The 144,179-nt window shown below is 33.9% G+C and overlaps 6 protein-coding genes and 1 long non-coding RNA gene across 9 annotated transcripts in view; 3 read left to right on the forward strand and 4 right to left on the reverse strand.

The window, feature by feature from the left end:
• The first annotated feature begins 1,897 nt into the window (after window positions 1-1,897).
• LOC128186658 (uncharacterized) lies at window positions 1,898-3,388 on the forward strand. Its single transcript, XM_052856495.1, has 4 exons — window positions 1,898-2,049; window positions 2,080-2,326; window positions 2,485-2,774; window positions 2,878-3,388. Exons 1-4 carry the CDS (start codon window positions 1,898-1,900, stop codon window positions 3,386-3,388), a joined length of 1,200 nt encoding a protein of 399 aa, XP_052712455.1.
• A 1,556-nt stretch (window positions 3,389-4,944) lies between these two features.
• On the forward strand, window positions 4,945-50,764 carry LOC128187675 (protein disulfide-isomerase TMX3-like). The gene is made up of 14 exons (XM_052858093.1): window positions 4,945-5,055; window positions 6,208-6,256; window positions 6,806-6,845; window positions 7,406-7,569; window positions 7,918-7,998; window positions 8,492-8,606; window positions 8,725-8,802; window positions 8,914-8,980; window positions 17,023-17,191; window positions 45,647-45,700; window positions 46,631-46,823; window positions 48,412-48,480; window positions 48,736-48,898; window positions 49,196-50,764. The coding sequence occupies exons 1-14, from the start codon at window positions 5,025-5,027 to the stop codon at window positions 49,243-49,245; spliced, it is 1,323 nt and encodes a 440-aa protein (XP_052714053.1). The 5' UTR covers window positions 4,945-5,024; the 3' UTR covers window positions 49,246-50,764.
• LOC128187674 (techylectin-5B-like) lies at window positions 24,897-40,922 on the reverse strand. Its single transcript, XM_052858092.1, has 2 exons — window positions 39,177-40,922; window positions 24,897-26,194 (listed from the first exon to the last, which is right to left on the reverse strand). The coding sequence occupies exons 1-2, from the start codon at window positions 39,841-39,843 to the stop codon at window positions 25,434-25,436; spliced, it is 1,428 nt and encodes a 475-aa protein (XP_052714052.1). The 5' UTR covers window positions 39,844-40,922; the 3' UTR covers window positions 24,897-25,433.
• On the forward strand, window positions 29,874-32,711 carry LOC128187676 (uncharacterized). The gene is made up of 4 exons (XR_008244076.1): window positions 29,874-30,908; window positions 31,154-31,228; window positions 31,932-32,066; window positions 32,187-32,711. It is a non-coding gene; the product is annotated as an uncharacterized LOC128187676 (long non-coding RNA).
• A 3,409-nt stretch (window positions 50,765-54,173) lies between the features above and the next one.
• LOC128190642 (F-actin-uncapping protein LRRC16A-like) lies at window positions 54,174-111,804 on the reverse strand. The gene is given in 41 exon segments (XM_052862759.1): window positions 54,174-57,092; window positions 57,094-57,137; window positions 57,580-57,807; window positions 58,135-58,221; window positions 58,628-59,303; window positions 59,644-59,840; window positions 60,107-60,261; window positions 60,432-60,530; window positions 61,025-61,298; window positions 63,806-63,850; window positions 64,622-64,735; window positions 65,520-65,589; window positions 66,608-66,655; window positions 67,304-67,330; window positions 67,559-67,579; window positions 67,849-67,980; window positions 68,154-68,241; window positions 68,373-68,482; window positions 69,187-69,249; window positions 69,332-69,448; window positions 69,693-69,821; window positions 70,111-70,209; window positions 70,382-70,475; window positions 71,218-71,355; window positions 71,581-71,684; window positions 71,785-71,839; window positions 72,226-72,325; window positions 72,725-72,876; window positions 73,177-73,364; window positions 73,462-73,539; window positions 73,645-73,835; window positions 73,964-74,058; window positions 75,473-75,561; window positions 75,831-75,906; window positions 76,052-76,125; window positions 77,905-78,073; window positions 78,408-78,538; window positions 84,312-84,371; window positions 93,792-93,842; window positions 103,241-103,338; window positions 111,236-111,804. Coding segments are annotated over 41 exon segments (5,049 nt in total). The 5' UTR covers window positions 111,414-111,804; the 3' UTR covers window positions 54,174-56,987.
• Window positions 111,805-129,808: 18,004 nt separating this feature from the next.
• On the reverse strand, window positions 129,809-136,677 carry LOC128190803 (leucine-rich repeat-containing protein let-4-like). Of its 2 annotated transcripts, XM_052863004.1 has the most exons (3): window positions 136,514-136,584; window positions 135,362-135,488; window positions 129,809-132,393 (listed from the first exon to the last, which is right to left on the reverse strand). In XM_052863004.1, the coding sequence occupies exons 2-3, from the start codon at window positions 135,367-135,369 to the stop codon at window positions 130,692-130,694; spliced, it is 1,710 nt and encodes a 569-aa protein (XP_052718964.1). In that variant the 5' UTR covers window positions 135,370-135,488; window positions 136,514-136,584; the 3' UTR covers window positions 129,809-130,691. The 2 variants fall into 2 exon arrangements, with proteins under 2 accessions (XP_052718964.1, XP_052718963.1); XM_052863003.1 differs by lacking the exon at window positions 135,362-135,488 and having other exon boundaries at window positions 136,514-136,677.
• A 1,841-nt stretch (window positions 136,678-138,518) lies between these two features.
• Window positions 138,519-144,179, reverse strand: part of LOC128189224 (ubiquitin carboxyl-terminal hydrolase 10-like) — a 10,370-nt gene continuing 4,709 nt past the window's right edge. For both annotated transcript variants that reach the window (XM_052860751.1, XM_052860752.1), the window contains exons 5-15: window positions 144,172-144,179; window positions 143,928-144,037; window positions 143,624-143,673; window positions 143,190-143,287; window positions 142,805-142,907; window positions 142,312-142,433; window positions 141,864-141,989; window positions 141,328-141,420; window positions 140,990-141,134; window positions 140,818-140,883; window positions 138,519-139,577 (exon numbers count right to left, since the gene is read on the reverse strand). The exon at window positions 144,172-144,179 is cut by the window's right edge and continues 84 nt beyond it. In XM_052860751.1, the coding sequence (XP_052716711.1) occupies window positions 139,390-139,577; window positions 140,818-140,883; window positions 140,990-141,134; window positions 141,328-141,420; window positions 141,864-141,989; window positions 142,312-142,433; window positions 142,805-142,907; window positions 143,190-143,287; window positions 143,624-143,673; window positions 143,928-144,037; window positions 144,172-144,179 (1,109 nt within the window). In that variant the 3' untranslated portion in view covers window positions 138,519-139,389. The remainder of the gene's footprint in view (window positions 139,578-140,817; window positions 140,884-140,989; window positions 141,135-141,327; window positions 141,421-141,863; window positions 141,990-142,311; window positions 142,434-142,804; window positions 142,908-143,189; window positions 143,288-143,623; window positions 143,674-143,927; window positions 144,038-144,171) is intronic.

The raw sequence follows: 144,179 nt of genomic DNA on the forward strand, positions 1-144,179 counted from the left end.
TTGATAAACTATAAATTTCTCAATCAAATGTTTTAATCAATAATATTTACAATATCCCACTCTTATGGAGCGCGCGCGCTTTCTGCCAACCCTGATAGCTATCACAAGCTATAATTCAATAACAAATCAAGTCTCGACAACCTTATTCAGGCACATAAGACTTATCCTACTACCAAGGGTTTGGCCTCGCCTACAACGAAGTTAACTTTTTCCATTTCAGGCTGCAACCGACTAACAACATCCGTTGTACCCGCTTATATACTCTCTCAACCCATGTGATCTACGAGGATCGAAGGGAGTGATAAACCGGAAGCTCCAGTAAACAGAATGGGATAAATGATTTCGATTCCTGCATTTGTTTCAATAAAAAAGCAATAAATATGAAGTCCTACATGTCATTTTGTTTCAAAAGTATGCATACAAGAACAGGGCAATGCCTTTTAAATCACTCAGAACAGATGTCGAACTGCGCAGGCAAAGATTTATTTTGAAAATCTGATAATCTGAAAAAATATGAACGGGGTCACTGATGCATTTTTTCTGCAATGTCGCTACCTTTATATCCCGAATGAATCACCAACGAAAACACTTTATTGTTTAAATAATTTCATGATGTGCCGTACACAAGTAGCATGAATTTCTCTTTCAATATTCTTTTTCTTAGAAGGGGTAACCTTGGAATCTGATTATATAGTCATCTAAAATTCAGATTCTTGGCCTCTTTTTTTAATTGTCAGTCGTAAAATGCTTTAAAAATAGCTCATATAGAGCCGAAATGTTGAAATGATATGCAAACCACACGTTTCAAATTTAGGAAGAAAGTACGAATTAAAATTGGGATTTAAAATTAAAAAAAATATATGTGAAATTGGGAGGGGGTGCATTCCCCCACGTGTCTGTGGACTTGAGTAACTCATACCCACAGTCTATTTACATGTATATTTGGTACCAACATATTAACCTTGTGAAGAATATTGCAATGTGTCGTGCCTCGACGAGGCATCTCGGTCCGTGCCCAGTTCACCTGAGTTTTATGGAATGCAAACAAAGAGTAAAATGACACTTGCCAAGTGCCTCTAGGATGTACGGAAAAGCTTTAATTCGAAATATAAAATATACGTTAACCACTGCCTTGTGGTTATATATATATATATATATATATATATATATATATATATATATATATATATATATATATATATATATATATATATATATATATATATATTGCCTACACCGAACTTACCAAGGCATGATGGCCACGAGTCATTGTCTGCGCCGACTCTGGCGTTGAAGTCGCCCAAAAGAATGAGCTGCTCTTTGTCAGGGATGTTCCTTATGACTGATGACAGCTTCTCGTAGAACAGGTCTTTTGTTTCTGGAGGTGACGTCAGTGTTAGTGCATAAACACTTACAAGGGTGATTGGACCTGTGGTGGTATTTAGGCAAGGATAAGGAGTCGTTCTGATCCTTCGCCATGGTCTACCGTCTCAGTAGGCTGTGTTTGACTGCAAAGCCTACACAGTGCTCTCTTGGCTCATCAGAGTGTTTTCCCTTCCAGAAGAAGGTGTAGTCCTTTTCCTTCAACGTACCAGAGTCTGCCAGCATTGTTTCCTGAAGAGCAGCGATATCTACGCTTTGTCGTAGGAGTTCGTTGTTTATGATTGCTGTCTTGCGCGTGCCGTCTATATCCTACTACAACCTGTGCATAACTAACTCGTTCTTTATGACCAAACCTCAGCACAAAGTGTCTTGGAGACACCCCCGATCAAAACACTTGCACCAACTAGATCTCACCATAGTCCGACGCTCTCCTATAAAGTGTGTTCTACACACGCGTTCCTATCATAGCGCTGACTGCGATACTGACCACTCTTTAGTGTGCTGTAAAATCAGGATGCAACCAACAAAATTCCACTGTTCACAGAAACAGGGCATTTCGCGCATCAACGTCAGCAACATGTCGCAACCCAAGCTCACTCAGAAGTTTGCAGAAACCTTTGAGCAGGAACTGGAGTTCATACAAAAAGGGACCTCAACCGAGGAAAGGTAGGGAACCTTGAGGGACATCATACATAGCACTGCCCTGGAAGCCTTTGGTAAAAGAACAACAAAGACAACAGACTGGTTCGAGGCAAAGTCCTCTGTGATGATTCCTGCCATAGAATCCAAACGTATAGCTTTGGAGGAATACAAAAGAACACCAAGTCAGAAGAACCTTCTGACTCTAAGAGCTGCCAGAGAAAAGTCCAGCGGATGGTTAGACTCTGTGCAAATGAATACTGGCAAGAACTCATCGAGACCATCCAGACAACCGCTGTATCTGGTAACGCAAGAGGCATGTACGATGGTATTAAAAGAGCCATATGACCAACTCAGTGCAAAACAGCCCCCCTCAAGTCATCATCTGGCGTAGTACTCTCAGACAAAAGCCAACAAAGGAAGAGATGGGTTGAACACTACACAGACCTGTACTCTACTCAGAACACTGTGACTGTCTCAGCCCTGGACGCCATTGAGTGCCTGCCAACCATGGATGAACTTGATGTAGAACCAACATTAGAAGAACTAAGTAAGGCTATTGACAACCTGACCTCAGGAAAAGCTCCTGGTAACGATAGAATCCCTCCAGACTTGCTAAAACAGTGCAAAAGCTCACTGTTGTCACCCCTACATAAGGTTCTAGGTGAGTGCTGGGAAGATGGGAGCGTGCCACAAGACATGGGATGCAAAGATCGTCACCCTCTACAAAAACAAGGGAGAAAGAAGCGACTGCAACAACTATAAAGGCATCTCCCTCTTAAGCATAGTCGGCAAAGTGTTTGCTAGAGTAACCTTTGATTAGATTGCAGCAGCTGGCTGATCGTGTATACCCAGAGTAACAGTGCGGCTTTCGCTCAAAGAGGTCATAATCAGCACCTTGCTGTACGGTAGCGAGTCGTGGACAACGTATTCCAGGCAGGAAAGAAAGCTCAACACCTCTCATCTGCGATATCTGCGCCGCATCCTGGGCATTTCGTGGCAGGACAAGGTGCCTTACACCGAAGTCCTGTCTCGGGCGAACCTTCCAAGCATGTTCACTTTGCTTCGACAACGCAGGTTACGCTGGCTCGGGCATGTGCGTCGAATGGATGACGGACGTATTCCCAAGGACATCTTGTATGGAGAATTGAGATCTGGGAAACGAAGCACTGGGCGCCCACAACTTCGATTCAAGGATGTCGTAAAAAGAGACATGAAGGCCCTTGATATCGACGTGCGATCTTGGGAAGACCTAGCAGCAGATCGACCCAGATGGACGTCCACACTACTTAGACAGATCAAGTCAGGGGAAGAAAGCTTGTGCACGCAGGAGAAAACAAACGCGCACAACGAAAGCAGCGCCTAAACCCCGAAAGATCAGAAACCATTCACAGATGTGACTTTTGCGGAAAAGAATGTCTCTCCCGTATAGGACTTTTCAGTCACAAACGTTGCTGTCAGAGAAAGACAAAATAGGATACAATATCCAATGGTCGTCTGCGGCCGATGGAGGCCTACTATATATATATATATATATATATATATATATATATATATATATATATATATATATATATATATATATATATATATATATATATATATATATATATATATATATATATATATATATATATATATATATATAGTTCTGCTCATCGCTACACACCCGGCCCCTATATTAGGCCGAGAGCATTATTCATGCTTCTTCGCATTCAGGTATTTCATACACCCGAACATGTTACCTTCGATGAAAATACTTGTAGAAACGCGTTTTGAACAAAAAAAATATAATATGACAACCACTGCACTGGCAAGGAATATCCAATAAACGAGGAAACTTGACAGACTGAAATACAGACACAGATACTTCGAAAATTTCTCTATAATATTGTAGACTGTTTTCCTCCGTGTATGTTACAACGTCGCTCCTGTGCAAACAACAAACTGTGGCAGATCGAGCAATGTCAATGATCGTATTACGGGGCGCTCTCTTCCGTACAGGACTAACACTGGGCCAACCGTGAGCTTATTCTCTTGTTGTTGGACCCAGCCTCATGAAACCTCCAACAAGCCAACACGCGTTTTAGTTTTCAGACTTTAATATAGACTTTACATGAAATATACTTTTACGTGAGTTTGGTATGCATCAGCACCGAAGGTCTGATTCCAACTGACTATATTTTTACAATTCCGAATAATACATAATGAACAATGGAATAACACAATAGAGGATTAACATAATAAGTACAGATTATCAGACAGCTATTGAGTAACTCGGGACATTTGAGCAGCATGTACATAAAAGGATTAATAAGATGAAAGAAGCTTAAGTGTCAATAAACATAAACAGAAGTCAATTAAAAGATTAGCTGTCCATCACTGATTGAGCCTCAGGTGGGATTAATGCTGTGAGGAATAGTGTAGAATAGAGTAGAGTAGACACAGGGGCTTGTGTAGAGAAAAAAAAAAACATCGATAAAAAAGGGGGTACCTTAGAGGAAGTTTATTTTTCCTCTAAGGTACCTCCTTTTTTTATCGATGTTTTTTTTCTCTACACAAGCCCCTGTGAAGTAGAGGAGCGATCGAAACTAATATGGCGACCAAATACTTTCATGAATTCATGTCATGATCAGCTTTACTCAACTTTAAAATACCAAAGTTTCTACTTATAGAAGAGGCACGTAGCATCAGGGGGGTCAGCCCCCCCCCCCCCCCTCACTTTTTCTCGCAGAAACTAATTTTTTTAAATTTACATATAAAAAGTTGAATTTTTATATATATATATATATATATATATATATATATATATATATATATATATATATATATATATATATATATATATATATATCAACGACTCGCTATATTATTATTTAAAAATCCTTTTCCGGGACATTTTTTGCCGTCCAGAACCAGTTTTTTGTTTTAGAGCTTAAAATTGAGGAGCGTTGAAACATCATTAGGTCGCGGCTGGAGTAGGATGCTGAGAGATCACAGAGATGAAGACAATCAGAACTGCGATATTAATAGGCAAGTTTTATATAAGACTAGATTTTCTCGCTTATTTCCCCTCACATATCTGTTTGTCTTTGTTTTGTTTCAATATTTTAATTTGTCAAAAAAGCCGTATCTGCACTGTGTAACCAGAATTTCCTCTAGACACTAGAGAGAGAGAGAGTAGAGAAAGAGTAGAGAGAGAGAGAGAGGTGATAATTGTTATGATAAAATCGGTGTATTTTGTAGATAACAACTGAACAAGGTTTATTTGGCCTTCTGCACCAAATAATCTACTACCAGTACATATTTAATTATCTGTCCACACAGTCACTGCAATTAGCATTAGGACCCCCAAAAAGTTGTGTGTTTAGGGTAACCCGACCTAACCTACAAAAATGCCCCGATCCTACCATTTTTAGATGTCTATTTTCATCCGATAGTGAATTTTATTTTATTTCTATTAAAAAATCCATTTTTGAAATATGACACAAACAAACATTCTTAGGGTTCATGCAGAAAAAAATCTGATAAAATAAAAAAAAATCGCTACCTAATCTAATTTTTTCACCAGTGTTACCCTTAAAGAGGCATGGTCACGATTTTGGTCAAAAATTATTTTTCCGATTTTAATATTTACAATGCTTCAGAAAGGCATTTTTAGTAGGCAACCGAAATTTGAGTCTCATTTGTTGAGTTATAAGCGAGTTACAGAGCTTGAAATTATTCGCTATGTAAACAAAGCGTTTGTTAACATTTTGAACCTTGAAGTAAAAATTTCAGTTTTAAACCTAAAATGAATGTGTTAAACGTTAGGAACTGTATATCTATGCTTAAAATAAATAAAAAGATAGACAAATAAGCTGGAAAAAGATTTTTTACTGGTATATGGAACCTATGTAAACAAAAACAGGGCACAAGCCTTGTTTACATGACAAAGAATTGTGAGTCCTGTATCTTGCTTATAACTCTACTATTAATGACTCTCAAATTTAATTTGATCATTAAAAATGCTTTTCTAAAGCATTGTAAATAATAAAAACATAAAAATAAAATTTGACCAAAATCGTGACCATGCCCTTTAACACACAATTTTTTTTTATAGGCCTTAATGGTATCTATGTAAATGATGTACATACATCATAAGCAATATTTTCAACATTTTTAACTTGCAGTTTTTGGTTTTAGGGCTCTTTGTTGGATGCATATCTTCGCATGTGATAGAGCTTGATCAAAGGTAATCCCTAATATTCTATGAGTTCAACCAATTCACAAATCATGTACCATGTTATTCTTCATATTCTTAAGACACAAGAAATAACAGAAAAATTTTAAATATTCTAGACATTTTCCATAATTTTACAAAACACATCTAGAACTGATCTTGACTTTGATTTAGAAACAGAAACAATTTTATCAAGTTAACTGATCAAGATATAAACCGTTTAACATTGGTTATTTACTTCATGTATTTACATTTTTATTTGGGTGAATATTAATAGGTAAAATACAAATTTCATTGATTTAATTTAAAGAAAATTCATTGGAGTTACCCTGAAAGAAAATATTTCAAAGATTGTTATATAACTTATAACTTCCAGTGTATACATTTTATGTCATTCATTTTAGAACATGATAAAGTATTTCAATTTTTCCAAATATATAACCATAACTTAAATCATATTTCATTTATGACATGTTCATTAATGTTTGCTTTCCCAGTTGATAAGTTCAGAAAAGAATATTAATGTACCACTTTTATGAGATGGTATTTCTTTTAATTTAGTTTCTTGGAACAAAGGAATGATGGAATGTGGTTAGTTGAGGTAAGATTAAAAATCAAGAACTAATCTATTTGAATTAACATAGTACCCAATAAAGATTATTTGTTCATAATTTGATATCAATTTGCATGTATATGTTTTATCAGAGATTTGTGAAACTCAAAAAGTGATTTAAAATACTGGATAAATATTTGCTGTCAGCAAGAAATTTCAAACTAAAGAATTAATTAAGGGTTTACACATAATGTACAGCACAACATTGTTTTTGTGTGAGTTTTTAAAATCATACTTTATACAGAAGAATTTTAATGCATTGTATGATATAAATCATTGATAGTAATATTTAACATTTTTCATTGTTTCTTCTTTATTGAATTGCTGGTAAAGATTTATTGTAACAATATGTATTCAGACTAATTGTAACAGCTTGTATTCAGATTAATTCTTAGTGTCAATATGTATTCAGATAAATTTTTACAATATGTATTCAGATTAATTGTAACGATGTGAAAATATATTCACACTAATCATTACATCAAGTATATTCAGAATAATTGTTACTTTATGCATTCAGATCTATTGTTACATTATGTCTTGCTCAGTTCTACGCTCCATGGTGTGGCCACTGTAAAAAGCTGGAGCCGATTTACAGACAAGTGGCGGACACTCTGAAGTCACATCCCGTCAAAGTGGCCAAGATAGACTGTACTCGCTTCTCCAGCATCGCCTCAGTGTTCGACGTCTCCGGCTTTCCCACCATTAAATTGTAAGTGCAATGGATGCTGCTCCATCATACAGAAAGGCTGTGATATTACTTTACATTATATTGATTGATTAGGATTTGATGCTGCTTTGACCATTTGCCAACCATTTCACAGTGGAATTAATGGTCATTAGAATACTGAATTATTAATTAATTAAGATATTATGATGACATTGAAATGCCATAGGTATTAAAAAAAATGAGTTTAACTGTGTATGATTCTAATTAAATCCTGTTTTGGTTTTATTTACCTGGCCATTGAAGACTATTTTTTGATGATTCAAAGTTACAAATCATGTACAAGTCCTCAAAATGTATTTTGCTTAAATGTTCCATTCATTTTTGTTTTAGTATAAATGGGGAAACAGTATATACACATCGGGGCGAAAGATCAGAAGAGGATATTGTGGAGTTTGTCAAAAAAGCTAGTGGGTACGTGAGTTTGTTTTAGTCACATTACAACTAAGACAAACATACAGGGGGAATATATAGAACTGATACATGTATAGAACATGTAGTGGGAGTACTTAGAATTGATTTGAAGAACATATAGGGGGAGTATATAGAACTAATACATAAAACATATTGGGGAGTACTTAAAACTGATACATAGAATGTTTAGCGGAGCTCTTAGAACTGATGCTTAGAACATATTGAGGGTGTACTAAGAACTGATGCTTAAAAATTGTTAGCTCTCAAGACATTGCCAACTTTATAATTTTCTATAGTTTTTTCATACATGAAATATGTCAAATCTTGATGTCATACGTAGATATGACATATCTATGGATTTTTTTTCTGAAAAAGAACTTTAGGAGATCAAAATCGATGTCTTGTGAATATAAGTTTTGTACCTGTTGTTTGCATTAGAATAATGCGGGTTGTCTTTCTTTCAATACACCATTATGTTATATGTATTTTACAGTCCGCCTGTTAGAAGTATGGCCAGTATAGGAAAATTTAATGAAGGAAAGCTGGAACACAAAGATGGAGTCTTCTTCTTGTATCTTGGAGATGGGAATTTAGAAATTGATCTCTATGTGTGAAATTGGTTTTTTTCTAATTAAAATTTAAAATCTTGGAATACTTTATAACTATTATTACAGAAGGAGCTATTTTAATATACATATAATTAATTTGTGTAATTCTTTTTAATAGAAAAAATATTCAAGTGTAGCAGAAAAAATGGCAGCCCAAGCTTACTTTTATGCAGGGTCTGAAAAAACTATACCAAAGGTACCAGTACTTTTCTTCCTTGAAACGGTGTTTGAGTTAGAAAATATTGAGTTGCAAATATCTTTAGCACTTAATGACTTAGCCTTTCATTCTTTTTACTTTTTTTTGCAGGATGTTACTCCAACAAAATTTCCAACAGTTCTAGTCATTAAAGATCGCTCTTGGTTTGAATATTCAGGTATTATTAGCCTTTTTCTAGTGCCCTTCAGCTCTAACATCTGTGGGTTTTTTTTAAATTGGATACTATTACTTAATAGGTTTGTTATTGACTGACTACGGAAATAAATTGGGTTGATCAATTTTATGAATGCTGAGGCAATTAAAGCCAATCCGATAAGTATGCAAAATGTCAGCCATATTACTGAATATAAATTTCACCAGCAGGACATACCGTAGAAATATATCCGGCAATCATGTGATATGGTTAAACCAATGAAAGGGTGTCATTTCAGTCTGAGCAAAACCAAATATGTACCGGTGTATACATGCTACTATTCCTACATTTCAGAGATCACTATTGTTCAAAGTCACTTTACCTACCGGTACATGTAAAAAGTAGAAAATGTATCTCTGTGGCAATCACTGCAACTGGTGTGAACTCGCTTTACCTTTTTAAAATTACTTACCCAGTTGTGCTTAATTTTGCATTAAAATAATTACCGGCAATTAAGACCTTTAAAAGGATAGTCAGGGCTGTAAGTAAATAGGGATTGGATGTACCTGTACAAAAATTAAAGGTACCGGTACATGTATTTGTCTTCAATTTTATTTTTTAATTTTCAGTAAAAGATGTATTAATTGATGATCAAGAATAATACATACAATATTAAGCATAATATGCAGATTTTTTTTTATCAATCTACTGAGGGCATGTAAAAAAAGTTTTCATTTCTGTATTGAAAGTTTTTTTTTTTAGAACTTTGAGAATATAACCCAGATAGAAATAATTTTCACATCAAATTCTACATTATAAAGATTATTTTTTATGCTGGTTTGCTATTATCCCTTGAAAAACAAAGAAAGAATCAATCAAGGAAATTAAAAACAACCTACTTTCTGAACCTGTCTCCCTCATCTACTATTTATATCCAACTGTGCGAATTTCTAATCTTTTTCAAAAAAATATAAGCTTGTGTGTGATAATTGAAAAAAGCAGGTCGGCATCGAGTTTCCGACTTTTTAGTCTTCAAAGGTTTCTATACCAAATCTGATGAAAGTGAGATAAAAATTGGTGTTTATATTGGTTTATTTTCATTGACTCAGTGTTTATTGATGAAAGTACGTAGTTAAATTTGGGTATACAGTATTTATATTTACCTGTTAGTTGATATTAATAACCTTTTACAAAATATGCACACTTATTATACATACACCTTTGATTATGATCATTATTGATATTTTTGTGGGAGTGTTTTGCAGGGTACTAAAATCCTTGGTTTGTGCTTGAAAATTACAGAACATTTTGATACTGCCAATTTTTTTTTTTTTAATTAACATTTATTCATTGTATTTTCATAAACACTTTTAAGATATATACAGGTTTTACAATGAATTTTTTTTTCCTTTCACCACCCATTCATACATGCACACACATTCACATAAGTAAAGTAATATGCTTTAAAATTTACACAGGTAAATGAAATAAATTAATCAATTACTGCTCTTGATACTAAAAAAAATATATATAAAATATAACACAACTAGTTTTGTTCAAAAATATTTTTCCAGAGCAACCACTGGTTATCAAAAATTAATAATTTTGAATTGTGTATTGCTACACACCTTTCAATGTAATATTTCATTCTTAAATGACTAAGAAGGCCACACATATTTGGAATTCTACTTTGCAACAAGCATGAAAAAATATACTGTTTGCAACATAATATAATAAAATTTATTACTTTGTTATTTACATTTAATGGAGTGTCACCTAAAATAATATTAGTAATATTAAAACCGACTCTATTAGAGGTTGTTGTGTATATATGCATGCTAAAATTTCTCCACAGAGGTAATATTTTTTCACACATAACAAACATATATGCAATATAGTTTCTATTTCATTGCCACAAAATCTACAACAGTCATCGGTTTTAATTTTGATTTTTTTAAGGTAGTAACATACAGGAAGAATCCTATGAAGGATTCTGTATTGTAACCATTGTAATGAGGAATCCATAGTAATTTTAAAACAAATTTTAAACACATCTTGTATACATATATTTTCAAGTCCATGTGGAGACAACTCTTCATTCCATTTGTATATTGAAGTGGGAACAATATTGTTCTTGTTTATACAATTATAAATCACCTTTGTACATTTCTCATTTAGTAAAATATTTTCAAAATAGAAAGGTAGATATGGACCATATCTACTTTCAACAACATTTTTGTTCAATGACATACATTTTAAAAAACTGGAAATAGCAGTAATAATACTATTGTATTGCATTATACATATTCTTGAGATATTGAACTTTTGCTGAAACATGTTTTTCGTTAAAAAATTACCTTCGTTTCATAAAAAATCACCAACATTTTTAACACCATTTTGATACCATTTTTTGTAGAAAACACTGTTGTTATTAATCCTTATATTGGAATTAAACCATACTGGAACATTTAAAAAATTGTTTTTTGCATACATTTCATTTTCAGTATTCTTCATGACATATAGCCATGAGGTAAAAACATCATTCCAAAAATCATTATTTTTAGGTATCAAAATATCTGAGATAAATGCATCACCAAAATCAAATATTTCATTTACAATGTCTCTACCATTAATTGTTAAGAATATATCTAACCATGGCTTGTTGTTTTTGGTTAATTTCTTAATCCAAGAACATTTTAATGACTTGATGAAAACGTCTACATTAACCATTTTTAAGCCCCCAGATAAGTAATCTTGTGATACAACAACTCTTTTTACCTAATCACATTTTGATTTCCATATAAATTCAAATAAATCTTTACAAAGTAAAGTTATTTTTTCACATTTTGGTGAGGGAAGAGAAATAAATAAATGATAGAGTTTTGGCAAAATAAGAGTTTTAACAATTGTCACTCGGCCAATTGGCGTGAGTATTCGTCTATTCCATTGTTGTATCAGTGATTTAATATTTGGTAAAGTAATATTATAATTTAATTCAGTGATGTTTTCTAAATCAACTGAAAAATGAATTCCAAACAAAACAAAAGTTGTTGAACCCCAGTCTAGTTTCCATCTAGTATGATGGAAGACCTCTTTTGAGAATTTTTTAGAGCCAATCCAAATAAGTTTAGTTTTTGAACAATTTACCTTTAAACCAGAAAATTTTGAGAAAAAATCTAGGTTATCAAGAGCAGCAAATAAAGAAGTTTGTGAGCCATCAAGAGTTAGCAAAGTATCATCTGCATATTGTGAAATTTTATGTTCTTTGTCATTAACAATAATGCCTTTAATATTATTGTTTTGTTTAATTAGAATAGATAGAATTTCTGCGCAGAGCAGGAAAAGATATGGGGCAATAGGATCACCCTGTCTACAACCTCTTTGTATATTGATTTGTTCAGACAGATGTACTGCCAATTTAATCTTCTCAAAACACAACAAAGTGACATCATTTCAAAGGGCAACTTCTCCAATTTACCAGTAATGGTCATTTCAATTGCAGTTTTCATTTTTTTTTCATACACACTATATGGTATATGCTAGAATTAAAATGCACTCATTCAGCCCACTAGGTAGTGTAGATTTAAGTTTGTTCAAATCATAATCTCCAGGAGTAGGGTGGGGCCACAATGGGGGTTGAATTTTTACATAGGAATATTCAGAGTAAAATCTTTAAATATCTTCTTCTCAATAATCAAATGGCCAGACAAGCTGTAAGCATCCTCAGGCAGTGTAAATTCAAATTATTATCCTTTGGGATTGGGTGGAGCAACAGTGGGGGGGGGGGGGGGGGGGGGGTGTTTTTACGTAAGAATACGTAGAGAAATATCTTTAAAAACTTTTTCTCAAAAAACCAATTGGCTAAAACAGCTGTAATTAGTGTGGAAGCATCCTTAGGTAGAGAGGTAGAATAGAGTATGTTCAAATCATTCTATTTGGGGGTAAAATGAGGCCGCAATAGAAGGGGGGAGGGGGGGTGTTGAACTTTTACGTGAATTTGATTCTCAAAATTCAAATGTTTTATTATGTGATTTTTATATGCAAGCATTTTGATAATTTGTTGATTCTCAATTGTTAGACTGTGGCTCCTGGACAATTTTTGGGCCACCCAGGGCGGTTCAAATTTTGATGAAGGTTTATATTTATATATGTCATTGAATCGTTGATCTCCTTGATTGTCTTGATCTTCTATTAATTCACCCTTTTTTTTCCTTATTTTATAATCAAATACTTTTATATGTTTTTAAGTACACTCATCTCACAATGGAAATTCGTGAATTTGTTTGTCAGCAGTTAATAAGAACATCTGGCTGAATTCATTTGTCCCAAGGAGACCATTATCAGACCATTGTGGTTTAGATAAGCATATTTTTATGGGAAATTGATAATTTGTAGAATGGGTAGTGGTTTGTGGGTTATACTGTTTCATATAAACCAGATGTTTTTCTCATTATATTATGTCATTAACGGTATAAAGAAATGAATTATTTTGCAAAATGATACTCAAAATTAAAAAAATTGTAATTTCTCCAAGGTAATAAGCTCATCAAAGAAAATAGTAGTCCTGTGGGAGCAATTTTCTGAGATACGCAGTTGCATTGTAGGAGAATGTTGGGAAAATTTATAAAAGACTCTAATTGCATCTGTGAAAAGCATGTTCAAAGTTTATCCACAGAAAAGCTCTGCTTTGCTATTTTCGTTAACTGCAAGGGGATGGGTTATTGTTACTGTGAATTTATTTCTATAAAACAAATCACCATGTTGATACAGAAATTTTTAAATGTATTAAATGAGTAATTACAAGCAAGTTATGAATTTAACATTTTGTTTTTTTTCTAAACTTCAAAAAAGTTGTTTGGAGATTATTATTTCAATTCTAGAATATTTTTGTATGTATGTGTCAGAAACCTCTATAATTTTATTATTTTTAGTTACTTTAATTAGGGAAATTCATGTTTGTTACAATTCTCACAAGCAATATGGCTTATAGCATTTGATATTGGAGAGGAGCATGTAAAACATTCCTGTGCAGAATTGTAGGAATTTGTATTGAAAATAATTTATTGATATTTCTACAGTAGAATCCACTCATTTCAAAATTTATACACCTTGGCATATATCCATCTTTTGGGAAAACTCATACTGGAGTCTCACAGTAGCTATTGTAGTATTGGGGGTCTGTAAATAAACTTTTGTTTGCTATGAATTTATTTCACCATTTAGCAGAGATAATCTGGTTTGCATTAACTTAAGTTTTCAAGATCAAGATGGAGATTATCTGTAAAATAAGTACCACATACATTTTAGGATTGCATGCATGGTTTGGAGTGAGAAATATTACTGCCATGAGACTTGCACAGGCCTTAAGAATAAAGAATAAAATTGTGTGATACTGTCGTTGTGGATTGGGATTTTGTTTACCTGTGGTGCTGTGGAGATAATATAAAGTTTTTGGAAATATAAATCAAGGATGCCCTAAAAGATTTCAAGTTCTTTTTTAATCCTTGAAGGATGAAAATTTTTACCTTTAGTAAGATGTTGCATAGGTATTTAGCAAACTGTGGACTCCAAAATACCTGCTCGAATTGAATGCAAAATATTGTATTTCAGTGATATAAACTATCAAAAGAGCTGAATTAATTGACACTTTTTTTGTATCAGCTTTTATGTAACAATTACTATAATTATTCCAGGGGTCTAAACATTCATATCACAGGATTCAAATTTCAACATTCTGAAACTTCAATCATACGCAATATCAACAAATGTTTCTGCCCTGCAAAAATATAGAGGGGGAACTCAAGTTAAATTAGTGCTAGACTTTGGAGAAGAACTTGAGTTTCTCTCAGTGAGAAACGGTAAAATGTACACAGATATAGGAGAGTGCACAAAAAGAGTAAAGTTCCTGTTTCTGTAATAGACTCAAGAGTTTTAATATTATCTTGTACTTTTCATTAATTATGGAAGATCATGACAGAAAAGGGAAAAAGAATTAACCTGGAAAATATAAGCATTACAATTAGGCTCCATTGACATATTAGACTGTTAATGAACATACATGCACTGATCTTGTCTCAGCTATCTTGTCTTTGTTATTATAATTTTTTACTTTACAGTATTTCTATCACTATACATATATTCCTTTATGTTAATGGTCCATCAACATCTGATGATATAAATTGTTTCGTATAATGGTTAATGAAGTCTGAAAAGCTGAATACTTACCCTGAAAATAGTGTGTTTGAAATGTAATGTAATTACAGTAAATGATTTGAGTTCTGATATTTTGGGTTCTGAGTAAACTATGACAAAAATGTAAGAAGATTGAATGAAATGGCTTTGATGATATATGTTATGAATGCAAAGTACTGCATGATCGATAACAACTTGTTCTTGGTGAATGATTATTGATCTTTACCAGTTAAGACTATAGTTTGCCATATGAGCTCTTTAGAAGGTCAAAATGGCAGTTGAGATTTATCAAGATCTCTCTATGTAATGGAAGAGCTATGGAGTCATTAAGTGAATCAGATTTGACAGTGAAATTCAAATGGAAAACCACATGTTTCCAGTCTTTGATATTTATTTGAAAGGTTTAAATTGAAGTTGATAGTATTATCTACTTATGAAAATTTACATTGACTTAAGTAAGCCTTGTGTTTCAAGCTCCGTTCTACACAGCAGGTTTCTATCTACGCCTCGTAGGATCAGGTGTTTAGAAAATTAGTAGCATGTACAACATGATAATCAAATAAACCCTGCTTTAAAATATGTAAGCCAGACGTAAAAGAATTTGACTGAGGCTGGGGTATTCAAAATCATTTCATTTTCTGCTCACATTTCAATTCTATTTACCATTTCTCTTTAACATGTTCAAATACTCAGTCTGGAAAACACATGTTTTCACTTGTCAGCATTAATTCTGCAGTTTGCAATTTTCACAGTTTTTGGAGCAAAATGCTCATGCTAATCATTTTGTTTGAAGATGCCAATGTTGTTTTCCTTGACAGTCTGCAAGTTCATGCACACAAATAACAAACACTTTCAGTTTTTCCATCCCTCTGCTCATTGTAAATCTGTCACAATAATAAATAGCTATTTGTACAGGAAATTATCGCAACCTTGAAGTCTGATGTCTGAATGGCATTATATAGAATTATCAGCAACTTGTTTAGTGAAATAATAAACTGATAGATTAATTTTGATGATGATCTGTATCAAACTTAATGTTTTTTATGCTGATATATAATGAAAAGGACCCCATATTGTATATACCCCATGCTACAAAGATGTTAGGGGTTAAATGATTTTGACCCATTCATCAGTCACTCAGTCAATCAGTCTTGGTTTTTTTTTGTAAGAGCAACTCCTCTTAAACTGTTGAGGAATTTTGTAAAACTTTGTAGGTTTTTAGAAAACAAAATGTGTAGATTTGTATATTACCAGGAAATTCTAATTCCATTATTTTTCTGGAAATTTTTGTCCTTTTGAACTTAAAATTTTGCATATACTGGTATTGAATATAGTAATGAGAGTTTGTAAGTGTAACTGGATCCTTTAAACTGCTGCATGGAATTAAGTGAAACTTTGTAGTTATATACTAAGGACACAATGTGTAGATGTGCATATTACCAGGAAATTTCGATTCCATTATTTTCTGGGAATTTCAGTCCTTTTGAATTTAGAATTTTTTTTGTTAAAGACAAAGGAATACGAAGTTGAATTTGAATATTTGCAGGAAGTTTTTAGCTGATGATTTTGTTTTCCTTTTATGCTGTTTAACAAATTTCTTGTGTATTTAATGCATATTTTGCCATTCAGTAGTTGTAGCATCACAAGTAATGGGGCATGGGGAATGTGAGCTTGGTAACTTTTTCTTCTATTTTTTCAGAAATCATTATTTCAGTATTTGTTAAAAAATGTAAATCTTTTCATTTTTATGGTTGAGTTCAAGGTCATTTATAACTTTTATATGGTATCAAATTATTGGAGAGAATTCAAATGAAGAGAAAAACATGTTTCCTAGTCCGTAGAATATTCTGTCATTGTGGTCCTTTTCTTTGTAGCATCAGATGCTAGTTTGGCCTCCTTAGAACAGTGGATAAATGGTGAGCGTTTCACATCTTTTCCAAAAGCTTTAGGGGGGAACATCAATGATATGGCAGAGACTGGAAAATCCTTGGTCATGATTGTTGTCAACCCAGAGGATAGAGAGAAAGCAGACCTTACACACAGGTAAGTATTTGACATTTGACACACAAGTTGGTACATGTTAAAAATAAAAATCTTTGCTCTGGGTGCTCTTGCCTCATTTTGAATGTATCAACCAAATGTAAAGTTGTAAACCTAGTAGGTCAACTACAGACCATGTAACTGATATGATACAATAGACCTTAGCCAAGTAAGAAGGTCATGCAATACTGGTAAGTTTTTTTTTGATTGTTGTTGATATCAGTTCATTGTAGAAAAGTAGAAGGTCGATATATTTCAAGGTCATTTGACACACAGGTAGACATACAGTGAAATCAATTTGGTACAATTTTATTAAGTTACAAGTTCAAATGTGTGTTTGAATGTCCTCTGGCTCTCAGGCATGTCTTAATGAATCTATAATAACTACAAATCTGTATGTGTAAAACAATTTATGAAACCAACAGAATGAAAAAAAGGTATACCTGAGACAAAAACAAAACATGAAGTTGGAATAGAAAAATTTATTTGAATTTGATTAAAATGACTACAGGTAAGACTGATAAGAAAGATATTACCAGGTGGGGAAAATCCTGTAGTATACTTCAGACATCGCACACTGGTAGTTAGTATACTCTAGACAGCCTACACTGGTAGCTATAAAGTATACACCAGACAGCATACACTGGTAGTCAGTATACTGCAAACAGCATACACTGGTAGTTAGTATACCTCAGACAGCATACACTGGTAGTTAGTATACCCCAGACACCATACATTGATAGTCGGTATACCCCAGACATAATACACTGGTAGTTAGTACACAGTGGTTTCATCAATATTCAAGGATATCAATTTTGTGTGTAAAGTGAAAATACCAGTTTCAAGGATACCTGAGGCCAATGATCCTACCAATACAAAATGTAAGTTGAAATTGCACTTCAATGAACATTAAATTTTGTGGATCAACTTAACAACGAAATCCACAAACATACAATACACTGGTAGTTAGCATAGACTGGTAGTTAGTATACCCCCAGACAGCAGACACTGGTAGTTAGTATACCCCAGACACCATTTACTGGTAATCAGTATACCCCAGACAGCATATACTAGTAGTTAGTATACCCCAGACAGCATACACTGGTAGTTAGTTTTTTCCAGACAGCATACACAGATAATTAGTATACCCCAGACACTATACACTGGTAGTTACCATACTCTGGTATTTAGCATACACTGGTAGTTAGTATACCCCCAGACAGCAGACACTGGTAGTTAGTATACCCCAGACAACATACACTGGTAGTTACCATACTCTGGTATTTAGCATACACTGGTAGTTAGTATACCCCAGACACCATACACTGGTAGTTACCATACTCTGGTATTTAGCATACACTGGTAGTTAGTATACCCCAGACAGCATACACTGGTAGTTACCATACTCTGGTATTTAGCATACACTGGTACTTAGTATACCCCAGACACCATACACTGGTAGTTACCATACTCTGGTATTTAGCATACACTGGTAGTTAGTATACCCCAGACACCATACACTGGTAGTTACCATACTCTGGTATTTAGCATACACTGGTAGTTAGTATACCCCAGACACCATACACTGGTAGTTACCATACTCTGGTATTTAGCATACACTGGTAGTTAGTATACCCCCAGACAACATACACTGGTAGTTACCATACTCTGGTATTTAGCATACACTGGTAGTTAGTATACCCCCAGACAGCAGACACTGGTAGTTACCATACTCTGGGTTTTAGCATACACTGGTAGTTAGTATACCCCAGACACCATACACTGGTAGTTACCATACTCTGGTATTTAGCATGCACTGGTAGTAAGTATACCCCAGACAGCATATACTGGTAGTTACCATACTCTGGTATTTAGCATACACTGGTAGTTACCATACTCTGGTATTTAGCATACACTGGTAGTTAGTATACCCCAGACAACATACACTGGTAGTTACCATACTCTGGTATTTAGCATACACTGGTAGTTAGTATACCCCAGACAACATACACTGGTAGTTACCATACTCTGGTATTTAGCATACACTGGTATTTAGCATACACTGGTAGTTAGTATACCCCAGACACCATACACTGGTAGTTACCATACTCTTGTATTTAGCATGCACTGGTAGTTAGTATACCCCCAGACAGCATACACTGGTAGTTGTGTTCATGAATGCTGAGTACAGTAAAACTCGGTTATAGTGAAGTCCTAGGGACCGCTGGATTAGCTTCATTATATCCGTAATTCGTTATAACCGTATAACGAATTCGTAATAATAACTGTAGCGAATTCACTATTCACATTTTTTCTTTTACTAGACTATAAATTTTGCTAATTGAGGCTTAAAATGAAAATATATTCTTTTGATACCTTTAATAATCAGATTGTGACTTGAAAGGTTTATATGAAAATAAATTCATTCAAATTATTATGTTAAATGGTAGCGCAAACTTTTTAAACTGTAAAGAAATTCGTTATAAAAGTGTAAAATTTCGATATTATTCACCTCTACGGGACTCAAAATCAGTTCGCTATATCCGTAAATACGTTATATCCGAATTTGTTATAACTGTAAAATTTTGCAAAGATTTGTTAAGAATTACCGGGGACTCAAAAAAACTTCGCAATATCCGAGAATTCGCTGTATCCGTGTTCGTACTAAACGAGTTTTACTGTACCGGTACCTATTTGTTTCAACACTTCATCAAATTTAGAGTGTATTACCTCTTCTTATCAATGAACATTAGTGACATGTTTTACAAAACATCTCTTTTGGTGTCTGCATTTGCTGCAAAAAAATTAAAATATTCTGTAGACATCTAGTTCCATCTAAAGGATTTACCATAAACTTCAAGATTAATTCTTTTTTTGTTTCTTGACAATTTCTCAGAGAATATTGCAAGTGATATGAAAATGTCAGAGAATGTATGTACCAGTAAATTATAAGATTTGACAGCCTTAACTGCATATCAAATCTCACATATATCTGTTAACTGCCGACAGAAATGTAAGATTCTGATAAATTGTCTTACATCACAAAAACGTGAGAAGACCTCTGAAGAAGAAACAGGGCTAACACTGCATACTTATCAAAGGGTTCCACCTATCACTATCTCATCAGATACTGGAGTGCTGTCCCCTTATATCAGTTACCCAATCAGGTCTTATGACTAAAGGGAGGTTTCCTTTAGTCACAGGATCCTATTATTCAAAGAATTTCTTGATTACACGGTTGACAGTTCTGATTAAATTCAGATGGATTTTGTTGAAATCTGAGATAACACAGGAAATGAAAGTGAGGGTACGTGACCCACAACATGATTTAATTAAGTACTAGTGCATAAACCATGGGTATGTGTGGACAGGTCTTTTCTAGTAGTTAAGGAAGCGTGGTAAACAGGATTTGGACAAGTTAATTAAATGAGAAATAATTTATATGATCTGTGTACTTTTGGAAACCAGTGGAAAAGATGCCAAAAATCAAACAGGTTACCACCATGTTAAATACCCTGCTGTCATTGTGGGAGTCGGACAGAGAAGTTGCAATGCACTGCAAATTAATGAGTAATGAAATATCTATTTTGTTTTTCTTTGAGTTCTGTTTAAAAATGTTGTTTATCTGCAAATTTTCATACCTGCAGTGATTCAAGAGCTGTGCGGTATAAATACTTGCTCAGTTCACAACAACAAAAAATTGGAGCATGTGTTAATCTTCACAATTTTTTCAACACAAGTCATTTTTAAACTTGGTAATCTTTAGTGATTACTTGTGGGATAGAACCCACTCACTATTTTGTCAGTGTTTTTGGAGGCAGATAATGAGCCACAGCGCCAGCAGCAGGTTTAATTCCATTGAACTATCAAATTCTTTCATTCATAGCCATCACCCATTGACTAAGCTGCTGTGGCTGCTGATAGACAGTAGCACATTTGTAGCATTAGTAAATGGAGGTTGCGGGGGCGGAGGAGCAAATGCCTCAGGACATGTTTCATTCTGAATCAACTTCATAAAATCACTTCACAAGGACATACATAAGTCTTAATATATATTCCTAGACTATGTGTCAGATATTGCTTGTCAAGCTCAATATTCATCAAGGTGAAGAAAATATATTTGAGTAGGAAATTAAATTCTTGATGGCTTTTGAAAGCGTATCTTTATATCTTTTATGATTTGCAGTTAAGCATGCCCATCGGTTCACACTTTAGATTACACTCAAAATAATGCTGACATGCTCGTATTGAAGCATGTTTTCTTTATTAACAAACTCCAAAGATTGTTCCCTAAATCTCTCCCGTATTCAAGATTATTTTAAAGATTAAATTGTTTTTATATCTCCTCCATCTACAAGATTTTCTTCATCAGTTGATTTTTTTTCACCCACTGTAAAATAGTTAAAAAATATGTCTGGTGGGCTACTGTCTGTCTCAATTTTTAATTTTATTTCATTTTTTTTCACCCACTGTTAAGTAGTTAAAAAATATGTCTGGTGACTACTGTCTGGCTCAATTTTTAGATTCTGTTGACCAGTATATAGCTTCATTAAGGGAAATTTGGACGTTTACCATACATTGACAATTTAACAGATTCCATAATTGTCAAATACTTCAAGTAAATAAAATGCTATCTATTCACAGGTCCATTTCCAAGAAATTATTATAAAAATCTTTCACTTTTTATCAAATTTTCAATTTGATAAATTAAAAAATATTTATGGAAAAGAAAAAGTAATAGAAAATATTTTGCATTCAGTTTATTAGTTCTGTGGAGCATGTAGTAACGTACTCAGTGTATCCCGGGGGAAGCATGCAGATTAGAAATCTAAAGTATTTGCACTGGGAAGAAAGGATGACATTTATTGTAAAATGAATGAAAATTCCAATGAAATGGCTTTGCTCATTGAGTGACTCAGCTTCTCCTCTATTCAGACGGTATGCCGGTACCTGTTATTTTTATTCCAGATACTTATCGCATTAATGATATAATGCAGGTCCTTGAATTGTGCTTTTATTGATAGATTTTACATGATAGAGTCTATATATAAAAATTATCTACTGACAGAGAGAAAAAAAATGGATGACAATTCATGTCAATCAAAACAATGTGTTCTTTCTTTTTTTTTAAACAGGATGTCTTCTATTTGTAAAATTTATAGCAAGGGTTAATCTATAGCCTGTCTTATCACCTAAATCTGATCTCTGGTTTACGAACCTTGTCTTGAAACAAGTTCCTAATCTATTTTTTTTTTTATCAAAAATCTTTATTTTAAAGGGTGTAGGTGGTCCACTTCTAAAATGTGAATGACCATGATGCATATGTTTTTATTAAACATATTTATATGTATATTTCAATCCTGTCAGTTTCTACAGCTTCTATTCTATAGTGCTATGAATTACCGGTAACTATAAGTTTCCGTAGGAAATAGAGGGAATCATACTCGGTAGATATAAATATTGTGTTATGAATTTTTTTTCAATTGATTGTTCAATTTTTCACTGTTAAATGATTTTAGATTAGTAATGCAATTCAGTGGTGCTTTTTAAGTTAGTTGGAAAAATTATTTAAATTTTGTATAGGTTTGTGACAATTAACAATGAAAATTTAGCTTACAAATCTAGTGCCAATTCAACTACAGTACTACTGATTTACAAGCATTAATTTGTTATTTATAAAAGTAATTTCTTTTCGAGGAGGCATAAGACTTTGAAGTAAGGAATTTCGTATGAATTTGTTATGAAATGGTGGTTCAGGACAGATCTGTTTTCGGTCACGGCCATGTGGAATGATAATGTAGGGAGGGGAGTGAGATAGAAGTCTGCTGACAGCCAAGAATAGTGCCCGTTTTTATACAGTACATTGGAATGCAGTGTGTAATTGGGTGTATAAACTAAGTAGTGTTACATAATTCACCAAGAAAAACGATAACCTTGTGAAATATCGGCTTTGTTAATTGTGTGTGTTCACATTCTGGGGGTTTTGTTTATGTTCTTTATCAAGTTTTCAGTCTTTCATTTTTTTGTCCGGTAGAATTCCTGAGGGTTATTATTCAGTGATGAATTTTTATATAGATAGTCATTATCAGTAACATAAACTTGGGGGGATGCACATGTTGACTGACACCCCATTTATACCTTGTTTATTTGCCCTTTCCTCACCTTGTTTTGCTACCTGTGTCATTGTTTTTTCGACCTTCATTAGTTGTGCAGGCTTTGAAGTCCACACATAAAAGTCTAACCTTGAAGGCAATAATGATGCCATTTTTTGCAATATATGTGTTAGCTATGGTTTGCTTATTTAATTTGCCTCAGCTTTGCAGACCTAGCTGTCTATTCTGGATGATCATAGCTCTTCTGAAGGTGCAATTTGCCCAAGGCCTAGCAAGTGTTGTTCGATTTGAAAAACCACATTTCTGTTCAGACTGTTATCTACCAATCATTTTACCAATGGACCAATTTTTTTATTCTAATAACAGTGCATGGGGAGTGTTTCATCATTATAAGAAAAAATAGGATTGTAAAAAGTGAGATTTATTTTCGTACCCCACTGGACAAGCTCATAGCAGGTTTTCAGGCCTTCAGTAATCAACAATCTTTTTAAGGAAACGACTGATAATATGAATTTCTCCTATAATTTTAGATAGAATTGACCAGCGCTTTTACAGATATCAGATAGTATATCTGAATGATTCATTTTTGGAAAGTAAATTAAAGGTAATTTAAAAATATTATTCACAAGAAGTTCTTCGCTTTGAAACAGATTCATTTTTTTATTACATGTATTACATGTACAGGCAGAAACTTCACAATAAATTTAACATGTATACACAAATATATAAATATTAATATAAAATAGTTCAAAATACATACATAGAAATTACAAAATGCTGCTGCAAATGGAAAAATGTCAAATACAAAATTAAATAAGGTGTTAATTGCATATGCATGATTAAAATGGGTAATAATTAATGCAAAGACTCTTGCCCATGCAAATGTTGAATCTGTTGAATCTACTTTTTACCTTACATAAATCAATGAAACTAAAATTTTTTAATGAACTGTGTGATACTAGCAACAGTTATTTTTGACAAAATGGACTTGGAATTAATGTCCTGTTACAATTCATAGATGAAGAGTTGGTGAAATGTCAATCTAAACCTCCTTGCTAGAAACAGGTATATGTAATGCGTTGAACCATCTCAGAAACATTTGTCTGGGTCTATGGAATGATATTTAACATATCTTACTGGTATCTAACAGATAGTTGGTGAGATAATCCATAGATAATCTAATTAAGACAAGAAATGTCATATATGCTGAACTGTTTGCCATGTAGATTTGCCAAGCAATGCAACATCTAATAGATATATATATTCAGCAGTGAGCTTTCAGCAGAAGAGCAGATAAATAATGATTGTACTCGTTAGAGTGTCAGAGCGAGTCCTCAACAACTACGTTGTAACTGGAAATGTTCAGAAACCAACAACCAAACAGAAAACAATGCTTTCATTTGACATTGAAATGAATATTCTAGAATGTACCAGGTAGTTTGTGTTTAATCATTTGCTTTACCATTTGTTCACTCTATGCTGTGTCAAGGTATTGGTCTAACAGGTTAGTGTAGGCTAGACTTACCTATCCAGACTAAAGATGTTAACAGTTTATCATCCTTGCAAGAATTAGCAGTTTCTCATTGAAAAATAAACTTTCGAATAGACACTTTAATAGCTTTCTTTGATGGCATGAAACAGAAATTTATTGCACTAAATAGCAGCATGATTTTTTTAAGCAAATAAGTAGTGAAGAAAAATTGGCTGATTTTAACTTTTTTTTTTGTAAGTTTTAATAAACAATGGAATTTATATTACATCATTTAATACCATTAATTTCAACCTTCATTTCTTTTCAGATACTGTATCTCTTACATCTGAGCAATAAAACTTATTAACATGCCTCATCATAGCCTGTTCTGTTCTCATACAGACTGTTGAAACATGCTGTAGTCTGTCTGCTTCAATGAAAAAATGTGTGATAAATCTTGGAATTATGAGAGATAAACTGCCTTTCTGTCTTTTTTCTGCAAGCCGAATCATTCCGATTTAGCTTGGTTGTAGTCTGAAATATTCCACTGATTTTGTCCTTTGAAAGATAAGGAATATAGCACATTCTGTTGAAAGATAGGTGAAAGTTTGGTGTAGGTTTCTTAATAAAAAAAAATTGGAACACCCAGAGGCTTTGATTTCTAAGATTTTGGTTTCAGTTTGCTGCTCTCCATGTTTTGTAAGTCCTGACTATTTGAGGGTAGATAAGTCTCATCGTTCATCTTTGAGTTGGATGCCTTCGGGTCATGTTTGGTTGATTCCACACTTCTATGTAAGCGACTGGGTCGGATTTTCATCTGACTTTTGGCGAGTTGTTCAGGCTTCCAGTCATTCCAGGAGATTCCCCGTGATAGGACTTTTGATTGGTTGTAATATGGACCATTAAGAATGGAATGCCAACAGTTGTTGAACCACCACCCAGCCCGCCATTCTTTACCGCAGTGATATTTCAACCAATTATCATTGTCTTGATCTGGGGTGGAGAAGCGCATGCCATTATGGACTTGCATACCATTCTTGGCACTGCCTTCAAAATCAGTAGCATGAATCTTGTATCTGTCTCTTGCTCCATCTAATTTAAAATTCTTGTACAGAGCAAACGCTCGATTGTCTTCAAAGTCCCAGAGATCAAATCTAAGTTCATAGAAGTCCTGATTGGACAGAAGGAATATGTTATCCAGTCCCAACCAAAATTCTGAAGCAATATTGCCAAAGCCGTCTCTGTACTCGTCCCAGAGTCTGTTGAAGTCCACCTCACCATTGAAGCGGTTCTGGATAACTAACCAACCCCCCGGTGGTGTGTCCATGTCGCACCAGACTGGGATGGAACAAGATGAGTAGGTGGTGGTGATGTAGTACACAGCACTTATGGTGTGACCTCTAGCCAAGACATCCTGACAGTCTGCAAATAAAGAAAAGATAGATTTGGGTGTCATTTGTTACATGATGCCAGACAAAGATTAGTCATCTGTTCTTTACATTTTTATACATCAGTGAGTGGTTTGGCTAATGTGAGGCACTATGATCCATTCAGATGCTTTAGTTTCTCATGAGTTACACATTTCTATGTGCGCACCACCTAATTTTTAGACATTTTGTGTCATTATAGAAGCTTAACTTGTATCAGAAAGATTTATAGCTTTGCTTCTGTTGCAGGAATTATAATTGTTCTTCATGCACTATTTAAAGCATCAGACAGCCCATTGCTTACACTGCAAGATAGCTTCTGAATGTAAATCAATCAAGAGAGCCAATCCCAATTTTTTTTTAAATTATATTAGGTTTGTAAAAACCTATTATAATAGGTTTGTAAAAAAAATATATCAATTAAAGACTTCAAAGAAAAAAATGTTTGTTAGTAATCAAGGGTAAACAATTCTTAAGAGCTAGGATAAAATACTGCTCTCGGTAACGATAAATATGTCAAGATATTGTCTCTTTGCAGAATCTGCTTAATTGATAATTACTTTAGAGATCAAGGTTTTGGACACCTTTGAGTCATAAAATTCAGTATGTTGCTTCTTTGCAGTTCATAAAAAATTTTTAAAGATAATTTGAGAGGAAATATTTTATGTATTGGTAGTGTATTGAGAGTCTCATAGTTATAACTGCACTTGGAATAATTGGCAGATTGCATCCAACGCAGAAAAAGTTCCAATACAGATTTTCATCACAGAATATCGGCCTGTCATAGCCTATCAGTGTGTATGCCTTACAGTACTATATAAAATTGACACATTTATTATGCTTTATCCTAGAGCTGGGTGCATCTGTTTCATAAGTATTGCATAACTGTCTGCATTCTCATATTCTAGCTGTCTCGCACGGTTTACCACCTTGTCTGATAGTTTAGGTACACTTCAAAATAGAAAGATGAATCTTGGAGAATTTTTAAAACTAAAATACAATTGATGACATGAAAAGCTTAATTAAGGGCTTGTGTCAAATCAAATCCAATCAATTTCTTTTCCCTCAAAGGAGGGATAATTTTACTTGTTATGCTTTGTTATTGGTTTTTTGTGGAGTTGAATATATCAATTTTCAAAAATTGTTTTTTACTTATTAATTTTTTCATCTAAAGATGGTTTGGAAGGGAGTATGATTTGGTTGCAGTTTTGTATACTCATGGTGATGCTATTTCATGAATACCAAAAACTTCTTTTCTGGTTCTGGTCCACAATTGAGAAATTGGATGATGAATTAATAGTATCAAAAAAGGACTCATTGATACCCAGATACTCACTGCAAAGCTCAAGCAGTCTCCCGTTAACTCATTTATTACACTCGTCTAAAGAAATTCATTTCAGTGTGGGTTTGAAACATTAAGAAAACGTCTCAAAGTTCACACTGGCATTTCTATTAATTTTCAACTATTACTCTTATAAAATAATACTTAATAGTGAAATATAAATGGGTAAGATGATAGTCAGTGAGGAAAATAGAAGACTGATAAAAAAGATGGACCATAAAATATTATGATCTTTATGAAGAGGGCTATTAAGCTAGGATGATTTATATCATGTAGCTATTGTACAGACACTAGCTGTTTAAGAGGCAGAAAATAGAGGTCTTTTACCTTAAAGCAGTAAATCTCTAGGGTTGGTTTTTTTAATGTTGGTGTTTTTTATAAAATTCAAGTGCTGTTAAATAGGTTAAGCCAGGGATTATTCATTTTTAAGACATTCATTTTTCAAATTGTTTGAACAATGCATGCATTATGTGTTAAGAGGTCAGGGCAAAAGGTAATGATTGATGCTTGCTCAAAGCAGCAACTTTACAACCCTATTTCCTTATGCATAAAGTGCATTGCTCATTGTTCCTTTGTATTAGACTCTGCATAGAATTACCTTAACTATTTCTATCTGTATTATTTATTTAGTTGTTTCAAAGATGATAAACAAAACAATAAAGAAAACTCTATCAGTTACCTAATTCTGTTATGCCTAATAGAAACCATTAACAAAATCTTGAACAGGTATTTCATTTTAAGAATATAAAAGGATCTAACAATCATTTTGGCTCTACAGAATGAATGTTATATTAATGCCTTATAACACATGATTATCACTCCAAATTCAATCAGTTTATGCAGAGTCTGTTTCCAGTTGTATACAATTTCCATCGTTTCATCTACCCTATATGAACAAAGGAAGTTAATGTAAAGTTGAATATTAAGGGAGTACATAGGGTATGGCCTGATGACAACCCAAAAAACTCCACCATTGTGGAGGACATATAATTCCTTATCATCTTCAGTCTTTCATTGTTGTGTCTAACTTTGATGCATTGACAAACCCTTCACATAAACCAGTTGGTTGTCCATAGGTTACAATTGAAGAATTGGCATATCTGATTCATATAATTGTAGAAGACCCATAATTACATGATGAATGCAGACCTGGTTGAATGTTTTATTGTCTGATGAAATCAATTGAAAAAACTGATATTTTAATATTAACTGATATTAAGATTATTTTTCTTTTTCAGTGTGATTTATAGCCCTATTTTTATCGTGTGATTCATGTGTCTCATGTGGGTTTTTTTTTATGATTGAGATAGAAGAATGGTAGAAAATCACATTTTAAAAAGTCTTAAACTTTAAAGAATCAATTTTTTTTTTTTTGAATAAAGTTTTGGAAAATAAGAAAGTTGAAGATGGATTTATGATGAAGACTCAATGAAAAGAATTATATAGCAAAATACTCCCCATACAAAAAAAAGTTACACTTAGTCATAACTTTTCTGTAACTAAAGTGTAACTTTTATGTACCTAAGATTTAGGCACATAAAAGTTATAACTTTTTTGTACCTAGATTGGACTTAAACTTTTTGCCCTATAACTAAAATGTACCTACATGGAACTTAGAAATTTCTTAGTATAACTAAAATGTACCTACATTGAACTTAGAAACTTTTCAGTATAACTAAAATGTACCTACATTGAACTTAGAAACTTTTCAGTATAACTAAAATGTACCTACATTGAACTTAGAAACTTTTCAGTATAACTGAAATGTACCTACATTGAACTTAGAAAATGTTCAGTATAACTGAAATGTACCTACATTGAACTTAGAAACTTTTCAGTATAACTAAAATGTACCTACATTGAACTTAGTCAATTTGTGAATGTGTTTGGACTTTGTCATTTTTACACTAAAAATTTAAGTGTATCTTATCCAAGAGGTTCAAGTCTAAAGTAGACTTTTATCACAATAAATCTAAAAACTAATATAAACTATCGTTATAACTTTGTTTTTTTTTTTTTGTTTTTTTTTTTTATAAAATCACGATAAGTTGGGGGGGGGGAGGGGGGGGGGGGTAGATGTAGGTTGATCACACACTGGGTAGTAAAATCACTAAGATTTGTTTGAAAACAATGACATAACCATTATAACGGGAATCCAGTCCATCAATTGCAACACAAACACCTGTCCAAAATTTTATTGTTTTTATAAGGCAGAAACAGGAAATCACTTTCCGCCTGAACGCACACACATCCCAGGTTAACAGTAAAGGGTGTCTAAAGAGGTCATGATTAGTCCGTGCTGTGATGACACTGATCTTTGGTTAAGAAAAAAAGTTGATGTGTGTGTTTTGACCAGCAGACATTTTTTATTTTGCTCCTGCAAGCATTATTTTGTTATCTGTCTCTTGAACATCATTAGACATATTACGATTTCGTTTAAACACTGTTAAATACTAAGGGGTAGCATCAACTTTATATTATCACTGAAAATTTTTCCAACTTTTCATGGCCTACCCCATGAATAAAGGAATAGAGTAGATTTCTAGAAATTGATTCAGAATTTTCCCACGACATCGAATGCATGCGAAGAAAAGGGGGGGGGGGGGGGCTGGGGAGGGGTGGTAGCATTGTTTGTTATTATGAGATGGGTTCATCATATTTATTCACATATTTGATTAATAGACATGCTGTTAACAAAGAACAGTACTGCTATTTCCATCTGTATGTTTTCCCAGTACTAGCCTATCTCTCATCGTAATTTATAACAGCACATAGCTATAAGGACTGTGTTATAAACTTTGGGAAACATGTTTTATTTAAAAAAGGTGTTATAATTTTTGGTTTTACATATTCATCAATTGTAAAAATGCATTGGTATTTAAATTGATTTAGTTTTTAAAATTCCCTCATATTATTCAAAATGGCGGCTCTTGAGACCGGAAATGCCCAGTTTTGATGATCGGTTAATAAACTAACAGGTTGTAAGGAAAGAAAATATTACTAAAATTTGTTTCAATTAAATGCAGAATTCTTTAGATAATATTAAGTAAATAATATTGTTTTTTAACCAAAATAAATTTTAAAGATTTATCCCGGTATTAATCTTGGCTGTATCGTGATTGGCCAAAATTTCAAACTTTGACTTCCGTGAATTCTGATTGGACAATTGCCATTCCGCCATCAAATTTTGAAATGGGCAAAGAAGACAGGAGTTGTTGTGAAGATATTCCTGATTTTTTCAAGAAATATGCAGAATCACAGCGTGTTGTATGTAGTAATGAAACTGCAAGCAGTGGTTTCATAAAGATAGACATGCTTAAGACCTGGATGATATGGCTTTAGTTGTGGATGACCATTTCCATTCAGGGTAAGTCTGATATACAAACAAGTCATTTTGAATAATTCATTTGTGTTTGCTTATCTCAATTTCTATATTATTGCTTTGCACTTAGAAATGAATTACATTTGGAATATTTCTAGAATTCTAATAAGAAGTGCATGATTTTACCATCTATATCAAAGCCTATGCAGCCATGTATATCTAGTGATGTACATTCTATATGTAATCAAATTATGGCCGACTCTTTTAAAAAGAGTATCATTGTATTGCAGAAAAAATCCCAACCAAGTCCAGCTAGTAGACTGTACACCAGATTGAAGATACATCATTAATACAAGATGAAAAAAGTAAGTGTGTGTGTTTATCAAGTAAAGATATACAAATTTTAAATTTTTAACCATATATTATGTATATCTTTTAGTAAATGAATTATTAAAAATCTGAGAATATAATGGCAACTGCTGTATCAATGTTGACTTTTTTTTTTTTAGAGGGGAGGGGGGGGGGGGGGGGTACCAGGTCAACAGAGAATTGAAAAGTTTTACTGATATTTAAAGCTGAACACCGCTCGTAAATAGGCACTGTCCGCCATATTTCTCTTTAATCACTGCTGTCCCTACAACCCTTATATAAGGGACAGACCTCTAAACAGTTCAAAGTACTTCGCTGTAGAGGTCTCACCTGTGTGGACGTACATTTTGCTTCGCCGTGTTACCCGGTCGCGATGAAATTATCAAATTTTACGCACTTTTTGAAGCCAGGAGAATACTAACATCAAATAAATTGGTCAATGCATTATTTACGAACAGACAATGAACATAAGATAAGAAAAAAATGCATAAAATCTAAAGACCACGAAAGGAATACTACATGTCGGCCACAAGGTTCAGGTGTGCAATCGGGTGTAACGAAATCGAAGGGTTTATATACCAGGTATCTGTGTGACGGTGCCTATTTACGAGCGGTGTTCAGCTTTAATAATAATTTATGCTACATATATTGAAAATTGTCAAACAGTATCATGTTTTAAATATTATTGCCTTCTTTTAGATTAATGGAGGACGAGGATAATACTATGAAAGAGATCAGATGCAAGAGCAACCGTTCCCATAGAAATACATGCAGCCATGTAAACAGAAACCAGTTTTCACCTGCCAGGTGCTGGTCACATATATATTCAACTTGGTATGCTATAAAATTTTCTGTTTTAAGTATAAGGTAGTTGTCAAGGATTTTAACAGTTACAATGAAAGTACATGTAGTAAGAAATTGCCATAATGAAACATTCTTTTTTATACATTTTAGGAACAGATTCAAGAAACAGATCCAGTTGTTTGCTGATAAATTACTGCAGGTCATTGGTATCATCTAGAACCAGGACTGTTTTAAAAATCATACTAGTATGTTTGGAACAAAATCATGCTGGTATATGTTAGGAATTTAACCTAAAACATGCTTTATGAAGGTTTTGGTCAAATTTTGGTTTACAAAATAATGTTTTTCAAACTTTCTATTCAAATTTAGCAAGAACATTAGACACACATGTAATATCCCAAATGCTTTTATGTTAGATTATTGCTTTATTTAAAAAACTTGCATATAGGGTCTGTAATGATTTGAGATTATTATGTAAACAATAAAATGCTTTCTTTGGTGACATATGCGGGATATGAATGTAGCAACATTGCAGAAAAAATACATTACCCGCATTAGCGAGTTATGTAAATTTTTTCTGCAATCATTGCTCCCTTCATTACCTGCATGAATCGTCAAAGAAAGCATTATATTGTTTATATTTACATCTTTCTTTTAACAAATTAATAAATTGTTTGTAAAGAGTAAGTTAAATTTACTATATTATTTTTAATGTGCATCAGTACGTTAGCTAAAAGAAACAGCCAAATTGTCTTCAATGGGAATGTGAGTCTGCATTGATATCCTGATTATTTCAGTGATTTTTCTAAGGTCATTGTAGGTTTCGAACAATCGTTTAACAAGGCGTTAACTATAAGTTTCCATAAGAAATGTAGGAAAGCATACTCATTAGATGTAAATATAATTCAGTAAACATATTGATTAACAAAAACATTGACTTGTGTTCTTCTACTCACATGAACAGATATGATTTTAAATTCCTATCCAAGAGCAAAAACAATTTGATGAAAAGTTCATGTCAACATTAGGGACTTTTTTTTCATCAGTATAACACCTGTACATGTACCTGGGGTTTTTTTTTTATCTGAAGTTTATGATACAGTTAGATATTTTTTGCCTACATCTGTAATTTTTCTGTGTAACTTTTCTGTACCTAAATGATAACTTTTTTGTACCTACATCTGTAATTTTTCTGTACCTAAATGATAACTTTTCTGTACCTATATGTATAACTTTTCTGTACCTACATCTATAACTTTTCTGTACCTAAATGATAACTTTTCTGTAACTATATGTATAACTTTTCTGTAACTTTATGTATAACTTTTCTGTACCTAAATGATAACTTTTCTGTAACTATATGTATAACTTTTCTGTACCTACATCTATAACTTTTCTGTACCTAAATGATAACTTTTCTGTAACTATATGTATAACTTTTCTGTAACTATATGTATAACTTTTCTGTACCTACGTCTATAACTTTTCTGTACCTAAATGATAACTTTTCTGAAACTATATGTATAACTTTTCTGTAACTACATCTATAACTTTTCTGTACCTAAATGATAACTTTTCTATACCTATATGTATAACTTTTTTGTACCTAAATGATAACTTTTCTGTAACTTTAATTTGTAACTTTTTTGTACCTAAATGATAACTTTATTATAACTTTTTGATAACTTTTTTATACCTATTTATTTTTATGAAAAAAATAAATTGTCAATAGTTACACTCTAGTTATGACTTTTTTGTACTTAAGCAAAAAGTTACAATATAGGTATAACTTTTTGATGCTAATTTGGAACCATAATTGATCAGATGGTTCCAAATTGTGCTAACTTAGTTATGACTTTTTTGTAACTTTTTTAAGGGCTCATAGGTATAACTTTTTAGTGCTTTTTTTTGGTATGGGTCCCCAGACTCTCTGGTTTGTAATATTTTTAATCTTTTTTATTTTTAAGTTTATAGCCAATTTATTTCGAATGAATGCTCAAATTTAGAGCCCACCCAGAACCTTGAGCTTATCATGATTTAATAAATCAGAAATGACTTAAATTGTCTAGAATCAGTAAGTGTAAACAAAAACATGAGGATAAATTGGATTCCTTTCTAATGAGGGAGATTCAAGTCACATGTGGAGTCATCAAGTTCACTTGAATTTAAAGAAATACATGTACATGTGTAATATGAATTGTCAGTTTTCTCTATTATTGCATAATTTTCAGTATATCAATATAATGCTCTTTTTGGCATAATGAAAAATCTAAAAACATGGAGACTTTAAATACAAAAAATTTTAAACAGTGAGTAGAATTTGCATAAGCTAGCTCTTTGAATATTTTGGGAATTGATAACCTATATAGTTATGATCCGAATTTGACAACTGCATAGTGATGCAGATAAGAGACAACTTGTTTACTCTTTCTAGCATCGATGATCTTAATAGGTGCCTCAAATTGCACATGGCAATTTGTAACCTTTCAGATCTTTGTCATTACATAGCCATTTAGGAGCTTGCATTCCTATTTTCACCTCTCAACGTTGTCTCTTTTCCCAGTGCTCTACTTAGTTATGCTGACTGTATTCAGATAGTGGGAGGGGTGACCTTTCTTGCTCCCAACCTTCCCTCTCTGCGTCTCGGGGAAATGAATGGACTCATTCATCAGGGATTCCCCACAAGGAATTGTCTAGTTATCTGCTCAAACTTTTTGACACCCGTGTATTCATACACTATTATATCAATTGAAAATGGCTGTAATTTTAATGTCACAGAGAGATGGGTATTTTTGACATTGTAACAATAAAAAAAAGAGGATAAATTGTATTTGAGATAAAGTTGCCACATCCCTATTATTAAAGCATTATCCAAGATAAACTTAATGTGCTGACATACTGCTTAAAACATGAATTCAGACTTTTCAGGGTTTGCTTTTGAATGAGTTGACAGAGAAATTAAGATATGATTTACTCAAAGAATTAAATTGAGAAATTGGAATGCATATGTCTCTGACATGATCAGGTTGTGTAATTTGGAGAGTATGTTTATGAAAAACAAAACAGTGACTATATAGAACATTTGAATTACTACTGAAAGCCAAGGAATAAATGTTGGTCAAAAATATGAAGGTATTATAAAATTGGATGCTATGTGCCTCAAAATTGCTTCTTGAAAACCCAAAGCTGCTCCCCATAATCCTTGACAAATGCATTTTACATACAAAAGTAAGTTTTATCACGTACATATTACAAAATAGTCAGTTAGGGTACACCATTCATAATAAGTCCAGTAAAAAATAAATGCCTCAGCAAAACTGAAGCATATAGCAAGATTTTGATGATTAAGAATTTTCATCAATGAGTATTTGATAGGCAATATACCATTGACATTGAGGCATAGGAATCATTTTATAACATTGCATAATTTTGTTGGCATTTGTATAGTTGCTGAAATAGCAAAAAACTGCCCATATCAAAGCAAAGTATTTTTGTATTGATTTAATTGAATACAGCTACTCTTGGCTATAACAGACCATGGATGAAGTACTAAGTGTGCCATTTTTTTTTTGTATTTTGATGCTTTATTTGTGGATAAGCAACACATAAAACTACACTGTATTTGGTCATTGGAACTCATTTCAAACAAATTAGGATTATGATGGATTGAGCCAGAAGGATCACCATTATGTCATTATTTAGCAATTTGGGTTCTTCAAAAAGTTTAAGTCTCTGATCAGAGGTCTAGCTTTACAGTGGCTAATAGAACTTTTTGTTTCTGTGTCAGTGGGCTAGATATTATATGTTCAATTAACCCTGACTTTAAATCAAAGCAAATCAAAAGAAAGAAAAATGTTTGACATGGCATGACATTTTTGTAGTGATGCATGCGCACACACAATGGTAACTATCGATAATTGTTTACAGATGAATAACCCAAATTATGAGTAACCTTTATTTTATGCAAGTTTTTTCTTTTCTTCATCTCCCTTGGCTCTGAAGATGATTGATAGGGAAACTGTCATAATGCCTTCTGTGTGTATATAAACATGAAAATTCTTAGAATGGGCAGGCTGGGGCCAGGATTACAGACACATTGTCAAATTCTTGAACAGAAATGTTCAGCTTTGTCATCAGTTTCATAACTGCAGAGCCAAACAAAAATTAATTATCAAAAAAAGGAATTCTTATTAAATGTTTGATATGTATCTTTTGGTTATTATGTGAATTTAGAGGTCATTGACAGAATGTTAAATACGAATTAATCTACAAGACTGTATACAAGAGTTCTAACATTGGAATTATGCAGTACAGATGAATATCAGCAATCTTCAATGCACAGATCAGATGCTGTGAGTTTGTTAACCAAATTCCTCCATCATTGCTTTCAATGTTCTTTTTATATTTAAAGAAAAATGTTTTCACCCCACACAGAAGAACATTTTCCAGTGGCTGCATACAGCTGTAATACCAGCTTTAGTACTCATTTACATTTTTGAAGGGCACTCAAGGAGCAGTATTAAGATGCTTAATACATTTGAACTTGTATTATCTGTTTTATTTTTGAATTAGAAAGGTACACAGTAAAAAATTCTAACCAAGTTATACAGCAATATTTAGATGTGAACAGCACATGATGACTGGGGAAAAAAACAATTTGCTCAGAAACATTTTTTAAAATATCGGACAAATTTTGTTTTCGAAACCATCTTGAATGGCCATGCCGTATCACCTTCCAATTAACATTCTACCCCCAGTGGCCCGAACTTATTCTCTTTTGAGAAGTGGACAGGCATAGCCTACATGGATGTAGGCTATGCCTGTCCACTTCTCAAAAGAGAATAGCCCGAACTCAGCTCTAGCTTTTTCAGTTGTGAATTGGGTTTACTTGATTTTTAACTGGTTTTGATTTCATTCTGTAAAACTTTAAGACGATTATTTATCCTGACTTTATAGAATAGAACATGCTTGAATTCGATGTCCATGCATTGCTATATTATGCATCTCTTAAAGATAATTTTAACTTTTATAAATTCTATTGGGTCGCTTACTAAATTGAATTAGATATACCAGAACTTATCCTGACTGTGAATCTCAATAGCTAGAGAGGAACAGTTTTTTCCTAGCAGACATTTATGTTCCTCCAATTAGATAGAATATGTCAGTAAGCATCAGGATTTTCAGTTCAATTTGGCCTAAATTATGCGTTATTAAACACTGCTAAAATTTATGTTACTCTGAAAACATGATGATAATTCAGTAAATAGTTTTTTGATGACCAGAATTCAGATTTTTTGTTAAATATCTCACATATGTATTTAATTTGCTTCTCATATTCATTTTATTTGAATTAGAGCATTAAAAGATTTGTAGGTGGTTTCATATGTTTGATAGCTAAGTGCTGATTACAAGCTGGAACTTAATGAGAGTTTGGAAACATTTGGTACATGCATATATACATTGTATTTAGAAAAATTAACTTAGAATATTAATTGGATCATTCATGTACATGTATTTAACTAAGGTACATTTCCCATTATGTGCAGGAATAAACTTGGAATATTTGAAATATTCAGTCAATGAAATATCATATTAGCTAGTAGATATGGCAAAACCTGCAGATATGTGAAGAATTTAAATCCAGATTTGTAATCTCTTGAGATTTTATTTACCGGTAGTTTATATTGCAGTTATTGTTTATTCCTCCCAAAAATATGCTATAAATGGCAGGTCTTAGTGCTAAATAAACAGAGAAGGTTTCCTAGGCAACCAGTGCAGTTTGAATTTAACTGGAGACTCAAGTTTATAAAACATGCTTTCTTCATTGGATCAAAGAGGTGAGAATTTGTTGAGTGAGAGAAGCAGGTTAAAATCCTGATTAAACAGAGCTTCGTCAGCAAAAGCCAATGAGGGAGGTCTGCATGCTGAATTGGTGCCACTGTACATAATTAAAAGCATGGAATTTTTACAAACAGTTGTTTATTTGTGATATTAAAGAACAAAGCACCCACTGGATAAGTGGGGGTGTGTGGTTATACATGCACCCCATAATTGGGTAGAGAGCGTGATGGACAACAGTAAGGCATGACAACCACAAATTAAACGGAACAAGATTCTCAAAGAAAATTTCATGAATTCTTTTAATTTTAATCTTATCGGCCATCATATAAAGCAGCAAGGGGGTGGTAATTCATGATTCTAAGATGATGCTAAGCGCACGAATTACTTGGTGGGACGTTACTGCCTACGACTTTCTACTCCACTACATTGTACGCTTTCAACTTTTACCTTTGAGACTTTTCTTTAATGGTTTAACTTTTTGAGGGATGGAGGGGGACGTACAGCAACTTATTCGTGTTTGTAAACTGACTGATCATCCAGATCTTCGTTAAGACATGAATTTTTCATACAAACATAATAAAGATATTATGGAGTAAGAATCGGCAAATATATTTATGAAGATAAGAAGTATATATAGTTAGATGGATGGTTAAATGATTCAAAGTGTACTAGAAGTACTTGGTTTAGTAGGTGTCCTGTCAGTATCATTTGTTCTCGAAGCCAAATCGCTCATCAGATTAAATGAGTATTTTACAGAGTCAAAAATACATTGTATTCAAAATGTTAAATTTACTCATAATATGTAATGCACATTGTGTACATATCGCTAAGAATCGAAATAGAAGCATGAAAAAATCTCTAGATTGAGATTATAACTATTATGAATTATTGTTCTGCTAAATTTTTGTCCACACATTTTTCATTCTAAATAAAAGAAGTAATGAAGACAGTGACTAAAGCATACTTTGGCTGACACATGATTCAGTTGCATAATACAAATAGCATATAGATATGGTCATAAAACTGAATTATGAATTTTATCAAATCTTCAAATATTTGCTGGTGCTTGAAGATCCCAGAAATTGGTGATACCTGTGTAATCACAACTTTGTGCCAACATGCTGCTCGTAAAATTTCCTCAAGATACTGAGTATTTGTGAAAGATCAGAAAGAAGGAAAGATAAAGGCGTTTTCATTTTTTGGTTAAAAAGCTTGCAACTGTAGTTTTTTGGTATATTATATTATATCATGATAGAAATTCAGCTGAGCTTTGGAATTTGATTGGGATTAAGCCCCTACCTTTGAAAGTGGTCTCAGGATTAGTCTGTCCACAGTTGAGCACTTTAGAGATGGTTTCCACCTGGATGTTTTTGCGTTTCATGCTGACAGTGTTGTCAAATGCTGTCACTTTCTTCTCAAGCACATTGTTCACTTCTACCACATCCAGGACAATGCCGGAGACCTTCTTCTCCAGCTCCCGATACCCCTGCTTCTGCCCATTTATTGACCTCTGGAGGTGGTTCATTAAACGAAACATGTTTGTGATGTTTTTGTGATAATCATTCATCATTTTATCACATTGTTGGAGTTTGAATTCCTGTTTACTGATTGTCTGGTTTAGATTGGTGTTTTCTAACGTTTGGTCTTCTAGCATACTCTCTACGGCTTTCAGTCGTTTCTCTAGCTGTGTAAACGTGGACCCGGACAGTATTTGGTTGGTGGTGCTCTTTATAATACTGTACGGATTTTTAGAGTCTGCTGCTAAGGTGGAGCTCTCCATTCTTTTGTCTGCCTGTGGAAACTCTTGGACTTGGTTTGGACAGTGACCGCCATCTACCATCTCCTTGACTACGAATGTATACTTACATCGCTTGGTTTTTAGCAATTTCCTATTGGAGTTTTTCGATGTTTTCATGCCAAGGCAGAAATAAAAACTAAAAAGCAAAATCACTAGAATTTTCCTCATGGCTAGCAAATGTCCTTTTTCTTGCTGTCAGATAACTTCTTGATATCCCAAGTTTTGTGTTAATAATGTTAAACAGAGAAAGAAATTCAGAACAAATATTCCAATAAATTCAAAAATGTATCACTACGTGAAATCTGGAACATTCAGAGATTTTGGAACAACATCAAAGCTGTTTCAGACTTAACACACCTGACTGTAAGCTTGGAATGGAAATAAATGTCTTGGAAAATGAAAAATGTCCTCATTAAAATATCCTGGGTTCCCGATTGCTATCTTCTGATAAACAATGAGGAGAACTTGTAAGTTTTCAATTAAATTTTCACTCGCATTGTATTTATATACACCAGGAATCTCATAGGAACAGTGGTCCAGTGACAGAATTAATTTTTTGCGAGAACACGTGGCTGCCAGCCATTCCTTATTAGTCCCCTGTGTTGTGTGGGCTGAAGCTCTGCTCCAGTGGTTGCTGCATCTTCATTTGTCATGCTGATGAAAAATACAACCCCCCTATTTTTTTCAAAATTTGCAGCATTATGCCTCCCACTGTGTTGCAGTTCATTCATAAAACGCTGGAGCTTCAGGTAAAATGTTAGTGAAGAAGTGATCCTGTCATACGGTAGCCGTGTTTGTCGATGATTACAGCAAGTCAATACACCACGACTGCCCCTTTCTTCTGCCCTTTAATGCTGTATAATTCTTACCGCATATCATTGTTACCTTTTTTATGTTGATAGATCAGGGTTTAAGGTTTCAGGGGGGATCTTCACAGTCGCTGATTTTTACAAACTGATACATGCATAAATTTGTGGTTAGGGTTAAGTATTTCAGCTTTAGCACTTAGATACATCTGCAGCAGTGGAATACTCTCTGCTTGAATTTAATATTTATGTGGTCTATTGTAGACTGCATTACATAATAGGGTGCCTTGTAGTAGTGTATTTGTGTACAATAGATGCACTTAAAATTGTTCAGTTATCCTAATTGCCATATTCTGGGAGGAATGTATTTTCAAGTACATTCTACACATAAATATAAATGTAATCTTTTTGAGAGGTTGGTGATTTGCTAAACACATGGGCTTAAAAATAAAGATACGAAAACATTTTATGTAATCCATCAAACTGCTTAGAATTATAAACAAAAATTATGCCTTTTAAGTGTGAGGCAGGGTTAGATTTCACATTAAAAAACTTCACAATTTGCTATCAAATGATCACAAAGTGGGGGTTTTGTCTTCAGAAAAATGAAAAGTTAATTTAAAGATTGAAATATACACTAATAGAAGATTATCATATTTCAAGAGGGTTTTAACTTGATCATCATGATGAAAAATAACAAGAAGAATTTGACTTCTCACAAACCTTGGTGGGCATTTGAATTATTCACTGATGATATAGGAATTCAAAGGTTTCATAGCCTGCAGAGGTTATTGTCTCTTTATCATTTTTTTTTCAATTACAGAAAACACTCTATTGGGCATGATTTGTTGCCCAAAAGAATGTAATTCGTTTCAAGTTTTATTGCCAGTAATGTATGTGCAATCATTCAATTAAGTGTCCTGTGTGCAGCACCTGGTTTAAAAAGCAGTTGCACTGTGCATGCTTTTAATTAAATTTGGACTCTTCTCTCTCTTTGTGCAGAGATCTGGGCTGCAATCAAGATAATCATTGTAGATGCTACTGTAATTAGCTGCTAGTATAGATATCTAAGTAGTATTTTACACACTGAATAAATCAATGCTTCTATTGCTAAGCTAGTATACTGTTCACTCTGCTACGATCTTGAATGCAGCACTGGTATAATAATAAAGTGTAAAGTGTATATATGATTAATGAATTAGTCATGGAACTGTTTCATTACTCATGGCTAAACCTGAATAACTGAAAAGATTGCAAGCAACTTTTAAACAATGTAATGTAATGTAATACCCTGTAACAGAGAGAGAGGGGGGGGGGGGGAATAATGTAAAGGTGAAAGTGCTTGAGTTGACTTGAATCTTGTGTGTGAATGAAATGTGACCTTTCAGAAAGTATTTTAATGATAGAACTATTTTAATCCCACTAAATATGACCCGAATACTTTAAAAAATTACAATTCAATTGGGTCTAATTACATGTAGGTATTTTGTCAACCATTAATTTTGATGTGACATAAATTTTGAAGTGACATTTGTATCTTCTATTTTTTTTTTGGGGGGGGGGGTATTTTTATTTATTTTATTTTTTACTTAAAAAATGAAAATGATTGATGAACTGTTTAAAAAAAACAACTTTGTACACATATACATTCTGTGGACAAAAGAGACACTTAATGTGTCAAAGGGGGGGGGGGATACAAAGCTTATGGGCAACTGGGCTCTGCAATCTAAATTGTTACCTGTGTTATTTTTATTCTTTGGATTAATATTTAGAATACCAGAAACATCATCCAATATCATACATTATTCTCAGTTTACAGTCTAACAAGCCATAATTAAGTGACAGATAACAGCAATGCCAAATGGATAAGTCATCACAGTTCTGAGTTTCTTTCCTTTTCTTCAGTGATTTGGCAATCAAAGCAAATTAACTCAAGTGTTTAGGTAAAAAAGTTGTAGAACTAATGGTTTGTTATTTTTTCTGTGATTATAAATGTCAATGTACAATCAATTTTATTTGAGTAAGTTAATAACATTTGTGATACTAAAAAACCCACATTCTTCTCAACAAGCTTAATCTTTGTTATGTAACAGTGTCAAATAACAAGATGAATGAGGCAGTTGGACCAGGGGTGTAAGCTATTATGATAATGCAATGAAGAGTGAAAAGCAATTGAGTAACTTAATTAACTTTATAAGATAAAGCTTTTATAAACTTATTCAATTTGTACCGGATTGTATGTACTGGTAAATTTCACTTAGAATTACCACTCTTGGTTAAAAAAAAGAATGCTGTAGTATAGTTGAGGAAGATTCATGATAAAATTAAGATTGGTTGTAAGATATGAAGTGAATTGTGTATGGTTTGTGTTAAATATCTTCCAAGTGATTTACTTAAAAAGTACATTTAAAAAAGTACAGTAAAACTCATATTCAGCATGTCAAAGGAATTTGTAAAATTACTTTTCAGTATCCATTACTTACAAGTCCTTAATTTATGGTGAGTATTGGAAATTCCGATACAGTGAAACTTCTCTGTTTACTTATTTTCCTCCCAATGAATACAGCTGCAAAGGTTCGATCATTGAATCTCTTCCTTGGGAAATGAAGATAGTTTCATTGCAGGGCTCTCAATTGGAGGCAGCAAAAGGCAATTAATTGCAATTTGTAAACCAGTGAAAATATATAGTTTCATATCTTTACTACAAATGTATTAAAAACCTTGTACTGTTAAAATTGAAGAATGTGTTTGAAGATAAACACTTTAAAAGTTTAATATAAATAAAATATTATGAGAGATTCTTAACCCACCAGAATTTGATACATAAAATGTATCCATACATAAACTTGATCAGATTTCACTGTTTCAGGGGAGAAAAAAAACATTGTTTAGAATTTGCTGGAGATACCAAAGATTTTTCACTTTATCCATGGTTTCCAATTATACTCTTGTTTGTATTAACAAGATTTACTGTATCTTTTAAATTATCCTTTTTCCCAATCCACTATCTGTTCCGCATTTTAGCAGCAACTGTTGGTACAGTGAAATAGTGAATTTTGTGCACCATATGCAAATCAAATGTCATACCTTCTATGCCTTTGTCCTGTTGTTCTTTTCCCCATGTATTTTTTTTTTATAGTTGTCTTTGTAGCTCTTTATCTGTTGATCAGTTGTTAATAAGTTCAGTAACAGTATTTATTTATTTGAGTTCTAATAAAATTAAAACTCTGGAGTGGAGACACAGGGTTTTGACAAAATCAGAGCAAAGGAAACACTATGTATCAGTTATAATCAAACTATTCTATCTATGATACATTTTCTCTCCTCCTTTCTCAGATTGTATCTATACTCTAGCTGTGAAGAAAGATTTTGTTGTCACTAAATTCTACCTTCTTAGTATCACAGTTAGATTATTGAGCAGTACCTACTCTGTTGAATTAAAACCAGCACTGTCCTGCTATCCTTTTAATGGCTCAGCCTTAAATATGACTTCTATAGATTTAAACTAAGGAATATTCCACAAGGATATACTACATGTGAAATTAGAATTGAAATTGGAAAGAAAAACAGATTTTCCTTTGAAAATTGTTCTCAGTCTTGAGCTGCAAACTATGCCAAGTAACCAATAAATTCTTTCCATTTTCTGTTGCTTTGCCTCTCTGAAACTATAAATCTACCATGATAGATGTGGTATGTTTGGACTTAGTTTTGCCAAGTCTCATTTCCCAATGTTTCCAGCTAGAACTGAAAATAATGAAAAACAAAGAAGTTTCTATGTGGTAGATGTCATCAACCATGCCAATGGCAGTACAGTTGGGGCGCTGGAGCAAATCACCTTCATCAAATCTAAACAAAATTACTCCACACTGTGTTGATCTTGCATAATACACTGTTGTTTGTCAAAGGGGGGTAACTCAGGAGAAAAAGTAAAGCAGCATATTAGATATTAGTCTGGTTTTTTGTCACTGTTTGGCAACAATATTGCATGGGGTTTATGAGCTAAAAAATCGAGGCTAAATAAGATCTTTCTGTGGGTTTTTTTCCTACACTTTGATCTTACTGTCTTGGAAATATTTTTATCTGAAGTTATGGTATTTCTGTGGCATCAGTTCCTGGTTGTGTGCGTAATTGGTGGTGGATATAGGGCACAAGAGGATAAACCTTCTTAATCACTGTTCCCAATCTTCATCTGTAAATATTCTTTGACTACATGAGAAAAATTAATGAAAAAAAATTCAGAAGGTTTTAGCTGATGAGTGTAATTTTTGTGAATAATACACTGTACCTGTATGCTTTTAACTAAAGAGGGCAAATCAATACGTGAAAATTATTGAGATTTATGCTTCAACACCTTACCCTTCTTGTTTTCTGTCTGAAAATAATTTGAAATAAATGATATTTTAATTCTTATCATGCTGATAAAAAAAACCCAGTCAAATAAAAGTTTTGAAGGGGTTTAGGGATTGAAGAAAGGTTAGCACCTATAAATTGATCAATAGTCCTTTGTTATACACCTTGAGAAAAGATCTAATGTACACACATGCAAAATAATCCTTTTTTAACTACATTTTGACTATAAATAATACAGAACCCAAAACTTATTACATGTATTGGTTTAAAATGATATTTGGCTATTCAAAGACAACATGCAAAATAATTGGTCATCTCAGTGTACAGTCGGCGAGGTGACCAGAGTGAGTTTCTAGCTGAGGCTCTTGCATAAATTGGCCTTATGTTGAGAAATCACAACTTCACTGAAAGAAATGATATAGATAAAGATATCCTTAGTCAAACTGGGCCACAATCAATGCCACAGCAGACATCATCCAGGAATATCTTGTCATTTATGGGGGGTTTGGAATGACATGGTGCATATCTAAGAATTATATAATAAGCTCAAATCCATTCCACTGATCCTGATTTATATACATCTAGACATGATATCAATAGTTTAGCACCAAAACTGCATTCAGGCAGCAGAGGCAGTGCATTCAGGTTCTGAATTTTAGCAGAGGCAGTGCACTTTAGTTCCTGAATTACATCTATGATACTATGATAAGATTGAAATATGATTCAGAGCACTGGGAAGTTTTTGTTGTAGATACATGCATATATGTGTGCACCCCGGTATATAAACACATAATTTTTTGGTTTTTTATTTATAGAATCAAAGATGTTGGTCAAACTATGGCTTCTAAATACAGAGAAATATACCACAGGTAAGAAGATGTTGATTTCTGCTGGTTTAAAAAAAAAAAGATTAAAGTATCCCACAAAGAAAAGCGAATGTGTGAAATATTGGTTGTGCACCATATAGTGAAATCCTGTCAAGATTGTGTCACAGTTAAGGTAACCTGAGTGGTAATGGTACACCAGGGCAAGTTGTTCCCCAATCAATCACTGTCATATTTCTGCTACAGTGGTGAGCTCTGCATGGCGTACAGAAACACAACTGCCTAGAGCTGGTGCTATGTACACAATGTTTGATCAGAACCACATTAATAAAGGCAGGTGAAAGCTATTATACCAAAAGTGTTAAATTTCTTCCATTAATTTTTTTTTTCAAGTTATGACATTCATAACATTTGAACCGTCAACTCTGTACAGCAAGGAAAATTAATAATATAGAGAGAAGGAGTAATTTCCAGACCAATCTTTGACTTTTGTGTTCATATTTTCTCTTATTCTGACAGATATCATTAATTGTAGTAAACATTTATTTTAAAGGGAGTTGTTTTTATTCAAATTACATTCATAAATATCCCCGTTGCAAGGATGAATGGTTATCCGGCTTCCCTATCAGTGCAAGTTCACAGACAAAAAAAATGAAAAATACAAATAAAGTATTTTAAACATTAGGTGAATATAAAACCATGGAAAATTTTTATAAATTTTAAACTGAAAAAATCCAGATGTGTCCTCTAGATACACTTTTCAAGATTCTTATTAATAATGATTCCATAGAGATAAAAAAAAAAAGAATGAATAGGTATAGTGACCATATATTTTAGAACAAACAGTATCTCTTAATTAGGTATGTTACATTTCATATATGAATAGTAAAGCACAATTGAAAGGTTAGCAATTGTGTTTAGAGAAAATTATACAATGGTATCAAAGTTATTCCCCTTTGTTGAACTCTTCACTAGGGACTTCCAGTTTCTGTGGATGACAGATGTTGAGACAGTAAACAGCATTACAATGGCTTTCCTAGCAACACCAGTCATTCTAGTCCTTAACACACAAACTCACTACTACTACTTCCCAGATTTTGAGGTCAAGGACATTACCATAGAAACAATGTCAGACTTCCTCAACCGAGTCAGAGATGGAAACATTCAGGTATAGTCAAAGATGAGAGTCGGAGAGAGAGAAATGTTATGGTACTTGAAGGAGGTATCGGAGACCTCTGTTTTGTGACATGCTTTTTTGTATCCTGGCATCATGGGTTTCCGATAGTCTAACACTAAACGCTGCCTCTAATGGCTGTCTTTTTAGTTAACAATTTTGAAACTTAATCATTTTTAACCTCAGAAATGGCATTGAAAATTGCTGATACAAAATCATAGTTAGTCTTCATCATCATGTGCAATTTCTAGCTTTAAAAAAACTAGATGCCACATTCGAGTAATTAAAATATGCGTCATGTGTCTTCAATAGTAGGATACAACAACATTTTTTTGTGTAAATCGACCAAATATTTGATTTTCCCCATAGCTTCATTTCATCACTTATGATTATTACGGTACCGTCATTTGTATGACTATTAACATTTTTATCTCAGAAGAAGATTGATTTATAGCTCTCCTAGGATTGCAAACTAAGAAAAACTTTACTTAGTCGTCTGATAATTTTAGCATGTAAATCATAGTCAGAAACTGTTTGACAGGATGATATGTTATTTTAGATACTGTAATATCATAGTTGGGCTTTTGGCAATTTTAGTGACTCTAATTTAAGTAATAGAGAAGATTCGTTTCTTACGAGTTCCTTGAGTAATTGTGCGATTTTAACCATTTCACACAATATTACTTTGTTAGTATACATGTACATGTATAAAGATAAAAGGATATTTCGTACGCCATGTGACATATAAGAAATTAGGAAAATGACGTCATTTTGGAGAAAACTCATGCAACCAAAATAAACTATCGGAAACACATGATGGCATGATGCATTCAACATGAGGAATATACAATTGAAACTCAATTTTGAGTCTTTGTTGATTAACAAGACATAGCCACCACATTTAATTTATAATGGTAGTAGCACTCACCCTTGCTATCAGGATTCACCTCTGTGGTTAGCTTCAAATTGCAACTTCTTGTACCTTTCTGACAAACAAAAAACAATCTGGAATGTATTGCGTAGGCATTCATGACAACCCCCTTCCCTTTTTTATCAAACTATATAAATACAGGGAAGTATATTATCTTATAAACACCAAAATAAAACTATTCAAGGCAGTCTAACAAGACATAAATTGATGGAATTTGGCGATTCTGTTTTATATAAATGTTTTAGATTTGTGGTGCTAACACATTTGTGGTGCTTTTCTGAGCTCTGTTGCACCTGGGTCATTAAAGACCTCTTAAATAAAACTGTCCACCACAGGTGCCCAAATCCAATGTAAATACAATCTTTGGTACCTCCAACACTAGTTTTCTGTTCATGGTACTCAAAGTCCTTTCATAACCACAATCCCCTGTGGATGTCAATTAACCAGGTATACCACTTATTGTGGTAAAGTTCACAAAATGGAACTTTTATTTTCAGCTATGTATAGGTTCTTGCACTTTAATATGAAATAAATTTACTGTCAGTTTTGAATATAAATTGCTGAAAAGGTTTAAAAAATACCATTAAATGGATATCACTGAATGATATATCAGTTTATAATATAGTTTCCCGATTTCTTTTGATATTTCAGCCTATGGGTGGAACTGGCTTTCTTCAGCGACTAAAGAGAATATTTTACGATTTATTTACCACAGTCATTGTAAGTACATTCATCTTATATTCTTTTTTATTTGTTCAATAAAAGAAATTTCTAAGAACTTCAGTTTGAAATAATGAATTTAGTGATTATTTATTCGAAAGTATGATACACATCTTATCATGTTCATCAGTACAATAATATACATGCACATTAGAGATACCCATTAATAACTTTCTATAATCATCCATTTTTTTCCATAAAAATGTACAGTAGTAATTAAAAGTAATCTGTTCATCATTTGTCCTTTGTCTACAGAGCATTTGGCAGTCCTCTCGTTGGCTGTTCCTGTTAATGTTCGGCCTCCCCACGGCTGTTGTAAGTATAGTCTGTTATAGTATATGTTGTATGGAGGGAGCTGATGATGTTCCAGAGGAAGACAGCGACTTGGAAGAGGAGGGAGAAGAGGAGACAGGTCAAGGTCAGGAATAGTAACAGCTGTATCAATGTCCGATGACTATTACTATATATTATATATATATATACAGTTAAACTTTGATAACACAAACACTGATATCTCGAATACAATGGATGTATCGAAGTGATTGGTAAGCCCCAACCAATTACTTTTCAAGTATTTTATCCTTGAAAACTCTGATATCTTGAAGTTTTCAAACAGTACCATCTAGTTCAAGATAACGAAGTTTGACTGTATATAAATGAAAGGGGTATTAACAAAATAAACCAAATGAATACTGGTGATTTGCCTTTATTTCAGAAATAGAAAACTTGGAGTCTTCAAAACCATTTCATGAAAAAGCTGATTGATGGTGGAAAAATATATATTACAGTAATTCACATTCCAAATTAGAAGAGAATGGAAGGCTCTCTATGTTTCAAAGAAAGTAAATCTCACATAATTGGGGCTAAGTTTCTTAAAGTCAACAACACATGCTGGTCAAATGTGGATAGCCAGTCAATGTCAGTTTATTACATTTAAAATTATAAAAAGAAACTCTGAGTTTAATTTGAAGAATTTTTTGGGAACATGATATTATAAGAAGAGCCTGATAATAATGTGAAAAAATTGTTCACCTTTGGTTGAAAGAAAATTATATAAGCCGTTCAGGATTGAATCATACCAGTTGTTTACAAGGGGCTATTGATCATTACTATCCCCCCATAGTCGGGATGGTACTAGGTGTACGTGATTGGTGTCTGTATCTCCATAACTATTGCGTCATCTTGTCTTTTTAATGAAATGTCAGCGTCATAATCATGTACTTAAATCAAGGTAATTTCATACTTACATGTAATTATCCATCAGGATAAGTGTACAACTGTGTTTCAATAACCTTTTTTTTTAATGTAATACATCAAATTTGTGGCTTTTGTTAATGAACAGTTTAGATTGCATCTATAGGCCATCATATCATGGTTTATACCAAACTGTGTCATACAACCGTTTCTGATGATCTCATTCATTCATGTTATTTGTAGTTCTCTTTTTAAATGAATGTAACGATGCAGCAACTAGTGGCATTGATCATGTATCTACATGTAAAATGTGTACAAGTTTCTTGAGATACACCTTCAGATGTTGCAGGGGCAATTTTTTGTTTTATTGATCTGCTCGCATTATACTTTGCAATAGGAGGAAGGCTTAAAAATTCATTACTTTTTGTTCGTGACAGAAAAACCTTTAACATATACATGTATGTTCGCATTATATGCCACGTTGTGGTGGTGACATTTTATTAACAAATGTTGCATACAGATCCATGTAAAACTTTTCTTATTTATTGAAATCTTGCAACTTTGCCTTGGTTTGGGATTTGGAGATGCAATGTAGACCAGTGTCTGTTGGATATCTTTTTCTTCTGTGATCATAACCTTTGCTTTCTGAGAGTTTATGAATTGGTGTAACTGAATTTGTAATTCAGCAGGTGGAGTTTACATTTTTGCTATGGATATTTTTTATACAGATTGTTAGAAAATATAATGGTTTTTTTTTAATGTATGTGATTTTACATTGAATGTTAGATAGTAGCTAAGAAAAAAATATGACTGATTGGAATATTATTTATAAAATTCAATTTGCAAGATCAATTCTACTATGTACTCACCAAACATCATAAACTGCAGTTACTTTTCAACTTTAATGTTTACAAAGATGGACGTTGTTGTGTACCGGTAATTGAAGTCTGATATGAAATATTGTGTAAATGTTTTGAAGGATAGGCAATATATGGTAACTTTATTTCCAGATAGTCCTGGGTATTTAAGCACATTCTTATGTTTGGATCGAGTGCTTCTTGACAGTGATGAATGTTGTAAATTATTTTCTTAAATACAGACCCTGAAACGTGCTACTACACCTCTAAAACGAACCGTACCGTTCCGTGCAAGAAACGAACCGTACCGTTCACAAAACGAAACGTACCGTTCACAAAGCGTACCGTACCGTTCACAAAACGAACCGTACCGTTCACAAAGCGAACCGTACCGTGCAAAAAGCGTGCAAGATAATTTATGCAAGACCCGCCTCCAGACGGACAAAAAAGCGTACCGTACCGTGCAATAAGCGTGCAACTTCCATGTAAGGCTTATTGACCTAATGTCTTTAGATGAGTACGGACGGAGATTATCGCTGACCAGATAAGTTCAATATTTAGCTAGATTTTTAATACGGGATTAGATAACACATACTAAGATTTAAAACTATTATACTTATTAAAACAATTACAAAAATATTTCCTTTCTTAGACCGTAATCATTTCTTTGTTTTCGACAAAACTTGCATCGGCGATTTCTTAAACATTGTAAACTATAACGTTCACACAATTATATTTATTAAATAATTTTATTAAATGCAAGCATTGAACGGGAAAAAGTACACGCCTTCCATAAAATAACTTTCAACTTTATTTCCCGCATAGCTGGTATTGGCGTCGTGATTTCACATGAACAAAAATCACTCGCGCGAAACACGAGTACAGAAGCTGATATTTGGTTCTATACACAACAGGTGTTATTGTCTTTCTTTGTTTTTTAGCAGTTATTGTACTTTACAACTAACTCTGTATGTTTGGACGCTTAAACAGGTGTACACGAGATGCCGATATTCACACCTTTCCACGGACACCTGTTAGGTAACTCATCACAATCTGTCGTGTGTATAGTCTACATATATCTTACTTATACTTTGTTAGTTTCATGGCTTTTCTTAATCTCTAGAAAACAAAAGAACTGTCTGTAGAAATGAACACAAACAACTACACGTAAGACTATCGGCGCGTAGATCCGTAGAACAATTCAGCGACTCTGTACATGCGGGATTTTCACATATTAACTTGCGATAAAATATCATTTACCGGGTAACATTAATGTATCAAAAAATGATTAATTACATCATAAATAGTTGAATTAGATAACAAGTACATGTAAGCACAAACACAGCTCTTTTTAAATTCATTTTCAATCTAATATCTGTGATGTGAAATAGCGTCGAAATTTTAACCGTCGAGATCAATCTATATGTACATCGTCCACTGTATAAACTTTTAGTCATTGTGTTGAAATCGTTGTGAAAACCATGAGTCTAAAATAAATGAATTAAATTCATACAAATAAAAATCTAATAATTCAAAATTGTTTGTACACAATCACATACACCCTCAAATTGAGAGAGAGAGAGAGAGAGAGAGAGAGAGAGAGAGAGAGAGAGAGAGAGAGAGAGAGAACTTGTGTGTTGATTATAATACTTAAATTAAAGTTTTATTATTGAACTTTATTATTTCGCGTTTTAGTTTCTATAGTTGGTCATTTGAGCGGGATTTTATCTCAGGACTCCACGTGCTTCGCCTGTCAATCAGTTTAAGTATAACAGTACAGATCACGCCATGCGCCGCGTGCTACTTGGCTCCTCCTATATGGCTAGAAGAAAATTATCGAATGAAACATTTTTGTTTTATGTTTTCTTAAATCCCTATTGAAAAGAGTGTTCCTATTTTAAATTATTCAACAATAATTTCTTTCCGATTTCATGATTATAATTCAGGTACTGGCGATCAGAGTCGTTTTCCCTCGCTGTCGTATTATTTTGTTACTTGATAAATTCTTATACATTTATCCCTTTTAACATTCAATTGTTGATTACCGGGTATTTTTTCGTGTCCTATTTACAACAAGTTTGTGTGAAAAAAGGTAAATAAAATATAAACAGGTTAGTCTGCATTTGTAAAACGTCAGCTAAATCGCATGCATACAGTGAAGAGCGGACACTTGTTCAACAGAATGATAAATATCGCCATTACATATATAAAAGTTATTGACTTGTTGTGTACATGTATATCCAGTTGTGTACATATCGTAAGAATATGTTACATACACATGTATAGTTTAACGGAAAAACAAAAACTAATTGTCATATTTTGACTATACACGCGATCTTAGTTCAGAAAAGAGAAGCGATGACGGGTTACATGTAGGTATCATCTGTGTGTACGAACAATTGCAGAAAATCATAGAATCAATATTTAAATAAATAAAATTCGTGTCAAAAAACTATATAACAGTTTAATTCAAGATTTCTTATCTGAAATTCATTGTTTATCTTATCATTAATTTTACATCGTCAATTCACTAAGGAAATCGGCAGTAGTACTACAGTAGTACGCAATAAGGAATGATCATACGAATTATGAATAATAACAACTAGCCGAGAATCAAGACAACGATAAAGGAAACTTAAGAAATATCGGAATAAAGTCGGGGCAATTTTTTGTAGAAATTTTAAATGGATTAGAAATATTTAATGACTTCAACTTAAGTACATGTATAGAAATAAAAACTTTAGACGATTTGTAAAATTATCGACAGCTCGCTGAATTAACAAAAATATATCGGATTAAAGTCAAACAGTTCTTTTAATCTATCTTAATGATTACATTTATCTAAATTAAATACTAATAATAACAGATTGATCAAAATTAAAATTACCCCCGCTTCCCGGTTGTCACTGAGTACACAATTCGCGCAACGTATCAAAAACGGGGAAACGGATGGAAGTCCTGATTTTAAATAGATCGATTGAAATACTTTTGTAATATATCATAAAAATAAAGAAAAATTCTTGTCATAATTACCACCATGCAGAAGTAGATCGGGCAAAAACTAAACAAAATTATATCGAGAAAAATCAAAGCGTGCAGGCCACGCCTACCTCATTAATAAAGCGCGCAAACCGTTCACAAAGCGTGCAGCTATTTTTAGCAAAGCGTACCGTGCAAGAAGCGAACCGTTCCGTTCACAAAGCGTACCGTACCGTTCACAAAGCGAACCGTACCGTTCACAAAACGAACCGTACCGTTCAAAAAACGTAACGAACCGAACCGTGCAACTGGTGTAGTAGCACGTTTCAGGGTCTGTAAAATTATGTATATTCCCTGAAAGTGTTGTCTTTGTTCTGTATTCCTGAATTATACTGGTGACATTACATGTGTTTGTATATCCTCCTGCCACTACTGGTAATAACAGCCATTGCTGTGGTTTCATCAATATTCATGGCATCAGTTTTCGTGGTTTTAATCAAATTAAATTTCCAGGATATGTAATTTGTGGACAGTGGTCCAAACAGTACAATATGGTATCTGATTTTGACTGAACAATGATATCTAAAAAAATATGTGCTCAACAAATACTGATGAAACCACAGTATACTGTTGTCATGAAAACATAAACCAAAAACAGCACTTCTTCACTAAAAAATCTTTAATACACTTGTGTAACAAAAAGTCAAGGGAACATCACTTGCACACTTAGGGAGGGATATGGACATAACAGGTAACAATTTAAGATTCAACAATATAAAAAGGAGGAATGTCTCAATTCTAAAGGTTATTACCTGCCTGGCAGTCTAATTTTTTTTTAGGATAATGCTGCTAGCTGTTGATTTGCTTACACAATGGAAGACTGATGATTTTTTTAATAGAAAAAAAATGAAGACCTTTTTTTTGTAAATTAGAAAATAATTATCAAACACACAATCATAAAATACATAATGGTGATGCAGAAATCTTGTTTATCAACTTTTGAGGAGAAGGAAATGAATAAGAGCTCACAACCATTTGGTTGTATAAAGCTGACATCAAACAGATGGTCAAAATTATGAAGTAATGATTGTACCGTAAAACTGTGTATGAACATATCCAAGTTGTAGGCTTTATTTTCCAGAAAAAGACTATCCTAAAAAAATTATCTTTATCAGAATCTTGAATAAAATAATTTCCTAATCCCATACATTGGCACAGCCTGCTTAGCGGTGTTTATCTTACACTTACATCCAGCATTCAAACTGTATAGACAGAGAGAGAGAAAAGAGATGTACAGGTCTCGAAAAGAAAATACCAAAACTAAAATATACATGCAAGCAGTACCATACTGCACTCAACATTGCATTGTCCCACCTATTGAATATTACCGGTAATGTGAACCTAAAAGGTTAGAGTTCACCATCTATAAAAAATCTACATGTACCATAATTTGAATCCTTCCCACAAGTATTTATTGACTGTTACATTATTTAGAAAAGGAGAAAAGGGGCCAAAATCTAGCTACATCTGTGGAAGATTCACTAAAATATGGTAAATGGAATAATGACTGTTTTTTACTGGGGATAAAAGCATGAACTTTGACCCCTAATTATTTTACTCTGGCACTGCCAACAATCATGAATATGGACTGATATACACATAAAATGATTAAATAATTTAATAAAGATTATGCTCTTACAAAAAGTAAAAAAAAAAAACATACAAAATTATGATAGATAACACTGCAATACATGTACTACAGTAACTAGACTATTGAATTATGTTTGTGTACAAATACATCTTAATGGTCTAAAATATATGTAGCACAAATATATCGTCTAACTAATATAAAGGTTTAGAGCAATGCTCAAAATCAAATTGAACACTTCATATATTGCATCAACAAATGTATAATGTTATAGTGGGTGAGAATAAAACTGGGATTTGAATATAAAAAAAATTAAAAAGGAATTTTGTCTAAATACTAAACATCTTTTATCACAGACAATCTAAGAAGGGTAACTTCATCTACATCCTAGTTGGATATTCTATAAGTTAATTTAGGGAACATGTCATTCATGGTTTCTGAAGAGAATGTATTGCTCTGTCATTAAAATAGTGAGACTTTGTTCAAAATCAAAAATATGATTTGTGCGTAATATTTTTAATTCTTCAAACTTTTGAAAGTTAATATGAATTTATCCTATTTTATGTAGCAGACACATTCTTGTTCAATGTAAATTGCTCTTTCATTAAAATAGTGAGATTTGTTCCCAATCAAAAATATGATTTATGCAAATCGCAGTTCCAAAAAGATTTTTAATTCTTTTAAACTTTTCAACTTTTGAAAGTTAACATGAATTTATCCTATTTTATGCAGCAGACATTCTTGTTTCTAGCAGAAAATGTATGAAAAACATAAAATTTGTTATCAAGCACTATTCACTCAAAGTAAAGCATCCCAATATAATTGTGTTGCATTTCCACAAGCTGCTAGTTTTCCACATATTTAAATAAGTTTAAAATATAAATATTTGTTCCACAAAAAATTGGGCCCTCCGGATACATGTATATAGGTATAACTGTAAGGTTGCTCTAATATCTATGAAAAATTTGATGATTATGAGAAAAATCAAGAGCAGTTTATGTTTATGTTATACTGCTTAAAGGGGGCAGATATTGATTACAGATTGAATAACAAAATTTGATGTTGATGTTTGCAGACAAAAGAAAAAAAAATGGACAGGATGAAAGTTTTTTTTCATTTTTTTTTCGAAATTAAACTTTGTAGATATATCAAGATTAGTGGCTGATATTTCAAGTATGGTCTCTCAACATCTGTGAAAAATGCATTTCATTTCAACATTTAGCAAGATAATACATACATATATGTATAGAATTGATTTCAGTTAGTCAATTTCAAACAGTCAAAATCTATATTTACACAAGATCAATAGCAAGTGCCTGGAACTATATGTTAAAACTCTATCTGTATGAAAGTACATGTATATTCATGTGTTATCTACACTTGTCTGTATCTGATTATAAAGCACTTTTTCGGGGAAAACTTGCAACCCTCACAAAATTTAGCACAATAAATCCTTTGTCAAAAAATATACTCTTGAAACAAATATAACAATAAAATGTAAAATTTCAAAGATGAATACAACAGTTAGTAAGAAATTTCAGAGCATGCTTTTCATAAAAATGGAAAAAAGGCCACATTTTGTTTCAAAAATATACTGTACACATCCTTTTTTGGTGTGAAGTCGTGTAACAATTACATAACTATAATTGAATTAAACCTGAGGGCTCTATACATCCAGGGATTAATGGTTAAATGAGTGATCTATCCCTTTCTTTGCCATAGAGAACACAATGATATTTGAAAAATGAATGTTATTCAAGAAAGAATTAAATATCAAGATGCTGAACTAATTGTGACATCCTATTAAACCATGATTTCATCCACATTTTCTATTGCACCTTCGCCCAAAGATTCAGACTTGTCTGAGTCAGAGGTACGTTTGGAACTGTCTGAGTTTTCCTCCTCTGATTTCTCCTGCTTGTCACCAGACTTCTCTGAGTCACCATTTTCTTGCACTTCAGATTTCAAAGAACTTTTCACTGCAATGAAAATGGTCATTTTCAGGAAATACAATCTATGAAAACATGTATGGATGCAAGGAAATATAAAATATGATAAATTTTGTAAAAAAAAAATAAAATAAAATAACACTAATAAGTGAAATCCATTGTACCAGTAGTGAAAAAGATAATACATTTTCCAATATTTTTGGTCATACATGTGCTTATAAAATATATAGAAGAAGGTCAGAATAATGTTGCAGTTAACTTTTATAATTTGTGACATATACTTGTACCTACATAATTTGTGACATATACTTGTACCTATATAATTTGTGACATATACATGTACCTATATAATTTGTGACATATACATGTACCTATATAATTTGTGACATATACATGTACATATAGGTAATACAAAATGAATATACTGATAAATTTGTAGATACATTATTGAATAGGAATATAGAAATTTTACATGAAACATTTTTGGGTAGAGAACTGGATTTGCTGGATGCAGGGGGGTTTTCTGGTTCAGGTAGTCTTTGGCTGAGTCGTTTAATTTTCTCCCCGACGGACAGTCGTAGTGTGGCGGAGTCCACCACGACCCCACTGTCATCACTCTGAGTAGAGTGGGCCTCTTTTCTACTGTCAGCAGCAGACTCCTTACTTTCCAAACTCTCCCTAGAAACTCCCTTCTCTGTTGCTAATAATAAAGAAATATGCATATGGAAAGACAGAAGGGTTATATTAAGGAGCAGAATAGAAGACTTGCTATTGACAACTTTTATTCACATTATTATGTAGTGGTATCCTGCTTAAAAATAATATATTTATCTCATATTGTATTCTTTCTCTGTAAAAGAATCATGAACAGATAAGATAATGATTTAATCAAAAGATATATAGCAAAGAGGATTAATTGGAAATAACTGCAACTGTGATTAATATCAAACTCAATTTAGCAGTCATTAACAGTTGAGTTTGTAGCTTTCTGTTACATTAAAAAAAAAAGACTGTTATCCACACTAACATTCCGGATCAGATTTTCGGCTCTTGTTTGATGGTTTTGGAGCCTTAGGTGGTGGCTTTGGCCTCAGGGGTAAGGGTTTAGAGATGTCTGCAAGAATAGTACACAGATAGAAAAATATTTGTTATCAGACTGGAGAAACAAGACACTTCGGCTGTTGTTTGGACCTCTTTTCACAGATCCATTTCTATTGAAATTCAACAACTTGATTGTGTTAAGCATTTTCTCATCAGAGAAGAAATGACCACATGCAGAACATTTGGCTGCTGAGTTTCAAAGAAGCATGCTTTGATTCAGAAATGTGAAAAAAGATTCTGAATAGTCCTTGCAAGACAAATAAAAGATATTTTTTATAAAGCAGCTCAGAAAAAACATGTTTATAATGAACATCAATAAGTGACTTACACACGTCTTTTCAGAGTGAAAAAATCACTTTATGATATTATAATAAATCAAAGATTCAAGTAAGAATAATAAACCTCTGTTGATCACTTACCGCCAGACGTCCTCGAGGACCTAGGGGAGGCTGTGGAAGGGGTTGAGGCTGTGTCCTCAGGTGTCCTCCTCAAGCCTGAGCGAGGAGACGGAGAGGGCCTAGGCTTAGATAGGATGTTCCCTATCATGGCTGCTGGGCTCTGTTTACTCTCTTGAGCTGCTGTTTTGCTCTCCTTGTCCTCTTTCTGGTCAGATTTGTCCTCAACTGTAGTGTCCTTGACCTCTGATGAGGCCACCTCCTCTTTTGTCTCTTCTTTAACAGGTTTCTCCACTTTGGGCTCTTTCGATGATTTGGGTTCTTCCTTTACCTTTGATTTCTCCTCTAATTTGGGCTCTTCCTTTACTTTTGGTTTCTCTTCTGACTTGGATTCCTCCTTTACTTTAGGTTTTTCTTCTGACTTGGTTTCCTCTTTTACTTTAGGTTTTTCCTCTAACTTGGTTTCATCCTTTTCTTTTGGTTTCTCCTCTGACTTGGTTTCTTCCTTTACTTTTGGTTTGTCCTCCAACTTGGTTTTCTCCTTCACTTTTAGTTCTTCCTCTGATTTTGTTTCCTCCACTGGTTTCAGTGGGGACTCCTTAGCTGGCTCTTTAAAGGGAGGAGGGATATTGGCAGTGGGAGACTTCCTTCCAGGGGGAAGTAAAGCAACTGCTGGCTTCCTCTCTTCCTTGTCAGCATTCTAGACCAAAATAATTCCTCCCCCATTAAAAATTAGTTATTCCCTTCAACAGTTTTTTTTTTATATGTATAGTCTAACATACAGTAGATTTTAATTCAAGAAATATTTGCACCAAATCTAGAGAAGCCTCTCTCGCTCATTTTAAACTTGCAATTTTTTTAGGGACATTTTGAACTTAATGAACGAAATTATATTACATTTACAATAAAAGTTTGAAACTCACAATTATAATGTCTCACAATTTAATGCAATACCAGTACAGTAATCCCATCATATACAGAATCTACAGTAATTCTTAGTTCAAGTCACAGGCCTAGGTATACATGAACAATATAATTACCAGTGTAGAAAATCGTTTGTTTGACTTCATTTCAGAGAAGATGTTCATATTCATCGGACCACCCATAATTCCGATCCCTCCCACAGGAAGCTTTCTCCGGGGTGCCTCTTCCTTCTTCTCCTCAGTAGGAGCAGCTTCCTCAGCCTCTTTTTCACTTTTCACCTCCTCCTTCTCAGGGATTGTGTCAGGAGTGGAATCTGTGGAAAAATCACATTCAAAGTAGAACCTCTACATTGAGATTAAGAAAACCATGTTTGTCTATCAATGGAATAAAAGAAATGCAATTTTTTTATATAATATATCAATAATTGACGAATGATGAATCACATTACTCATAGTCCTTCACATTCTGGCATTTCATCATCACACAAATAAATGATACAGGAACATACACCTCATTAATACACACTGAGTTACAAGTTACAAGTTCTATTTCACTGAATGGACTACGCTTGGATCATACTTTCTGGTGCTGGTTTAGTTTCCAGTTCTGGTTCAGAGTCCTCTCCCTGCTCCTCTCGGTTTGGTTCCTCCACCTTGGCTGGGGTTTCTGACTTCTGCGGTGTCTTCTCTTTTTTGTCTGAATTTTTCTTCCCAAACAATTTACTGGCAAACCCTCTGTAAATCACATTATAATGTACACTACTACATCTATCATATATATGATTAAAACACAATTTTTAAAAATCCTAAATGCAATATCTTATAATTGCATTTTTCTAACAGTAACAATGAAGTAAGTGAATATCACCTATCATAATACACAATGTACTATTTATAGCACCAACCCTTTGCTTTTGTCATGTTTTTCATCCGATTGCTCCTTTGCATCTTTTCCTGTGTTCCGCTTGAACAATCCTCCTTTCTTAGGTTTCTCTGATGTGGGTCTGTAAAGAAACAAACATCATTCAACTGGTTATTACACCTATATCACAGGTATGAGAGAGTGACATTCATTGTTCAATTATCTTTGGGATACAAAGACAAGATAAAAATACCACTAGCTTGCAAGAATTTCTTCTTCTTTTTTCCAATTAATGTAAACAATGTGGCAATAATGGTTATTGAATTAGTTGAAATATGAATGACTTCATGTAACAATTTTTTGTGCACTGCAGATCATTCCATAAGTTTGAAATTTAAAAAGATTTTTTCATAGAATGCAGCTCTAATCATAAGAAGTCAGTATTGCAGCGCTATTGCCATTATAACCATCCCATACTGTTCAACAGCTACCGGGACAAAATAAAGCTACTGTACTTATTTTACATTAAAATCCTTTGTTGGAAATGTGGATCAAATTAATAAAAACCAATAGGAGGCATAACTATCAGTCATCAAACATATAAAAACCCAACAGTGAGCGTTACTGAGGTCTTACTTTGGGGGTGGCTCCTTTTTGTCCGACCCTTTGCCTATGCTTTCTTTCCTGTCTGACTTGCTGGATTTGGGTGTCCCCTGGTCTGCTGGGCTTGATGTAAAAAACGAATCCAGGCCCTCGTCAGCCTTCAGCCCGGCGCCGGTGTCCTGGGCAGCCTCCTGTGGGCGGGCAGACGGGCGCCTCCTCTGTGGGCCCCGGGGCCGGGATTTGGCGATGTGGGTAAGCTTTGTGGAAGTGTCAGGTAAACTTCCCAAAGAGTCCAGCTCTACTTTTTCTAACAGAGAATCAAGTTTGATACCATACTGATAAGTACTTGTTAGCTAATGTATGTGTCTCATCAAAAACCTATTCACAGGGCGAAAAACCATCTTTAAGCAAGTCCTTAAAGGTGGCTTAAAGGTGACTTAAAGGAGCTTAAAGGCTATACAACCTTTAAGCCGCCTTTAAGTCACCTTTAAGCAAGTGCTGATAGGTCCTTAATGTCCAAACTTCTTTAAGCTACCTTTAAGCCACCTTTAAGCCACCTTTAAGCATCTTTAAGTGGCATTTACGCTCTCTTTACGCTGCCTTTACACTGTCTTTAAGTGGCCTTTAAGTCAATATTGATCAAGCTGAACAATAAAAACATATATTAAATGCAAAAGATCTTTATAGAGATGGGAGGGGGTCATCCGAGTGATAATATAATTTCCAAGGAAGGGGGGGAGGTGTTCCAGGCGGTTTTAATCGTCGCTCCATTAAACACAGATCGCTATCATCAGCACCGCTCTGATGGACACAGATTGCCGTTATAAAATTCTTTATAATTTTTGGGGGGTTTCAAAATTATTGTAGGTATGAGCGCAGTCTCTGTATCTTAATATGTGCATAAAACTAATTAAAGTATGTTTGTTTCCTATTATAAATTAATCGGTGAAAAAAATCTCTCTCTCTCTCTCTCTCTCTCTCTCTCTCTCAGTTCATCCGGTTATTAAACAAAATAAAGATAATGAACCAAAAATGCATGATTTAATTTGTTAATCGGTTTAAGGTTTGTATTTTTTTTTCAATTTTCATTATTTCTAACTCTAGATCTGCTAGATACATGTTAAAGATGAAAAGACTCTCAACTGCCTTTGTTATATCGGGCAGGATATTACTGCTTTGTTTGTCTAGACATAGCTTTGTTCGTTTGTGTATATCTAATTAGAGTCTATTGTTTGTCCAACTCAAGAAAACCCCTGGAACTAACACAGAATATACAAGATATACACAGCAGTTGTGTCGTGTGCCCAGGTGCATGTTTGTGTATATCTAATTAAAGTCTATTGTTTGTCCGACTTAAGAAAACCCCTGGAACTAACACAGAATATACAAGATATACACAACAGGTGTGTCGTGTGCCCAGGTGCACGTCAGGGTTTCTAAAGGCGTTGAATCTTAGTATGTACGAGTATACGATAAGTCTAGTGAATAAAAGTTAATTTACATTTGTAATTCATTTTCAAAGTATTATATCCTAGCTCTGGGTTTCAAAGATGTTACGTCTACAAATTAACGATACATGTATGTAAGAATAAAATCTTGAGGCTAATTAATTAATGTACCGGTGATCATAAATAGGGGTTGATTATTTAAATATATGTATAAGGGTAAATATGTCAAATATACCCGGCCTGGCACATCATACAATTGTATGTACAAGTCATTTGCAATTGCCACATGCAGTAAATACGTCACCGGTAATTGGAAATTTTGTTTGTTATAGAATTGATAGTTTAAAAATCATGTACATGTACATACAATTACATGTAAATATTTAAACATATTGGAACGGCGCCGCGATCATGAAAACCGGGAAATTGCGGGAAATTGAACAAATACCCTAATAGTATCAATGCATTTAATAAAAGTAATGATTTCATTTTCTTTCTTAAATTTTTATAGCTATAAATTAGATGAACGTATATCTACTCGGTTTAAATCTAATAACTAAGAAAGCCTACTATAGTGAACCTAACAGTTTCCATTTAGGTATAATATATTTTTGTTCACTGAAGACCAAGTTCCGTATTTCATTCTAAATACATGCATGCATGTAATTTATAAATTAGATATAATTGATTGTTACAAACTGAATGGTTTGTCAAAATCTTTTCAAGTAAACACATTCAATACAGTGATTCAATATCCACTGATATATAGGATATAAAAACGCTCACATATATGTAAGTTGCCGTGGCACAGAGGATGTGTGGTGATGCTAGTAAACTAAGGGTGCCGGATTCAATTCTCGCCGTGGCCGGTTTTTTTGTTTGTGTTTTTTTTTTCATTTTTCTTTCTAGAACAAAAACCGTTTTAATACCTTTTCTTTCATAAAGCTAATTTTCTTTAATGGCTTAAAGGTGGCTTAAAGGTAGCTTAAAGGTGGCTTAAAGGTGGCTTAAAGAAGTTTGGACATTAAGGACCTATAAGTTGTCCTTAAAGGTGGCTTAAAGATGGTCTTTAAGCTGCCTTTAAGCCATCTTTACGCTTTCTTTAAGCCACCTTTAAGCAATACTTATAGCTTAAAGGTAGCTTAAAGGTTGCTTAAAGATCGTCTTTAAGCTACCTTTAAACACCTTTAAGCTATCTTTAAGGAGGACTTAAAGATGGTCATTCATCCTGTGATTTCTAACATAAAATCGAATGTCTAGTACAATATAGATGTTTGTAAATTGCAGAAAAAATTCCTTGCAAATACTAGTTGATTCACAGTACCTATCTTAACCTATTTAATTCCAAAACCACTGACCCACTCACCTGCATTACTTGTGGATAATTTAGTCAGGTCTTCTTGTGAGCCAACTAGAATCAATAAAGTTCACATATATTACTTACATATATTTCATTTCAATAATATTTACTTGTATCTGTATTCCAGATCACAAATCAAGACAGATAACGTCTTAAACAAGAATTTGAATGACAATAAATGAATATTCTTGGACTTTAAATAGCCTACCAATGGTTTACAACTTCAAAATGCATGTGTAATAATTATGAAAAGAACTGATTATTAATGTAAAAGATGCATGTTTAAGCATCTAATAAATAATTATTTTTCTTCTTTTGCATATATAGCTACATGTAGCTATATCTTCTACAAAAATCTGATATGACTGGTAAAGGAATTAGATGTAATGTTTGCAAAACTAACATGCAATAATAAATATTGATGGTTAATTTGTCATACAAGTTTCATACAATCAAAAGAAACAAAAAGAACAGAATAATTATCAGGGAGTATAGACAGATTGGTAGAGAGACTTAATATGTAACAATCTTAGCGATTGTCCATATTCAAATGATTTATTCACTTTTTAGGAATCTGATAAATGTAGGTAACATATATATGTTATATTTGAATAATTCGATTTATACATGTACAATACATGTGTATACATTTGTCCATGATTGACAATCAAGTTACAGTCTATACCACATGGTAATAGTTTGCCAATATAAAACATCTAGAATGACTAACAATATCTCTTGCTGCTGTGGTAACATAGCCATTTTTACATGATAAGCTGAAAGCATTTAAGCATTGGATATGCCCTTACAACACCCAGATACCTTCTTTTGCAGTTTCAGTGTCCTTGACCTCTCCATCATCACTGACCTTTGAGTCATCAAGGTCAATCTCCTTGGCTTGGTGAATTTTTAGTGCTTGATTGACCTGCTCTGGATCTACATAGCGCATTGTATAACAGAGGAAGACAGAGACAAAGAAATCGGTTAGCAGTGAAATGAATTTTCGTCACATGACTTGCAGTGAATCATGTGACTTCTGAAATATTACTTAAAGGTGAAATTGCAAGCAAAACCATAAAGAAAAGGAGAGATAGGCAACAAAATGGATTTTTTGTAGCTGCATTAATCATTAACTAAAACAATAGTTAAGTCAAAGGGGAAAAAGATTTAAATTGTCTCTAAAGAATATAAAACTTACTCTTCTTTTTCTTATTTGTAACTGCATGTACATTGAGAAAACAGAGCAAAGTGAGTTGAATCCTTTCAATATACATGTAACTTTATCATGCAAATTTGAAATTTTTTTTTGAATTGCATTATCTCCCTTTTTCTTGTAACAACACACAAGACCCATTCAGATCAGCAAAGACAGAAAGCATGATAAAAGGTGAATTTTTTACATATAGCCATTTCAGAATGTCGAAGTACTGGCAGGAGGCAGAACGTACTAGACATTTGTCTAATCTATCCTCGTAGCTATACTCAATAATCTACCATTATCTTACAAAATCTAGCATGGTGCAGTAACTAAGATTTGATAAGATCAACTTAGCCTGTATCTATATGCTAAATGAATACAATGAACTTTTTGCTAAACCAGCTACGTCATTCAGCCAGGCATTTGTGTAAGATATAAGTGATATACTTGTATATATATTCTACCTAAGTTTAATGACTGTAACATGATACAGGTATTTCAGTACAACTAAACCAAACTCACCAATAACTGTGGGGGGCCTCATCTTTCTCGCATTGACACTTTTCCTTTTGTTACTAAGGTTTGGTGTGCTCTAAAATTTAGTTAAAATTCAGTAATTATTTGACACTCCATTAAATCAAATCAGTGAGTTTACCAAATTAAAATTACCACAGAAAAAAATTATCTTTGATACACAAAAAATCTACAAATATTTATTAACATTATATTAATCATGTTTACACCAAAATATGAATTTATAGATGAATAATATGAAGTATCTTTTAATATGTGCATAATTAGTGCACCAAGTTCAATGGAAGCATGGATAATAAGGAAAGTCATCTCTGCAGCAGAACAAAACACAGGCATACACCATGGTAGAATGGAATAACCAGTTCATACAATTTCATAATCTATTTTATAATCTTCAAATAACAGTGGCAATAAAATACAGGCCAATCAAACTTTATTAGTATATCCAAAATAGTAGGCAAATAATTTTGTAAAACACTATGTTTCATGCATGATGGCATTTGTGAAAAAAGTGCAATTTCAGCGACCGCCAAGCATAGCTTAAAATCTAGTTTAAATAAATGTTTTGTTGATTAAATGAATAATCCTATTTTACCTAACATATGCAGAAGAAGTTTCAAAATATTGATAAATAAAAAATGCATAAGTATACAACTATATTTGAATAATGAAAATGAAGCATTAATGAAGAAATAATATACAAGAAATAAATGCCATCTTATCCCAGCTTTAATTTCGCATTACCTTTCGAGAGACCTAAATAAAAACATTTATGACAAGTTATAAAAAGATTTTTTAAAGTGTACATCTTCTCTGGTTAGTTTAGTTCATTTGTTTAATCAATCTCCTAGCTTTTTGGCATTGGGAATTCTTCTGCATTGATATGCATTTCTATATTCAATGAAGCATCCGATGGCTCCTCAAGATGCCCATTTATGTGTGATATACATGTATACGTAATACCATTGATAATGCTCAAGCACTGATTGGATAAAATACTGCATACAAGAAGCAGATAGTCCTGAACTAATGTCAAGTGAAGATGTAGTGTAAATTAACACTTAAATCTGACTTACACGAACATAGGGAAGTGTCTGCAGATATGGTACGGTGTACGCAATATACTATAGTCACATGCAAAATGGAAGAAACAAAGTTCACATAAAACAATGTAAACAGTCACAGAAACAGAAAATCAGGAATTCATGCGAATGGTTGGAGGATTTGTTACTTTTTTACATGTTTTTCACATTATAACATATAATATCTTATGAACTCTTATGACAAAAAATCCTGAAATTTTTTTGCATTTCAATTCTAAACCTTTAATTGCCTCCCGCTTTCCCTTAAGAACTTATCGGACAATAATAAGGTGTACAATTATAAGTTTTTTCCTATTAAATTTCCTTACTTTCAGATGTTAAAATTTCCTGTTAATATTTTCACTCACCAACAGTTAACCAACATAAGAGTGAAAGGGAAGGGGAAGTAACTCATGAAACAAAAACAATCCAGTTAAGACACAGAAAGCACACTGAAACCTCCAGAAGGGGGCCTAAGATCCAGACAGACACTGGGCCTAAGATCCGGACAGACACACTCCCCAAACTACAGCCTCCTAACTACATGACGTGGTCTGACAGCAGACAGATTCCCAAGAATCTGAAGTAAATTTGGTTACAGAAAACAGATGGATCAAAGGCTTGGATTGATTCAGATAAAGGTTAGCTCAGAGATATTATGATGGAGGTCATACAAGTAACATAACTTACACTATTTTCAGGTACTTCAAGATTATCCTTCATAACATTTTTAAAGAAAAATCATTGCAGTTTAAATAAATTGTAAAAAGTTAGAAAAATATATTTTCAAAAAATACATATGATAAAATAAAAATGTAAACCATTAACAAGTTGAAAAAATTAAGTTTAAAAAAGGAGAAAAAAACCGTAAATCATAAACTCATCATGCAAGTATCTTTCTAAGAATAAAAAGTCAAGAAACAAGAATCTAAAAACCAAACTTACATGGCTGCTCTTAGATGATGCCTTAATTAGAACAACGGTTTTCAAAATGGTGAAATATTAATATGATAAGCTACATGTAATACCTTGGACAAAACTAAACTATCATTCAACTGACAAAGTTTTCATGAATTTCAATCTAAATATTCTAAAATCAGGTGTGGATTTTCTAATCTGATAAATGCAGAGTTTAGGCTAATTAGATTTCCCCCAACAATATCCAAGCACAAGCAGTATTGGTGATTGATTTCTTGAGACCTAGGACTACTGCCACAGTTGGGCAGTGTACCTACCCCCGGGGAGTCTGCTTTGATAGTGATCCGAAGAGGAACCTTGTCCGCTTCCTCCGTTTTGTCCAGTTCTTTCTCTCTGGAGTCTGTTGAGACTGGGCGAGACTCTGAACGTTTCTGTTTCACATGAGACATCTACGAGGAGAAATAGACAACAGCAGCTTAAGACTCAAAATGAAGTTTTGAATTCACTTTCTTTCGTATATCATTTTGGAGTATTCACACAGAGATTATACATTCAGAAATTTAGTAAAGGTGAGACAAACACTGATCAATGAACTGATTGGAAAAAGTTTAATGATCAGTACCAGAATTTTATGGTTGTCTGTCAGAGTTTCTATCACCCCATCGATCACTGTGTCGGAGATGTAGGCTGCCACGGCTAAATTAATCTCACTGAAGAAGAAAAACAATCAGTAAATGAACTCACCACAGTTTGACAAAGATCAGAAAGAGTATGAGTGAGGGAACTTTTAAAAATTCCAAAGAAACATTAAGAATGATGCAATATCCAGATTTGCTCTGACCTGAGTTTGTTGTATACATCAGTTTCCACTCCATCCATCAGGTGTTTAGCAAATCCTTTGGGTAGAGAACTTCTCTCTGAACATCCTGATACCAATTCTAACATAAAATCCTACAAAGAATACAACAAAAAAACATGCAATTAATAATTGTATTCAATAATTCTGACTAAACATTATCATAAATGAAAAATTAAAACTTTAACCTTTTTGATGGGATCCTTATCTGAATACTGATATTGTCTGAGATCAGATGATCCTTGAATATGACCTTGACTTTCCTGGCACTAACATTGACCTTGTCAAGGTGAGCCATTTTTACTGACCATGTCTCAGGTGACCTTTTATTATTGACCTTGCTTGAAGTGACCCCAAATTATTGATCTTGTTTGAAGTGACCTTTGAACATCAACCTTGACTAAGGTGACCCCTGAGGTCTTAATAACTGAATTTGTCTAATGTGACCAACTTCATTACTGACTTTGTCTGTAGTGACCCCTGATTACTGACCTTGTCTGATGTGACCTCTGATGTGACCCTTGATTATTGACCTTGTCTGATGTAAACCTGGTTTCTGGTCTTGTCTAAGGTGATCCTTGATTACTAACCTTGTCTGAAGTGACCTCTGATTACTGACCTTGTCTGAGGTGACCTCTGATAACTGACCTTTTCTGAAGTGACCCCTGATAACTGACCTTGTCTGAAGTGACCAATGATACAGATTACTGACCTTGTCTGAAGTGACCCCTGATAACTAACCTTGTCTGAAGTGACCCCTGATTACTGACCTTGTCTGAGGTGACCCTTGATTACTGACCTTGTCTGAAGTGACCCCTGAGCACTGGTTTCCTGTACATTCAATCATGTCAGCTACAGTTTTCTGTAAGAAATGGAAACATTTAGTATTGTTATAAATGCTGATATACAAAGATGAGAGTTTGTTAAAACAAAATAATGTGCACCTTTATCTGGGCCTGAAGGGTTGTTTTAAGGTTATCAGTGAGATCCTTAAGCTCAGTTTCAACCATATTCCCTGTATTCAAGGATTTCATGGCTATATGCTGTAGGTGAGGCAGTAACTAAATAAAAGAAAAGCATTTAATCATACTATCTCAACAGTATTTCTATTCATGTGTTATATGTAGAATCCCCTATGAATGACACCACTGTGAATGATTCTGAAATATTATGCTTTCATATTCTTGATATAAAAGAACAGTCTTTGAGTATATCACCAGAAATCATTATGAAAACTTAAAAATTTAAGAATGTTTCAAAATGGAGCCTATTGTGTTGAAGGACTTTGTTCTTTGTTTTCTTCACCTGTTTAGAATTATCGGCATCCTTGACAACACTGCTGGCCTGGTCAATGTCAGACTGGAAGGGGGCTGTATCCCCCATGGACAGAGCTTTGACCGCATCCTGAACCTGTACCACTAGACGGTCCACCATCTGATTAAAGAAAAAAAGTCAGCACTCAGTACACTTACTGACACGCTGGTCATCAACTGTTCACATCTATTTTTAATACCATCACCTTGTTAGTTTATTAACCAGCTGTCTGCAGCTGATGAGGATACCTAAAAACATGTATATGTATTACTACATTTGGACCATAGTACACTGTACCTTACACAAGTTTGATAAAAAGAATTACCTGGGGTGTAAATATGAACATACTATATGATTTAAAACTCAAAGACCCATTTTCCGCATTACACAGGTAAGGTAATTAATTTACCTGTTGGGTGGAGCTGATCAGGAAGCCCTGTTGAAGCCTGTAAGCCTGGTCAGAGGAAAATTTCTGTGGACTGTGATTCCTTTGGAGCAAACTTTCTATCTGCATCACACAAAATAAAAGTTCAGCATCACTTCAGTTTTGTTTATAACACACCTGTACAAAACTTTGAGCACAGGTAAACTAGTATTATGGAATACTAAAAAGCCAGGCAGAAATTGAAGAGTTAGGCTCAGATTTATTTGTGTCTGAATTTTAAAACAATTAATCATACTTTCTGTAGTGCAATCTCAGTTCTCTCCCCTTGTTTTTGAAGGGCTGCTACAGCATCATTTATTGGCATGGGCATTTTTCTCATGGCATAATTTCTGTGACACAAGACATAAAAAATCAGAATCAAAGAACAGTACACCTTAACACACTCTGATGAAATCAAACACTTTGAGTTGTCGTTCTTTGTGCAATATATACTGCATACACATTGTCACAGGATCCCAATTCAGAGAAAGAAAAAATAGCATATATTTCCACAAGAAAGAAAAGTAATGTAATTTATTATCATGGACCACCACTCAGCTTTTTCCAACAGCTCGATTGTTATAAATCAAAGTTAATGTTACATTATGATTAATCTTTACATAGTAAAGTTAACAATCAGTCTTCCAAAAATTCAGATGATGCAAAATCAATGAACAGTTTATATATAAATTGGAAAAAAAAGACAACTTATTAATAAGTATAGACTCAAAGCATCCATTATTTTCTGGCTTTTTAATTCTATTTCATTTCAATTCAATTGAGATGTATGCAATTTTTAAACATTGTGTAGGTATACATTTAAATTAAAATACTTGAGGAAATCTTAGCTGACATTGAATAATCATTGAATAATGATACAATTATATATATACAAACTCTACATTACACTATACATTTACAATTAATTTATGCTATATGTTCATGCTAACTTGCCTATTCTTAATTCTCCTGTAATTGAGATAATCAAAGTCAAAATGGGCTTGGACTGTGACAATTTTTCCTTGATAACAATTATTTTAAAATGAAATGTTTTAAATGGCTTATATTTCTGTTTTTCAATGAATATCTCACTTTTGTAGAGCCTGAGCTATGTCTTCAAATCCTTGCACGGAGATCAAGTTTTTGTCCCACAGAATGCAGCGCAGCTTGGAGTTAATTTGGAGGGCCTTACTCAGCATTCTGGCACCAAAATCACCGATCTGATTTCCACTGAATCAAAAACAGTCACACACTAATATAATGTACTTAACAATCATAAGATGTGGGATTGAGTAATTGGAAAATGCCTGATGAATGGTGTGAATTGCTATCAGTCATATCACTTACAAATACATTAATGTCAGCAAATGCACTTACATGATGAAAAAATGGAGATAAAAGTGAATTATAGAAGTGTTACATTTTGTTTCATCCTACACAGAAAGCCTTATGTACCTTATGTCTATTTCTGTTAGAGTCACATTGCTGCCCAATGCGTTTATGATATCTGAGAGATTGTTCCGCAGTCTGGAATCGGCTAATGACAGAGACTCGATACACTGTTAACAAGAAAAAAAAACCATTTGAATTGAAACTCTGTGGGAGAAGATGTGAGAAAATAAGAGCTGTAGTCTACAAACGTGATATGCCAGTACTTACCGAGGATTCGTCTTGAATCAAGTTGACGATACTTTCCATCACACCAGTCATCAATCTGTAGCATATAAATATATGTAGATTCTAGCACAAAAACTGTGACATACAAATATTATATCTACTTAAGAACAGATATCTGTGGCTAATATCATATTTATAGAAGCACAGAATCAGGGACACACAAACATTGTATCTTTAGGAGCACAAAATATGTAACATAAATATCTATCATATCTATATATGCACAGAATATGTAGAATATAACTACATGCTTTATCTCTACTCTAACACAGATCTTGATTTATATAGTTTATTTCTTTCAGTTTTATTGCAAATTTATGATCCTATACACAATTTCCCATATGTAGATGTTAATTTGAGGGAAAAAAAATCACATTCTTTAATACTGGTACAGAGTAATTCCATTTTCTCTTTCCTACTTACTTTGGTTTTACATTATCAAAGTTTTGACCAATGGCAAGAGACTTTATACTTCTGTTGTTCTTTATACTATCAAGTAAACTCACAATTGATTGGTTGAAATCTAAAAATTAAAAAAAGACCATAAATATTCATCACATTTTCTGAAATTTTACTTTTGCATCCCTAGACTGAAATTATCAAAATCTAAACATTTGGATTTCCTTATATGTATATTTATCAAAGCTTCATGTGTAGAAAGAATCAAATTCTTCTTGTAGGCATGGTCATATATTTAATTTTGATTACATAATGTATTCTTTTTATTCTTTTTGACAAACTTGAATATGCTCAATATTGTAAATTTGCTTTATAAACAGCTGACACTTGCCAACCTTCTAATGGAGGAAAATATATTGTATCAAAATAAGGAAATGCCACCACTTTCTGGGAGTAATTGGGCCACAGGCTCAGCTTAAAGTGCCCTCTTTGATAATTCCATCACTTGTTACAGTAAACTTACTGTTATTACTGATATCCAGACTTGTGATACTACTGATGTTTCCAATACAACCCCCCAACACCTGTCCTCCTTGTGCCTGAAGGTCATTGCTACTCAGGTCAAGGTGAAGATTTTTGATGTGCATATTACAGGCAATTCCTAAAAGTAACTCTCTACAGGAAAATAAAAAATTAATGTTACCATCATTTAAGTTTCATAATTTACAATATATCGTTTCAAAGCAATACACGTAATTCTAAGCCATTCTTTTACTGAAGAATCAGATTTATCATTATTTGATGTCATGCTGCTTTATTTTACTTAACCTGACCTCACTGTCTCCCCCAGGGAAAATCATTGAATATGTGAGATTAAATTTAAGTTTAAAATCAGCAGCATGCATATGAGTCTAAATTATGCCCCAAAGTATTGCCCTCGTTGTTATTGCTACATCCTAAGAAGCAGTTCCTTACTTGAGGGCCTCTGGGGGTAGTTTACAGCCAGATAAGTCCAACAGTTCCAGACCGTAAACACTGGAGAAAAATGTCTTCCATGTCCCCTGCACAATCACCTCTTTGGTCTTTTTGTGAGTGAATACGTTTCTGGCAACTTTGAGATGAGTCAGAGAAGCACAGCTTCCTCTTAGCAGGGCTGCACAGAGCTGAAACAGATCATCCCCACAGATTACTGTACACAGGTAAGATAACAGGTATTCAATATAATTTTATCTTTTTAATCATAAAAAAAAATATATTTACCAGTTCCAGGGCACAGTCTATCCCCGAGAGATCTAGGTAGGTTATATTGTTTCCCTGGGCCAGGAAGTTGTAGAGACCCTGAAGTTAATAAAAAATATTAATCAAGTGTACACACAAAAGTCTTCAGCACTTACAGAGTAATTTACCTGCAAGAGGTTTTACAGGTTTACCTGTGGAACTTACCTGGATGTCCTCTCCCTTGCTGGGATTGTCTGCCAGGTTGAGTGAGTTTAGCGACTGGACAATGGCGGGGCTTTGTGACAGACACTCAGCGACCTTGTTGACACCTTTCCCGAGGATCCTTGTGTTGGATATATCCAGGTGTAAAAGTCCCTTGGATAGGTTCTTCAGTGATCCAATGAAGTGTACCATTGCTGAAATAGTTTTGTTTTAAAGGAGAAATGTCTTTGATATACAATCTTGTATATAGAGATGAAGTACACACATAAGCATACAAGTATGTGATAAAATATCAAGGTTTATTAACATCAGCAGCATGTACCTTTGTCATCTAAAGAGTTCTTTGACAAGTCAATTCTCTGTAGCTGTGATGAACTATTGGACAAAATGGCTGTTGCTAATTTCTGCACAAAATCTCTGCAAAAAGAACAAGGATCCAGGTTACACAGTGATTCTAGGAAATTTTCCTAAACATAATTCATATAACTCTACAGTATATCTATCAAAATGTCTTTGAATTTCTTCCTTTTGTTTATCCTTTAGCAATGTAAATGTAACACAGAAATATTTAAAACAATACATTATATACAATAAAAGATTTAGACAAAGATTCAAATATCTTGAGAGTGTACCAATACATAATTGAATAAAATGCAGAAAAAATTGTTATTTTGAAGAAAAAAATTATGTTCAAACATTAACTTCAATTCATTAATACAAAAAGTCCATGCCGCATTTGAACTACTGATTTGAGGGTCAGAAGACAAATGCTTTATTCACTGGGCTATGAAATCAGACTAACATATTATTCTGTACAAAAACTGTTACAATTCATCTGAATTTTCAATGTTGTGATGCACCATTATGAAAAATACATGTCATAGGACGAGGAGGAACTGTTAGCCTAATGTATGAATTTCCCATGTTTTCATCAGGAAATGCACTACTTATTGTTTGCACCAAATTAAACATGTTTTCCTGGCTATGGGGTAAAGGTTAGATAGCCTCACCTAGAATCTAAGTCAAACTTCTAATAAATATACATGTAAGCTATAACTTGAGACTGAGGTGACAGGTAAGCTTGTCTGACTTTGAAGGGGGGGCTAGCCTGAGGTTCTACTTAGACTTTGAGCCCCCTAGCCTGAGGTTCTACTTAGACTTTGAGCCTCCTAGCCTGAGGTTCTATTTAGACTATGGGCCCCCTAGCCTGAGGTTCTACTTAGACTTTGAGCCTCCTAGCCTGAGGTTCTATTTAGACTTTGAGCCCGCTAGCCTGAGGTTCTATTTAGACTTTGAGCCCCCCATAGCCCGAGGTTCTATTTAGTCTTTGAGCCCTTAGCTTGAGGTTCTATTTAGACTATGATCCCCCTAGCCTGAGGTTCTATTTAGACTTTGAGCCCCCTAGCCTGAGGTTCTATTTAGAATTTGAGCCCCTTAGCCTGAGGTTCATTTCAACTTTGAGTCTCCTAGCCTGAGGTTCTATTTAGAATTTGAGCCCCCTAGCCTGATGTTCTTTTTTGACTTTGAGCCCCCTAGCCTGAGGTTCTATTTAGAATTTGAGCCCCCTAGCCTGATGTTCTTTTTTGACTTTGAGCCCCCTAGCCTGAGGTTCTATTTAGACTTTGAGCCCCCTAGCCTGAGGTTCTATTTAGAATTTGAGCCCCCTAGCCTGATGTTCTTTTTTGACTTTGAGCCCCCTAGCCTGAGGTTCTATTTAGGCTTTGAGCCCCCTAGCCTGAGGTTCTACTTAGACTTTGAGCCCCCTAGCCCGAGATTCTATTTAGACTTTGAGCCCCCTAGCCTGAGGCTCTATTTAAACTTTGAGCCATACACTGCTATTCCTGTACTGCTGAGGTCCAGTTCCTCTAACGTGCTGTTCCTCTTCATCACTTTCAGGATTTCAGTCTGGGCATCTGATGTCTACAGTATATAATACAAATCATTTAATATTTATATTCAGTCTATTGAGATACTGTTAACAAACTATTTACTTTTTTCTAGAAAAACGCAGTAGTGATAAACAGAATTATTTCTGTCAACATACAGATATCCAGTGCAATATTGGAGGTAGCATGTTTCTTTTGAGGGTAAAATACAATTTGTTTTATCATATTAAGGGTTAAATATGTAATATATATATCTTTTAAAAAACAATCAATTCTAACAATTTTCACCTATTGGGGACTTACCAGTTTGATTTTGCTGGCTGTGAATTTAGTAAACCAGGTGTTGTTTTCCAAAGCCCCTATGATTGGAACTAGGTCCCTACAAGACAAATACATGCTTGGAATATTACAATATAATATAAATTAGGTCTAATAATTCTATTTGTAATTCTTAATTCTCATATTTCCATATAGAGGAAATATATGAAGAATGTTTTAGCTATTAAAACAGTGCAAAGCCTTACTTTGAACTCAAATGATCAAAATCTTGCAGATTAAGTTCTCTGGAATCTTGGGACAAATAAATGGTGTCTACATCCTGAAAAAAAAATCAGATTACAATATCAGACGTTTATTCAAGCAAAACTTCACATCTAATTTTACCATATCTCCAGATTTTATAGTTTTATTTTTTGTAACTGGTATATCAAATTGTGCATTTGTGATATCTTTCTTTTCTCTTTCTTTAATGTTTTTTTTTTTCTTGGACATCATGGAAATACAATTGCAAAAACAATGACAAAATTAAACTGAACAAGATAACCAAACAACAAAAACTACTGACCAAATGACCAGTACCTGTGCACAATGTATAACATGCACTTAGGATATATTTATTCTTCAGTAAATCTAACAACTTGGGATATCTGTCAGTTTTACATCTATGACACATCAGTCTACTACATGTATCAAATAAAATGATTTTTTTTAACGAATTATGAAATTAAAATTAAAAAAAAAACAAACCCAAATCTTTTATTTAATTTGAAAGCTGACTTCAAAAATCTTCACTTGAGTTTCTTTTATCAACTAAAGAGGTTTCCCTGGGGACATAACATTTTCAGTTTTACTGAATGACATTTTCTTTTTGATTTGCAGAAATAAAACATATTTTCAAACTTTAAATTGCTAGTTTAAAGCAGTTTTTCTGGTCACAGAAAATACATGACTGGATCTGCAGAAAATCAAACTATGTTTTGAGGGTTGGAAATCAAAGTAATGAGTGGTAAACAGACAAATAAACATCATGGTTCTCATTTCCTTATCTGTTTTTGTGAGTATTCAGGAAACATCAAATAACTTTGATATCTCTTATGTACATTTTTATTTTGTAATAATAGGCCAAGTATGTGTTTTTTTCTTTAATAGCACAATATTTAATCCCCCAAGTACCAGATAAAAATTGTGACATTTCAGCTCTGTCTTTGTGTAAGCCCACGTTATTCTCAAAAGCATCAGAATCCCATTACCGTCCCTGCTTTATCATTATTGTTGCATGGATTTTGACTGGGCTTCTGCAAATGGCCAACATAAAAATGCAATTCTAGATGTAAATTTTATTGACATTTTTAGTCTAATAAATGATATGCTGTGGGGGCAGTTTTCAAAGAAAGTTCTATTATCTGAATTCTATGCATTACAATGTTAGTTTGTTCGATAACTATCAATTTGCTTAGTCTGCCTTATGATATTGCATTATACCATTAAAAATACATTGTTCATTTGTGATCAATGTATGTAAAACATCTACAAAAAATTTATGACTTGATCGATTATAACAACTGACTTCAGTTTTAAATTTATTGACAAATTAAAGCACAATTCAACATAGTATTCTTAGTTCAACTAAAAGAAACTGAAGGTAGCATAAAAATAATTTACAGGTTAAAACTAGTGTAAAAAAATTAAAACTTAAAGTATAGTGTAATAAATACTGGTAATAGTTATTGAGTTTGGGAAGATTATGGCGATTATAAATCCAAGTACAAATGTTAATGAAATGAACAACTCAGTTTCAATGCAAAGCTGTTCTCCAATATATGTTGCTATCCAAGGCAGTTACTAAAGTTAACAATGATGTGTATTTAAGAGATTTAAAATTTCCATGGTGCACCCCATCCCCAACCCAACCCTTCCCTCTATCCCTCTATATCCTCCCATGTGCAGTACTGACAGTTCTGTGAGGTTTCAGCATTCACCCTGTTTAAAGCCTAATCTCAGCTAGATTTGTCGAGACTGAAAAATTTTGAGAGACGTCCGTCAAAATTTTTCAGTCACGACAAATCTCGCTGAAATTATTTAAAGCCGTTCCACCTACCCAGGCCACCTCCTCCCTGTAGGGGGTGTTGTGGTAGTCACACATACAGGCGTACATAATGGAGTACCCCCCACACGGTCCATGCTCCTTCTTCTCAATCTCCTTCATCATGTCTTGCATCAGCCGTAGACGATCAGGTGGCTGTACATCGATTTTCTTGATAAATCTCCTGAATAAAAAAAACACAATATTAGAGTCTCTGATTTAAGTGTTTTCTCGTGTAAAATAAGACTAAATGACCATTTTTCTCTAATATAACACAAGTGTCTTCAAAAATTCAATAAATTATTTTTCATTTCTTTGGACACATTTTGTCTTTCTCATCACTATAATAATGTATTACAATGATAAAAAAGAAGGGGAGATTCCAAAAACTGATCAATATTTGACCGGTAAAATTAATCATAGTTTGATAACCATTGATTTCACAGAGCTGTATTATCTCGGTTAATATTGACAGTGTCAAAAAATGCCGACCTCTATGTCAACTTAATCACACTTACTCGATATCATAGAAGGGAAATACGTTTTTGAGAGACCTCCCAATGTGTGTTATTATGTGATCAATGTCATCCAAGTCTGGTTCTACTGTCACCACAGAGACTGGCTTGCCATCTGCCACAGTGATTGTTAGCTGTAAAAGTGAAGAGAAAGTCAACATACAATAAGGAAACAAGCTACCACCTTAAAAATACATGTATATCTCACACTAAAATGATCCTCATTCTCTAAGTATTTCACAATTTTATCAAGGAAATACTTGTGTGAAACTTTAAATGAATTTTTGTAATAGATCATTATGATGTATGTATATATACCAAGTATTGCCAAATCGCTGACACAAATTCATTTCAGATAAAGAATATTACAGGGCTCACCGAAACAAGGCTTCACCTTTATGAGACCATCTTTATCATACTATATAAATATCAGAGATAATGGTCTTTATTAAAATATTGTTTTATGTAGTGTGGTTTGACATAATATCGAATATCATATGATCTATGATTATTATATTATGTAAATTTCATACTGTATTGTATGATATAATATTTATCAAATTGTATCATATGATATTTTATATGTTATTATATAAATTTGTAATACACTATTATATCATACAAAACAATATTGTATCATATGACATGAAATTGTATCAAGTTATATGAATATTGAATCATAATTTTTATGATACAATATTGTATTATGTAATATGATGCAATATTGTATCATTTAATATGATACGATATTGTATCATATGATATGATAAAAAACTATGTAATGTTATATTGTATCTGATATATAACAGTAACTTGATCCAAAGGGTCGGATCACAAGTTGCCAGGCACTGATCATCAGACCAAACGAGACGCGAAGCATCGAGTTTGATTTGATAATCTCCTCCGGCAATGAGACGTGATCCAGCTCTTTGGATCAGATTACTGCTGTAATGATAAATTCATTATATATCCTTGTCTATTTAAAAGTTTTAATTACAAAACAGTCTTTTTAAAATCAACTGTATGACGTTTACTCATATAACAAAGCTGTTTTGAAACGACCTCTTTTAAAATGTGCTATGTCATCAGTTTCAGAGAGTGGTGGTACGGAATCAGAAACCCACAGTGTGGTGATTCGGAAAATCCGATCACACTCTGTAAAATTGAAAGTATCAAGAAGGCAAAATTGCTGGATATATAATAAGATATTTTATCATAATGATACAATATTGTTCTGTATGAAACAAATGTATCATATGATTAATACAATATTGTTTAATGTTTTGTACAGCATTATACAGTACTGTGAAACTTGTCTAATCCGGCAGAGGTTGGTTTTGAAAAATTTTCGCCAGATTAAGCAACATCCAAGGACATTGTTGCAAGTTTAATTTAGCATTTAATGCAGTGGGTTTTGATTGCATATTCTTGCAAACTTTTCAATTCTCATGAAAAATTTAAAATCTCCTTATGATTGCACAAATTTTCATTGCAAAACCAAATAGGTTCTATGGAAATATATTTTCAATCAAATAATCATCAAATATAAATTAATAATAAATTGAGAAGTCAAACACGAGAAAAGTGCATGCTGCACCAGAAACTGATAAATAAACATTGACCACACCACAAGTCAACAAGTGGCTGATTACGTAATGGGGAATACACTGGCGAGAACTCTTTTGACGCAGGGAACAATGGATAAATATTCAAAAACATTGGAATTTACTTAAGAATGAAACATTTTTGACAGAACATAGACGCACATTACAAATGATATTGGCAGTCATACTCCCACAGTATTTAGAGTGACGGCTTTAAAAAAATGGGTTAAAGTATAATACACGTCCCCGCTTTTGATCTAATTTGTGCTGAAAAAAGTGTGTACTACAAAAAGCATTTTACGGTATAATAAACTTAAATTTGTTTAAATCAAAAGCACTGACAGGCAAATTGATAACTGAGCAGTAATGATCCGCATATGGCTTCTTTAAACCATCCATCAATAAGTGGTTAGATTTCACTAATTATAAGGAGTCATTTCTATACAACATGGTCGGTTAACAGAACAGAAAAGACACAGATTGCACAGCATTTATTAAACATAAAATGTAAAATAATAAAAAAAAATGTCAAGGGATTGAATCATTTCGCCGGATTGGACAACATCCGAATTCATGAAGTTTTACATAATATTGTATCACATATGTTGTATGATATGGTGTTGTATTACGTTATACATTATCATATCATACAACATTGTATCATATAACATGATACAATATAAAAAAATAAAATATATTATGATAAATTTTTATCATATGATATTACATTAAAAAATTATAAAATATCATATAATTGTATCTTATAATATCTTACAATATTACATCATATGATACAATATCATATAATATAATACAGTACTATTTCTTATCATTTAGTACAATATCATATGAAAAAATCATATCATATGATAAAACATCATATCATATTATTGATATATCAATCACATCTATCTATCAAGCAAGTTTTAGTGAAGTAAGACAAGGTTTTCTTTAGCATCCTTGACAATGAAGATCAGGCTCTGTATTCATAGCTAGCCTTATCTTTCAAATCCAAAGTTAAATGAACCATAAAAGTTTGTAAGGACAGCATTTTTCGTATTCAAACCTGTATTTAACTACTTAAAATACTTACATCTGCTCCAGCATCAATGACTAAGTTTAAAAGAATTAGCTTCATTTTGTAACCAGCTCCAAGACCCTAACACAATTTCACACAATTTAACACAAGATCACCCTCTGTATCTGCATGAAGCTACCTCTGTGATTCATTTATATAGTTGATTTAAACATTCAAATTTGAAAAAGTAAGTACTATTATTTACAATACATAAATATGTGACCTTGTCCAAAAACCTTAATCTCCTCCAGCATTTGAAACCTATGACTCTGATTCAGCATCCCAGTCTGTAGAGTGCATCAGTATACCGGATGCAGCATCTATCCAAATACGGTTAAGATAACTAATATTTGTTTATCAAACGGCATCTGCACCAAAAACTTTCATCATGAGTTCCAAAAACCTTAACCTCCTCAGTTGTATATGTATCATAAGATGCAGCAGCCAATAAAAGTTTGGTGAAGGCAATTGAGGACCAGTAATAACTAAGATATGGCCATTAAGGTAAAGGTCCATACCCCACTTGATAAATAAAATGCGTACAGATTTTTTTTCATATTTTTCAAACATGTATATGAGCATATGTTCTTATCAAATTTTACTCAGTTGGCTGGTCCATCGGTATCATTAAAGCTATGGCCGTGGCTAAAAATAGAACCGATTGTGGAAAACGGCGCTTTTTTCATACATAATGAATCTAAGCCTAAGCCTGAAATTTTACTTTGAATTCACAAAATCATTTTTTGACTTGTATCCTATGTAAAATGAAGGAATTATCATTTCAAAACAAATAATTTTTTGTTCACTTGCTTATTTATTAAAATATAGATAAATCTGCTAACAAATGAGATAAAATGATTTAAATTTTCAAAGAGAATTTAAGCTCTTGCAATTTTATTTACATACAGAATTCTCTGAAATATTGATATTATTTACCCCCTAACGTCCTTAATCAATTGGAAATAAAATTACCCAAAGGACCGGCCTTTTCAGGATCACAATGGGCGTATTTTTGGTAAAAAACATTAAAATATATATTTTGAAAAAAGATCCGTAAGAATAAAATTGTGCATAGGTTTATTATTTCATCACTCTACATACTTGCCAACCTCCAACATGTGAAAATCTGGTCATGACCAGATTTGGAAAGTAAAAAATCTGGTCATAGCGCGTAACGACATTCACGACATATTTACCATGCATTTCATAGGTATATACAATAGAAATATTGTTAAAACTTATGTGTAATACTTTATTGCAAAGAAGCATATGATTTTAACTAACAGTTGCTGATTTTGAATTTTGTAAAGTGATCTGACACAGAAAATGGTAGGTTGTGTTCAGCTAAAAATAAAATGCAAAAAGAGTTTCTGCTACATTAACCTTGCTTTTGAAATCTGTAAATGATGGCATGAAAGTTGTAAGTGACTTGGAAGACTTTTGTGTATTAAAAAGCATTCTATACATGACTTAGCGTTTTTGAATGTTTTGTCAGATCATTTTGGGCACAAAATCCAATATTCAAATGTGCGTTACATAGAACACAAAAGCCTCGTTTTGTACTCGATTATTTTGTTTTACCTATGGGAATTCATTTTCCCAGATATGTTGATAGGTACAAAAATATCGTTTTCTTTTTGTTGGTTTTGATTTCGCTGGCCCTGATGAAGACCTTTTCTTATTGGAAGCCATCACACTTAATGATTTAAACCTTCGCGTAGTCAAAACAACTCACGATAATAATTACACTTAATGTGTCTGTTATAGCCGTCGGCACAATAAACTAAACATATTTTTTTAGAGTCTCGAAAAAAATATGTTTAGTTTATTGTTAAATAGAAAACATGATTTAAACAAACTGTTGAATAATCTGTATTATTTAAATCGCAAAAGATGGTTTCTTTTGGAATCTTTAAGTATAATGGATCGAGATCGGTATTTAGAAATTGCAGTCACACGCGTGGATTATGCTAACTACCTGATATGCTTTTAAGACAAACCTCTATTCAACCTTTTTTTTAACTGGTTTAAAGACTGTTCTTAAAATGAAATAACTTTTCTTCAGCGTATGGTTTTAATTCTAAAAATATTTTTTGTGTGGAAAATATATATATGCTTGTTGCTAAGCGAAAAGGATAAAGATGATATCGGTCAAATTATTTCCCCTTGTGTATTTATCTCCCTTATGCACTGGAATAGATCTCGGTCAGGATTTCATTTTGGGTGTTTATGGACTTTCGGGGATTAATGTTCAAATATTTGGATTAAATTCAACCTTATAATGCATTGATGTTTATGCAGGAAAACAGTAAGAGGTCTATATTTTCAAAACGAGTACGCAATCGACACAACCCAGTCAAGTTTTCATTTCGCTGATTAATAGGCCTAATTGATTGCAGTTGTCAGTATTTTGAATAGCTTTGTTTTGAATCAATTTCTAGGTCAGCTTGATTTCAGAACAAATTAGACCCGGCCTCATTAAATTACACCTTTTAACGCTAGCTCTCAATTAGATCGGGCACGGACAAGACGTAATAACGCGTGAATTACGTCAGACGTTGTTTTGTGACGTATGGATAATTACCTTAAACCAGCTCAAAAAACTTCAACCTCATCTAGCATTTGAAACCTATGGCTCAGATTCAGCATTCATGTCTGTCTTGTGCATCAGTATCATAAGATGAACCATCATGCAAGTTTGGTGAAGTTAAGAACAGTAGTAAATAAGATATAATCATCAAAATGCATCTGCTCCAAAACATTAACCAGTTCTAAAAACCTTAATCTTATCCAGGATCCAAAACCTATGGCTTAGATTCAGCATTAAAGCCTGTCAAGTGCATAAGTATGATATGACTATCCATCCATGCAATTTTGGTGAAGTTGGGACCAATAGTAACCTATATATGGCTATCAAAGGGCACCTGCTCCAAAAACTTTAAACTGCTTCAAAAACCATAACCTCCACCGGCATCTTAAATTCATGGCCCAGATTTAGCATCCAAGTCTTTTTAAGTTCATTAATAGGTCCAGATGTACTATCCATGCAAATATAGTGAAAGTAGAACAAGAAGGACAAGGATACAGGGCCTGCTCTAAAAACTTTAACTAGGTCCAGACGCCGAAACTGACGCAGGGGGTATAACATAAGCCCCCCCCCCCCCCCCCCCCCCCCGACTTCTCAGTCGCAGTGAGCTATTAAAAGATAAATTAAAATGGATTTACCTGGTTTTTCTTTTTGCTCTCTAAGCCTTGAATATCTATAAAGCTGAAATCTTGGTCCACCTAAAATATAAAGAGTTAAAACAATTTAAGTTAAATGTATAATTACAGTAAAACATGTTTCAGTACAAACGCAGATATAGCAGTTTTGGAAATCTCCAGCAAAATTCTTCACAAGTCCTTGATAAATTTTATTGTCATAATAAATTAAAATTTTCAGATATAGCAAATTAATTTTGAGTCCCCTAAAGGTGAAAAATAATGAAATATAACTTTTATACCAGGCTTGGGGCGAATTACATTGTTTAAAAAAATATGAACCAATTCTTTGTATAAAATTTATACAAAGAATTGGTTCATATTTTTTTAAAGTTAGCAATGCCAATTGACATTATACTGTTTGAATGAATTTATTTTAACATAAATTTGTTAATTTATTAATACTTCGTTTTCCCTAGGTTTCAAAAAAAGATATTTATTACCGTATCTATTGCATCAATTAACACAAATGATGTGGAAAGTAACATCTATACACTTTGCCATACTTATTATAATTATGACTTTGTTGTAAGGAGTAAATCCAATGATCCCTAGGAATTTACTACATGTATAACAAAGTTTTAATGTATAACACTGTAAGTTATGTTATTCCTGAGGAAGTAAAGTTTTGAAAATAATGTTCATAATCATAACAACTCTCATTTCTTACATTTGAGTAGTGGTGATTAAAAATATGTTAGATCTGTTAAATTGTGAAACAGGTCTGTTTGTTAAATAACATTCTCCTACTTTGTGAAATAAATAAATGTCCCCGAGCAAAGAATGTATCGGTTATCATATAATGGTTTAACATTTACCCTACTGAGGATGCTAACCCCTATTGAGTTTGTTGTATGATCTAGATTAGGTAGGCGTCTAAATATATATAATATTTACATACAGCACATGGTGTTCAATATGAGTAAAGTTGAAAGGGGACTATTGAAGAACTGAATATGCATGCCTTTGTGGAGACAAATGGACAGAAGACACAAACATTTGATCATCAGGGACAAAAATCCTATACATGAAATGCAAATCATTTGGAGATTAGAATTCCTTCTGGTATTGTGCCGTCTCTATCTTCCCAAGAATTCACACCCTCCAATGCAAACCATGAATGGCATTACACGTAATATTTTCAATTATTTGATAACCCAATGAACCAAAGGCTTTTTCTCAAATCAAAAAATAATTTCACACCCATGAAATCGTGATTGGGTGTGGGCCGGTATTCATACACAACAGCAGCACCTTGTCATGATAATTTTATGTTTAATGAAGCTGCACTAAATCGATCAACTTTGTTCACTCAAATAAGGATTCTGTAAAGGAATAATATTACCTAATAATATGGATTATCAAAGCTAATGTAAATAAGGATTCTGACAAGGATGCTGTACCTGGTTAACCAGGTACATTAATAGCATCAGAAATTAATGTTCTAATAAAAGTCCTCATTTTACATTTTTCCTATCCTTTACTTTTTTACAGACTCTTTCTCCGAAAATCAACTACAACGTACATGACATCCTTTGATGTTAAGGAATATACAATATACAGCATCCGGAACCCATGGCCAGTCTCGCATACACTTAATGACCGTAGGCCAATTTTAACTCATTAAACTCTTCTTGTTCTCATGAATATTCATTACAATTTTAAATTCACCAATAAGAAAGCAAAACTCTTCAGTTTTTAAAGGTATGAAAATGACCATCATGTAATTTAAGAAAACAAGCCATTGTTGATGGATGCATGCATAAATATAAATGGGATTTGTGAAATTTCCTCCATGAAAGTATGAAGGAGCTAATCGGAACAGAGCATGAATTAGTCATAAGAATGAGAAGAGTTCAATGAGTTGGCCAAAGATCAGTAAGAGAATGCGAGATTGGACTTGGGTTTCCGACGATAAGTATACAGTAGCCGCCAGTAAACTGTATTACTAAAGAAATCTTACATGATGAAAGTAAATCCTACTAAAAAAAATTTTTTCAATTTATCATATCATGATTAAAAAGGAAAAGGAAATCTTTTAATGAATCAAACCCACTAAGCAAGTGACAAACTCTTAAATGAACAAATCATAGAATGCGTGGGCAATGAAAATAATAAACAAATGTCTTATGAATTTTCAGAGCAATTCAAAAGAAGTGCTTCCAACACGTATATCACAACCTTCATTACTGAATTTTAAGTCTAACACTAATTGCTCAATTTAAAAAAATGTGGTAAATGCTTCAAATTAATTAGTGGAATTGTTAATTAACTGTAAAAACAAGGATGTGAATCATAGTGAAAGACCTATCTGACACCATGCAGAAACATGTTGGTTTCTACAAAAAATTGATAAAACAAATCACAAACAACAATCATCAGTAAACTTTTTGTGGGTTTTGAACATCTAAAAGGACATTGAAAAAAAATGTTTTTTTTCTTCTTGTAGTTTCATTAGCCAATAATGAAGAATAAATAATACTGGCATTTGTAATAAAGTGCAGGTATCGATATCTGCATTTCCGTAAACATCTAAGAATGCCACTAAATGTCACCTAAGTGACTTAGGAAGCTGTTGTATATTTCCCCCTGACACTGTCAAAAGAATAAATCTTCTAGCATTAAAAATCACTCCTTAGACACAGAAATACAATCCTGAGTCATAGGAATTATCAGAAAACAGGAATTCTGGGTGTATCGCAAACACAATAAAACATGTCCCCTATCAGGAAGCAGCCATCTCTGATGAGGATACTCTGTAGCTACCACCTGTTTATTTAAGACATGACAAAAGTGTAACTCAATTAAACAGCATGTCACAAACCAGTACAGTTCAATTTTTTCAGACAAATTTGCAATAACAAGAATAAAAACAAGAGGCCCATGGGCCACATCGCTCACCTGAGGAACAATAGGTATGATAAAGTCGGCTTAATGGAGTCATAATACAAACAATCTGGACAATGTACAATAATACATGTAGATCCTGTATAAATAAAATCCATTTTTCCCCCTCGGAACTCGGATAGCCTTGATTGCTGCCAATATTTACAAGAGCAGACTTTAATCACCGCTCCTGCACATATATAGGGACTCAACATTACGCAGGCAGGGATGACCGCACACCTATGCAACTCAACAGGTACCAACGTTAACGCAAGCAGAGATAACGCAAGCAGGGATGACCGCACACTTGCGCCAACAACTCAACCTAACGCAGGGAGTGCCACACACTTGCGCTAGAGAGGCCAGAACACCAGCAGGGATGACCATACACTAGTGCTCCGCCGCAACCACCACCAATACAAGCAGGTATGACCGCACACTTGTATTAATGCAATACAAGGCAGGCATGACCACACACTCTGTATCATAGGTTAGAAAAACACGAAGATTAGATAGAGCATGGATGTCCACACCCTCAATCTCTCCATACCCGTTGCAATGTAATAGACACTGTCCCTATATATGTGCAGGCCTAAAATAATTCATAGTATCTAAAAATTGGAAATCAAAAATAAGCAAACTAATCTGGCCTAACCCAAAACTACTTATGCAGAACAACTTATATACATTGAATATCTATTATTGTATAAAAATAATCATCACAATAATTGGTTAACAGTGGATGCATTAATTAAAATAATCAAGAATCAATCAATCAAGGGCAATAAATCAAAACAGTAATACAAAAAGATTCTAATGAAAAAATAGCTGCCTGCTTCAATTTTATAGTCATATATCACATGTTGAGTATTGCAGTTCTCAAAAAGATCCTTTACAATTGTTTATATATGGGATATTTAGCTATGTACATCAAACTCTGAACCTTCTTGTGAGGCCGAAGAATTGTCCTGAAGCCAAAGTCTTAACAATTATAAAGAATCATCTTGCTGAATAGTTTCTGAGAAGAAGATTTTTAAAGATTTACTCTATATATATTCCTATGTGGCCTCACCCTACCCCCAGGGGTCATGATTTTCACAACTTTGAAGCTACACTACCTGAGGATACTTCCCACAAGTTTCAGCTTTCCTGGCTGATTAGTTTCTGAGAAGAAGATTTTTAAATATTTACTCTATATATTCCTATGTAAAACTTCGACCCCCCCCCCCCCCCCCCCCATTGTGCCCCATCCTACCCCCAGGGATCATGATTTTCACAACTTTGAATCTACACTACCTGAGGATGCTTCCAAACAAGTTTCAGCTTTCCTGGCTGATTAGTTTCTGAGAAGAAGATTTTTAAAGATTTACTCTATATATTCCTATGTAAAATTTTAACACCCCCCAATGTGGCCTCACCCTACCCCCAGGGATCATGATTTTCACAACTTTGAATCTACACCACCTGAGGGTGCTTCCACACAAGTTTCAGCTTTCCTGGCTGATTAGTTTCTGAGAAGAAGATTTTTAAAGATTTACTCTATATATTCCTATGTAAAAGTTCGACCCCTAATTGTGGCCCCACCCTACCCCCGGAGGTCATGATTTTCACAACTTTGAATCTACACTACCTGAGGATGCTTCCACACAAGTTTCAGCTTTCCTGGCTGATTAGTTTCTGAGAAGAAGATTTTTAAAGATTTACTCTATATATTCCTATGTAAAAGTTCGACCCCCCATTGTGGCCCCACCCTACCCCCGGGGGTCATGATTTTCACAACTTTGAATCTACACTACCTGAGGATGCTTCCACACAAATTTCAGCTTTCCTGGCTGATTAGTTTCTGAGAAGAAGATTTTTAGAGATTTACTCTATATATTCCTATGTGAAAGTTCGACTCCCCATTGTGGCCCCACCCTACTCCCGGGGGTCATGATTTTCACAACTTTGAATCTACACTACCTGAGAATGCTTCCACACAAGTTTCAGCTTTCCTGGCTGTTTAGTTTCTGAGAAGAAGATTTTTAAAGATTTACTCTATATATTCCTATGTAAAACTTCGACCCCCCATTGTGGCCCCACCCTACCCCCGGGGGTCATGAATTTCACAACTTTGAATCTACACTACCTGAGGATGCTTCCACACAAGTTTCAGCTTTCCTGGCTGTTTAGTTTCTGAGAAGAAGATTTTTAAAGATTTACTCTATATATTCCTATGTAAAATTTTGACCCCCCATTGTGGCCCCACCCTACCCCCGGGGGTCATGAATTTCACAACTTTGAATCTACACTACCTGAGGATGCTTCCACACAAGTTTCAGCTTTCCTGGCTTTCTGGTTCTTGAGAAGAAGATTTTTGAAAATTTCTCGAAATTTTTCATTAATTTCTAATTATCTCCCCTTGAAAACGGGTGTGGCTCTTAATTTTCACAACTTTGAATCCCCTTTGCCTAAGGATGATTTGTGCCAAGTTTCGTTGAAATTGGCCTAGTAGTTCTTGAGAAGATGTTGAAAATGTGAAAAGTTTACGGACAGACGGACGGACGGACAGACGGACGGACGGACAGACGGACAGACAGACGACAGACAAAATGTGATCAGAAAAGCTCACTTGAGCTTTCAGCTCAGGTGAGCTAAAAATGTGGAACCAAAAGGAGACACTGAGAGAAAGCAGGCAGTGAGAAAACCTTTACCCTTTGAAGTTTGTTTCACTGATAGGGAACTATATAACGGTATATGTAAATACCTAAGGTCTGGAGATTTATCGGACAATTTGTTAATCAATGCTTGTATTTATACAATTTGCTGGATAAAAAAGTGTATACCATCAAGATTTGTGGTATTGTTTGAAAATATGCTCAATTTTTTTGAATAACATACGTTTTAATAATAACAGTACTGTTTATGTCTCCGTTGAACTTAATCGTTCTCTCAATTGGAATAGAGGTATTTAAACTTCAGTGGAAAAATGATTAAATTTGGAAAGGTCTTCTACTATTAATAGTGCAGAAGATGCATTGCATTCTGTGTATTGTACTGCATCAAGACATTAGTATTCACAAAATCTGACTAAACCAGCTTTGATGTATAGCAAATATTCCCTGCATGCTATTGCATCACTTACTGCATCATATTGACAGAGCCACGCATTTTTCAAATTAGATGTGTTTACTCATGTTTGTTTGTCATCCATCCCTAGCATGCTTAGAATATTATGCAACTATTATTACCAATACCTCACTTACAAATGCACATCAATCTAAATATATTAATATCACAAAACACTACTCTAAATAAAATACCTGTACTTCGAAATGTTGTAATTTAAGTCTTTTGTTTATAAGAACATTACCTCTATTCCTCCCTCTCTCCCTCTCTCCTGAGCTAGCTTCCTGCTCAGAGGGAAATTCATACACCTGGTAGGATATCCCTTTTCACAGGAAGCCACTTGTTAAACTTAAAACAATCCTTTATCTTAATCGATGTAATGAATTTAAAGTTTATCTTTCAAGGACCTTGGTCTCAAATAAAATAAATGACCTTAAGACTTGTCTTAATTACAATCTGACCTTTGGATCACTTAATTGCATGAAATCTGTCCAGAAAACAAATAACCATTATCTCCAGAGAAGTCTAAGAACGGGTTACTGTGGTATCCTACACATTCCTCTTTTATACATACATCATGTACATCATTTGTAGAAGTAACCAAACTCAATATATGGAAGAAAATCTCATATCATGTGTAAAGCACCTGCCATATTACAATCCATTTTTAACAGCAAATGCAGCTCATATAATTAATTCGTACAACAATTTGATAGGACAACTTATAATTAGGTAAAACTCAACGAATAAGAGAACACTTGGTCCATCTGACCTATATATCTATTTAAGGGTCCTTGACACCCCATGACTTCCTACTTTTTACGACAGTACATCACAACATGGTTTCAACTTTGGATTGTGAAACTGTTTTCATCCCAATACTTGGGTTTCCGTCTCCAAAGAACAATGGGTATAGCTTCATTCCATTAACAGAGTTCTGGGTGACGAGTTCAAATACTGTATGACTTTTGTCTCTATGAATAGCAATACATTTTTAAAAGTTGATTCCCCCCACCCCCAAAATTGAACCTTTTTCTGTAACTTTCAAGCCAAACACTTTCTAGAGATCCATATCTTAAAGGAATATTTAGAATTTCGGGCTTGTACGTCAAACTTCTCTCAAAGGTGTAAAGGACCCTAATATGCAGATTAGAAAATCAACAAACACTTGACACACCGGAAATTATAAATATGACTTTTTTAGCCATAAACTTTTTTAACTAAAGAAAATACCTAAATGTTTTAGCTTTGAAATTCAATTTCAAATGAAAATATTCCTGAATTTGCAAACCAATCGAACTCTTCTTTTAAATAAGGTTTGAATAGTCTAGCTAAACTATCCATGACCATTCATCCAGATATACACAAGTTGTATAATATACAGTGTAAATGTGAACATATTGCAGTTTGTTCATGAAATAAAAGTAAAGGAAATTCGTAAATTCTAATTTAGACATAATTCAGCTGTAGGGTTACACAGAAATTTGAATAAGCCGCACCCCAAAAAATAAGACAATGTACCCACTTAAACCTTTTTTAAGTTGCTCAAATGTTTGGTACACATCACAAAGAAGAATTTTCTTCTTTTGCCTTTTAAGGTACTTCATTACATCAAGATTAATACTTTCTGTTTGTTTCAAAATTGTTTGTATTAATCTATTAAGTTGAATATCATCATCGTACAGTTGTTGAAGTATCAAGGTTGTGAACCCAAGGGGCTTTTGTTCATATCTACTGAATTAGATTTTAGAAAATCACGGTATATTTTTTCTTCTTCAAAATTGCATATTTTTGCCTACTGGTATTTGATAAATACTTCCGATGCATCATGCTATCTATAATAATAAAGTAATTTTCAGCTGATTTGAGAAATTATTTCAAGGTGTAGTCGGTCACTTTAAAGCTGCTTGGTCCGATTTTATATCAAATTTTATGCACGCTTTTAAACGATGGCTATGCTTAGTATATGTATAATAATAGACATTGCAGTAGTTTTACCCGTCAATTATGCCAAATTTCAATGAAGAAAAATACGTACAAAATTTGCTAACAAAACAAACGACATGAAAAGGTACCGCGTTATTTCGCCTCATGTTAAATTTCACCCCTGACGACGAGACGGGTATGGTTGTATTACGACTTTGACATCGCTTTAAATAAAGGTCGAAATGATCAGACAATTACAAATAAACATGTGTACGTTTTGTTCGCTAATATTTCCAAAGTCTGCTTTCTTTACAATCGATGCATAGCATGCGGGTTGAATAACCCCAATCACTCGGGGGACGAAACCAAGCGGTTTCCTTTTCTAAACATTCCCGTGATGCATTTTGGTTTGTTTTTTCGTTTGCCCAAAGAGAAATTATTTTTATTTATTTGAATATTTCTAACTTTGAAAGGAGACTGATTTTGCTGGTGTAAATAGGAGAAAGTCCATAACTTTCTAAGATTAATGATTTGTATGGAAAAAAATTTGATACTGTAATTACAAAAAAATCGGACCAAGCAGCTTTAACCTTTGGGTTGAAGTTGTAAAGGGATATTATACTCAAAGCAAAGTGTTAACTGAACTTTACATTGCAAAATTGTGCTGTTTGAAGGAATTCATATTTCATTAGGAAAAATATTGAGTTATCTAATGTTTTATTACTTCACAAGTTGATTTTATGGAGGTTTCTAATATTATGTAAGAACTTCATGAAATATATGATAAGGATTCATATCAATAAATAGATTTTGGTTGTAATTTCAGTATTTGGAATATGAGGGAATTCTGTTCATCGGGCATCAGCATAATTAAATGTGACCTAGGCATAAATAATGGTAATCCACATAATTAGAAAATTCGAAATTTAAAGCATAAAATATATATTCAGAGTATCAAGTAGTTTTGGGGTCAGGAATAGTAAAATAACTCTTTATAAACTAACCTGAAAAAAACGGTGCTTTTATATTTCAAAGTAATTGCAAATGTTTGGTCATATTGCATACATTGAAATATTGACAGATTAAATTGGGGGGGGGGGGGGGGGGGGGGGGGGGGGGAGGATTTCATCCATCTTCCAAGAATAGTGTCAATTTCTAATGCACCAAAAGTATGTCTATGTACAATTATACATCATATTGCTTGGTTTCTCTGAAAATAATAATATCACAGATAATTCATTAAAAATTAATCAAATAATTAATATGACATTCAGACCAGTCATTAATTTCACTGATGGGCTGAAATATAAGCCCAGAAGAATAATTATAGTAGAAACATATCACAATTTCTCTGCAACTAAGCAATTAATTTAGAGGATACGCAATTCCCTTTTCAAACCAATTATTTTCCTACACAATGCATGCTCTCATGGGTTAATTTTGAAAATGCCACAAATTTATCAGGGGGTGGTACCCACTGATTACCAAGTGCTGCAACCGATCACCAATAAGCTTTTTTCTCACCTTTGTAGGGGTCTTGGCGAGGAAAACAAAAACTCTGCATCCTGTCAGACCCTGCAATAACAATCACAATAATTACGTACAGCGCAGTATTACTCAAGAACAATGCTTTCCAAAAGCTAAGATACAAATCAACATGTGTTACATGTCATATCTGATTGTCCATAACAAAATTTGCAACACCCAAATCCTGTCCCATATCAATTTTAAGTTCTATAAGATTAAAGTTTCATGAGGTATAAACAGATAACTTTTGGTTTGCATGGTTAAATAAACTACCGGTATATGAATTTCCAATATTAATACAGTACAATGAAACATGAGTTTTTATACAATTATTGCTGTTTTTGAGGTCAATACGATGATTTAGCTACCTTCGAAGTACAATATTCACAGAGTCATAGGCGAGGTGAATATTGTACTTCAAAGGTAGCTAAATCATCGAATTGATAAAAAAAATAGCAATAATTATTTTATTTATGATTCAGCGACGAATTGATACAGACAGTGTTATCAAGCAACATTTTAGTTTGAAGCCATAGCCGAACAAATTGAGAAATGCAATGTTTCATTCAATGATCTATTTTTAGTCCAATGTATAAAAAATCAAATGTTATTTTGACCTCCAAGGTCATGTGCAGGTGAATATAACCTTTTTCGAGATAGTTGGATATGAGCCAATCAGAGAGCTAGGAATTAATCAATCATATAATGAAAATAAATGTACAATGGAAAATGTATCATTATATAAATAGTGCCTGTTTGGGAGGGTAACTGTTGAAATTGACACCCCTCAAAAACCATTGTCAACTGTTGAAATTGACACCCCTCAAAAACCATTGTCAACCGACAATGGTTTTTGAGGGGTGTCAATTGACAATGGTTTTTGAGGGGTGTCAATTTCAACAGTTACCCTCCCAAACAGGCACTATTTATTTTATTATACTGAATGTCTTAATTTTAAAGAAATTTTTATTGCTTTTATATAGAAATGAAGTGAATTCTACGGCGAACTGTATGCGCATAATTTACGCGCATGTAACAATTCATTGTGTTACCCGTTGCAAAGTGTGTTGCTAATGCTAAGGGTAATAGAACGGATTAACAACTTCGTCTAAACCAATCAGATTTCAGTATTTAACATGAAAGTATAATAATAATAAATGTAAACTTTATGTTGGAAAGACAACCAGAATTTGGATAAAAGTACAAAGTTTATTATAACTAATCTACACAACAACATTCCCAAACACATATATTCATATAAACATAATAAGCTGTAGAACACAATATACACATTTACTTTGGCATCAGTAGGGGCAGACTCAGCCTGAATTTTACATAAGTAACAACCAGTTCAAGACAGCAGACTAGTCAATGGCGGAAAAGTCAAATCCGAAATAAACCTGTCTTTCCAACATAAACCTGGCTTATTCCATAAGCCTCAATTGTAAATAGCATGATAATGTACCACAGCTACCTAGACCTATTCAAACTGTTCTAATGTTAACATATGTTTCATAGTCTAGTCATATACATGTAAATTGTGACCTTTTAAAACCTTCAAAGATATCTAAGTAACTGCTGTATAAAAATGTAATACATGAAAAAATATAATACATATATTTTATATACTTAATCACTCAAAGATATGACTGTACATTTATTTACCTAACAAATTATCATTTCAAACAGGAAGAGAAATTCTAATGTGAAATGAATAAAATGACAACAAATCATAATGTTTCCCTTGCACATGTACTTCCTCAAATATACATCTTCAAATACATGTTCTGTTTGATAAATTATGATATGCTGTGTACAGTAAAATAAATAAGGAAGATATATGTCTTTCTCTCTTCAACTAGATTATCCATACAATACAACAATTTGAAATTATATTTTAAGAACTTTGGAAAATTAGTTTAAGATAAATAAAAAAGGTAATAAAAGAATAAAATAGAATATTGTGAGACACATTGTTGCTTTGATCTATTAAACCACTTTATTTTTATTTCTTTTTTTTTGGGCCCCCCCCCCCCCAAAAAAAATAAACAAATGATGGCATGTTGGCTGTTTGAATGCAGATCATTATATTGCAATTAAACTGAAAACTCTTCGGCTTCATTATTCAATCAGAACAAATGAAAATATTTCCATTAAAAAAAAATAACCAGAACATACTTATAGTGAAATTAATCAAATCAAAATGGTTGTAATATAATGTTCATGCAGGTGTAGTGTGGTACGAGAACAGGATATAACACTAACGGATCAACAGAAAGTTTGTCCTGGTACGTGAACTGTCAAAACCAATACTCTGCTTAAAATGCAAACTTGCAGGAAATAAATGAAGTGTGTAAGAGTATCACGACTGACTCCATGCAGGCAATACCATTAAACCCTCCCTGCCCCAGTCACAAAATGGTCCTCTGATTTCATAGTGCCTATCATTTTAACATGAGATATTATTGTGCAATTATATTCTTAAGTCACAACAAGAGGCCAATTGGCCTTAACGGTCACCTGAGTAGCATATATCCCATTAACAAACTTGTCATTGAGTCTCATATATGCATCTAATTAATTAGGTTTCATACTGGAGTAGAAAATTTTTTAATTTTTAATGACGACCACATTTCAAAAAGAACTGTGAAACCTATTATTTTGGTGAAAAACTAAAAGATCTGGTCTACAAAATCATGAATTCAGTTTTCCTTTCAAGTGTGTGGGAGTAAACAAGATAATTTTTTAACGTTATATGCATTGACATCTATACATCCAATTTGGCCCTGCCCTAGAGTCACACTCCATCCTTGAGGGGACATGAAAATTAAAATTTCAGTAGAGGACTTCCTGGTTAACATAATTTTTAGTCAGTTCTTTTATACAGCTGTGTGAGAATAGAGAAAAATATTTTTAAACATTATATGCATTAACACTATATTGCCATATTGAGCCCCCCCCCCTTTCATGTCCTGAACCCCTGAACCAGGGGCCATGAATTTCACAATTTAGGTAAAGGAAATTGTGGATATCATAACCATGTATTCAGTTTTTTGCCCACATGTATGGGAGTAAAGAATAAGATTTTTTATGATTTAATGCATTTTTACTATATGGCCATATTGGCCCCACCCTCAAGCCTGAACACCTAACAAAGGGGTCATGAATTTCACAATTTTAGTAGAGGCCCTCATGAACATCATAACCATGTATTCAGTTTTTGCTCACAGGTGTGGGAGTAGAGAAGAAGATTTTTCAAGATTTAAAACTGTTTTTCTATATGGCCATATTGGCCCCACCCTAGAGCCTGAACCTCTGACCCAGGGGTCATGAATTTCGCAATGAAGGTAGAGAGCCTCATGGACATCATAACCATGCATTTAGTTTTTAACAAATATATAAGGTAGTAGAGAAGAAGATTTTCTAAGATTTAATACATTTTTACTATATGGCCATATTGGCCCCACCCTAGAGCCTGAACCCTTGACCCAGGGGTCATGAATTTCACAATTTTGATCGAGGGTCTCATGGACATCATAATCATGCATTTAGTTTTTAACAAATATATATGGGAGTAGAGAAGAAGATTTTCTAAGATTTAATACATTTTTACTATATGGCCATATCGGCCCCACCCTAGAGCCTGAACCCCTGACCCAGGGGTCATGAATTTCACAATTTAGGTTGAGGGCTTCATGGACATCATTATCATGCATTTAGTTTTTAACAAATATATATAATAGTAGAGAAGAAGACTTTCTAAGATTTAATACATTTTTACTATTTGGCCACATTGGCCCCACCCTAGATCCTGAACGCCTGACCCAGGGGTCATGAATTTCACAATTTAGGTAGAGGGCTTCATGGACATCAAAATCATGCATTTAGTCTTTTAAAAATATATATGGTAGTAGAGAAAAAGATTTTCTAAGATTTAATACATTTTTACTATATGGCCATATTGGCCCCACCCTAGAGCCAGAACCCCTGACCCAGGGGCCATAAATTTCACAATTTTGGTAGAGGGCTTCATGGACATCATAACCATGCAACCAGTTTTTTCCTCACATGCGTGGGAGTAGAGAAGAAGATTTTTGAAAATTTGGCTTTTTTTGCATATTTGGCCCCGCCCGTGGCACCCCAGGGGTGGTAGAGCCATGAATTTCACAATTTAGATTCTTCTTACCATAGAGATGCTTCACACCAAAAATGGTAACGATTGGCCTGGTAGTTTTCAAGAAGAAGTTAAAAATGTAAAATTGTTAACGCACGACGCACGACGCACAGACGCACGACGACGGACGAAGACCAATTGCAATAGGTCACCTGAGTGACTCAGGTGACCTAAAAAGATGTAAAGCAGCTTATTCTATTGATCCGGTCCGAGCAATGGATTCTCTTATAGTGTCTCTGCATTTCTAGAGCCATCAGCTAATTGAAATACATGAATAGGGAGGAAGAAACTGTCTTGGTATCAATTCCCTAAAAATTTTGCTGTTTGCACCAATTATGCATCCATGTTCAGTTTAATGCCATGAAAGTGCATGCTGTTCTCCATTTAGTGTGAAACTAAATATAAAACTCTCATAAGATATTACCCAGAACATGTAAATGCTCTATTCAAAATATCTTCATCTCAATTAAACAATTAGACAGTTTTGATCTTTATCTCTAATACAGAAATTCACATTTAAGCATACCATAAATCTTGCTTGCAAAGAAGCACTGCTAGATCAATGACATTTACATATTGTTCTGGAGGTACTTTATATTGTAATCAGAATCATTTCTTATTGCATCAAGTAGAGATTAGAGACGATCAATACTTATATCTAAAGTACATATACAAGGGTTGTTAGAAACGTTCATGGACAAAGTGATTTTCGGCAAAATTACTGTGTAGTTTGTAGGATGACGTATGTTTTATTAAATGATTAACAATTAAAAATAAGTATGCAAAAAATCATATGATTTTGCATGAAGTTGTTTCAAAGGAAACAGCGATTTTTATTATGCACGAATTGGATTTACGTAGCACCATTCCATATTTCCACAACATTAGATGACGTCAAACTACTGAAAGGCAATTTAAACCTGTCACTCTTTTTCAAAGTAAACATCTTATAGTTCACACACTTTTCATGCCATTAACCTATTTATAAAATGCACGTTCACACCATTATTTGTCAAATTTTTGTATATTGTCTTTTTGTCAATTAAATCATAGATCATTTAGGCTCGAAAATCTCTGTCCACACAGTTTCGACTTTAGATAAGGAAATAAAACAAAATCCATAGGTGCAATATCCGGGCTGTATGGGGGGGGTTGGGGTGCTTCAAGTGCTCAAGATAACAGTATTTCCATTTTCAAACCTCAAATTCCAATTGTGATACAAATTGTAAACCTTTGTCCTATAAAAATAGCAGCATATAAGAACCTTTTGGTCTCCATCGGAGATTTTTTGCTTGCACACAAAATTTAATGACGACCTGTGCGCCAAAGTGTCCATTTACGTTAACGTTTTTGACTCATTTTTCTAGCGTTGGTCGTCCATATTCAGCGATAAAATGGTCATAAATTCTTCAATTTAATTGAAACTTTCACAAAATGACTTTCATAACTTATTGTGATCTCTTGTGAAATACTGTTTGTTTATATTTTTATGCACTTAAACTGTACATTTTCTTATTAAGAAAAAATGCATACAAAATATTAAACAATTAAAAACATATATGCTCCATGAAGCATATCTAAACAAAATAATTAATCTGCATATTTTTTATGGTTTATTTGAAATAAACAAATCTTTACATATTTCTTAGAAAATACATCAAGATTAAATATGAAAAGTTTTGCTGGTATCATGCGAATAGTCTGCTCACAATCAAACCTGTCGGTGAACTTTTTTAACAACCCTCGTTTATGTACTGATTAACATGCATAAGAATAAACCTGACAAAATAGATACATAATTATAAACAGATCAGCCTCATTGATTAGAGAGAGAAATCAAACCAGCAAATGCCAGCATATCCTCTCTAATTTAGCTCCCTCATATGATATCCCACACCTGTTGTGCTTATATTTTGATTACAACATACCAGTATATGTATACAGTGCTTTTAACCTAAGGCATACAGTGTATATACTCTAATGGTAAACTTAGTCGTAAAATGCAGAGATGCCACTGTATCTATCAAGCATAAATTCCATATCCTAGAGGATGTATCAAACACCAATAAAACTGAAAATGAACGAAAGTCACCACCTATGTACCTGGTAATCTTTACAGAATTTTGTATTACATTCAACGTAAAATTAAAAAAGAGAGAGAGAGCACTAATTAATGTATGGTACTCAGAATACATGTACCTTTTATATAACCAATCTTATCTACTGTGTTAATCTTCTCATTCGACCCCCCCCCCCCCCCCATGATATCACATGGGCAAAAGGAGAAAGGGTCACAATGCTCACCTGAACACTGGACCAAAAAATATTCCAATATCAAAAAAATCTGTATATAATCTATACCATTATATTATTTCCTGAGAAATTCTGATTAAAATATGGGTTGTTTCACTAATAAATCTGTTTTTCCCCAAAGTTCTCTTTTTTCATATATTATTATACAGTTATCTTCCCCCATTTTACAAATCCCCATACACTTTTGAATTTTAGCCATATGTTGAAATCTGACAATTAAGATAGTGAGGGCATTTCAATCAAAAAATACTAAGGAATTTTATTTAATACCATATAATAAATATTGAATGAACCCTGAGGTATTTATGAATATCAAATAATTTAGGAAAATGTGCTGCATAAATATCTTTGGACAGAGTATACATATTGTATAGGCTTAACATTGAAAACAAAATGAGTACCGTATTATCCTTTATTAGTGCCCTGGGCACTTAGAAAAATGCAATAGGGGCATTTATTTGGCATTTGTATAAACTATTCTCTGTGATATGTTTTTACTTAAGAATGTTTGATAAAAAGATATCTAAATTTGGAAAACTCCATCATGATTGTTATAATTTCCTTCATATTAAGATATTCCACTCAAGTCATATTTATTAAATAAATTCTACCAAAAAAAGTCCAAATATGCTTAATTCATACACAACTGAGAGGTCACTTTTACTTTCAGGACATATTTATTAAGTCGTGCTTAGAATATTCTTTGATTTTTTAACACTAACGCTTCTACTTTATGTACAAATTACCCAACTCCCATAGTTTTGTTTTCACTTTCCTTTCATAATGGCTGGATTTAGTTTCGTTTCTTGGGAAACATTACGAGAAATACAGACATTTATATGATTTAGAAATATGGGGACTTAAAGTGTTACGTATCATGACAGGTTTTTTTGGGGACCAGCAACACTCATGAAAGCAAAAAACTGTATCATATGGCACCCTTTATTTATGACGATTGAAATAAACTGGAAGGGGGCTAAATTATAGGGGCAAGGGCGCTTAATAGGAATAATATGGTATTTCATAAGAGATGTGCTTGCATGTTTTTGCAGAATTTTTTCCTCTTGTGGAAAATGTCAAAATGTTTGAATGAAACTTTTATGGATTTTATTTAATACCATATAATAAATATTGAATGAACCCTGAGGTATTTATGAATATCAAATAATTTAGGAAAATGTGCTGCATAAATATCTTTGGACAGAGTATACATATTGTATAGGCTTAACATTGAAAACAAAATGAGTACCGTATTATCCTTTATTAGTGCCCTGGGCACTTAGAAAAATGCAATAGGGGCATTTATTTGGCATTTGTATAAACTATTCTCTGTGATATGTTTTTACTTAAGAATGTTTGATAAAAAGATATTTAAATTTGGAAAACTCCATCATGATTGTTATAATTTCCTTCATATTAAGATATTCCACTCAAGTCATATTTATTAAATAAATTCTACCAAAAAAAGTCCAAATATGCTTAATTCATACACAACTGAGAAGTCACATTTACTTTCAGGACATATTTATTAAGTCGTGCTTAGAATATTCTTTGATTTTTTAACACTAACGCTTCTACTTTATGTACAAATTACCCAACTCCCATAGTTTTGTTTTCACTTTCCTTTCATAATGGCTGGATTTAGTTTCGTTTCTTGGGAAACATTACGAGAAATACAGACATTTATATGATTTAGAAATATGGGGACTTAAAGTGTTATGTATCATGACAGGTTTTTTGGGGACCAGCAACACTCATGAAAGCAAAAAACTGTATCATAAGGCACCCTTAATTTATGACGATTGAAATAAACTGGAAGGGGGCTAAATTATAGGGGCAAGGGCGCTTAATAGGAATGATATGGTATTTCATAAGAGATGTGCTTGCATGTTTTTGCAGAATTTTTTCCTCTTGTGGAAAATGTCAAAATGTTTGAATGAAACTAATTGTATTTAACATAAATTAGACAAAATGGAAAAAATGCTTTCTAAATCCTCAATTACATACTACGCTATTTGACACATGTAAATGAACATGAAGGGGCACTAAATCCACCTTCTTGTTCTGGAGTTGGTATAGTAAGTTGAAACTTGCAAAGTAGTACAGCAATTTTACACACGTCTTGAAACTAATAAATAAATACTTGTAAAGTACATACATCAAATGAATTGTAACATCAAGATTATGAAATCATTTAAATTAAAATTCCACTGTAAGTTATCAATAAATTGGTATTTATCATGCATGAAAATTAATGAAAACTGGCCTATATATATATATCTATTTCTGAACTGATAAGAAACTTCAGCAATATCTAATTTGTGTTTTTTTTTCTTCTTCCTGGTACACCAGGGACATTTTAATCTCAACAAACAGTTTTTGTTTACTCTTCAAAAATTGAAAAATAGTCAATTTCATTTAGAAGGAAATATTAGGTAAACCTACTGAAAAATAAAGTAGATTTGTATAGTTCGTTACTTTCTTTAAACTACAGAATTTGGAATAAAAGTCTATTTAGAGATAACAACAAGACATGGACAACATCCTATGCTCTATGACAGCTAGGACAAATTCACTTGGTAGGCCCATGCAAGTAAGCTTTATTATTTATCTGTATATCTAAACTAAAGCGTGCATTTGTAATGCTTTCACACTGCAATATGAAAGTTCAAAAAGCATTATAAAAGCATATTGAAGGTTTAAAAGGTCATGTGCAGTACCCAGTAGTCATCTTAGATAGTACTACATGTATTTGACCATGTATAAAATCAAACAGATCTCAATTTCTCATTTTTTGTCAATCAGTGCCAGTTAAGACATCAATATATGAATCTTATAAAAATATTTTGCACATAAAATAATACTGAATACTGGTTCCAGCTATGTACGGACTATGACAGGTACTGTTGTACAGACTATGACTGGTACTGTTAGTTACTGGTTGGAGCTCTTTACTTACTATGACCCGCTTTTCAAACTTGTCCGGCCTTACTTCCTGTTTCAGTAAAAACTTCTGATACAAGGTCACATTCTTGCCCAGAACCTCCCTGATGCTATCTAAAACAAACAATTTCAAAGATAAAGAATAATGCTAAACTAAAATAAAGCAGTATTTTAAGATCATTATATATCTAACCTTTATATTTCAACATCTGTGCATTCATCCATGCAAAATCATATGCACTATAGCTACTGCAAGATATTTTCTTTTTACAGTGGGTCAAATTTCCTATACATAACGTAGACAGTTTAAATTTGAAAGAGGAAGGAAAACTTAATTCTTATTAAGCTTGCTCAGTCTGGGGAAATTTTGATTCTTTAACAGATAATCAGATAGGCAGAGAAGATAGATCAGAGAATCAATTAAAGTAAAACTTTAGTAGACATTCAACTTGAAATTAATGAAATTGATATTAAATAACACAGTTACTACAGATATGGAATGAGCAGAAATATGGAATTCTTCCTTAAATTTTCAACTGAAAAAGAAAATTACCAAATGCTTAAATCTAAGTTCATTGTTATACTCTTTGTACAATCTTTGTCAATGACAAAATTTACCAGAAGTAAAGGGCAGTATATATGTCTTATATTAAAAGTTTATAATAGTTTAATTGTGGCTGCGTAGATTTGTACAGTACTAAGGGATTTCGTCTGGAACTGCATCTGTCATGTGCAGTACAAACGGGGTGAGGGAATGTTGGCGAAGAGGGTACAAGAAATAAGGTTGCTAACTAATCATTTACTAATGTACTGTGTATATATATATTTCAGGTATCAGTCATCCTTATTATTAAAGATATAAACCTAGGAAGATGTTGACTCTCATTTATGACTGATACTCAACTAACAGCTTAACCACAGTTAATTTACAATGTAATTGGCTGTAATTGGAAATCTCAGGACCTGGATGAAGCATTTGCCGCTGCTCTAACCACTGCTCTACAGATTCATGACAGAACCGTCCACCCACCTCTGGCTCAACCGCCAACGCACAAGTTAAAATTAGACCCACCTTCTATAGCCACAGGATGTGATCCAGATCAATGGTCTGCATTCACCAGACAGTGGAAGATGTACAAAACAGGGATGGCGATCACAGACAATGTCTTGCCTACAGCCCTTTTCTACTGCTGTGACCCTTATCTGCGTACAGATATTATGCGTGACCTTCAAGGTGATGTTGCCAGTATGCTAGAGACAGATCTTTTAAAGGCAATCAAAAGGCTGGCCGTCAAAGAAGAAAGCACACTGGTCCAACACATAAAATTAAACAGAATGACTCAATCACCTGGTTCAAATATCAGAACTTTTTTGGCCAGTCTCAGAGGCCAAGCGTCATTGTGCCAGTATAAAGCAACGTGTAAAGAATTAGGTTGCAACCATATATTTGACTACAGCGATGAGATAATCAAGGACAATTTAGTAAAAGGTATTGCAGACCCAGAAATTATGTCTGACCTGCTAGGTGACTCCAAGACAGATAGAACACTAGAAGAGACTGTATCATTTATTGCTCAGAAAGAGCAGGGTAAAGTCACAAGGAGTGCAGTAGAAGATTCAGCTAGTGCCATGAGTGCCACATGTAATACTCAAAAAAGACCGCAAGCAGCTGGAGCCAAATGTTGGGCTTGTGGTGGTCCTGCTCACGGACAGAGGAATGATCGCAAGGCCAGGTCTAGATACTGTGAAGCTTGGACATTCACATGTGCTAAATGTACAGTCAAAGGTCATTACACCAAATCATGCAGCAAGTGCACTACCTGTGGAGTATGGGGCCACCGTGATGCATCTTCTAGAATCTGCGCTCAAGGCAAGGGCCACAGGAACCCGCCCAAACAAGGGAAATCAACCAAAGATCCAGAACAAGAACAAGTTGGTTATATTTATGAGCAGCTGTGCACTACATCTGAACAGACAAACCAAGTATCACGTCTTGAACATCACATATTTGATGGACACTGGGTGGCTAGACCTTCAAACCACACCCAATGCTCCTGGTGAACATGACACCCCTACCTAAGGACCATGCATCGTTTGGACATCCCATTCAAGACACCTCTCAGCTAAAGACAATCACTATGTCCATGGTGGCTGATACAGGATGCCAGAGTTCAATCATACCTTTACAATCTGCAAACAATCTTGGAATAACAGAAAAGGATCTCCTTCCAGTCAAACTTGTAATGCGTGGAGCTATAAAGGAAGACCTTGGTGTAATTGGAGCAGTCGCAGTAAGCATCACAACAAAAGAAGCTACTAGCAGTGCCATGTCAACACGTTTATTGTGTTATGTCTCTGATACCATGGAAAAAGCTTTCATTTGCAGAGAAGCACTCATATCTCTGGGAATTATTCACACTAACTTTCCTAATGTATCAACAGTCACATCTCCAAACATTGCTGCATCTATGGAAAACTCTGAAGATGTAACCTGCTCTTGTCCTAGACGTCGACCTTCACCACCACCTGTTCCCACATCTTTACCACCCGGTCTGAAGGCCACAGAGGAACATGTAGAGTCACTAAAAGAGTGGCTTCTTGATTACTATGGTGCTACAACATTTAATGTATGTGAACATCAACCTCTACCACTTATGAATTGTGAGCCTCTCCAACTCCATGTTGATCCTAATGCCACACCGGTAGCCGTCCACAAACCAGCACTTGTTCCTATCCATTGGAAGATAAAGTTTATGCTGATCTTGAGAGGGATGTTCGCATTGGTGTACTGGAACAAGTAAGTCAAAACACACCTACAACTTGGTGCTCAAGAATGGTGGTAACCAGCAAGGCTGATGGCACTCCAAGGCGGACAGTAGACCTACAACCACAAAATCGACATTCTGTTCGGCAAACACATCATGTCCCAAGTCCTTTTCATCTGGCTGACCGTGTCCCTCAAGGTATGAAAAAAACAGTGACAGACGCTTGGAATGGGTACCACTCAGTGCCTATTCGTGAAGAAGATCGCCACTTTACAACATTCATCACACCATGGGGGCGCTACAGGTACAAAGTTGCTCCACAGGGATTCATGGCCAGCGGTGACGCTTACAATCAACGATTTGATGCTATTATATCAAATTTCAACGACAAGGTTAAATGTGTGGATGACACATGTATGTGGGCGAACTCCACTGAAGCAGCATTTTTTCAGGCATGTGAATGGCTCGACCTGTGTGCTCGTAATGGCATTACATTAAACCCAAAGAAGTTTCAATTTGCTCAAGACACTGTCAATTTTGCAGGACTTACAATCACTCTAACAAACATACGACCAAGTACTAAGTTCCTAGATGCAATTAGCAACTTCCCAACACCAACTGACATTACTGGTGCAAGAGCTTGGTTTGGGCTTATAAACCAAGGAGCATATGCATTTGCCATGGCAAGACAAATGAAACCTTTTCGTGCTCTTTTGAAACCATCCACAACATTCTGCTGGACAAATGAATTAGATGAAGTATTTCACAAATCTAAAGAGATCATTATTCAGGAGATGAAGGACGGTGTTCGTCTTTTTGACCCTGCTCGTATGACATGCCTAGCTACCGACTGGTCTGTTGACGGAATTGGATTCTTTTTGATGCAGAAGTACTGTCAGTGCTCAAGTAAAACCCCTACCTGCTGTAATGACGGTTGGAAACTATGTCTAGTTGGCAGCAGATTCACACATCCAGCAGAAAGTAGATATGCTCCTATTGAAGGTGAGGCCTTGGCTGTTGTGTATGCACTTCACCAAACACGCTACTATGTTCTTGGTTGCAAAGACCTTCTTGTTGCAACTGACCACAAGCCACTACTCCAGATTCTGAACGATCGATCGCTCACGGACATCGACAACAGACGACTCCTCAACCTCAAAGAGAAAACTTTAGGGTACAGGTTCACGATTCTTCATGTACCAGGCAGAAAGAACCTTGGGCCAGATGCAGCGTCACGGTATCCTGTTGGACCACCAGATCGTCTGAACTTACCTGGTGAAGCACCTGAACTTGATTCCCTAGTTAACATGACTGCTCATTATCATGATACACTTACCAGTCTATGTCTACATACAGAGGATAATGATACAGCTAATGACACCTCCACAGTTGCTGCTGCCACTTGTGCCTTGAATGCTGTTATCACAGTTGTTACTTGGAGCATGGTTCGTGAGGCCACTGCATCAGACCCTACATTTGTAAACCTCATCAGGCAGATGGAAGCAGGGTTCCCAGAAGACTACAAGGAGCTACCAACAGACTTGCGTCCTTACCACCGCTTTGCATCCAGTTTATGCACCGTTGATGGTGTAGTTCTTATGGGCCAACGAATTGTTATACCTCCAGCTCTTCGCAAACCAGTACTTGATGCTTTACACGCAGCCCACCAAGGAGTCAGCGCTATGCGTGCAAGGGCTATGGACTCTGTATATTGGCCTGAGATCACAGTAGATATTGCCAGGGTGAGAGACCAGTGTGTTCACTGCCATCAGATGGCCAAGTCAAACCCTATGCAGCCACCATCTGACATAACACCTCCAGATTATCCATTCCAGATGATTTGCAGTGACTACTTCACATATAACAGTAATGACTATGTAGTTATTGTTGACAGGTATTCAAACTGGCCAATGGTATACAAGTCTGAATCAGGTGCAGAAGGACTTGTCAAGAGACTTCGTGAGACTTTCGTGACATTTGGCATCCCAGAGGAGTTGACGTCTGATGGAGGTCCACAGTTCACAGCAGGGAAGACTCAAGAGTTTTTAAAAGCCTGGGGAGTTCGTCATAGACTTTCATCAGTTGCAAACCCACACGCTAACTGCAGGGCTGAGATTGCGGTAAAGACAGTAAAACGCATGCTGGTGGACAACATTTCTGCTGTTGGATCTCTGGATGTTGACAAATTCCAGAGAGCTTTACTGATGTACAGAAATTCGATTGACCCAGAGACAAAAGCATCACCAGCATTGATTCTGTTTGGACGACCCATTCGTGATGCCATTCCCATACTGATGGGTAGATATTCTCCACATGAAACATGGACTGAGTTAATGTCTCATCGAGAGATGGCTCTTGCCAAACGTCATTCAAGGGAACATGAACGGTGGAATGAACACACTCATCACCTGCCAACACTACAGGTTGGAGATCATGTATACATTCAAAACTTGGTAGGCAACCATCCCAGGAGATGGGAACGTACAGGAACAGTTGTTGAAGTACGCCAATACCACCAGTATGTTATACGTGTAGATGGCACAGGCCGAGTAACTATCCGCAACCGCCAACACTTACGAAAGTTCACTCCTTTTCAAACCAACCAAACACAAGGTACTTTGATGGCACCAACTGCAGTTCAACATCAAGAAGTGATCTTGAGCTCTCCAACTACATCCAAGACGACACAGCCACAAGTGCCCAAGATTCCAGTGTCTTTATCACCAACAAGAATCTTAAGTCAACCAGCTGCATTGAATGAGACACCTATTATAGTCCCAAACCAAAAAAAGGCGACTCAGACTCAGACAATTCAACAGCCTACACAAATAGATTTGGACCAGTCATTCCACCACACCCCTGAACCAGATGTACCTTCTAAGTCTAGGATACCACGTGCTCTATCCCGTCTTCAGCCACACAATAAAGCTGGAGAAAAGGAACTATTGACACCACGAAGACCGCCCCGCCGCAACACAACAGAACATAACATTGATGAATCAGGAACTGATTAATGAATTATGCATAGACATTGATAAGTGAATCTAGAGACTTTGCGTTTAAAATTGTGAAAGGACATCATACGTTTAATCTTGTTCGCGTCCGGAAGACTTTAACAGAACATTCCTGAAGATTTATTTTCTAATAGACTTGACTTTATTTGTTTAAGTTTTTTTTTTCGTATACAAAAAAACTTGTCCCCGGGGGAGGAGATAACTAATCATTTACTAATGTACTGTGTATATATATATTTCAGGTATCAGTCATCCTTATTATTAAAGATATAAACCTAGGAAGATGTTGACTCTCATTTAGTTGCGTCAAGCTGCGGGCCTTAAGGTAAAAACACGAAGGTTAGATATGCCATATTTCCAAGGGTCCACCAATATGCAATTCCAGAGAAACAGAACCAAGTGATGAACATGATGAAGGATTCCGTATTTATTATCAATTGAGTTTAAAAGATGACCAATAACAAACAAATAAGGGACACAGACGGAAGTGGCCAGTAATGCATCAGGCCTCCGAACTGAAGATTGACAATGACAATTCAGTATATATAGGAATCTAAACAATGAGTAAAAGAGACAATTTGGTGACATAAAAAACAATTGAGTGAAAAATTCATGGGTATTAGGTAATTAGATAAACTCATTGAGTCTTTGATGGATAAGACATGAAAGGCATATACATGCACTGTTTATTATTTATGGAAAATCAATTAAGCTAATAATAATCAATTATCATTAATGTTCCATAATGACAAAGTAACTGCCTCCCCTTACATAAAACAGTGTAGATCACAACAGATCTGGGAGATAAAATCAATGCAGCTTGAGATTTGAAACTCTGGAAAGTTCATATATTTGATATATTTCTCCCTTAAGGACTCATGAAGCATTTATTTAGTTAATCAGGTAATAATTTCAATGTTTAATCTTCTCATTATCGCTCCATTACTTTCATCTAGCTTGCTGATCAATCAATAGTATAACTGCACTGATATGTAGAAAAACAAGGTTACTGATTTCTGGTTATGCAATTGATACCCACTTCTCACATTAGCCGAATCCATGTAAAATGTTAACAACAAGCTACATTGTCATACATTAGTTAAAAATCCTTAAAATAAGATATACAAAACACCAGCTCCTCACCAAACCAATTAATCCAGTATTTGGGAAACAAGGAGCCTGCAATCCAAACATTAATAATATAACCACTAAAATAACAGCCAAAGCACTACTTTCTAAAGACAAGAACTGAATTAAGATGACATGTGACATATCAAAATCTTTTTGAATTTGTATCACTCATTTATGTCTCTTAGTTGTGTGGATCATACAAAGTTCTTTTGCACAGTCGTAAAACTATTATGACATTTAAACAATATCCCCAAAGGCCATAAAGCTCACCTGAGCAACTAAATCCAATATTGATTCAAGGAACAAGTAATTACAAATGATAGTCTCCATTTTCTTCAAAAGAATTTTTTTTTGCATCTACCTACCAGTGGTTAGCTACTGAAGGACAATAACTTGTTTGCACTGATCAGTGAAAATTGAAAAACCATATTTATATTTAAAGAACTATGAAATGTGAAGAGTGAAAAGAATAATCAAGCACGGAACTTTTTATGAAAGAATAAAATTTATAACAATAGTAATCATTCTTTTGCCAGCTATAGCTATAGCTTTGACAATAATAGTAGACATGAAGCTCCCAGTTGGGACATTATGTCTTATGATTGTTGTGTTCAGCAAAATACTCAAGTACTCTGAGAATATATGACATTTGGTCTTAATTGGATGCAATATTGTACTTGCCAAAAAAAAATGCAACAGCAATTATCAAATCAATCATCACGAGAATGAGTCCTTAAAATTAATAATGAAAAATATGTGTATTATAAAAAGCTAAATTCTAGTTTCTCAAAATCAAACCAGGCTCCCTCTAAAAAATTTCAAATCCCACTAGCATAAATTATTACACTCAAAACTAATAACATGAAGTATTGCTCATTAAAAGGGTCTTGCCATCAACTCACACTTCCTTAATCAACTGATCATCTATTTATATATACAAGCTAGAGCACGGAAGAGAAACTCAAACATAGAAAAAAAAACATAAGTGTTTGATAGTTTTTAAATAAGAATTTTAAATAATACTAGTAAAACATAAAACACCTTTTTATTTCAAACCTTTTTATACTCATTTCACTTTTAATTTATACGCAATACTTGTACCTGAAAATGCATCCAAGTCAAACACTGATGAAGACACAGATTTACGAGGTTTGGGCTGTTTTTCACTTGAACTTTCAACCATAACGGTAGATGCATTCTTAGACGAACGATACCCATACTCAACAACTTGTGATGTTCTCTTCTTTCTAGGTGGAGCAACAGGATTAACAGGCTCCATAATATAATTAATGATCCCTGATTCTATCCAGCAAAATCATCAAACTATCTTTCAAAATGAATAACCATACAAAAAGTGCAATTCTTACAGGAATTTTCATGTAACTTATGCTCTACATCCTTGTTGTCTATACCATGTATATCACATTATAATAATATATAAGCTGTTTTCCTGATCTGTTTAATGGGACACTTAAACATAACATGTGAAGGTCCTAAAACAACCATACACAAAATATAGCAATTAAAATTGCTTGTCTAAAGAATTGCCACAAGTGTCTTCTTACATATGTGTATTTGTTTTTCTTTTCGGAAGCTACTATCCGATACTTTTCCGGTAAGCAGCCTATTGTTAGTCATAACAAAACGATTTTCATTTGTCAGCTGTTTCTCCTCCAAAGAAGAAGGGCCAGGCCAATGTTTACATTTTTACATTGACAGCATTCGGTTTCTCTTTTTCATCAATATTGGCTTACCTTTTAATTCTTTTGGTATTTGAGAGCTCGATGTCATTTTATCAGGTCATCGAACCTTCACAGATCTTTAACGAGGATTTGATCTATGAGTGAAATAGTTTAACGGACGTCATGAATACGGAAGGGGAGTTTTAGGGGTACTACTAAACAGAGAACTCTAGAGAACTTTAGAGAACTCTAGCGGTTTTTTTTAAATAGTGAGTGTAAATCATTTATTTGTACGTATTTCAGTAAAGATACATTTTTTTATTAATTCTTTATCAAAAGAATTTTTAAAAAATGGATATGAATTTATTATAAAGAATTTTTGCTCTGTTAAGGATCGTTTCTATATTTTCAGAATATCGATCCCGATCATGTTTTAAAAAGGAAATCTCAAAAATCGTAGAACTCTTGGTCATTCAAAATATGAATGTTTCCAGACCCCACGACGTGGACGTGGTTCTACTTCAGGGTCCATATTTTGTTTTTGGTGTTTTTAATTTATTTATTTTTATTGGGGGGGGGGGGGTATTTTCGATTTTTTTTTGGGGGGGGGGGGTAAATGATTTTTTATTTTTTTTATTTATTTTTTTGTGTGTACTTTTTGGGGGGATGTTGTATATTATTTGTTATATTTGATATAGGCTATATGGTTTCTTTCCAAAATCCTGAAAACCTTAAACCGTGTGGGGGGGGGGGGGGGTCATTTTCACGATTATTTCCGTATTTTCAATTCAAAATTTTACATGGTCCCATAAAAGGGGGGGGGGGGGCTCCATCTTTATTCTTTTTTTTATGTAAATTTAAGAATCTTTGCTACTATGTAAGTCAGAAATTTAAATTAGTTAATTTAATTGTAGTACTCCTGGCCATTCATAATGACCTCACGACGTGGACGTGGTTCTACTTCAGGGTCCATTTTTTGGGGGGGGGGGGGGTATCTTCTCAACTTCTTTTTGTTTATACTCTTTTCTATTCTACTCTCATTTTCTTCGTTACCATTTTTGTCTTGCATGACTTCACTCTTTTTGTTTGTACTGGCTTTTTGGCTATATTAGACACTTTTGGAATTTTCAGACTCCCTTCGGATGAGGTGATAGATGCTGTAGGTAATAGAAAATTCAAAAGTCTGAAAAGACGTCTCTGTCTCTGCTCTTCAGTTAAATGTATCCATACCTTGTTGGGAACCTTTAAAACTTCAGCTTGAACCGAGATCTTAACGTCTACAACTCTGACTCGTTAATACAAATGTGAAGTATGGGGGCTTTAACCTGGGGAGCATTTTTTATTTATTTTTCTAATAAAAGCACATAATTTCCTCAAAGAACAGTGTTTTGTACTTGCCATTATAAATTTAAAACTAATAGCATTTATTATTTTTATATGTATATTTGATAAGCATTAATTGCGTTCTTGTTGCAACGAGTTACAGCTAAGTATGTAGTGAAATTCATCTCCTATTTCGCACTTATTGCAATGAGCACAGAATCTTTCATGTCTAGGAATATTTGCCCAACGTCCACTTTCAATGGGTAGATGGTGATTACATGTTCGAAATCTACAGAAAGTAATTGCATCTTTTTTTGATAATGTATCAAAATAATGTTCAAATAGTAAATCTTCCTTATAAATTCTATAATTTAGAGCTTTTGGGGATGATTGCAGAATATTTTGCCAATTTTGTTTGAATTGGTCTATCAACGTGAGTTTTATTTTTTGCCTTTAGCCATTGTGAGTTATGTATACATTGTAGTTTGATTAATACCATATTTTAGATAAACCGCAGTTATTTAGAATATGTTTGATGTTTTCATTACCAAGGGACCCCCCCCCCCAATTTTGTGATTCATACGAATTCCTAGATCATATATTAACTTTTTTGTATCATTTCCGGTAAGTATTTTTGACCAATAAGAAATAATGCGAGTTTTAATTTGAATTTCAAGTGGGTATCTACCAAGTTCACCATATATCATGAAATCTGGAGTTGATTGTTTTAAATGGAGTAGAAGTTTACAAAGTTTGAGATGAATTCTTTCTATAATTGCAATATTTGAAAATCCCCAGACTTCACAGACTTCACATCCATATAACAGTATACGTTGGACAATCTTGTCAAATAAATGTAGTTGACACTGTACTGATAGGTTATTAAATCTCCCCTTTTTTAACACTTCATATAATGCTTTTGTAGCTTAATTTCGGCTACTAGTAATTTCTGTATTGCAATTTTAAAAGATCCTGTTCTGCTAAATACTATTCCCAAATAGTTAAAATCAGTAAAAACTTCAATAGATTTATCGTTATATTTTATCTGTACGTTTTCTTTCTGCCTACCTTTGCTAAATATTATTATTTTAGATTTATCGATATTCATTTTCAGGTTCCATTTTATGCAATAAGTATGAAGGCAATCTATCTCATTTTGCAATTCCTCGGGAGATTCAGCCAACAGTACAGTGTCGTCTGCATATATAATATAGCAAATAATTTGAAAAAAAATATTTTCTAACGTGTCAGTAATAGTTGGTAAACCTTGAACATCAGACTCATTTAAAAAGTCATGTATATCATTAAGGTACATAGAGAATAAATAGGCTGACATATTTTCACCTTGCCTCATTCCGTTTTCACAATGAAAAAAAGTAGAGGTTTCATTATTATAAACAATTCTTGACTTAATATGACTGTACATATTGAAAATAATATTAAACATTTTGCCACAAATATTATGGGATAATAGTTTAAACCACAATGCTTTTCGCCATACGTTATCAAACGCTTTTTCGAAATCTACAAACATACGATAAAGCTTTTTCTTCTTCATTCTTAAAAGTTCGAATAGAATATATAATGTAAACATATTATCAATGGTTGAATATTCTTTTCTAAAACCTGTTTGGTATTCATGTAATGCGTTAAATTCATCTGAAAATGTATTCAGTCGTTCGTTAAGAATGGAGGTAAAAAGTTTTTCAATACAGCTTAGTATAGTGATTGGTCTGTAATTTTGTGGGTTGGTTTTAACACCCTTGTTTTTGTATATTGGTATAATTTTTGTATTCAAAATTTAATTACCTCATTATTGATGAATAATGAAAAATCAGCTTAACGTATACTATAAGTAAGGAAAAACTGATTACTGTATAATGTCAACATTATAAGGTATTGCTGAAGAATTGTTGTTATCCAGATTGTTGTACTACATATAATGTACTGAGTTTTCCCATATAATTATGATATTTCATCACTTTGTTGATGAGTTACTGAATACATCGTATATGATGCTTTAATAAATGTCTCTATCCACTATGAATTGTGGTTTTTCAGGAACAAGCATTTTTTCAAAATTCTATTTAGTGTTAGCAAAGAATATTTGCTCAAAGATATGCATATACTTATTACAAAAAGTGTATTTTTCCAGTATCCCTTTTCATTTCAATTTAGTATGAAAAAATATTCAAAACACTCCAAACAATGTAATGCAGATTTTCTGAAGTTGGATATGTGGAATGTTGAAGGCCTATCAAATGAAAAAATCCAAGACCCTCATTTTCAAAAGCAATTGTTCAAATTTAACATAGCTAGTCTAGTCGAAACCTGGACAGGTGAAACAAACCAATTCAATGGATTTCCTAATCACCAATTAATTCATTCAAGTTTTAGGAAAAAAACATAAAAGGGCTAGGCGTTATTCAGGCTTCAGGTTATATCTATGCTAAAACAACAATTACAAATGGTATTAAACAAGTAAGTAATAATCATCCAGATATTTTATGGATCAAACTTGATCAAAGTTTTTTTTAGATTACACAGGGATATTTATCTTGGAGTTGTTTATATTTCTCCTAAATACTCCAACAGCAATGTAAATAACATTGAAGACATATATTCAATTCTGCTAAGTGATATAGTGAAGTATAGTAAATATGGTGATTTAATCACACAAGGTGACTTCAATGCGTACACCAATATCCAACCTGATTTTGTTATGTTTGATTTTGAACACACAAGTTCTGATGATGTTCTATATCAACCAGATAGAATTATGTCAAGAAATAATCTTGACCACAAACATATTAACAATAGTGGCAAATGCCTTTTGAACCTTTGTAAGAAATTTGGTTTACGAATTTTAAACGCTAGAACAACAGGTGACCTAACTGGTCAGCCAACTTGTATAACATATAACGGCTGTAGTCTTGTTGATTATTGTCTTGTATCTAAGGATATTCTGAATTCAGTAAGTTTCTTTGAAGTTTTAGATTTTACATCCTCCTCAGACCATCGGCCTATATGTTGTGCAATATTTGACAGTTTTTGCTCAGAACCTTGCTCTGGTAGATTAAACAATTTACAACCTATTCCCGGAAAATTTCTGTGGAACAACGATGCAATAGAATCATACACTAATAATAGTCAAAGCAGTTTATTTCAAATTAAATTTTCTGAATTTATGAATAATGAATTTCTTGATAGTTAATCAATCTCAAAAGCCTTTAGCTCAATACTTGTTGAATGTGCAAGAATGTCAACCAAATTTATTATGAAAACACCAATAGACAAACATAAAACAAGGAAAAAACCGTGGTTCTCACAGTCATTTTCTGATCTCAGGAATACAGTTAAAAATTATGAAAAACTTGTAAAGAAACACCCATTCAATGGTGAATACAGGGAAATGTTTTATACATATAAAGCAAAATCGAAGACTATGTAAATTTGAGGAACAAAATTATAGAAACACAATTTGTAATGATATTTACAAAAATATTAACAACTAGAGCAAAGTGGGTCTTCTGTTAATGTCGAGAGTAAAGCTAGATGTTCCTGAAAGAAGCAGAGTTCTTAAACCAATAAAAAGGGTAACTTAAAAAAACAAAAAAACGAATGATTCTTGGTACGACTAAACAAAATCCGAATGATTTTGAGTACGAATTAACAAAAACCTTAACGATTTCAAGAACGACTTAACAAAAAAAAAATGAATGATTAAAAAAAAATCGATTTATTTTTGGTACGAGTTAATTTCACTTTGAACTTTACGCTATTTTTTAAACCTAGAGCGTGGAATCAAAATTTCCGGAAAATCGATTTTTAATCCCCAATATCTCTGCAATGCATCGTCCGATTTTAAAACAGATTTCAGATTTAAATTCACCATGGCAAATTCTATAACACTGTAGCATTGTTTTATTTTGTTTTTAAAAAAATGAAAATTTCCAAAAATTGGAACTACTTCCGGTTTTGAGCAAAATTGACGAAAAAAACTACCCCCCCCCCCAGTACACCATAGAATTGATACATCTATCATCGTAAAAATTTCAAAGCGATATCTTTAAAGTTTATGGAGATTACCTCCGGACAAAATCACTTTTTAAAAAAATTAAAAATGGCCGTCAAATTTGAACGGAAGTGACGTAAATGCTAAAACTTTATCATCTTTGAGGTACAGTTACTTTACAAAAGCTCTGAAAATTTAATTGAATCGGATGAAAAATGATTGAAATATAAAACCGGGAAGGAGTCAGAAAAAAATAAATAAAAAGAAACCGAAAAAACCCAAAAGGGTCTTCCGTCAGGAACGGAAGACCCTAATAATCCTAAATCATTTTGGGAATTATTGAACAAACTGGATAAATCTATATCACTAGACATGTTTTGTCTCGTGAAGTTAATTCTTAAGAATTTTCCCAATTTTTTAAAAAAACTCAATAAAGCTGACAACAATCTTAATGAATTTCATAAAGATATATTAAAAAATTTCATGCTATGAAAAATAAACTACACCAAAGCAATTTCCTTGAGCCAGGAATCACCATAAATGTAATAAAAACTGCCTTAAAATCTCTGGAAAATGGGAAAAGCTCATCTACAGAGATGGTATCAAAAGAGATGATAAAATATGAAGGTTATTTAATGTTAAATTCTTTGGGAAAGTTGTTTAATTTTATACTGAATTCTGGTACATTTCCTCAAAGCTGGAATGAGAGTTATTTAGTTTTGTTATATAAATCTGGAAATAGGCTTGATCCTAGCAATTACAGGGGTATATCAATTACCTCAAATCTTGGAAAACTTTTAAATAGAATAATACATACTAGGTTACTTGAATTTGTAAAGTCTATGTCACTAATAAGTGAAAATCAAATTGGCTTCAAAGAAAACTGTAGAACACCAGACTTCTTGTTCTCTATAAAAACTATCATTGACCATTATAAAAGTAAAAAAGTATATGCTGCTTTCATTGACCTTAGAAAAGCATTCGTTACTGTATGGAGAGAAGGTATATTTTATAAGCTCCGTAACTCCAATATTTCTCAAAAATTATTTAATATTCTTTTTTCCATGTACAGCAACACAACCAGTAGGATAAAATTTTCTGATGGGTTAAGTAAAATATTTAACTCTGAATGTGGTGTCAAACAAGGGGATGTTCTTTGCCCTACACTTTACAATATATTTATTGATGGTATTGTCAGTGACTTGAAGCAAAATGTAAAATGTGAACCTATACATGTAAATAATCTCAATGTAAACTGTCTGCTTTATGCTGATGATATTGTTATTTTATCAGAGAGCAAAAGTGGTTTACAAACTAGTTTAGATATTCTTTATAACTATTGTTCAAATTGGAAATTACAAGTCAATGTTGATAAATCTAAAATCATGATTTTTAACTCAAATAGTAAACATTAAAGCATCAATTTTACTTTCAATGGAGATACTATGCAAGTTGTATCAAATAACTGTTATTTAGGTATTGTATTGAAAAGTAAAGGGAGGTTTAATTTAGCAACATCTGTGTTTGTTGAAAAGGCCAGAAAAGCATATTTTAAAATGAAAAAAATAATTGGTATTGATAATCCATGTCAGCTCTTAGAAAAATTTTTTGATTATATTGTACTTCCTGTACTTCTTTATTGTTGTGAAATAAACTCCCCTGGGGAGTGGATCTCTCATTGAACGATATTTCAGTTATCGAAAATTTTCATGTAAAATTTCTTAAAGATATACTTGGATTACATTGCAAAGCATCTAATGCTGGTTGTTTGGCAGAATTAAACAGGTTACCACTTTAGTCTAAAATCTCATTCTCAAGCATTAAATATTGGAATCACTTGATAACGTCTAATTCTTTGGCATTTAAATTATATCAGGGAACAATCAATTCCAATTCCTGGACTAAGAAAATTTATGGCATCCTAGATAATTTGGGATTCTCAAACATTAGTAATTATAAAAGCACAGTTCAACACTTTTTACCAAACATAAAGCAAAGAATCGTTGGCTAATGTATCCAAGAGCAATCATCAACAATTTTTGGTTCAGAAAAACTTTAATTTTTTCAAAAATTATATATGAGAAAAAGAAGTCCTTATGTTGATATACTCAGGAAAAGATCTGAGAGATCCTCTATTAGTAGAATAAGATTAAGTGCACATAAACTTGCAATAGAACGTGATAGATTTAATGCCACATTCAGGAATGAAAGATATTGTAATGCTTGTAAAACTGGTGCAATTGAAGATGAAACTCATTTTTTTTTTCAATGTAAAGCCTATTCTCATCTAAGGAACAGCTATTTTAGTAATTTTTAGGTATTTTTATTTGCGTAAAAACTACATTAGCAAACCTATTCAATTTTTATCCATATGTAATTTACATTAACTCTAATGTATTTGCAGTTAATCCACCATCAGTTCTTTATAGGGTCCATCTCAAAACACAGGTACGTTATATAACGTTATATAGGAGGGATGAGCATATAACACATTGAAAATATATAGCTGGACTGGGAATCGAACCCGGGACCCTGCAACTCTAGTCAGGACCTCTACCACCGAATGCACAATTTTTATAGTCTAACTTATGCAAGGTCAACACAGAATGATGAAGAAGAATCGTTAGACCCGATATCGGTATTCACCAAGGCAATACTGGACCTACAAAAAGAAATAACAATTCTGAAGCAAGACAGAGGCCATTCCGTTGACCACCGCACGGTTGATCTACATAACAGGGGCGAACATAAAAATACTGTAGTTTCTCATTATTGTAAACAGGAAGGACATGTCAAAGCTAAGTGTTTTAAATACCCGAAATCGTTAAACAGAGCAACGAATACAGACTGTTGTCGATCAAGGGATAGTTTGTCTGATTTAAGGAATAAATCTAATAAAACCATTAAAAACAGCTTACAAGCAGAGAGGTCAGGTGAAACCTTCAAAGCTGAAGAAGCTGGCATGTTTTGATAAATGGGAAGGTAGATTCCGGAGCAACCCTGAGTATGTTAGCGCCTGATGTCTTCGACTCTGTTGTTTCAGGAACAAGCTGAGTAGCAACTGCAAATGGTCTACCACTTAAGAGTAGACCGATGGTCTAACGACATTAACTATGCAGTTAGGAAGTGAGAGCTTCACGCAAATGTTTGCTTTTGCTGAAATAGGTATTGATGGTATGTTGGGACTTGATTTCCTGAAAGATTATGACTGTTCTATAGACATGGCTTCTTCGTCATTAAAAATAAAAGGAAAACGCTATGGTCTGCATATGGAAGGAAGAATTAGCTGTTGCAGGGTGACCCTGGCTAATAATTTTGTTTACTACGAAGTCATAAGTTAGGTTGTTGCAGCGGGCAACGTTATAGCTCCCATGTTTGATAATGTCACAGAGTGTGGATTTGTAGAAATTTTGAGTCTGACTGTGTCTCCGTGACCGGAATTTTTGTGACTGAAGATACATTTGCACCATTGAGGGCGATGAACTCGTCAGAACATTCGAGTTCTTTATGTTTTTAATGGGACATTGGTGGCAAACTCGGAACCAATAGACAATATAGAGGAATTGAACAAGCTTGGATGCTAGGAAGGTGTAGATGTGAAAAGGCAACAAAACAGCGAGGTTCAGATGATTAGATTGCACAAAATCCGGGAGATCGTATTAGAGAAATTTCAGATGAGAATAGCGATGACGACATTACAACGAGTGATAAAAAAGCTGTTTCTCAAGAGAAAACCAAAGATGGAAGTTAGCTTGAGGGATGAATGTTTTGGAAGCCGACAATGCCTTCGCTTCCAGTAGTTAATAAACGGAATGCTTTGGACGTCAACTTGTCTCCTGCACACCCGAAGAAGATAAGAAAAGATGACCAATCCTCACAGGTCACAGTGAATGGAAAAAACGTTGAAAAATCGTTTGTTAGCAGGAAGGACTGCGAAACTCAAACAGAGCCATGGAAGAAAAGCTGTTAAGAAGTTCAGAGATGGAAATGTTGATACTAAAATTGTTTCTAAGAAAAATTTGTGCTTGATATGTAAATTATTTGACATGCATTTTGAAGGCTGTGCTTGATATGTAAATTATTTGACATGCATTTTGAAGGCTTAAGAAAGATATCTGTTAGTGCTGCAAAGATTAGAAAAGAATGTGGGCGCTTAAGACGTAGATTCGGCAGGAATTTGGGCGCACAAGGAGAGTGAAAATTTCATCAATTAATTTTGAATATTTTTCGAATTATAACCGTTATTTGGTTTCTGTTGGATGTGGAATGAGTGGAAAAATATTTGAAATGCAAAAGGTTTTATTATAATATGGGTCTAAATAAAGCAACACGATGCAATTCATGCAAAATCCTACTTATTTACAACTGTTTTTAAATGATTCTGTTGTCTCTGGGTCTTCTCTCCACATATTTGAAACGTGTAAAGGTAACATATTTCAACATTAAAAATGTCGCATTTTAAAAAAAGATGGAGAGATGACCCAGAGATGACTAAATATGTACTTTTCAAATTATTTTTTGAAGGATAAAAAACAAAGTCCATTGATATGACAGTGGTGTTTCAAACAGTACTTTATAGAGCATATATTGACAAGTCCCCGTGGCTCAGTGGTTTCGTCCTGAATTTAGTGAATACATACACTCAGTGTTTTGGGTTCAAATCCAACTGGTGGTCTTTTAAAAAAAAAATTAAACTTTTTTGTTTTAAATGTATGTTATTATAACATGATGTTGAATTATAATATACCGGTATATTTTAATTTGTTTTTATTGATTTCTAGATCTGCTGTATAAACACTATAAAAAAATTCTTTTCTTATTACTAGTTTTTTAGGATAACACAATATAACTTCATTAAATAATGTTTTCATTAACATTTCCAACTAGTTATCGGTTTACCTCTCATTGCCATTTTTTGAAAGCTTTGTGAGTTTTTTAATAACCGGAATAGCCATGTACTTCGACTCTCAACATAATATATTTTTGTTGAAACCTGTACATAGCCTTTCGAGGTTATAGACATTTAAATCCCAATTGATTCGTGTCGAGGATTCCTGCAAACTTACAATCTTGTGCGCTCACTTTCTTTGTAGTTTGAGTATTGATGCTAAATAAATCTTACTTTGGTAGTTTTCACATTTTAATTACATGTGGGTCGCATGTCATCGAAGACGTGGTTAGTGTAACGTTTTATGTTATGTAAACTTAAATCATGACAACAGTGTTTGTATTGTCGTCTCGCAACCAGAGGAGAGTTGTCACATGACCCGCGTATAATTCAATCATCTTGCTGTTCGGTTGATTTTTCACATCTACCTTCACTTGACCCACAGAGCGCGTCGCAGTCGCAGCGTTCTTTTCCTAGCAGTATTTCAAGAGACAGAGAAATTGCGAGACTATTTATTTAAGGTACGATTTTGGTAGGTGGGTTGCCTTGAGAGAGAGAGGCTTACTACATCGATAATCATAGGACCAGTCCTGTTTGGAGGCCGACCACTAGTCGGTTATTATAGAGGCTGCATGCCCTCTTGGAGGCTATCCTAAGTTTGTCGTCGTCGATACTCTGGTAGTATTAGGAAAGGGGTAAGCACCAATTGGAATTTTTCAAATTTGATTTATACATATTTTTTCGAAGTGTGTTAAGAGTCTCGATGCTAAAAAATGGTAATGTGCCTTCTTAACGCACTTTGAAAAATTTGTTCAAATTGCGCAGGTTAACTTGGTCCAAATTTTAAAATATTTTCAAAGTGCGTCGATTTTATATTTGGTCTCAAATTCAAAGCACTTTGAAATTTTTTTTTGGTGCGTAATTTTTTTCAAAGTGCGTTGCCACAATGCGCAAACAATTGCACAATGAAACTAAAGTAGGCCTCCTTAAAAGGGTCAATTCACTATTCTTTTATAAATAGTATGCTTATAACTCATCAACGTTATCAGCATAGTCACGATGGATGTATTGAAACGTGACAGAGGCCTTAGCACCATATAGCTCGTCTGCAAATGTTTGATATGACTGTATAACGTTACGCGTACGAATTAACTTAAAATAAAGCCAACTTTGACCCAACTGTGAAGTTAGTAACTCGATTAGTATAGTCTATCCTATCTATCTCCCGATACTACTCGCCCTCAATTCTGAGTAGGGTGCGCTGCTTGTTAATTAAAAGATAAAGAGAAGTGAGTAAAGTAAGATTTCAACAGAGTGAAAAGGGGATAGTAATATTATTACGTTTTAGTGAAAATAAAAGATAAGATAAATAGTATCTACAATTAAAAGACATAAAAGCACTTTTGCAAAATTAAGGCCTGAGGTGGTTCAATTTGCCCACTTCCAGTTTGAAATGATCAACATCTGGAAGTGACACAACACTGTCCGGCAGTCTGTTCCCCTGGACTATGGTAAGAGGGAAGAAAGAATATTTGTAAACATTTTTTGTGGTTTGAATCTGCCGAAAAGTAAAGGAGTGAGTTGAGCGAGTAATTCTACCAGGGGGACGAGTTGAACCGAGGGAATGGCTATACAAAGCCATGAATGATCTTGTACATAAGTACAAGTCTGGCATCAGCCCTCCTTAGCTGTAGGCTTCTCCAACCTAGGGTATGTGGCATACTTGTTACACTGGATGTCCTGCTATAGTCAGACATCACCTACCTAGCTGCTATGCGCTGTACTGCCTCAATTTGATTCGTATGTGTAGCCAAGTGAGGGTCCTAAACGCTGACAGCATACTCAAGCTGTGGGCGTACCACAGCTTTGTATGCTGCTGACCGAAGCTGCTGGTTCTTGGTTGGAATATTTCTACGTAGAAAGCCAAGGGTGCTGTTGGCTTTATTTGTAACCCGGCTGGTGTGCATACTCCAATTTAGGTCATCCGATATATAAACACCCAGATACCGAGCTGGTGAGGTATTTTTTAACACCTGTCTATGTAGTATATATTTGGAACGGATGGGGTTTCTGGATGTTGTTACATGGATAACCTGGCACTTACTTGGGTTTGCTTTCCATAACCCACAGGGTCTCCCAGTGCTCAAGTTTCCTTAGGTCCTCTTGGATCATTGACTGACGTCCCTTGCCATCTAAAGTAATATAGAAGACAGTGTCATCGGCGAAGAATCTGACTTGTGATTTCACTTGCTCTGGTAAGTCGTTTATATATGCAAGGAAAATAATGGGACCAAGGACTGAACCTTGTGGGACCCCAGATGTAACAGGGATGGATGTAGAGAACTCGCCGTCTACTGCTACCCGCTGGGAACGATTACTGAGGAACCCCTTGATCCATGCTAGGTTTCGGCCTCGAACACCAAACTGATGTTGTTTAAAAAGTAATTTATTGTGTGAGACCTTATCAAAAGCTTTGCTGAAGTTCAGCAGGATCAGGTCGGTTTGTTTACCATTTTGGATGTTTCGAGCAAGTTCATCTATCAGCATCACCAGCTGGGTTTCACAACTGCGTCGCTCCCTAAAACCATGTTGGAGATCATACAAGATGTTGTTCCGTGTAAAGTGCCTTACTAAGTTGGATGCGATGATATGCTCCATAGTTTTGCACAGTATACAGGTAAGGGATATTGGTCTGCAGTTGTTTTGATCTGTCCCCCTTCTTAAATAAAGGACTTACATTTTGCTGTACACCACTCTCTGGGTAGTATACCTGTGTCATATGAGAGCTGAAAGAGGATTTAAATTATTGGGCTTACCTCATTGTGCAGTTCCTTCAGTAAGATGGGAAAGATTTGGTCAGGGCCAGCTGCTTTGTCTGTTTTCAGATTTTTTAAAACAATTTCTCAATACCCTTTGTACACACCTGTATGTCAGGCATCAGGATTCTTGATGGAGAGGATTCATCAGTAATGGAGATACTTGCATACTTAGCTGGGGGAGGGGTACTGTTATGGTCACTCACTTTCATGTCACATAGTTGGGAGAGGGAAGGGGGCTACCTTACTTACCAGGGTTGGGCGATTTGTTAAGTACAAATCAAGAGTATTTTCACCTCTAGTAGGAAAGTCTACCATTTGTTGTAGATTATTGTCTTGTATGAGCTTTATGAATTATTCATATAGGCTTGTGTTTCTACAAATAGCGTCAATACTACTAGTATTTCTAACCCAATCATATTTTGGCATATTAAAGTCGTCTATAAGCCAGATAGTTCCACCTTTATGCGCAAAATTTGGATAGCGAGATATTTAGCTCAACTAAGCTCTGTTTGTCGGAGATATTCAGCTCAACTAAGCTCTGTTCGTCGGCTTCCTCTGGTTTGTAATAGGCACCTACATATAATGCTTTGCAACCATGCAATACAACTCTGACCCACAACAACTCACAGTCAGTTTCGAGCTCGGGGGCTCTGGAGGCTGTAAACTGTTTACGGACTAGTATAAATACACCTCAACCTCTGGTTGTAACTCTGTCCCTACGAAACACAGTATAACCCATGTCTGCTGGAAATACCTCACTGTCAGCTATATCAGGTGTCGGCCTTGATTCAGTGCCTACTACGATATCAGGGGAGACAGTATCTATGAGAGTTTTGAATTCACTTTTTTATTACAGATAGACCTACAATTGATGTTCAAGGTCTTTAACCCTCTATTGACATTATCCTTATTACTGGTACCTTGTTTTTGATTGCCCTTTTGGGGTGTTGATGTGATTTGTTGTGGACCGGATGGTAGGTCCATACTTGATTAAGAGTCTTCTTGGTTAAAGGGGGCATAGGTATTTTCTGTTTCTAGGTAATTAGAAGAGAAAATGCCACTGCTGATGTTAGGCATTCCACACTGAAAGCATATTCATGAACAATTTGTGTTGTTAAGGGCTTCATAAACCGTTGAGTTTATATTCTGACAGGAGGCATGAAACCATGCATCACAAGAATCACAACAGACCCCTTGGTGGCTCCAAGATACCTCTTGGTTACACATACCACATGGATATTCTGGACCAGGGTTCAGTTCAACATCACATGCTAAAGCAATGAGTAAAAGACTCAAGTAATTACATGTTGTAATACACTTAGCTCTGTTGGCCCTAGTAAGACACTGATTGGCACTCCCTGTCCGGTTTGTTAAAGCTTTAGGAATGGAAATATTCAGAAAATTTCTTGAATGTAGACTGGGTTGGAATATGTCAAGACGATTTGGACCTTGAAATTCTCTAAGATAGTGCTGATCATGAGTATATTTGCTTATGAAACAGGCTGAAAGCCAAATGATGAATGCAAAAGAGACCATTATTGTTATAAACTGCAATATCTTAAAACACAGATTTTGTATTTGCCGCCATATTGGGAAAGTGAAAGTAGTTTATCACGAAGGCAATGCAAAGAACTATAGACAATTATACACAATAGTTTATGGATCGATGAAAACAGACGGTCTGACAGTGATCTAGAACACCTTACAAACCATTAGATCTAAACAGACAGCAGGAATTTTCCTGAAGAGACGAGATTTTGAATAAAATCCCCGTAGCTGTGAAGAGAGTTGTTAATAATTGACGCATGCGCACCACCTGTCCTAACTATGCTTTTTAAACGGAGGCTGTTTAACAGCCTCCGTATATTGTGATTGTCTTGCCCGTGACGTCAAATAATGAGGATTCCTTACGCACCATCTAGCGGTTGGACAAAATGATGAATGATAATGCGATTAAATGAATAAACATGGTGTGCTTCTTTGTCTTTGTCGTATATCGTTTGCATATTATCAATTAATTTCCCTTTACAGCAGTATAGTGTATAATACCTCATTGTTAAGTATGCTTCCTTTCTCTTTACTTGAAATCAGACATCACAAACAGTGCAGAAGACATGTACTTCATTGTTAGACATACTTTGTTTCTCTTTGCTAGAAATCAAGACATCACAAACAGTGTAGAATACTTCATTGATAGGCATGCTTCCTTTCTCTTTACTTGAAATCAACATCACAAACAGTGTAGAATACTTAATTGTTAGGCATACTTCTGTTCTCCTTACTTGAAATGAAATCTATTAAAACGAACTTTTTTCCCTTATCTTGGAAAGAACACGTGGTGCATCATGCTGGATTCAATCACAATGTACTATATTGTTTTGTGGATACTAATTTTATGAATATATAATATTATTATATTTCAAATGAATGTACGTAAAATTACGCCTAAAACGCGCGCTCTCTCTCTCTCTCTCTCTCTCTCTCTCTCTCTCTCTCTCATAACGATCATAATAAGAGAATATCTGGATCGACGACACTCATTAATCAAGAAACCCCTTCTGCAAGATAGAAAAGGGGGGGGTGGGGGTGTCGTACAGTTAGACAAAGTAGTTTGCAATTTAGAGGTTATCTTTTGTCTTGAATAGGTGTGGAAACCTCTAGGATATGCCGTTTTCTACCTTGGGTTTGCAAATCACTATACACAGGAAATAATATCGACTTAAACTTAATATACACAAGAAAAGAAATGTGTACATAAATAGTTTGCATTGTATTTTTCGAGTTCGAGTTGTGTGCATTTAATAACATGTAGAGTTTCTCATGTTATTTTGTGGTGCAAAATAATTTCCTCCTTCCTTTTTTGTAAAGAATAAACACATTTTAGTAGTAATATAATTTAACAAGCTTATAAAGTTAAAATAAGAGAACAACACTAATTATTTCAATATTATCTACCTAACTCTGATGTCAACCTGAAAAATATCCTTGCGACCTAAAGGTGGAATAACACATCGTCACAAAATGGATGACCTCTCATCGAAACGACATTTCATTTTATAAAAAAGGATTTTATCGAAAGCAACATGTAAATTACTACATAGTCAAGTGGATAACGTGTCGGGGTTGTGATCCGTACATACCGAGTTCGAATCCGGCAGGTGCTTTTGCTATTACTTAATGTATTGAATTTTTTAGATATAAATTTTTTATCCCAAAACTGCAAATTTTTCGCTTATTTGACATTTGTACAGTTTGTTTATTATCATATCTTTCATAATTAAATAATTTACTGTTAATTTGAGTGATTTTTTCCAGGTGTGTTATTCCACCTTAGATTGCCATAATACTAAACCGCTTCGCGAATATTCTAACATAATAAGCGGTAAGCGCGCTGTTTTTCCTTAAATAAAAAAAATCATATTAATTTTCATTAGTTTAATTTCCTCCTCCGTCTATCAGTACTTTCAGTACTTTGATTTAACTTTTTGCTTAATATTTCAATTGGTTATTACCTATATCATAATATGCACAAACTCCTCTCCATCACGAGACACAGACCGATATACTACGGAGAAACGACATAATAGCATTCTAAAGTATCAGACTGGTATTGTCTTGTTATTATTAAATATGTAGCTTTATAAGGCGCTGTATTTTTGTGTATGTTATATGATATCGAAATTACACTTTTCGCGGAGTACGGACACCGATATATACACATCCCTGTTGTATTTATTACAGCATATTTACACGAGTACATATATATATATATATATATATATATATATATATATATATATATATATATATATATATATATATATATATATATAAAATAAAATTTTAAAGGAAAATCGCGGGAAGAAACGCCAAATATAAAATTTAACTGATGCTAACATCTGGATTTTTTCATCTGGACTTTTTTTGTCCTTCTTGTTTAAGATAATTTAAATTTTTTTAGTTTTCAGAACATCTGTCTTACGTCTCCGTTGATCGTTAATATTCATAAAGTAGTATAGTTAGTTATGTTGTAATTTTTCTGTAATGCTTTCAAGCTCTTTTATTGATCTGATTTCATCACCCCTTTAATATTGCCTATCATATCCTAATCCTCTGTCTATTTTTGATGATATTCCAAAAGGAGAATTGAACTGACGAACCTCTATAACATCATTTTCATGAAAAGTAAGGATATTGTGTACGTTACAATAATGAATATATTTATAGCGTTGTGTATCAAAAAAGACGCGTACGATCAAACTGAATTCAACAATGACCGTAATATGTAGCGTTTATAGACTCATGCTATAACATAATTAGTATTTGGCAGATCAGTTCTAAAAAGATGGTCGCTATAATCTATGGGTTTAGTATGCATAATAAGCACCTAGCATCGTTTTTGAAAGGGGGTGTGCTTATCCGATCCGAAATCTATAGTCAAACAAAAAAATTCCTTATCCGCATATGTTCAAAATCCAAAGGGGGGGGGGGGTAGGGTAGTAGTACCTTTAACTTCTGTTTTAATGTTTTATAAAAGACAAAAAGGCTTGCTGCGAGAAAAATTTTCACTCACCATTCATACAATTAAAATACGGAAAGGGGACATTGTAGATTAACTACTAGTATAGATCTACATGTACTATCTACATGTACTATGTACATATAAATTTCTGTTCAATTTGGCATTGTACATCAAGATACGTGCATGCTATGCTTTCTTCTAGTAACCATCAGCTTCCATCCCACATAGAGTAGCTGATATACTATGAGGTATGATTACGTCGAACATTCAACACAGCCAATGTTCACAATATCAATGGCAGCTTGTAGCAACTCCATCGTTACAAATCATGGCTTCCATCATCGGACAAAATGTAAACACATAGTACTCACTGCCTCTGTGTGTTGTACTTTGATATGTTTTGATGCAAGAACCATGAGATTGGAAAGTTTTTTAAAAACAGTTTAATATTTAGAAATAAATAAAAAAAACAGAGACCCGTGTGTTACCTTCAGCAAATAGACAATATGTAACAACTTGAACACTTTAAGCTTCAGACAACCTTTGAACGTTAACAACCATAAGATAAAAATATGTTTGATGCATTTAAACTTTATGCAAGCACGAGGATTCTTCCTACACTGACAAGCAACAAGTCAATAAATATACTACTCTCGTTTCATTAATATTCAGGGGTATCAATTTTCGTGGATAAAGTGAAAATCACAGTTTCAAGGATACGTAAATTCGAGGCCAATGACCCTACCAATACAAAATCTTAATAGATATTGCACTTCAATGAACATTTAATTTCGGGGATCAACTTAACAACGAAATCCACGAAAATTGGTATTCAACGAATATTGATGAAACCACAGTAGTACATGTCTTTGCATTTTGTGTTTGTATGGATCCTTGAAGTACAAAGAAACATCTTTGATGAGAACTTGGCCCCTTCATCCATATTGGCATTAAACTAACCAGAATTTAAGTTACATAAGTGTTGTTTACAATATTGAAATGTAACTTTAAAAAGAATTTTTGAAGCACGCAAAATATTAAGTATATTACGTTATCCACATTTGCTTTACTTGGAATGTGAAAAAAACCTGAACCCTTCACCGATTAAGAACACAAAGATGATACAAAGATAGAAAATAAAATTTAAAAAAGGTAGCGCTTGGCATAATTCAAATGGCTTTTGATCAGAAATTACAAACAATAAGCTTTTTTATATTCAATAAATTGAAGTCTAGCAAAAAACCCCAGAACAATGCAACGAGGGGTGTTAAGAAAAAGAGTATATACTAATCAATAAGGTACTAGTAATTATGTGTTGTTTTCACATGCCGCAGAGTCAGATTTACAAAGCATGCCATTACTGTCTTTAAGTGGAACTGACATCAGCATCATCCCTGCAATGGGTCCAGGAGAAGAACACCGAGCTTGCACGATAAAAGAATACAGCATCCCAAGAGACTTGATCCAAGTCTGAAGGCCTTTTAGTCCGCAGTCACACTGTAGAGGATTTCCATACAATGTCAACAACTTTAACTGTTGAAAATCCTCAAAGATACAACTGTCCATGGTTTGTATACCGTTGTTGACTAGTTGTAGTTGTTGGAGGGTTTTTTGCAGTCCATCCAAGGAACTAGCCGAGAGAGACGGCCCAATGTTGTTGTTGTTGAGGTCTAGTTTCCGTATAAGCGTATTCTTGGCGAATGCTGATTTGGGCAGTTCGATTAGTCCGGTGTCTGAAAGGTCAAGCTCCCGTACCTCCGTCAAACCGCCGATTTCAGCCCACAATTCATTTGTATTAAACCTGTTTTCCTTTAAGTCAACCAAAACTAAGGAATTCTTTGTCCCATTGAAAGCATTCTTTATACCAATCAATGTTTTGACTTCGTTTTTATTTAGATTTGATAATCGAAGAGTTTTTATGGATGGCAGATCGAACGCATTGGCCTGAATGTTCGTTATTAAATTGTTAGACAAATCAAGGTTTTCCAGATTCGCCAAAGGTCGAAAGTCGTCAGCAAGAATTTCGCTGATTGAATTCAGTTGTAATTCTAGGGATGCCAAATTCTTCATTTTTGAAAACATACTTTTCGGAATACGCGTTATTTTATTTAACAGGATTCTCAAGTTGTTCATGCTTTTCCAATCATACGCTGAGAATATTGACAAGGAATTTGTTGTTAGAGCATTTCCTGTTAAGTCGATGCTCTGTAGATTGTTGGACACGCCTTGAAAGGTATTTGGACTTAATGTGTCTATCTCGTTTCGCGATAAATCTAAATATTTCAAATTCTTCAGTTCATAGAAGGCGTATCCGGCCACTTTTACTAAACCATTATCCTTAAAAACAAGTTCTTCCAGGGTTGGTACTTTCCAAATAGCCGTGGCAGGGTAAAATCGGATTTGTCTATTACCGCTAATTTCAAGATGACGTAAAGCTTTGAATTCTTGGAGTGCGTTTTCCGATATATGGAACATTTGCATATTTATGAGTTTTAGTGATTGAAGTCGCAACAAACTACTAATTGCAAAGCTTTCTTCCAATACCGGGTATAAAAAATTCTGTAGCTCTAGTTTTGTAAGATTCTTCAAAGTCTGCAATGAGTCAAACGGTGGCGAAAGAACGCGATCCCCGCCGATTACTAAATGTTCCAGTACGGTTTCAAGTCCGGAAAATGCTTGCTGATCCAGTTCACGAACCCCAGCATTGCCTAGATTTATTTTCTTCACCTTAAGCCCTCGAAAGGCGTCGGCGGGGATGTTTGAAATTCGATTTAGGTTTGTCAGATCACTGTAACTCTCGTCCGAAGAATCGGCGCTGTTTTCAAAGGTGATTTCTTGGAATACCTCGTCACTTGGCGTGATTTTGGGGATCGCTGTCAGCCCTTTGTACTGGCAATCGATGATTTGTTTGCCGGGGATACACCGACATTTCTCCACGGGACAGGACGACACAAATGTCGCCGACATTGTCAAGGATCCAAGGAGAACGAGGCGGATCAACGTTTCCATTCTGAAACGAAATCATAAACACTCTATTAGTGGCGCAACTTGACACGCTAAAAGAATATGAAATTAATTTTACATAAAAAGACATGTTTTTGATATGAAATTAACTAAACAATATTTAAAAATGCTATGGTCAGTTTTTGTCAGTCGTCGTCTGTTAGCATTTGAACACATGTTTTTTACTCTTTAGTCGATTTTACTTTTAGTAAGTCTTGACTGAGTAATTTGATCGTATTTCCTACGTGTGCAGGAAACATATTCCAAAATGATTCCGATGCCCTACATTGGGTAAATTTGTAAAATCGCAAGGTACCTTAAAGAAATCTTGTTCTTTACTCATTGACACCGTGTATAAAGTGTAAAGCATATTTTTGTAGTTTTTTAATGGGTTTGGGGTGGAGTGGGGGTGATTCCAATTCATGACACGAGGGTGTCCTTGATTAGCTTGCAGAGACAGCAGAAGTGTAATGGCGTGAACATCTACTGTTTGAGAGTTAATGCAAAATTTAGATGTCTTATTGTAGACTCATGAATGATTAATTCAGCTTCCATCTTAAAACCACAGATTGAAACTTGTCTTACCCACAAATAAATAATGTAGCCAATCTGTGAGAGTTAACCTGTCGCCTCGTATATCAGTTAAGGACTTGGAATAAGTACACTTCATTTATTACAACGCTTAAAATCGATACCGATGCGACGAGATAATATTTAAAATTGTTGCATATGCGGGCTGTAATCTTTTTTTTTTAATGATTTTTATCCGTCCCATTCACACGAGCTCTTCGTCAATATTTGTTCATCCATTTATCGACATTATTTCCAGAGTTACTACAATTAATCACATTTTGTGACTGAGACCATTCCAAGTCGATCGTCCTACGTCAGACGAGGGGATTTCTTAACGCAATGTCTGTGGAACAGTAATCAACCAATTTGATAATCAGTATTGTTTTAAAATATCACTGAAAGCACTTTAATTATCAATTATACTTTGATAATCTATATAAACATCAAATATACCATTTAGAGAAGGCTTTAAAAAATATTAATGGTGCGAGAGTAAACAGTCCAGTGTACAGATGTACATGTACGTTGTTTTGTCGTGTACTCTTTATGAACCCTATTAAAACCGGTTTTGATTTTTATTTATAATTAAAGGGACAAGGTTTCATTAGTTTGCTCAGCAGAAATTCTGATTCGCTATTTCCAAATGGTGACAACGTCCAATTAAAAGAGAGAAACTGCTGTTTGATATAAATGAAAAACAAATAAATATCATTTAATTGCTCTTAAATATTTTCATCAAATTTACAGCAGGTTAAATCATTTTGATTTCCTTTTCACTGTTACAGTTGTTTGATTGATATCTTATAGGTGCGTAAAATCTTAAATGCGTAGATAACACCCCAAGAAACGCTTTGAAATTTGATATGTATTTACAAGCAATAAAGAATTTCGAACAATATGTCATCATACGCCAAACGCGTAATATACGAAATTATAGGAAATGTCTACTTTTTAAAAGAATATATTGAAATGATAATTCAATACAATTAAGTAACAATGTAGCTCTTATGTATACATGTTCTATACCTTTTAACTTATCTGAGTGCTTAATAAATTGTTTTTCAAATGAAAATACAATAATTCTATAAATACAGTTGACAATGTCGTGAACAAGAAATCAGCACTGATGGTGATAATGATGATTATTATTAAAGCATTATAGTGCGAATCCTCTCCCATTCTTTTAATCTATCTAGTTCTTGACTTTAAATACGTGTATAGATACGATCCTATTAAATACTTATGTGTTTGTTGTTGTTGATAAATTAAATTCATTTTTTAAACATGGTCCTTTAAATTTATATTGCATTTCATTGGCGTTTTCCTTTTACTTTACAGTTTGGTGTGGCTCATACGTTATGTAATTAAAAATAAAATTCAAATATTGATTTGAACTTCCTTATCAAGTAACATATAATCCCAGTGGCTCCAAGATGCTGCAACAAATGCAGATTGAAAATTGTCACGTTGAATACTAGTATTCTGAGTTAACCACTTTTTATGTAAATTACAGAAACAATCGAGCATCTTATGTAAATGAAGTTTAATTGATTTTGGAGCTAGGAATTGATACGCTTTGTTGTTACCTTGAATAAAATGTCTGTACTAATTGGAAATGATCACAAAAACTTCAACTTGTATTATAATCTTCCTCAAACCATACATGAATGTAGAAGGTGTTGCAAAACAGTGGGACTATTCCCTAACGTGGAAAGGGCCTTTAAATACCCGTATCGCTTGAGAGCCACATCTCAATATAGACACATCACATAGACGACTATAAGTACATACCAGGCATGTTCCGTACGGAGGCAAAATAAACATTTTACGCGCATTTCTATCGAACACGGCAGCCACCAAATACATTTAGAAAGATACATGTGTAACCATATACATGTTTTCTGTATTCGAATGTTAACATATCTCAATTTGATATCTACTGTCCAGCGTGTTTAAAATATAATTTTTGAGATACATGAATAAATCTTATTCTGGCTTTAAAACCGTCAGAGTTGTAATTATAATCATCCTATGTTTCTATAGTATCTTGATAAACGCTAAGTCTAGTAAAAAAAGTACAAATTTTTCCGTACATATTTTCAGTAACCTATTGCTTCAAACTTTCTAAAATGATTTTGTTTGCTTTTAACAACCTGTACATGCATCTTTGAATCAGCATACCCGTTTATTGTATAAAAAGGGTGAAAAAATCAACTTTCTACATTGATGCATACTAAGTACATTGTTTTAAAATCTCTTGTTCAGATGAAAATGTTTTTCAAGTTTATAACGGGGGCTTCACACAGTTATGTTGAAAAAAATAAACAGGCATGCAAAATATTACATTAACAAGAGTTTAAATAACTTTATTCTGACATTCTTAAATTATCTCTATACATTACCTTTCCATGTGATTAAAAGAAATCAAATTTTAAAAAAAAAAATCCATCTTTTTCGGGATTCGAGCCCAGTCAAAAATATAAGGCACGGTGTAAGTCTGTTCTAACTGCGTTACCACTCGACTATAATCTAGACATGAATACAAAATGGAAAATTTAATTCGTCGTTTTTAGATTTCAAAGGTATTACTGATTTTTTCAAAAAGTCAGATTTATTAAAAATATGCCTCTTTGAAACAAAAAGCGCAAAGCGTAGTTTTCAAAAATTTGTTTTACTCTAAACGTTAAGATTAAATTAATTTTGTTTCAAGTAGGCATTTTTTCACAATGATGAGGATTCCCCATTTATATAGCGTGAATTCTGCCACATTTGTCTGTGTAACCATTTTTAAATTTATTCCACGGTCTTAAACAAGTTAGTACAAACTTTCCAAATAAAATTCTACACTGCTCTATGTACAACATTGCATGAAAAAAAGATTTACATCGAATTCTGTAAGTTTGATTTTTTTAAATTTTATCTGCAACTCCTTTAGGGAAAATTAGCATAGGAACTGTTGACACCTTCTTTACCATTTGTTAACAAACGAATACAAAGTACAAATTCCATCTCTTGACTTTGGTTGTCAATAGAAAAATTATAGCCGAAATGCCTTTCATGGGAAAAAAGTATCTGCAGTTAAAAAAAACCCTGTAATTAAACCGATATTCATAACAAGTTGTAATCGATGCACGCTTTGAAACCTTCTCTATTCTATATTATTATGTATATGTTATAAAGTTTTGTTTCATTGTGATTATCATGATTATGAATGCAAACAGCCGAAAATCATGGATGTCTTTTACTCTGTCTTAGATCTTGTATAATTTGAACATAAACTGTACCATGTCTGGTGATATACATGCATTATATATTGTCGATGATTTATCTGGACCCTGATGTAAGTATCATTTTTATGTAATTTTTAATTCAATTACAAGTATACAAAAACGAAGAAGAGTCGGACTATGTGTATTATATAGTAATAGTATTAGTATTTATTATACAGTCTAAAAAATATCCTATCTGAACGGAACACACTGAATCACACACAGAGGTATTCCTATTGTGTACATAATCTTAAAACAACAAAACAATGTCAAGCGCGTCCCTACCTTGTCAGTAGCTGCAATGGTGGTTCTGTCCAATTGCTTCGCTCTCTGCAATACCGCATGTACCGGGGACCGGTTCTTAACATGCCGTTTTATATACATGTAGGTATACGTCATCGCCTTTCCATTCACATCAACTCCCCCTTACTTTTTTTATTTGCGGTGACGGAAATAGCCGAGTACTAGTAGTTACGATTGGACTCCGGTCTCCAGGTAAAATTAGTATTTTGGTTCTCGTGCAAATCGTTCACATTGTTTACGAATAACAGACGTAAAACATTTGAGGGTTCAATGTCATTTGAATTTGAAATGAATCGAGTATTTTATTTTGAAATTTTTAACAATTTTATAGGGATTGTCGATCGCAATTTAAATTATAATGTAAAGAGAGCATGTGTTCTATCCACTCGCTGTACAGTCAGTGCTCACGTATCAATAAGCCGGTTTTGCTTTAACCGAATATAAAACAGTTTCCAGTTGTAAGTACCCGATGGAAATATGTGTTGTTAAAAACTACATGTACAATACTAAGACACAGGGCTTTGAATCTATTCGGTAACTTTGTAATTTCCTTCAAGCTGCATACACTGTAACCATATTACATGCTGTCAGTGTACCATAAAAGTTACCATTCCACACACTGTCATACACTGTTAGTTGTGTATTGAGAATTTTATAAACCAGCAACTTTCATTTGGACGTGACAAAAAATCGCAAGGTTTGCGAGAAACTTGTAAAGGTAAGTACCGGTATACTTCTTGCCGCAAACCAGTTTGTACAGTTAAGCCCTCCCCCACTTTTTTGAAACGTTAGATATAACCATAATCCTTTTTTTCGCTTGACGTTGTCAAGATTTCTGATGAGTCCCCACCCCCCCCCCCCCCCGCCCCCCAATATTTTCAATTTGCTTCCGATGCCACTGTTTCATGTCAATTTATTTTTTCTGTAGTTAAGTATATCCGAATGGATGGAATAGAAAATTCCAAATGAACCTGTAAAAAAGCAAATAAACGTGGCTTAGGACATATATATTACGGCATATATTAGGTAATATTTGCGAAATTGAAATACAATAATTAAACACCATGTTCTTCGAATGTTTAAAAAAATATTTTTTTTCTTAAATTAAAGATTTGAGACAGAATTTTAGCATATTTAATGCATTTCATGATTAAGTTGACTTAATTAAGTACAGTCAACTTTAAAATGACAAAATCTTAATCTTAAAGATATTTGTTTTAGGTCCCGTTTGTTGAATGCATGCAATTACGGCAGGAATTTCGGGTTGTTTTTTTTTACAATCTTCGTGCTCAGGTAAAAATAAGTTTCCATGGAATTTACAAATTTGACACGATGAATAATGTTTCTCCTTTTAATTTATTTCATAAGTGTACGACCACTGGGAAAATAGTATTTCCGTGAGTGATAGGCACCCCTTTATTTACTGTACCCAGCGCTCTCGATGAGTCTACGGACTGTAAACCTGAATTTTTCTGAAGAGATACAGTTCCACACCTAGCACGTGCACCTCCAGACAGCCGGGCGATTCTTGCCCACCCCCGTTATTACACTATTTATTGGCATACTAGTGTGCAGTGGGCAGAGAGATTTATGATGCCTTGTGTGTTTGTCTCGACAGCTTTGGCACAGATAGCTACTATTATAATTCTTTCCCGTACAGACAATCTTCACCATCTTAGACTTCAATATATGATAAATTATACTGTTGTATTGATACCATTAAAGAAATTGTTAATCCATGTGATTATGATAATACAAAATATCTATGTGTCTACTTGTATAAATGCTTTATGCAGAGAAAACAGTTCCAGGGACGATGAAGAACTGTATAAAATTGTCTTGCATGCTATAGCAGTTATGCTATAATCTTTTGTCTGACACTTGATTTCATTTTGACTGTATGCAAACAGTAATCCATTGAATTGAATTGAATATATTTCTTTTCTGATATTTGGATCCTTATGCCTTCAAAAATGGAGTAAAATACCCATAAACACTTATTAATAATTATACATTTTAATTTCATAAGCCTTCATAAATAACATTTTTCATTCAAAATGTCCAACATTATTTTATCAGAAATAAAGACACAGTGCATAATGTATTTCATGACTTACTGTCTATATATCTTGACCCAAGTCAAATCATAGTACATGTAATAATGCACCAAACAATGAGCATTGCCAACAAATATTTTTAATTATTTTCATATTTCTCTAAGATAGCAAAAAAAACCCCAGCTATTTTTATTTCAGAAAATTTAATTTCGTCAAAATTCTGAAACCTGAGTTCTTGATCAAGACTTCAGAAAAACAAATAAACAGTGTGATTAATGCATTGCCATAATCACAAGGTATTTCCCATTATATAATAGGAATGTGAAGGAAATCCACTGTTCTCATTCAAAAACAGCAATCGGTCTGTTATTCAAAATTAAAATAGTAATAAATATAAAGAATGCACAAAACCAAAAAATAGCAGAACTATTTACATTTCATTCTTTTTGTTGAATACAAAATTCATCTTCCAATTTCAGTGCTGTATAATGCTGTTTATGCATTTGCTCATAACCCTTGAAGTGTTTTCAACATCTTTTGAGAAATTTCCATATTGATTGACTCATCAAGCGAAATAAATTTCAAGAGAGCAAATTGTATATTATACCGGCATATAAAATAACAAAAATAATTGGAAGCCTTTAACAATACTTCCTGGGATTCATAAAAAAGAATCTGTGATACAACAATATGTTTTAATTCTACAATTCAATAATGAACATCTTCCATTCTGTTTTATAATAGCATGATAATGATGTATCGTACACGGTCAAGTGACAATAGCAGACCAAGTGCCTTCACTTAGTGCATGTCGATGCGGCGGTAGTACAGTAGATATGGCACACGCCCTGGGATGTTCTTCAGCACAGTGCCAACTGACACATGCTTGACCAGGCTGTCGTCAATAATGATCCAGTTGTTGATGGCAGGGTGAAAAACAGCGGTTGTATAGTGGCCCCCGGTTGCCTTCTTCCCATGGTGGTATACCACTACAGAAAACAGCAAACGCATTATATCTCGCAATTCTGTCTGATAATTGATTCTATAAATCATCAAGATAGTAAAACACAGACAAAGATATGCACTGGATCAAATTTGATATGTGATTGTCTTTGATCTTGCAGGTATATAAATACATAACTGTACATTAAATACTGTATGTCATCAACTAGAGCTGGTATTAATAAAGCTGACATTAACTCATTAAAACATCGTGATGCCATATTAGTTTTGACTGCTCCTCGAAAATTACTATTAATTGCTTTCTGATTAAGGCTTCAGGTTGCTCAGACTTCTATTACATGAACTACACATTGCAGTAATAATTATGTTCAAAATAATAAAAAGAATAATCGAAACTACTATCAATAAAACATAAAAGAGATGAAAGAATTTTCAAAGTACCCATATTACTGTAAACCAATTTCTATTCCCTGCGACTTTATTTCGCAATGAACTGCCAAAAAACTGGTTCACGACGGCTAATGTTCGCGACCAAGCCTTATCCAGACCTGTATTGTTATAAAAACATTAGACAAAGGATTGGTTCGCTGCGAGAAATATTCGCAACGACAAGGCTCTCACTAACCTCGCGAGAATTTCTCACACACGAATAAAAGTTGGTTTACAGTATCTTGTACAGATACATGTTTTGCTGCCTTACTTCATGTACACATTGAACGACGTCATACATACAAAGTAAACATCGTCTACCTCTTATGGTAAACCCATGCCGCACTATATCAGTGATATTAAATCCAAGGAAGTAACTGTGTAATTTGTTTTTATCAGATTCTACAAAAACAGTCAATTTTCTAAAGTCCATGCTATCACTGCATGATCTGCTGCAGTGTGTGGTTTGCACATGTGTGATGTTTTTACAACACTACGACAAAGGAAAATCGAAGTCTGTTCTGTTTTGTCATTCATTGGATATCCCTTAGTGCAGTATTGGTCACATTAGTCCAAAATGCATATCTAAAATCTTTTCTTCCAAAGTAACATTTTCGGATGAATGTAATATATTAATGCGGTGAAGCATGAATAGTGCTCTTGGCCTTATATAACGGGTGTGTAGCGATAAGTGTAGCAATAGAAATAGAAAACTAATATGCAGATTGTAGGAGGATAAAAGGAAAATAATGCAAATTTATGAATTCATGTCAGCTTTAGGCACGTAATTTACTACACTACAGTGTCAGATTTTGATTGTCAATTTGGATGCGTTACCTGCAAAAAGCTTGTAGGACCTTTGATGTAGTTGATACTTGCTTCGGACATTAGGGGACAACAGATCTACAAGTCATCAAATAAAACCTCTATTATTAGGAAATAAAATGAGTCTGTTAACACACCACACTGTGCATTAACTACTTATCCTGCTTAATTCTTTTTTCCTTACCTTTGGTGATTTCAAGGTCAATGCCATATTCAAAGTTTTTGAGCAGCTTCTGACTTCCCCCATCTTTATCATAGACAAAGAATTTAAGGTGAAGGATAAGGACAGGAGGTAACTCTTCCAAGGTCAAATGTCGGACGACATCCACCTACAGACAAAACATATAATCCAGGTAAATAATTAATGATACACACTCAAACATACTAGTACATTGTACAACAAAGATTTCCACTATATTATCTACTAACAATTAGGAGTGTTCAACTGTAAAACAGATAAAATCCTTTCCAATTATTCCATATAACTACATAGCCTGGCTCTCCTTTTTGTGTTACACCCACCTCTGCTTTGGTTTTGGAGCAGGTGAATCCAGACACAGACTCTCTTGAGACCAGTCCATCCATCGCCTCCTTCACAGAGTGAACTTTATCAGACTATAAATAGAAACATTTCACTTAATTAAAGCCGAGTTTCTTTACACATCAGAATTTTCAAAAATAAGATTAACTAAAGGTAGATAAACAATATATGTGTAATCAGAGAAAAAAAAGAAAAGTCTGATGTGTATAAAAATCGCTGGATTGAATGTAGACTTAATCATAAATGATGTAATATCAAAACATTGATTGACCATAACAATAAACTGTGGCCTTTTCATCGGGAAATCACTTAAAGTAATGACTAACAGTGTATGTAGTTCAAGCTAAGGGCTCTAAATATCTTAGTTTGGCATTGCATTAGACCTCTGTCCCTATATACCACATTCCGTTGATAAAATTCAACCAATTTTCCTCCTCATTGGGTGGCTTTCAAAGAAAAATAAACTATTTTCATAAAAGGAGACATTAAATAACAAAATCAGACGGAATCTTGTCACCTGAATATCTAACTGTAGAGTAAAGAATGGCTGAAGAGTGGCTGAATCTTTAGAGTTGGCTTTGTACAAAGCAGACCTGGTGTACCCCACAAAAATCTCAGCTAGCGGCGTCTTCTCAAAATTTGCCTTAAAAGAAAACAAACCAACGCTACAGTATAAATATGTACAGCACTATTATAAATAATACTTATATTAGAAAGGAAAGATCAAATGAGTTGTGTAAGCCATGCTATTTATAGAAGTTTTTGGAGAGGGTTTATATAGGCTTTGCCTGTTGCCTAATCCATTTGACTACTCAATAAAATATGTTTAAAATAAAATTATTTATAGAAGTAAAGATTTCACAGTATAACAAATGAGTTGTGTAAGCCATGCTATTTATAGAAGTAAAGATTTCACAATAAAACGAATAAGTTGTGTAAGTCATGTTATTTATAGAGGTACATACACGTCGAGTAAGAACACTCTTCTTTTTAGGTCCAACTTGTTCCCACGAGTCGGGGTCCACATCCTCCGAGCTCTCATCCAATGACACATCATCAGTTGTCAGGCCATTGACTGCATCGGGACCTTGTAAAAAATATCAGTACCTTGTAAAACATATCAGGACCTTGTTAATTAAATTAGGACCTTGTAAAACTAATCAGGACCTTATAAATCTAATTAGGACCTTGTAAAACTTATTAGGACCTTATAAAACATGTCAGGGCCTTGTAAGTTTAATTAGGCCTTGTAAAACTAATCAGGATCTTGTAAAGCATATCAGACCTGTATACACTCAGCCAGAGACAAAGCATAGGGCAGTAATAGAACACACTGCATCAATGTTAATACTGGAGCAAGGAGATTGAGAACACTTTGAAAAGGCCATGTCATTTAATCTGGAAATATGGAAATTTGACTGATGTTTTTATTATAATTTTTAATAGATATTTGTATACCTGTGGGTGTACCATTAGCAAACTTGATGAGTGTTGTCATTTCTTCATGTAGTCCATCTAATATATAACTCAAGAATTCTTCTGCATCTTCCTGTTTTCCAAGCTGAAACATATCCAAAATACATGTAGAAATCCCTTCCAACAAATGATTTATTGATTAATATTCAATAAATATGGAAATGCACTGGCTGATTTGGTTGTCAAATATATATCTTAAAAATTTTATTACATGTATTAAACTTTTTTTGCTAGTTGGCATATTCGGGTTTGACAATTCAATATTATTACCAACACGAGAAATAAAGAAAAGATAATATTCATTTCATTCATTTGGAGATAATTTTGAGTACAATAACTGAGTAGGATAACTGAGTGTTGGACAGACCTTAAAAGACTTGTTCTCCTCTATGACCTGTAGCATGTTATACACATTGACAGGTTCAAAGGCAGCTCCAGGCACCAACTCTGTTAATGTCTTTCTACCTACAAAAGTTTTTTTTGCATACATGTATATATAAATCAAAAGCTTCATAGTGCAAAATTAGATGGAAGGGTACAGACATTTAAGTCATTACATATAATGAAGTAAACATAAATCATACACAAAGTGTAATAATAAGGAAACACTCATATTTCACAGAATGGTGGGAAAATTAAAATACTACATAAAAATCTAGAACATTACTGATAATTCCTGGAAAATATGGTGTTGCTTTAAACTCTGATTTTCGATCATTACAGAATTTACTCTCACTGAAGTAATTTACACTCTTATGTATCCGAATACAAGTCTAAGGGAAGCAACCTTTTATTGTATACCTCTTTCTGTTGGGCGGGCACAAGGATGGAATTCATGAACAAACTGCACTCTGGATAGGAAATACAACAAATCATAATTTGGTAAAAACATGACAGGTATTGTAGCATAACATCATTTTTCAAATATAAAATAAACACTTTTTTTAAAATATGCTGTTTAACCCAATGTGTTTAAAAAAAAACCCCATCTAATGAGTAAATCATAGGATTTGATAAATTTTGAATTGAGAAAAACAATCAAAAAACATGTGAATAAGAAGATGTTATATCAGAAAACTCTTAAGTTTTGTCCTTGCTGACTTACAGACTGTCCATTATGGGTGTGCTGCTTTTCCCCTTCCTTGCTGGGGCATTGACGGGGAATTTTTTCATCATATTGTAAAATGGTGGACATGAAACCAGAGCTTGTAATGTCTACAAAACTAGTCAAGAAAAGTTCTTTCCACTGCAAATCACTAATCTAAATAGTACCTATACACATTTTCTTCTAAAATTAGAAGGTATAATGTACATGACTGCTATGATATGTTTAATATTAGAAAGGATACAGCATTAA

This window comes from Crassostrea angulata, chromosome 6, assembly GCF_025612915.1.
Source record: "Crassostrea angulata isolate pt1a10 chromosome 6, ASM2561291v2, whole genome shotgun sequence".
Taxonomy (NCBI): Eukaryota; Metazoa; Mollusca; class Bivalvia; order Ostreida; family Ostreidae; genus Magallana; species Magallana angulata.

Coding starts and splice junctions, on each gene's coding strand:
- LOC128186658 (XM_052856495.1), top strand. CDS start 1,898: ATGCAACCAACAAAATTCCACTGTTCACAGAAACAGGGCATTTCGCGC. Junction 2,050..2,079: donor GGGACCTCAACCGAGGAAAG/GTAGGGAACCTT, acceptor CATCATACATAG/CACTGCCCTGGAAGCCTTTG. Junction 2,775..2,877: donor CAAGGGAGAAAGAAGCGACT/GCAACAACTATA, acceptor GTGTATACCCAG/AGTAACAGTGCGGCTTTCGC.
- LOC128187675 (XM_052858093.1), top strand. CDS start 5,025: ATGAAGACAATCAGAACTGCGATATTAATAG. Junction 8,981..17,022: donor CTCTTGGTTTGAATATTCAG/GTATTATTAGCC, acceptor TTTTCTTTGTAG/CATCAGATGCTAGTTTGGCC. Junction 48,481..48,735: donor ATTTATTTACCACAGTCATT/GTAAGTACATTC, acceptor CTTTGTCTACAG/AGCATTTGGCAGTCCTCTCG.
- LOC128187674 (XM_052858092.1), bottom strand. CDS start 39,843: ATGAGGAAAATTCTAGTGATTTTGCTTTTTAGTTTTTATTTCTGCCTT. Junction 26,195..39,176: donor TCCTGAGACCACTTTCAAAG/GTAGGGGCTTAA, acceptor CTTTATTTGCAG/ACTGTCAGGATGTCTTGGCT.
- LOC128190803 (XM_052863003.1), bottom strand. CDS start 136,596: ATGTTAAGAACCGGTCCCCGGTACATGCGGTATTGCAGAGAGCGAAGC. Junction 132,394..136,513: donor CCATTGCAGCTACTGACAAG/GTAGGGACGCGC, acceptor ATTTCGTTTCAG/AATGGAAACGTTGATCCGCC.